General features: G+C 43.9%; 1 protein-coding gene across 1 annotated transcript; it reads left to right on the top strand.

The window, feature by feature from the left end:
- The first annotated feature begins 308 nt into the window (after positions 1-308).
- LOC115087337 (sulfotransferase 6B1-like) lies at positions 309-95,855 on the top strand. The gene is given in 8 exon segments (XM_029594427.1): positions 309-642; positions 645-695; positions 13,704-13,813; positions 26,465-26,554; positions 48,268-48,394; positions 75,940-76,034; positions 90,925-91,081; positions 94,934-95,855. Coding segments are annotated over 8 exon segments (909 nt in total). The 5' UTR covers positions 309-494; the 3' UTR covers positions 95,065-95,855.
- The last annotated feature ends 26,041 nt before the right edge of the window (positions 95,856-121,896 follow it).

Raw genomic sequence — 121,896 nt, 5'->3', positions numbered from 1 at the left:
CTCAGATGCTATCAGGTTTGCTTCTCCTAAAAGAATAAAAGGACGTGCACTGTGCTCATAGTTCAGTCACGCAACATGATGTAACTCATTTGCTGCACTTTGGGTTTCAGCAGGCTGGAGTCAATTTTTGCTTCATTCAATCACATTTTGTTGTTTAAGGAGTTATACATAAACCCATGCAATCAACTTACACAACTTGTTAAAGAAGAAACAATTCACTCTCTACCACCCCCCCCCCCCCCCCCCCCCCCAAAAAAAGATATAAACAACCTTTGACCAGCATATTTTTTCATCGTCTTATAGGCAGCTTTAGATAACATTTGAGCTTTCTCAATTCTGAGAAACGAAGCAGATTGAGGCATCCTGGGAATTGTATATAAAGGGAGCTCCAACGTCAGCGCATTGGTTCAGTTCCAACTTTCCAAGGTAGCTGCTATTTAAGAACAATCCCTAGTCCTGCCTGCTGTACAAGAATTAGAAGTCTGGAAGCAAACATGGAGAAAAACAGATCACAGTTTATTGAAGAATTAGAAAAAGTAATGCTTACAGCTAAGGATAAAGCTCCAGGAGATCTGCTATTTACCTATAAGGGAGTGCTGTACCCCAGTGTTTTGTGTAGCCCTGGAGACTTTCCAAAAACTGGAGATTTGAAGCCAGAAAAGATGATCTAATGCTAATAGCTTATCCAAAATGTGGTAAGTATGCAGCCTAGGTTGCTAAAAGAAAATAAGAAATTTACTAAACTAGTTTAAAAGGATCATGTTTAAAAGAATGCAAATGAAAGCTTATTAAATTATCAATGACTTGACTGATTAATTTATTGCTACGGAAATTTTAATGTGGTTTCCCACATAAATGCACTGTTTGAAATCTGTCTCTTGTGAATGTAGTTTGAACTTTCAGAAGTGCTGCAGGCTGGATTAGGTGGTGTCATAGGCAAGTACTTGTGGAGATTTTACTTTGAAAGCCCTTTGAATGCTTTTGAACGCATATTTTGCACCTCCTTCGGTTTGACAGTAAGCCTGCAAGTTCCCTGCGGGACTTTGAAAATTACTCTTGTAGTTTATCGCCTTCAATACCATTTCATATAAAAGAGATAATAGTACAGTGATTGAGCGTACAAGCCATGGAAAATGACAGCCAGTGAGTTAGGATTTGGAGTGAGGTAAAGTAAACTGCAAAAGGATGAGGTTTTAGAAGAGCTTGGTATGCAGCACGTGAGAGGCAGAGGAGACAGTGAATGGAAGTTGATTCCTCCAAAATGAGACAAAGAGAAAGGGTGAATGAAAGAAGGAACTTAGACTTGGATTTTCAGGAGCAAGAAAGAATACATAAGTGCACCAGTTTTCTGAGAAAGGAGTGAGGGCATGGGGTTGCAGAGTAAGAAAAACTGATGTAGAAGGAGATTGGAAGCCAGACAAGTTGAGAGATGTATGAGAAGAGCAAAAAGAAAAACAAAGAAAAGATAAGTTGAGCAGCCAAACTTTCAATCCTCAGCAGGGGATGAAAAGAGATAAAATCAGCAAGAAAGGCATTAATCAAGAAACAAGATTATATGAAAAAGTGTTAAAATGAAGTCACTGGAGAAAGACAAGTTAATGTAGTAAGTATTATACGGTTGCAAATGGCAAGTATCTATGGCGCTGATTTACTGAAGTGCAGTCCATTTACTGTATGGAAAACTACCATGGGGATTTGCTAAACTGAATTCAGTAACTTTCCATTTATTGCTGTGGCTAGGAACTTCGAGCTTTCCTGGCTGCCAGCAACACATCCTAGGGCCACCTGCCCAGCCCCAGAACCCCACAAATCCTGAGTAAATAAATCCATGAGGATCTAATGGGACTCTCCCTCCTGCTCCCCAAGTGCAATAAAATAAATATTAAGTGCTCCTTAGGCCACAGCACACCAGAAGAAAGCCCTTCCCCACCCTCAGAAGATCCCCAAAGCTTACCTGCAGTCCCCATTCACTCCTGTCCCACTGACATTTTTTAAAATGGTGCTGGTTGTCTTCTGGTGTTCCTTAGCCCCTCCCCCCACATGGAGAGTCAAATGGGGCATCATCGGTCAATCGTTGCCATTCTGAAAAATGGTGCTGGTGGGAAAGAAGTGAGTAGAGAATACTCCAGTCCCCAGTATACTCCAGGGATGCAGGTAAATATGGACTATTTTGGAAAGGGGCAAGCTTTTTCTGGAGGCTGGGTCTATGGGGCACTTAATTTTACTTTTTTTCTCTGCTTGAGATGCAGGGGAGAGGGGGTTCCACTAGATCCTCAGGGATTTCTTTACTTGGACCTTGGTGAGGCTCTGAGGTTGGGAGGACCCTTTAAGTGGTGATCTTGGGAGCAGCAGAATGTGCGTTAGTATTCTGTTGCTCCTGTGGGAAGTTAGATAAACCTTAGGTAAGGCAAACCTCCTGGAGCTTAGCACAGCGTGTTATTCATTTGCATTAAAAAGTTGTTTTTGCATGCTAAGCAGCTCATTTCCACACCTACGTAGGGGTCTGAATTTGGGGCCAAAGTAACGTGCTGAACTTGAAATTTATGTGCATTATGTCTCGGCTCTCTCTGCGTGGGTAGAGAAGCTTTCATACCTGGACAAGGGTTGTACCTCAAAGAGGCCAGGTGCTCCAGAGCAAATGTTCTTCTGCTTGAAGCAGCCATCTTTTCCCGCAGGTTGGGCCATTGGGTTCAGGCGGCCATCAGGACTTACCAGGTGGAAGCTGGAAACAGGCAGGAGGCAGGGACCTGCAATGGAGTCTAAGACCAGGAACGAAGTAGAAGCCAGGAGACAATAGGAATCCAGGAACGAGCTGGAACCAGGCCAGGCAAACAGTGGAATCCTGGATTGAATTCTATGAGGACTGTTGAACCAGAAAAGGATGTCATGCTAGGATTCCTTATATCCAGCCTTCAATTTGCGACACACCTAATATTGACCCAATAGGGAGTCTCAGTTTAGCTAGATTGTCTCAGGAAGAATTGTATAGGAACTAAGTCCATGTGGTTCCAATCCAGGATCCCCTGGCTTGAACACCCAGGGCAGCAGTTTTGATCCCTGCTGACTTTGATAGAAATCCCCTCCCTCTCAATAGCTCCTCCTGCGACTCTCATTCTTGGTTTCTCCAGATGTTCTTAGTGAAACTGGGCCATCAGTTCTTTGGCATGGACAGTTTGGGCCAGTTCCCAACTACAGTCCTCCGGATAGTAACCTTTCCAGTCCACCAAATAATGCAAGCCTCTCTGATAAATCAAGCATCCAGAATCTGGCAGACAATGGTGCCCTTTCACTGTGACTGGTGATAGAAGAGGGGCTGTCTTCCTGTGAAGAGGTTAGGTTTAAAAGGCTTCAGGATGGCCATGTGAAACAATAGATGAACACATAAATTGGTTGGAAGCTGAAGCCTGAATGCCACTGGATTTATTTGTTCTTGAATCAGAAATAGCCTCATAAACTTCTGCTCAGACCCAGAGGGTCTCTCGCTCCTTATATGCCTTAAGGAGACGCAATCTTGTCCCCTACTTTGAATTGTGGGGCTTTCTGGCTTCGCCTGTGAGCAGATATTTTCTGTGACCCTTTAGCCCATTCTAATTCTCATTGCACTTGCATGTGTACATTTACCCATGTTGTGTCTGTTGCTGTCCGACGTCTCTGCTCCCGCCCACCTTACCTCGTTGGCGACTCCCTTCGGGGTTGATGGAAGGCTAGCTGCTGCGGCGTCTCCAGGCCGTCCTCCTCCGGCGTTCCCGGACTGGCTCGACGCTGCAAGCCGCCATGTTGACCAGATGCCTAAGGGTGCATGCGCGCACGCGGCCCAACTGATGTACCAGCGTTGGCGCGAACCTCAGGGGCGTCCCTCTGAGATGACGTCACCAGCTCCAGATATTTAAGGTCTCAGTTTTCGCTAACAAGACGAGTTAGCAAGGGATTGGTTTACCTAGCTTCCTCCTGGTCGCTTCAGATGGGATTTGCTCTCCGCAACCCTAGCTACTCTGCCTCCTTGGACTTCACTAGAGGTACCCACTCCTCGAGGGCCTCGCTCTATCTTTTTCTTTTCAGGTCGCAGTCCGGAACCAGTACTCACTCCTCGAGGGCCCACGTCCCGGACTTGCTCCTGGATACCACTTCTGCTAAGAAGTCATCGCTGCTTACAAACATCAGTGAATTTTTCATCTATCTCTCAGAGCTTTCCCTGGGATCAGGTACTCGCTCCTCGAGGGCCTAATGCATACCATCTCCTGGGCTGCCTCAAGAGACTATTGTGTGAGTGTTACCATCAAGAACTTGTTCCAGAACTCTGCATATACTGCCTACTCACTTTCTTAGTTTCTCTACAGCTCAGCCACCTTGGGATCGCTGTTCCAGTGCCTGAGGGACTGCAGCCCAGCTGGGCGTTTCCAGCTCACTACTGCCACCTTTGGTGGTTTACTATATTGTCTAATAAAAGAACTAGTTTGTGTCTGTCTCCTACACTAAGCCTGACCAGTGGTCCCTCTCGGGATTTCCCCCAAGGGCGTGGTCACCTGCCACTGGTCCAAGGATCCACCCACAACTATTCTAAATAACCACAGATTGCTAAATACCAGCTTTAACAACAGAGCTTTCTGACACCCATTGTACTGTTGTGAAGAACTTGGACTGCTGAACCTCCCTCAAGTAGAAGCGAGGATTGATGACATAGCTTGCAAAGAATGGGGAGGACTTTGTTGCTGAGTGCTTTAGATTTATTATATGCAAAGTCTACCATAGGAAGTAACTGTGACCAGTCCCTCTGGTGAAAATTACTGAAGCAGCGATACTGCTCAAGAGTCTGATTAATTTTTAGCTATTCTGTCTGCCCGTAGGATTGCAGGTGGTAAGTTGAAGACAAATGGAGGTGGACATCCAAAAATGTAGTTATGTCCCACCAGAAACATGTAATATACTGGGAGCACCAGTGAAAGATGATATGAGATGGTAGACCGTGTAGATGCACTACTTCTTGAAATAGCAGGTCTGCTGTTTCAAAAGAAGAGGGAAGACTGTTAATGGCTATTAAATGGGCCATATTGTTACATGAAACCACTACTACCAAAATTATTGTTTTTCCTTGTGAAAATGATAAATCATAATGAAAGCTATTGATACTCATTCCTACAGTCTCAAGGGTACTGTTAACGGCAATAGTAATCCATGAGGGCAATGGCATGTTATCTTGTTATAGGCGTATACTTATTTTTATTTATTTTATTTTTAAAATACTTCTAATCCTCATGCTCTAAGAAAATTGCAGCAGTTTACAGAAATGATACACATAAACAAAGATATACATTATAAAAAGTACAGTTTCCTAAGAAACTCATAATTTTAACAAAACAAGGTTTACATACATAATAAAAAAACCCAATAATGTGCTGTTATTACTGCATATCAAAAGTGCCGATTGATTTACTAAAGGCTCTTATATCAACCTTCAAACTCCTGCTTAAATAATCAACTTTTTAGCATTTTTGGGGAAAATACTAATGTCAAGATATATTCCTCATTTGATCAGGCATAGAATTCCTCAATGCTGGACCCGCCAGAGAAAAAGCATGCTCCCTAATCTCTCCTACATGTGCCTGCCGAACTTCACATACTCTGTTACACCTCTGCTCCATCCTGGCCAACAGAATTCACAGGCAACTTTGAAGGACCTGCAAGCATGAAGTGCCCTTGGGACACAGAGTTGATCCTTTCTATAAAGGAACTTTTTATGCTGGCTCCACAAAGTGTCCTTTTCTCCCTTTTTGAGGAATTCTAGATTTTTACTGTGAAAACCTGGATTTGATGATAGGTTCCTTCCAGAAGGTGACACAATTCCACAAATGTGGTTTTTATGGCCTGGAATTCCTTGTCATAGAAATGATAGTTCTTCTCTGCAGCTGTAAGCTTATGAGACTAGAAGGTGCATGGATGGAGGAGATCTTTAGTTCCCCTTCTTTGAGCTATTATAGCCCCAATAGCTATCCTAGATGTGTCAGCTTCCACTGGAAACAATTGCTGTGGGTCTTGTTGTACCAGGATCTTTATGATAGTCCTGATCCTGGTACACCAAGACCTTCTTCTTATGATCAAAAGCAATGTTCCCTCTAAGGATTAGGTTACTGTGTGCAAAAGTCTTTGCTTGTGAGAAAATTTTTTTTGTTTTATTACCCTGTGAGCGCTACTTTCTTTGATGCAAAAAGCCTATCAATTTTATGCTCACAACAACCCAATCCTTAGAACATTGGAGAAGCATACGCACAATCTTTCTCACATACATACACACTAATGCTTGCATATTCACTTTCATACTCTTTCACACACATATATCCCTCAGGGGATTTAAAACCCCTGAGGTTGCCGACTGCTGACGTCGATGGGAGCGCCTGGCTCCGGATAGGCTGAGGAGCTGGGGAGAGGAGGCGCGGCGTGTGGTCCAAGACGGTGTTCAGCGAAAGAGAGTGGCGAGAGGCAAAGATATTGCCTCGTGGTCGGCGGGGAGCCCGTTGGGAGGTAAGCGTGGATTTTTTATCGGCCTTACCCCGACGGGCTTTAGCGCCGACTGTGCAAGCCAGGCCCCACTTCGCTCCGCTTCTCTGTCCGTCCATCCGTGGGTCCAGTCCGTCTGTCCGTTCGTCCATCTCTGTCCATCCGTCCGTGAGTCCAGTCCTCAGTGGAAATGGCATCAGGAGGGCGGTAGAGGATTTAAAACCCCTGAGGTCGCCGACTGCTGACGTCGATGGGAGCGCCTGGCTCCGGATAGGCTGAGGAGCTGGGGGGAGGAGGCGCGGCGTGTGGTCCGAGACGGTGTTCAGCGGAGGAGAGCAGCGAGAGGCAAAGATATTGCCTCGTGGTCAGCGGGGAGCCCGTTGGGAGGTAAGTGTGGATTTTTTATCGGCCTTACCCTGACGGGCTTTAGCGCCAACTGTGCAGGCCAGGCCCCGCTTCTCCGTCCGTCCGTGGGTCCAGTCCGTCTGTCTGTCCGTCCGTCTCTGTTCGTCCGTCCGTGAGTCTGGTCCTCAGTGGAAATGGCGTCGGGAGGGCAGTAGGGGATTTAAAACCCCTGAGGTCGCCGACTGCTGACGTCGATGGGAGCGCCTGGTTCCGGATAGGCTGAGGAGCTGGAGGGAGGAGGCGCGGCGTGTGGTCCGAGACAGTGTTCAGCGGAGGAGAGCGGCGAGAGGCAAAGATATTGCCTCGTGGTCGGCGGGGAGCCCATTGGGAGGTAAGTGTGGATTTTTTATCGGCCTTACCCCGACGGGCTTTAGCACCGACTGCGCAGGCCAGGCCCCGCTTCGCTCCGCTTCTCTGTCCGACCGTCCGTGGGTCCAGTTCATCTGTCCATCCATCCGTCTCTGTCCGTCCATCCGTGAGTCCGGTCCTCAGTGGAAAGCCTTTCTCACTTCCCTCTCAACCTTGGAATTCAACCAGTTAACAAACCCACGCACAGGGCCGGCCACATGCTGGATCTTATCTTCGTCAACCCTGGCATCAAGCCTGCTTCTCACCTTAGTTGTAAAAAGGTCCCCTGGTCCGATCATACCCTTATTTCAACCTCATTCTCGCTGAAAGAAACCATCACCCCACACATACCCTCACCCTCCTTTCCTTACAGAAGATCATGTTCCTCTGAAGATCTTAGTAATCATTTGGCATCTCAACTCCATCTCATAGACCTCACGGATCCGAACACAGCTCTCCGTTCCTGGAACAACATCACAGAATCTATTGCTAACAAACTATGTCCACTAGTAACAAAGAAATCCCACTCTAACTCTTCCAAAAGACAACCATGGTTCACTAAAGAACTTAGGAAACTAAAACAAAGCTTAAGACAGAAAGAGAGCAAATGGCGTAAAGCCCCGTGCGCCAGCACATTGGCCTCCTACAAATTCACCCTACATCAATACAAGGCCTCCACAATGAGATCCAAAAGGGACTTCTACGCGTCCAAGATCCATGACCTGGTCTTCAACACTAAAGCACTATTTGCCTATGTATCTAATCTCACACAAATCAACCCCCCGGAGATTCCCAGTAACTTAGCACAATCTAAAGCTGAAGAACTAGCTCATTATTTCCAAACCAAAATCATCAGCCTTCTAACTCAGCTGCCCTCCAACACCTCATCTCTCTCGACTCCACATCATCCCTCCTTCAAAAACATTTGTTTTGAAGCATTCAAACCCATTTCTACCTCTGAGATACAAGTCGTTCTAAGGAGAATGAAACCTTCCTCTCATTCTGCGGATCATATCCCCACCAAACATCTCTTGACAATTCCTGACTCCATTTCCAAATCACTGGCGGACATCATAAATTGCTCTCTATCCCAAGGATCCTACCCAGATGACCTCAAATTGGCTTCCCTCAAACCACTCCTAAAGAAACCAAATTTGGACCCTAAAGACCCCAACAATTTCCGCCCGATCACCAACCTTCCCTTCATAGCCAAGATTATGGAAAAATTAGTGAACACTCAAATATTGAAGACAACAAATTCCTATTCCCCTCTCAATATGGATTCCGCAAAGCATTAAGCACAGAATCCCTCTTCATTTCCCTAACTGACTACCTCATCATGGGTCTCGACAAAGGTCAATCCTTCTTACTGATCCTACTGGACCTCTCGGCAGCTTTCGACATGGTCAATCACTCCATCCTCATAAACCAGTTGGCTTCCATAGGCATTTCAGGCACCACACTCACATGGTTTAAAACTTTTTTCAGCAATAGAGGCTACAAGGTTAGGATCCAGAACAAAGAATCATCACGCTATGACTCACCCGTAGGAGTCCCATAGGGTTCCTCCTTGTCTCCGACACTCTTTAACATCTACCTTTTACCGCTATGCCAGCTTCTCACCAACCTCAATCTACAACATTTCCTCTACGTGAACGATATTCAGATCCTGATCCCCATTAAAGATACCTACTCGAAAACACTTGATCACTGGGAAAACTGCTTCCAAGAAATCAAACACCTCCTCTCCAGCCTAAACCTAGTATTAAACTCCAAGACCGAACTCCTGCTCATCTCTCCTTAGAACAGCTGCACCACCACTACTCATCCTGCCATTCCACCAACCACACAAGTGAGAGACTTAGGAGTGATTATTGACAATCGCATGAACTTGAAAGCTACCATCAACAGAACTACCACTGTTTCCACAAACTCCAAGTGCTGAAAAGGATAAGACCTCTCTTCCACACTCAAGATTTCAGAACGATTCTACAAGCAATTATCTTCTCAAAGATAGATTATTGTAATTCAATCTTACTGGGTCTCCCTTCCTCTTACACCAAACCGCTCCAGATAGTACAAAATGCGGCAGCACGAATACTAACTAACACCAGGAGGAGAGTCCACATCACTCCAATCCTAAAAAACCTCCATTGGTTGCCAATACACTTCAGAATCATCTACAAGTCCATTTCCATCATATACACAACCATCCACCAACATGCTCCAATTGACCTACAAATCCCCTCCGATTACATAACTCCTCAAGACCGACAAGAGGCGCATACAGAGGATCACTCCAGGTACCTTCTACCAAAACCACCAGACATATTACTTTAAGGGATTGGGCCCTCTCTACAGCCGGTCCCCCTTTATGGAACTCCATCCCCCCCGATCTGAGACAGGAGCCCTGCCTCCCAACCTTCAGGAAATGACTTAAGACTTGGCTGTTTAAGCAAGCATTCCCGGACCCTAATTAATCTCTCACTACATCAACATATATCTCACAGTCATTTTAGTTTCAGCAATGTATAATTATCTTTAACTGACGTTATCCTTTCCTTTTATTTCTCTCTTCTCCCAGTTCAATCTTCCTTGTTATTTGTAACTGATTTTTTTCCACACTATAGTTACAGTTTGAAGTTATTATGCACCCCTGTTCAACTGTAAACCAGCATGATGTGACTGTATCATGAATGGCAGTATATAAAAAAACCTAAATAAATAAATAAATAAAATAAAATATATGCTCAATCTCACAAAAACTCATATTCGCTCATTCCTCTCATTCACTCTCCTGATTCTCATGCACATGCACACTCATTCAGTTCTGCTCCTTTTCCACACAAATGCACAGTTCTCAGTAACTGCAAACTCTTCACTGCCAAACACTTTAAAAAGTAACGCAAATCTCTCAGGACTCAAATAGCAGCAGCCTTATCTGTTACGACCCGAAGGCTAGAAGGCCTTCGGATCCTGTTACAAGCGCGACCTCCGGCAGCTGTTATGAACCGAGGGCTGTTACAAGCGCGGAGGCGCGGTCGTCTCTAAAGCAGGTGATGTGAGCCCTTGGGCCACGGCATGACTCAGGGAGGAGCCCCAAGACACACCGCAGGAGGTGAGCTGGTATGAGCAAGAGTACGAGGAGCAGGACAAGGCTGAAGCGAAGACAAGGATACAGGGTCTGACCCTCTACCAGACCTGCACGCCCTAGGATGACCAACAACGCAATGTTGATCAATGAACAGTCCTCCGACCGTTCCAAGCCCTTTCAGACCTGCCGCTGGGTTCGGCAAAAGGCGGCAGGCCTGAGAGGACGAGGGCAGACGGAGTCCTTAGAATATAGAAGACTTTGGACGAAAACTCAGGCGAGGACACTGTAGATGAAGACTCAGGCGAGGACACTGTTGATGAAGGCATCAGGAAGGACATCGGACATCAGGAGGTACAAACGAAGAACATCAGGAACATGAAGAGATCTGAAGACATGGACAAAGGACATCAGGTACCCGAAGACATCTGGAGGCACGGACAAAGGACATCAGGAACATGAAGATAACTGAGACCTCGAAGGACATCAGGAACATGAAGACAAAGCTGTCAAAGCAGAGAAGACCACGGAGGACCTGGACCGGTCAGAAGACACAGACAACTGTGGAACCCGATCCGAAGGCCAGGAGTGACTGAAGAGGAACCCCTTTTATAGGGCTAAAGCAGGAAGTTGTCATCAGGTGGAACCCGGGGCATATCAGGCAGCGGGCCCTTTAAATGCAGAGAAGAGGTGCATGCCGGCGCCTAAGAGGAAGCAGGAAGAAGAGACAGGACCCTGGACAGCGGTGCCCAGCCGCACAGGAAGAATCAGAGCAGGGAGGAGCAGGCAGGCTACAGGCCGTCTGACGAGGACCCCAGCAATGGCGGCACGGCTCCGTGCTGCAGAGAGGAGCTGGCTGGTGTGGCCTCCCGCAGGTCTCAGCGGATCTGCCGCATGGGTCTCGGCATGGGCGTCGGCAGCGGTGGTCTCAAGCCACGCAGGTGGTGACTGGCAGCGTCCGAGTCTCGGAGGTTCTCCAACCGTGTCGGGGAAGCCAGCGCAACCAAGAAGATAGGGAATCTGCATGCCACGGACAGATTCACAACATTATCTATGATATGGCAGCAATGCAGATAGTATACCATGCCCTAGAACACTAACACACCACCTACTCGGGTTAACAGAAAAAAGCCTTACAGAAAAACTATTTGCCAGCAGAAATACTGCATCTCAGTTACACATGCAGAACACAGACAGACTCTTACCTAATACAGAGTGTAGATCGTTCATTATCCTTTCGTTCAGTAGAGACTCCTTTACATTTTCCAGCACCAAGGTGAGACTAACCGGCCTGTAGTTACCAGCCTCCTCTCTGCTCCCACTCTTGAAAAGTGGGACCAGCACCATTTTTCTCCTATCACTCGGAACCACTTCCATTTCCAGGGATCTATTGAACAGGTCGTACTGTTACGCTCTCCTCCTCCAGAGGGGAGGAGTTAGCAATCTGTTATCGCTCACCCGGCCAGGAGGGCGGAGTTAGCAACCTGTTCTGCTTTTCTCCTGAAAGGGGGAGGAGTTAGCAATCTGTCATGATCTGCTCCTCCAGAGGGGAGGAGTTAGCTATCTGTAGTGCTTACCCTGCCAGGAGGGCGGAGTTAGTAATCTGTTAGCGAACTGCTGTTAGATGCTCCTGTAAGGGAAGAAGGTAGCAATCTGTTATGGATCAACTCCCCAGGGAAGAGGAGTTGGCAATCTGTTCAATGATACTCTTCTGAGGAGAGAAGCTAACAATAGGTATATTGTATTTTGCTACAGAGATAGCAATCTATCATGCCTCCGCTTCGGAGTAGCAATCTGTTATAGGCTGCTGGCAAGTCCCATAGAAAGAGAAGGTAGCTATCTATATAATACTTCTGTAAGCGGTATTAGTGATCGGTAGTGGTTGGCTCCCACAGAGTGATAGTAGTGTAAGGAATGACCACTTGGAGGAAATGGTGAATCCCTGGGCCGATGGCAGATGACAGCGCCCCCAGGAGGAGATCCTGAGAGGAACCACCGGCTAGACTAGAATATGAAATAAACACAAATAGTTCTTTATTAGGCTGGAAGCTGGACCACTAGTGGTGGCAGTAGTGAATCGATGTGTCCGGCAGGGCTGAAGTCCTTCTGATACTGGAAAATAATCTCTCGCTGAGCTGTAGAGAGAGACTAGAAGTAGTGAATAGACAGGGTATACTAGATACAAGATGGTACACTCACAATAGTAGATGTCTGCAATGGTCTCTATGCCACAGAGAGTCTTCAGTATATTCAGGAACAGGAGCCATAGGCGAGCACTGATTCTAAACAGTCTGTAATAAGAACTCACAATAGCTGTATATGAAATGGCTTCTAGAGTAGAGGAGAGTCTGTAAAGGATTCTAGGAACATGGGCCCTCGTGGAGCGAGTACCGGTTCCTATCTGCAATCTTGCCAATATAACTCTCGATCTCCATACCTGCAATAACGTCTTGGACGGAAGGGAGTCTTCAGAGCTATAGGAATGTAGGCCCTCGTGGAGTGAGTATCGATTCCTATCTACAATAGAACTCACTGTGTTCACGTCTGCAATCGCTTCCAGGCAATGAGGAGTCTTCTGAGTATTCAGGGACGTAGGCCCTCAAGGAGCGAGTACCGGATCCCGTCTTGGCAATCTGAAATCAAGAAGAGAGAGCAGAGCCCCCATGGAGCGGGTACTCCTGGTAAGTTTGAAAAGGCCGAGCAGTGGAGAAGGATTCCCCTCGCTGACTCGGATCGTTGTTGCAAGTATCGTGGACTGCCGAAGCAAGTCCTGTTGGAGTTCCTTGCTAACTTGTTAGAGGTTAGCAAACAAAGACCTTTTAAAGTGGAAATGGATGATGTCACTACGGGGGGACGCCCCCAAGGTTCGCGCCTTTGCTGGTACAAAGTCTGGAGTGCGCTCGCCCTTACGTCATCAGGAACATGACGGATCCGTAGTGTCAAGCCAGCCCGAGGACACCAGAACTAAGATGCAGGGAGAAGCCGCAGCTGCATCTGTCCGTCAGAGCCAAAGGGAGTCGCTCCCAAGGTAGAGAGGGTGGAACGAGGAGCGAGAAGAGGCACGAACGCAGCACATACTTACTTGCATGTATTGCATATGTATCATGAAATGACAGTGAATATTACAGAAGGGTATGCTATGTGTTTTCTTTATTGCTGAATATTCGATCTGTTCTTTCATATGTAATCTGCTGAAGATAATGATTTAAGATCAGCACAATACACAGTTTTCAAATAAATAAATACATTTCATTTTGTAATTGAATTGACCTAATACCTTATATAATTGGGCTTTTATTTCAGAATCTTAGTGATAGTTATGTTTACCTCAAACATATATTTTAACATATTTACTATTATATTATAGGAACTAACTGGCTTCTTCAGATCGTACTTGAGATGGTATTTATGAATACAAATAAATCACCAATAGGAGACATTCCAATGATTGAATTTGGAACTCCAGAAAAAGTAGAGGTTGGTATAGAATACCTTGGAAACCCTGCCACAGCTTTAGTTTAGCATATGAGAGAATTGCCAGAACTTATGTGACAAGTTCATGTTGAAGAACAGAAACTATTTAACTGCTCTGGTTATCTGAGATGTAACCCCTTCCTTATAGAAACATAGAAACATAGAAATGACGGCAGAAGAAGACCAAATGGCCCATCCAGTCTGCCCAGCAAGCTTCACACACTTTTTTCTCTCATACTTATCTGTTTCTCTTAGCTCTTGGTTCTATTTCCCTTCCACCCCCACCATTAATGTAGAAAGCAGTGATGGAGCTGCATCCAAGTGAATTTCTAGCTGATAAGTTAGGGGTAGTAGGGGTAGTAACCGCCGCAATAAGCAAGCTACACCCATGCTTATTTGTTTTACTCAGACTATGTTATACAGCCCTTATTGGTTGTTTTTCTTCTCCCCTGCCGTTGAAGCAGGGAGCTATGCTGGATATGCATCGAAAGTGAAGTATCAGGCACATTTGGTTTGGGGTAGTAACCGCCGTAACAAGCCAGCTACTCCCCGCTTTGTGAGTGTGAACCCTTTTTTCTTCTCCCCTGCCGTTGAAGCAGAGAGCTCTGCTGTATTTGCATAGAAATTGAAGTAACAGGCTTATTTGGTTTGGGGTAGTAACCGCCGTAACAAGCCAGCTACTCCCCCTTTGTGAGTGCAGATCCTTTATTCCACATTTCCTCTTGCTGTTGAAGCTAGAATGATGTTGGAGTCACAGTAAGCATGTGTACGTTTATTGAATAAGGGTATTGTCTCCAGGCAGTAGCCATCATTCTGGCGAGTCACCCACTCTTCATTGGCGGCCTCTTGACATTCTGGCGAGTCACCCACTCTTCATTGGCGGCCTCTTGACTTTATGGATCCACAGTGTTTATCCCACGCCCCTTTGAAGTCCTTCACAGTTCTGGTCTTCACCACATCCTCCGGAAGGGCATTCCAGGCATCCACCACCCTCTCCGTGAAGAAATACTTCCTAACATTGGTTCTGAATCTTTCTCCCTGGAGCTTCAAATCGTGACCCCTGGTTCTGCTGATTTTTTTCCTACGGAAAAGGTTTGTCGTTGTCTTTGGATCATTAAAACCTTTCAAGTATCTGAAGGTCTGTATCATATCACCTCTGCTCCTCCTTTCCTCCAGGGTGTACATATTTAGATTCTTCAATCTCTCCTCGTACGTCATCCGATGAAGATCCTCCACCTTCCTGGTCGCCCTTCTCTGTACCGCTTCCATTTTGTCCTTGTCTTTTTGTAGATACGGTCTCCAGAACTGAACACAGTATTCCAGGTGAGGCCTCACCAAGGACCTGTACAAGGGAATAATCACTTCCCTTTTCTTACTCGATATTCCTCTCTCTATGCAGCCCAGCATTCTTCTGGCTTTTGCTATCGCCTTGTCGCATTGTTTCGCAGACTTCATATCATTAGACACTATCACCCCAAGGTCCCTCTCCTGCTCCGTGCACATCAGCCTTTCCCCCCCCATCGAATACAGTTCATTCGGGTTTCCACTCCCCATATGCATGACTTTGCACTTCTTGGCATTGAATCTCAGCTGCCATATCTTCGACCACTCTTCCAGTTTCCTTAGATCCCGTCTCATTCTCTCCACTCCTTCCGGCGTGTCCACTCTGTTGCAGATCTTAGTGTCATCCGCGAAAAGACAAACCTTGCCTTCTATCCCGTCCGCAATGTCGCTCACAAAGATATTGAACAGGACCGGTCCCAACACCGATCCTTGCGGTACACCACTTAAAACCGCTCTCTCTTCAGAGAAGGATCCATTTACCATTACACATTGTCTTCTGTCCGTCAACCAATTTGCAATCCAGGTCACCACCTCGGCACTCACTCCCAAGCTTCTCGTTTTATTCACCAGTCTCCTGTGCGGAACCGTGTCAAAAGCTTTGCTGAAATCCAAGTATATAATATCGAGCGCTCTTCCTCGATCCAATTCCTTGGTTACCCAGTCAAAAAAGTCAATCAGATTTGTCTGACAGGATCTTCCCCTGGTGAATCCATGTTGCCTCTGGTCCATCAATTCTCCGGACTGTAGATAGTTCACTATTCTCTCTTTCAGCAGTGACTCCATTACTTTTCCCACCACCGAAGTGAGGCTGACTGGTCTGTAGTTGCCAGCCTCCTCCCTGTTCTCACTCTTGTAAAGCGGGACCACCACCACTCTTCTCCAATCACTCGGCACCACTCCTGTTTCTAGGGATCTATTGAACAGGTCACACAGCGGAGCCGCCAGAACATCTCTGAGCTCCCTCAATATCCTTGGATGAATCCCATCAGGCCCCATGGCTTTGTCCACTTTCAGGTTCTTTAGCTCTTCCCACACATTTTCTACTGTAAAAGGATTTTCATCTATTCCACTTCCCACCAGTTTTTTGTTGCGTAGAGATGGTCCTTCTCCAGGGTCTTCTTTAGTGAACACAGAGCTGAAGTATTCGTTTAATATTTCTGCCATTTCTTCGTCTCCCTCCACACATTGATCATTACCACCTTTCAATTTCACTATACCACTTTGGATCTTTCTCTTTTCGCTGATGTATCTGAAAAATGTTTTGTCACCATTTTTTATCTCCTTGGCAATCCTCTCTTCTGCTTGACTTTTTGCCAACTTGATTAATTTCTTCGTCTCCCTCAGTTGATACAAATATTCTTCTTTGTGTTCCTCCCTTTGGGATCTTTTATATGTCTTGAATGCTGTTCTTTTAGCTTTAATTTTGTCAGCCACCTCCTTTGAGAACCAGATAGGTTTCAATTTTCTTTTGCTTTTCTTTACATTTCTAACATATAGAGCAGTTGCCTTGGCGATTGCTCCTTTTAGATTGGTCCACTGCTGATCCACATCTCTCTCGTTCTCCCATCCTTTAAGTTCTTCCTCCAGGTACTTCCCCATTTCCTCAAAGTCTGTGTTTTTGAACTGTAAAACTCGGGTCTTTGTGGTTCTTTTCCCTATTCTTTTAGTGATATTAAACCATACCGTTTGATGATCACTGCTGCTGAGGTGGGCACCCACCTGGACATCTGAGACATTATCTGCATTAGTGAGCACTAAGTCGAGTATAGCTCCTTCTCTGGTGGGTTCCAACACCATTTGTTTGAACAAAGATACTTGCATGGCATCCACTATCGCTCTGCTATTTTTAGTTTCTGCAGATGGGATTTTCCAGTCTACATCTGGCATATTAAAGTCACCCACGATCACCACTTCTCCCTTCTTATGTATCTTATGGATGTCTTCAACCAGGTCTCTGTCCAGTTCTTCCTTTTGGTTTGGAGGCCTGTAAACCACTCCAATATAAATGGACGCTCCGTCATCTTTTTTTAGGTCGAGCCATAGAGCTTCTTCCTTACCCCAACTTCCTTGTAGCTCAGATGCTTGGATGTTGTTTCTGACATAAAGAGCCACACCTCCCCCTTTTCTATCCTCTCTGTCCTTCCTTAACAAGTTATAGCCTGGTATTGTTGTATCCCAATCATGAGATTCTATGAACCATGTCTCTGTGATAGCAACAATGTCCAATTCTGCCTCAGCCATTAGGGCCTGCAGATCTGGGATTTTATTTCCCAAACTATGAGCATTTGTGGACATAGCCTTCCAGGTACTCTCTTTAAGGTTATTGCTTTTCCTGGACTCCTTATAAGATATTAGTTGAGATTTGCTATTCACTTCACTCTCTCTTTTTTTAGTTGTGCCACTGTTGACAGAGTTATTCATCTGAATTAGATTTTTCTTTTGGTTATGAATCTTGAAATACTGCATGCATTGTGTTTTTTCTCCCATTTCTGGTAACACTTCAATGTTTTTCTGAAGAACTTCTTCAGTTTTTAATATAGAGATGGCTTGTTCTTTTTGCATTTGGTACATTGTGTGTCTCCTCATCACAGGTCTAATTCTACCTGAGCCCACTGTATTCCTGGATTTTAAATAACTTAATGACCTGTTTGAGTGGGGGGGTGTACCTGTTGGCTGCCCATCTGTCAAGAATGGGTGACTGTGGGTCCTACCTGAGCCTAATGAATCTCCTTTTCTTGACTCTTGGTTTTTTTGTGATATTGGGGAATTATGTTCTGAGTAATGCAATGTGGGTGTATTACTTTTAATTGAAGCTAATTGATCTTTAATCTCAGTCAGCTCCTTTTTCAAGGAAGAGAGTTGTGCACAAATTGGGCAAGCTCTAAGTGTCCAGATGCTTTCCCTCAGAATAAAGGCTCTACAGCAGTTACATTGGATAGTCCTCATCATGGGAATTTGTGAATTGTATTTTCTTGACTTTTACCAATGCACTTATTTATCCCGCCGCCAATGGTACTTTAGGCAGTCTTTATTAGAAAACAAGCCCCAGGGGTGGGTGGGTAGAGGGGCAGGGTGGGAGGGAGTCAAACAGTTAAGCCTGGGACAAGCTGGGTTAAGCAGGGCACTTCTGGATGGCTCCTTGCTTTTGGTCAATTGTTTTTTTTTTTGTTTTTTTCTTTTTTTCAACTTATGCAGCAGGCAGCAAAATTAACTTAGAGTAATATCTTACTATCAAGAACTGAAACACACACTATAATTAAAATTAAAACACAGGAATTAAGAACAGAAGCTTTCTACACAAATTCTAAGCAACAGCAGAAATACTTAGCTCAATGCAGTATACACTGCCTCCAAGAGAACACACTCTAACGTGTGCCCAGGACCACAATCCTTCACAAGGCATGTCTTCTGGCAAAACTTTGCCCCCTGATTGGCAGCCCCACATGAGTATCATCCTTTCCCAATAGCAAAATAACTCCTTTGAACCTATACACAACCAACCACCCCTCTGGAAATATGTCTTACCACTCCGAAGAGGCTTGGAGGAGGAATGCCAAAGCTATTCTATCACATCACTGCTGCTGGTAAATGATACAGGTAGGGGTGCTTCAACCCTATCAGTGAGCACCCCTAATGGCATCATTTGCTGATGGCAGTGGTGGAGGCAGGAGGGCTTTGATGACACTCTTGTCCATGAAACCCAGCCCCTACTAAATGGAAAGACATGTTTCTAGTAGGGATGTGCATTCAGATTCATCTGAATGGAAAAATGTAACAAATTCGTTTATTTTCAATTTGGATTGGCTATTCTGAACCAAATGGGCTCGGTTCACAAAAAATTCCAAATCCTTTGTGGCTCACTTGGTTGCATCTCTTTGCTTTCCTCAATAAAATTTATGAGGGAAGCAAAGAAATGCAGTACGGAACCAGCTAGGGATGGAACAAGGAAGGAGCAGAATCAATCAGGTTTCATCACTTTTTCAACAGGCCTATCCCAGCTGACAGCTGTATGGATTGACATCATCATTTTTTTTTAGATGAAAGTGGAACTAAGAACACTCTGAGCAGCCAATGACAATTTTGTTCTCTATCATTCCTCTGTTGGGTCTCAGAGAGAGAAGGCAGAGATTTTGAAGCTGCTTGCTTCAAAGCTCCAGAGTTAAAAAAAAAAAATTAGAGAAAAGCTTTAAATTTAGAGGAGAAAGCAAGGTGTGCTCTTATAATCACTGTATCCTAGCTGTGCTGCTAGCAGCAGCAGCAGCAGAAACTGTAATCTCTCCGGTTTACTGTGTAATTGTATATCAGCAGGGTAAGACTGTACTTCTACACTAGGCACCATGTGTCAATGTCTGTAAGAAACATACAGAAAAAGAGTGATTTTCTCTTGCAACGTTTAGAGTATCCATTAACTGACTGTGATAGAAGGCAACTTATCTTCTCTGTGTAAATGTCAATAGCAGTGTGACATTGTACTAATTCTCTGTGTGAGTCTTGCATTAAGTTCTTAAGACCTAATTATGAAAAGGATTTACATGCACAATACCTGGCTTTGAAAATTGCCCAGGGGGGTTGTATGTGTAAAAGTTCACATAAAAGTGATTTTGTGTGTACTTTTCAGCTTATTAGGGAAATAGGCAGTTCAGAGGGTGAAGTTGGGATGAGGAAAATATTTAACAAGCATACTTTTGATTTTTGAAAGGATGTGTGCATAAATATATGCAAACACATTTATATCTGCTCCCAAGCACGCCCGCTAATTTTCAAAGCAGATGTATGCCTGCAAATCTACTTTAAATGTTTGAACTTAATTCTGCATGTTCTTTCTACCTCCCTGTATACTTAGTCAGTAAGTATCTGCTATTCACTGTGCTCTGTTTGTTCCAAAAGTGACTGTGTGGGTCCACACTAGGGTGTACTTTAATTGTAACACTAAAAGATGCTACCCACTAGTGATCTGTTTGAATAAATTCCATCATGTCACGGTCATCAGGAAGCAGATGTGGCAATGAAAGGGGAAGAAGGAAGACTGTTTTTTCTTCAGAGAGACCTGGGGGCAAGTACAAGTAGCAATGGCAGTGATGAGAGCATGAGCATGAAAACAGGGAGCCCTCCATCAAGGTCAGAAGGATTTTTTTTTATAAGGGGGAGACTAGCTAGAGATGCAGAGTTGGTTAAGAATCTGGAACAGCCGCCACTTGCTTTCATCTCAACTATTAGTAGGGTGCAGGGGCTGAAAAAGGCATGAAAAAGGAACACTTAATGCAGGTGGCAGCAGCAATGAGTGAGTATCAGCAAAAACCAGCACAGCACTCCCTGTTCTGTTCTGACCAGTGTCTGTGGTATAGATTGCTGCAGAATATATGGGGGACTCATATGAGGGATTTGGAGAGTTAGAGGAAGGAGATATTGAAAATATAGAGGTCGATATTCAGTCACTATCTGGTTGAACAAGTTAGCTGGTTAAACATATCTGGTTAACTTGTTTGGGATATTCAGCAGCGCAGCATTTTGTTGAAAGGTCATCAATAGAGGGAAGGTAGTGGGCCATTTTTCAAATGGTGATATTGCTCCATCATTTGCAAAAAACCCCATTTGTGTCGGGTTCAGGCGAGGCCGGTACATGTCTGTGGATTCCTTCCTTCACTCAGAGCAATAGGAGCAGGAAAGCCACAGCAAAGGGGAAATCTGCTTCCCTGACCCACCGGCCCCTTCCAGCAGCAAAGAGGCAGGCCAACAGCCTCCACTCAGGAATAACGTCAGGAAATACTTCACGGAAAGAGTGGTAGGTGTATGAAATGCCTTCCCAGAGGAGGCAGTGAAGACAAGAATGGAAATGGGATTCAAAAGGGCCTGGGATAAATGCAGAGGAATGAAGAAAGGAGTAATTTGTGTTAACTGGGATAACCTGCATAGAGCTATAGTTATTATCCTAAAAAAATAATTATAAAAATAAAATAAACTTGCTGGCCAGACTGGATGGGTCTTTTTCTGCTGCCATTTACTATGTTGTTATGTTACTATGTCACCCCTGCATCAGCAGCAAGCCACCATGGAGCACATGCGGCGATGTTTGCTATCACTCTCGTGGGGCAGGAGGCAGGCAGCATCTAAGGTGATGACACAGACCATCGGGAAAATGATTGCCTTGGGTGACCAGCTCCTGCATTGGTTGAGGACATGGACTTTAAATGGCTGCTGCCCATTATAGCCCCAAATTACAAATTTTCATCCAGCACAATATTTAATAGCTGGGTGTTCTCTGCCCTGCACACGTAGTACCACACCTGGATGCAGATGCAGTTGTTCAAGGCAGAGGAGAGTCGCATCCATTTTATGAGTGACATCTGGACTACCTCGAATGCTTCCTACATCTGCCTCTCCCTGATGGCATACTGTTGTCATCTGTATGAGGCAGGGGCAAGTAGCAACTCTAGTGGGAGCACACCAGAAGAATACAGGTGGGTTGTGCTGCATACCTTAGTGATAAACGAGCCATACTTCTGCCCATAACTTAGCAGCAATAAGGGGAATGAAGGGAGATTGGTGGCTAGGCCGGAAACATGACTGTTGCTAGGATTATTTAATACAGATGGTACTAGCAACATGATCAAGACAATGAGCAATGAGCACTACAAGGGAATCCAATGCTTTGCACACTTGTTGCACCTGGCAGTAAGGAAAGTCCTGGGGCTAAGGGAAAAGAAACTCAGCAGCTGTGTCCTGCAGGAAAATAGCAGGGCATTTTAACTGGAGTATGAAGGGCAGGGAACAGCTCCATGAGAAGTAGGCTGCTGTTTAGCTTAGCCCCAAATTACAAAGTTCCCTTCAGGGCAACATTTAGTGGGTGGATGATTCTTAATCTGTACACTCAGTGCTGTGCCCAGCAATGTTCCCTCTAAATTTTGAAACACTGCAATTTACATCATCAGCCACTGTGTAGCTTTGCTAGTTAGTTAGATAAATGTATCTGGCTAACTAATGCTATATATTCAGTGGCACAAATACTTTGCTGGATATATAAAGATATCTTAAGGGATTAGGACAGTTCAATGGGACAACCAGAGTTAGCTAGAACTCATCTCCTCCCCGGAACACCTCTGGACTGCCCCTGACTTATCCAATCAAATTCTAGCTGGATGAGGCCAAATAAAAACATTAAATTTTATTCCAGATCTTCTGCATCAGTACAACTGAATCACCATTCTCAAACATGTTAGAACATATTGCTTTATTATTCTAAATATTTGCAGTGATAGATTTAAGATAAAAAAATTATTGGCTTTACTTGGACCCTTCAGAATGGCATTGCATGCTGAGTCAGACTACAGGTTCACTGGGCCCAGCCTTCTCCAATTGGATTGGCCACTGTCAGAGGACTATGAATCTGGCTGCTAGATAGCTCCTCCTCCCCCACCATCACCCCTAACAAGAGCCATCACTCAGACCCACTCTAGCCCCGCCTTAAAGGTTGAATGATGCAGCAAGGCCAGCCCTATAAAGACCTCCATTACAGCAGCATACTCCCTGCCTCAGCATGGAGTCTCTTCTGTGCCATTGGCCACTTGATTTTGTGCTTTTGCCTGTTTAAGCTTACTCTTATTATGTGTATAGCTCCTGCCCTGTTTAAGCCTTCCAGCCTGTCTGCCCTGCCTTGTCTTGTCTCTTGCCTTGTCTTGTTTGGAATACAAAAAAATAAAAGATATATCCGTAAATATATATTTAAATATTTATTAGACGCAAAAATTAAAAGAATCCAAAATTCTTATATTGTACAACAATTTGTGCCCATAAAAACCACCCCACCATATCATTTAACAAATACAACTAATAATACTCAATAATGTGACAATTCACAAAAATCAAATAAATCCATATACACAAAGCACAAAACCATTCCCATATACACAACAAAGGGCCCTTGTTTCACCAATGTCTCTGGCTTTATTACAGGACTTTAGCAGATGTTATTCCTCATATTATACATATATTTATACATTTTTACAATACCATCTCAGTACAAATTTTAATTGTGTATTACATAGTTCTTAGGTCAAACCAATTTCCCACTGATCTTGGAAGCAAATTCCTCATATATTAAGTTTATTCCAGAGAACATGTGCTTAATTTTCTGTATTTGCTAATCAGCTGGTGTAAAGGCAGATATTTAGCGCTTTCTGTCTTTAGTCATAAATTATTTTTATGCAGGAGGAAACAAATACCATTGTTTGTAGTAGAATTTGAACAGGTATTCTACAGTGATTTATTTTGAGTTGTGTGTTACAAAGAGGAGGCTCTTTGGAGGCCTTGCATACTGTTACGTGCGGACTGCTAGGAGAGTGATCCCATTTGAGGGGATTGTGTGTCCTTGGGCCTCGGCACGATCCCGGAAGAATCCAAGACAGCACCGAGGGTTGGCGAGACTTGTCCAAGCATGGGTGAAGACGGAGTCTGACCCTCTGCCAGACCTGCATGCTTCTGGAAGGCCAACAACGTAATGTTGGTTATTGAACAGTCCTCCGACCGTTCCCAGCCCTTTTGGACCTGCTGCTAGGTATCGGCAAGAAGCAGCAGGCCGGACTGAGGATGAAGGCAGACGGAGGCCTTGTAACCCAGAAGACTCAAGACGTGGACGAGAAAACTCTGGATGTGGACGAGGAGCTTGGAAGACTAGACGAGACGAGGAGCTTAGAAGACTCTGGATGACACAAGGAGCTTGAAAGGTTCAGACATTGGCACTGCCTCTCAGGGCGCCCTACACAGCCCACCAACACGGGCGGACCCAATGGGCTGGTCACGGACCACTCTGTCCCACTGCATGCCCTACACAACCTGAAGAGGCTGGTCACGGACCATGCGGAGAGCGGGACAAGCGCAGGAAGGGAATCCAGCTGATATGAAACTCCAATGACGAGAACAGGAACCGACGAGATGGATTTACCCCAAAGAGGTGTCATTTGGAGAACCTAAGGAGCTGTAGGGTCAAGAGGACTCAGAACAAGCGAAGGAGGAGCGGAACCTCGGAACATCAGGAAGACTGGAACATCAGGAAGTCTGGAGCATCAGGAAACCTGGACAAGGAACCTCAGAACATGAAGACATGGAACATCAGGAAGCAACTAGGACTAGGGAGACAATGAAGACTCAGGAAGCAAGACAGGACATGGAGCTCCAACGAAGACCTGACGGAGCGCTGGAAGATGAGACTTCCAGGAGTGAAGAACTCCAATGCATGGCAAGGCAGGAGTGCTGGAGAAGCTCTTTTATAAGGCTAAGACAGGAAACATCATCAGGTGGGGCCCGGGTCATATCTGGCCGCGGGCCCTTTAAATATAGTGAAGAGGCACAGCCACGTGCCTAGAGAGGCTGAAGCAGGAAGAAGCAGCTGACGGCGTCTGTGCCGCGAAGAAGAGCTCAGAGGCGGCCACAGGACAGGCCCCAGCGGTGGCGGCTCCATGCCGCTGAAGATAAGGCAGACTCGCGGCTCTCTGCCGCTAAGGAGGAACAAGACCGCGGCAGTCCAGACTGCGGCAGCAGTGGTGGCCTCCAGGCCGCTTGGGAGGCAAGCAGGGTGGCAGTTCGGGCTGTGGAGAGCGGCAGTCTCAGCGGCTCCCTGCCACGAGACAGAAGAGAAGTCGACAGCATCTCTTTGGCGGCTTCTCGGCCGCGACGGGAAGAGCAACGCAGGAAAGGTGGGAGGCCTGCTCGCGGAGGAACTCCGCGGGCAGGAGTCATAACAGTGTGCTGATGCTGATCTTTTTAATTAAGGAGATTGCTGGCTTTATGATGTTTCGTTAGAGGTTAAAATTGCCTCTGACTGAGGGTTATTAAATGTGTTTGTTAAATGATATCATAGGGGTGGTTTTTATGGGAACAGATTGTTGTACAATATAAGAATTCTAGATTATTTTAATTTTTGTAACTAATAAATATTTAAATATATGTTTATGGGTATATCTTTTATTTTTTTGTATTAGTTAATGCTATGAACTGGTATGGTTGTGGACCCTGGATCATAGTGAGAGCTGACTCCATCCACAGGGAGGAGCCCTGTGGGGACTCACTACGATAGGCATGGCCCCAGCAGAGATGGACACAATTGTAATGAGACTTTATTGTACTGAAACTTAGGGAAAGTACCCACCAAGTAGGAGATGAGACACAATCCAGAGTAGAGAGGTAGCTCAGCAATGATATCCCCGGTAGTGGCCGGCAGAACGGAGTACGCCGAGAATCACAGAAGGTTGGTAGAGAAGTATAGGAGGTCAGCACAGCTGGGTAGATGATGATACTAACTCTGAAGTACAGATAGCGGGTTACTGCGGTGATCACGGTAGTGGCCCGAAGCACAGAGTACACCGGAGGTTCCATCAGCAAAAGTAAGCGTATTCCCAAGACTGAACCCCATACTTCGGCCAACCAGCATAACAGTTAATTTAATACCCGGGTTTATACCTTCGATATTTGTCATTACTGTTGTAGTTACCGCCTGTCTTGTTTGGGCCTATCCTGTCTGCCTGTATTCTGTGTCCTGTCCTTCCTTGGCCCTCCAGTAACCTCCCTTGTCTGTGTGTTTCCCAGTTGTGCTTCTGTTCCCTGTGGGCCTTCTAGTGACCCTTCTGTCCCTGTGGGCTTCCTAGTGACCCTTATGTTCCCTGTTGGCCTCCGAGTGGCCCTTCTGATCCTCATAGTTCTCCCAGTGGCCCTTCTGTTCCCCATGGGTCTCCCTGTGGGCCTCAGTGGCCCTCCTGCTTCCTGTCTAAGTCTCCAAGTGGCCAAGCTCTCCTGTGTGTTCCTTGCCCAGTTTAATATTTCAGTCTTGCCCTGTTTTTGTTCTTTCCTTGTCTGCACTGTCTTGCTGGTGCACTCCCTGTTCCTGTAGGAGCCTGTTCCTGACCCACTGCACTACCCTCTAGAAGACCTGCCAGCCACTAGCACCGGAGGGCTCAACCAAAAGGGAAGGTAGCTGGTCAGGCAGATCTATGCTGGTTCTGCCTGCTTTTGATCCCAGCAGAAGACCACCACCTGATCTTCCTGCTCTTGACTGCTGCTAACCCTGCTTGGGGGTCTCCACAAATCAGCCCAGCCCAGCTGTGATAGATAGACAAGATGCTAGGCCTAATGGACCTTTGGTCTGACACAATGTTCTTATGACATGTTGTTTTCTCTGCAGAAGAGGTGCAAACCAGGAAATATTATGCTGGTCACTCAACCTAATCTGCATTTCCTGGCATATATTTCCTGTATGCAAGAGTCAGACTGGTGTGACTTGAGCCATGCTTGTTTAATTTTCTTGCTTCTTGTGTTTTCAAGAGGGTAGAGCAGCAGCCTTCACCAAGGGTGTTAACAACTCATCTGCATCCTGATTACATCCCAAAGTCATTCTTTAAAAATAAAACAAAGGTAAGTGCCTTGCTTTGTTCTTCTCAACAGATTTTTTCATGGTAATGAATCTGTTCCTCTACAGCCTTTGGGTTGAAATTGATATAGTTTCTATCTGAAATTCACAGTTCAATGTGACTGGAATACCAAGATCTCTTCCAAAGTTCCAACAGTCAGAACTTTCAGGTTTCCGTCTGACTTTTCTCATTGCTGTAATAATTTTCAACAATTTCTTTTCAAAATATTAGCACCCCAAAATCACACTTTTTAAAGTTGCAGCTCTTGCTGTTTTTTATTCTTTGAAGAAAAGCATTTGTAGTTTTAGTAAAAACAGACTTGACAAACTCCTTTTCTTTTGCTAATGGTAAGAATTCTTCCATATTACTTCTGCTTTGATTTTTGTGCCATTGAAATTGCAGTAGAGGCCTGAAGAAGATTTTAGCATCACAAAAATGGCTGGAAGCCCTGGAATGCTGGTATATTTAAATAAGGGGCCCAGTAAATGGCTATTTCTGGCTCTAATGCCCCACTTTCTCACTCGCTTCCTCTCTCCTAGGTTTTTCGTTCCTACCATTTCCATTTTTCTCACACCTTCCCCTCTGTAGCTTCTCTTACTGTCTTCCCTCAGGAATGCTTGTTTAGTTTAGTTTATTGATTTGTTGCTCGCTATCTACATATACAGACCAAAGCGAGTACTTGTACTTTTTCTTCTTTAATCCTGTAAGCAGGACCCTGACTTTTCCATCCTGTGCCCGTCTATTCTCCTCCCTCACTTCTTCTGTGCCCCTCAGGCCTTTCTCCCTTCTTCTCTTGTACCAGAATTGTATTGGGCACCACTGGCCTGATTAAAATACTTTCAGGTGCATTTAGACATGTTGCCTGTACATATTATGTAAAATCCAGAGTGTCTGGGTCAAACAAACACAAGAGCCTTTCTACTAAAGGGTACTATAATTGGAAGATTGCAGCAGTTAAACTTGATGAACAAATATAATGATATATTTGGAGGATAACTTTAAAACACCTGCGCATCCATATATGCATGTATATGGCCATGCACACATCTACCCTATTATTACATAACCCGCAATTACCATATATGCACGAGTTATAAAATACACATAAATCTACCCTGCAGCATTCGCACACATGTAAAATATATGCATGAATAGATATTCAAATTAATCTTATATTCTGTTTAGCCGGAGAAGTCTTAAAAGTGCTACTTATCTGGCTAATTAGATGCCCAAGACTTATCCGACTATCTTACTTAGAAGGAGATTTATTAAGCCATGATAGTTTATTGCAGGAGGGCCAAATATCATGGGGGGAGGAGTCCCTGCGATCTAGCAATTGAATACAGATTTGAGACACTCAGACTAGCTCTGAGTAAAGCCACCTTCCCCGGACCACCTCCCCAGACCACCCCCGCAAAGAAAGTGCGTGGCACATCGCGTGCTTAAGGTATAAATAGTACAGCGTCATCAGGAATAGCATCACAGAGCACTGAGTGAGAGCGGCGATTGGCTGCATTAGAAAAATGCTTAGCTCTGATAGGTTGCATTCTGGTCTCCTTGCCAACCTGTCTGACCCACTCTATGACAAGGCTGTGAGGTCACTTATGACTCACAGGAAAGGGCTGGTTTTTGCTATCTCCTATTTCAAACGGCCGCTAAGAAATCACTGCGAGCCAAAAGAATGAAACTAATATGATATGTTGTATTCGTGGGGGTTCGCGATGCATTTCGCAAACCCACGAATACAACAAATAGGGACTTATTTGTTGCAGATTGCCCATGTGTTGAAAACAAATACACATCCCTACTGGAGTATACCTGGCTCTACCTAAGAAGATGCCTTATAGACTTCAATTGGTGCAGACAAGTGCTGCCAGAATTATGCTAAATCAAAAACAGGGGATCATATTACACCAGTGGTTCTCAACCTTTCTAATGCCGTGACCCCGCAATACAGTTCCTCATGTTGCGGTGACCCCTCGCCCTGCCCTCGCCCCGCGAGGGCGGGGTGAGGGCGGGGCGAGGGTGGGGCTTTGGTCATATGGGGGCGGGGTTATGGATGGGGTTGGATTTTAGTGCATACTTATTTATTATGACATTTATAAACAGAACCACCATTCCTCATAAAACAATAAAATTAAACATAAAGCATCAGTTATAATAGTAAAACCATACTAATAAAAGAATATTTTAAAATTACTGATAAATAGAATTTCTATTAATTAAAATCATATACATTTTATAATTTCCCAAACACCAATAAAATATTTCAAAACAGCACATATATCAAATAACACACAATAATTAAAACTAATAAGGATTTTAAAAAGCCCCTGCTGTCCATACATGGGAGCTCTTGATTTCCAGTCACCCTGATATTGTCGAGGATTAGGAGGTTATCCTCTCTCTCTCACACATACTCACATGTCCATTCTCTCTCACACATACACAGTCACATACATACACATTCATGCTCTTATACCCACCATAACCTCTCACTCTCACAGACACTGATACACTCTCAGGGTGTAAAACACTCTCTCCCCCCCCCCCCCCCCCCCACTCACACACACTCTTACTCCCCTGGATTTTCTCATACACACTCATGCTCTCACTCTTACTGGCTCCCTCACAACCTCAGAGCCTCTCAGATAAAACTCTATGCAGCAGAAATAATGCTGAATGTTGAGAATTGTGTTATGCAGACTAATCTGGAAAATGCACTAATTTCTACATGAGTCATAATGAATCAGTCCTCAGCTGCAGGCTTCAATTGATTATCCTGGCTCCCTTAATGTTTGCCAAATACAGTTCATGTGTAACAGCAATCCTAATTCTCCACCAGATCAAGCTGATTTCACATCCCACTTCATACTTTGTCACCTCCAGCTGAGTCAAACAATTAATCTAATTACTGCCACGTGGCTATTGGGGAGGCGCTGATTGCTGCTATTGGCACTGAAGCCCATTCTGCTGCCTCCTTTGTGCAGGCCCCCGTGGGTTTCCACTTCCTCCATGTTGATCTCGTACATTGTGAGATCCGCCATAGAGAAAGTGCTACTCTTGCACATTCCCAAAGATTACATGTACCAATCAGTAAAAAGTAATTTATTTTTTTTTTACATCTGCTTCCCTTTCTTATTTTTTTGCCATTTTCTTTTATATTGCCTTTTTTTCTATTTCTTTTCTCTCCACCTGTCTTCTTCCCTCAAACACACAGTCAGGTTCTCATTCTCACGTGCATTTCTCTCTCACACACACATACACACACAGGCTCTCACTGTCACATGCTCTCTCTCTCATGCAATCATTCATACACACAGTCTCTCACTGGCACAGGCTGTCTGAGTCTCACACACAAGCTCTCTCACACCCCCACATGCTGCCTTGCTCAAGCACAGGCTCTCACTCTATCATGCTGTCTCTTTCACACACACAGAGGCTCTCACATGCTGTCTCTGCAAACACACACAGTCTCTCAACTCACTCTCACACACAATCTCTCAACTCATCTCATACTCGCACACACCTCTCTCTCACCTCTGGGCCTCTTCTTTATGGGTTGCCACAGGATGGGCTCTGCAGCGGCCCTAGTCTTCCCGGCCCCGCTGCTCCTCTTCTGCACGCGGCTGAAGCACCTCTTCTACCCACGCGGCTGACGCGCCTCCTCCTTCCTGCCCGTGTGGCTCCGGCAACATTTGTCTTCCGGGGCAGGGCGGGCAGGAAGGAAGTAGGAGGAGCACCTGCAGTGGCTGATACACCTCCTTCCTGCCTGCGCGGCTCCAGCCACATACTTTACTGCGACGCGCTAGCTTTTTGGGCCATGTCTCTTCCAGTGGCGTAGCCAGAATTGATTTTTTGGGTGGGCACAAGGTTAACATGGGTGGGCTGTAGGCATGCAGGTCTACTAGTTGTTTTTTTTACTGATAAATAATGCCAAATTATGCAGCATAGCATTCACATCTACGCCTAAGTATGAGGTTTACTTAATGATACAAACATAATTCACGGTGATTTGTGGTACTTTAGCCTTCTTATTATTACGATTTTATACACGGCTCCTACCTGTCCATAAATTTTGAGAGAGAGGTTGTGTTGCTTATATTTAAATTGCTAACATCTCAAAATATAGATATATATTTTTACCTTTGTTGTCTGATCTTTGTATTTTTCTAATCAGTTGGTCCTGGTCTCTTTTTCCCATTTTTTCCCTTATAGCTCATTTCCTAATTCCTTTTCAGTGTCTTTCTTCTATTACTGTCTTCTTCCCTTCCACACACACACACACACATACACGCTTTCTCTCACAGACTCCCTCTCACACACTCAAGCTGTCACTCTCATATGCTCTCCCCCCCCCCCCCCAACAAGCTCACATTCTCTGCAGACACACATACAAGTTCTCACTTTCTCACCCCTCCCCAGGCTTATATTCTTATGCACACACAGACGCACATCCAGGCACCCATTCTCACCCACACACATAAACCCAGACTCCCATTCTCACCCACAAACCCATGCTCCCAGTCTCACCCACACATATTCAAGCTCCCATTCTCATCCATACATATACACATTTAAGGTCCTATTCTCACCCACACATACACACATTCAAGCACCCATTCTTATCCACATATTCAAGCTTCCATTCTCACCCACCCACACAAACCTAGGCTCTCATTCTCACCCATATATACACACATTCAAGCTCCCATTCTCACCCACCCACAAACCCAGGCTCCCATTCTCAACCACACATACACACATTCGAGCTCCCATTCACCCACATATTCAAGCTTCCATTCTCACCCACATACACACCCAGGCTCCAGTTTTCACACACACACACTCCCATTCTCATTATTTATTTATTTATTTAAAATTTTTATATACCGACATTCATCCAGGATATCATATCGGTTCACATTGTAACATAAACTGGCGCCAGGCATGGCGCTTTACATTGAACGATTAAAACATGCGAACAAGGTATTAAAAGGGGGTGGGTGATAACATGGGAAAGTTTGCATTAATTATATTATAGCAACATTTGCAATTATATACATATGTACAATGGAAAATAAAGACTAAGAAGTGCAGGCAGGCTAGTGAGGGAGAAAGGGGAGGAGGTGAGAGGAGAGCTGAGATGGAGGGAGGAGCGGGGGAAAGAAGTAGGAGGGGGAAAGAGGGGAGGGGAGAGAGGGAGAGAGGGACAGTGAAGGGGAAAGTAGAGGGGGGAGTGGAAGGTGGATATAATGGATAGGAAGAGTGAAAAATTAGGTGTATGCTTTAGCAAAGAGCCAGGTCTTAAGCTTCCGCTTGAAAGATTTGAGGCATTCCTCTTGCCGTAAGTCAACTGGCATTGTATTCCAGAGGGTCGGCCCGGCTATCGATAATGCACGGGCTCTCGTGGAAGTAAGTTTGTAGAGTTTAGGAGAAGGGATAGGCATGGTTGCAAGGTGTGCATGTCTGGTAGGCTTAATAGACTGGTGTAAATGGAAGGAATCGTTAAACCAATTCATTTCAGGGTTGTATAAGGCCTTATGGATTAGAGAGAGCGCCTTATATTGTATGCGGGAAGCTATTGGAAGCCAATGTAAATCTTTTAGAACAGGGGTAATGTGGTCATGTTTACGTAAGTTGGTCAATATCCGGGCTGTGGTGTTTTGCAGGATTTGAATGGGATGGATGGCATTGTTGGGTAGGCCGAGAAGTAGGGAATTGCAGTAGTCAGTCTTGGCGAAGATTGTAGTTTGAAGCACTGTACGGAAATCGGGGGGGTGTAGTAGGAGTTTGAGTTTTTTTAGTGTGTGGAGTTTAAAGAAGCCGTCTTTGAGTATGTTATTGATGAATTTCTTAAGTGTGACATGACCATCAAGGATGATTCCCAGATCACGGACTTGTTGGGCAAATTGGAACTGCGTAATAGGGGGGAGGATTGGTTGGTTTTGGGGTGAGATGAGCATGATTTCAGTTTTCGTGGTATTAAGGGCTAGGTGGATGGAAGATAGGAGATTGTTAATGGAGAAGAGGGTTTCATTCCAGAAATCCATGGTTTTCGATAGAGAGTCGGTGATGGGTATGAGCAGCTGAACATCATCAGCATATATGTAATGAGGGAGATTTAGACTGGAAAGGAAGTAACAGAGAGGTAGGATGTATATATTGAATAGGGTAGAGGATAGGGAAGAACCCTGAGGGACACCTCGGTTGAGGGGGATGGCCTTGGATACGTGATTTCCTAATTGAATTTTGTAATCTCTGTTGCTGAGGTAGGAATTGAACCAGTTGTGGGCAACGCCTGTAATGCCAATTTCAGTCAACCGCTGTAGGAGAATAGGTTGGCTGACGGTGTCAAAAGCGGAGGATATGTCAAGGAAGGCAAGAATGTATGATTGCCCTTTCTCAAATCCTTTGATAATGTGGTCTGTCAGGGAAGGTAAAAGAGTCTCAGTACTATGAGATTTCCGAAAACCGTATTGTGCGGGGGCAAGGATATGATTATCTTCAAGGTATTCTGTAAGTTGCTTGTTGACAGTTTTTTCAAGGAGTTTAGAAATGAATGGAAGATTTGATATAGGGCGATAATTAGCTGGATCAGAAGGGTCAAGTTTGGGCTTCTTTAGAATAGGTTTGACAATTGCCTGTTTCAGGGGGAGGGGTACCTGCCCAGAGTTAATGGACAGGTTAATGATTTTGTTAAAGGTTTGGCAATGATGTTGGGTATTGTGAGAAGATGTTTAGTGGGTATAGTGTCAGATGGGTGAGTGGACGGTTTGGCTTTCTTGATAAAGGTTTCTATTTCTAATGTGGAAGTGCAGTCTAGGGAGGAGAGAACTTTAGTATAGTTACTGGTCTTTGTTTGATTGATGTCCAATTCGAAGTGGTTGCTGGGACCGGTAGAGGAGGAGAACTTGGATAGCAATTTATCTACTTTGGTTTGGAAGAATGTGGCAAGTTCTTCGCATTTGGATTTGGCTACTACATCAGGGATGTCGGGAGTAGTTGTCTTGGTGAGTGAGTTCACGTAGTCGTATAGTACTTTAGGATTGTATTGGAATTGGTGTATTTTGTTGGCATAGAAGTCTCGCTTTGTCATGTTAAGTTTGTCACTATAGAGGTTTAGGGAGGATTTAAATTGTGCCAGGTGAGTATGTGAGGGATTCTTACGCCAGATCTTTTCAGATTTCCGAAGTTGTTGTTTAAGGTTTTTTAGCTCTTGGGAGTACCATGGTTTCTTACTCTTATTGTTTTGCGGACAGACACGTTTAGATTGCAGGGGACAGGTGGTGTTAGCTATGCTGTTGGTAATGTCATACCAGGAAGCAAGTGCTATATCTGCATTGGTGAGCTCGAGGTGGTCAAGTTTGTTGTCGAGAGCTGATATAAGGTCATCTCTGGTGCAATTTTTTCTGTAATGAATGGTTTTGTAAGTGTTGTCATGGCAGGAGGGTGTCTTAATGGAGAGAGAGGTTTTAATGAGGTGATGATCAGACCAGGGGATGGGTGTGTGAGAAGGGGGGTCAGTTTGTATGAGGGCTTTGGTGAAGAGTAGGTCGAGGGTATGGCCCGCCTTGTGAGTAGGAAAATGGATAGATTGCTTATAGCCTAAAGCAGGGGTCAGGAACCTTTTTGGCTGAGAGAGCCATAAACGCCACATATTTTAAAATGTAATTCCATGAGAGCCATACAATATGTTTAAAACTAAATACAAGTAAATGTGTGCATTTTATGTAAGATCACACTTTTAAAGTACAATAAGTCTCTGAAAATATTACACCAGGCCTTAAGACACCAATACATCTCCTATTAGGAAAACGGACCAAGTCAGGCTGCTATAGAGTCCTACACAGAAACTACACGCCAGCAGAAAACCTCACCTGAATCACGTGCTGTCCCTCACCTAACATAGAATAAAGAGACCAAAACGCATAACAAGAAGCATGCAGACAAAAACTGAATTGGAAACTGCAACAAGCCAGAGTCTCTGTATGCAGTGTAACAAAGGAAAAAAGAAACATCACACATCCTTATAAAACAAATCAAGAAATATAAAATCATCAGCAGTAAAACTGTACTAACAAAAGAACATATTTCGAAACAGCTGATGAGTGGAATATCCAATAATTAAAAACTCATATAAAACATTTCCAGATACCAACAAAATATTTCAAAATAGCAGACACAAAGATCCAGTAATGAAAAATAATAAGGATACAAAAATTTTTTTGCTCTGCATACCTGGGAACGTTTGATATCCAGGTGTCCTGAGATTGTTCTGAATTAGCAGGAGGTGGGGTGGTTTGCTTGGAACTTTCTCCTCTCTCAGTCACATACCAGCGCTCTCTCTCACACTGGCTCTCAATGACACACCTATACACACATGCTCTCAGTCACTCACATATACAAATGTTTTTTCTCTCTCACTTATATAGGCTCTTAATTACACATTTACACACATGCTGTCTATCTTTTCACGCTTACACACACACAGGCTTTCAATCACATAAATACATGCTGTCTTTTTCTCTCACACACAGACTCTCATTCACATGCTTACAAACATGTCCTCTCTTTCTCTCATTTACACACAGGCTCTCAATCACATACTCACATGCTCCCTCACCTAAATCAGCTCTCAATCACACACAGACACACATGGTCTCTCTCTCTCATTTAAACACAGGCTCTCAATCACATACTCACATGCTCCCTCACCTAAATCAGCTCTCAATCACACAGACACACATGGTCTCTCTCTCTCATTTAAACACAGGCTCTCAATCACATACTCACATGCTCCATCACCTAAACCAGCTGTCAATCAGACACAGACACACATGATCTCTCTCTTACTTATACACACAGGCTCTTAATCATACATACACATGATCTCTCTCACACATAAAGGATCTCAATCATACACACATACTCTTTCAAACAAACAGGTTTTCAATTACAAACTTACACATACAGGGTCCCAATGGTAAACTTACATTCATGCTCTCTCTCTCACAGGCAGGATCTCAATCACAGACATACTCTCTTTCACATATACAGGCTCTCAATCATTCACATACATGCAATCTCTCACTCACACACACAGGATCTCAAACACACATGCTTGCTCGCTCATTCACTCTCTCTCTCCCCCCCCCCCCACCCCGGGAACTCGCGGCAGCAGCAGCCACCTCCCAACGCTAACCTCCTTCATTTTCAGCCCTCGCGGAGGCGAAGGCGGAGTCCCATCGGCCGCGGTTGAAGATTTTCATTTTCCTCCGAGCCGCGCTCCAGTCTTCTTCCCGTCGGACACTAGCGTGCCTGCGCGGGTCTTCCCGCGCAGGCACCCGATGCTCTCCACTTCCTCTTCCGGGCCGCGGGAAGAAGAGAGCACGCCGGTGCTCTCTTCTTCCCGCGGCCCGGAAGAGGAAGTGGAGAGCATCGGGTGCCTGCGCGGGAAGACCCGCGCAGGCACCCGATGACTCCAGCGCTGGCACCCGGCTGACACCCGATGACTCCCGCGCAGGCACCCGGATGACTCCAGTCGGCGTGTTCTCTTCTCCTCCCCCCCGCGGCCCGGAAGAGGAAGTGGTGAGCATCGGGTGCCTGCGCGGAAGAAGAGACCACGCTAGTGTGGTCTCTTCTTCCCGCGCAGGCACCCGATGCTCTCCACTTCCTCTTCCGGGCCGCGGGGGGGGGGGGGGGGGGGAGGAGAAGAGAGCACGCCGGTGCCGCTGACTCCAGCTGTCCTGCCGCGTTCCGCCCGGGCTGACAGCATTTTAAGCCCGGGCGGCGGAGGACCGGGGAGCAGCTGGGTCAGCGGGGAACCGCGAAGTATGGCGACACTTGTCTGCGAGCCAGATGCAGCCCTCAAAAGAGCCATATCTGGCTCGCGAGCCATGGGTTCCCGACCCCTGGCCTAAAGCATTTAATGATTCAAGAAAAGCATCACATGAAGGGGTGCGGGGGGAGCTATCAACATGCAAGTTGAAATCTCCAAGTATGATGGCTGGAATGTCAATGGAAATGTTCGTTGCAAGGTATTCTATGAGGGTCGACGGGTTGTTATGTAGGGTACTTGGGGGAGCGTAAATGAGGCATAATTGTAAAGAGGGGGATTTGAAGAGGCCTATTTCAATTTTTGGAGGGGGAGAGGTAGGGTGGAGAATCATGTGAAATTTTTTCTTTATGATTAAAAGTAGACCTCCACCTTTCCTTTTTGGCCTGGGGATGGAGAAAGTGTCGTATGTTTCGGACGGAAGCTGATTTAGGAGAACAGTATCGGAATCCTTTAGCCAGGTCTCTGTTAAGGCACAGATATCTGGGTCTTGGTCAGTGAGTAGGTTGCAGAGAAGAGGTATCTTTTTGTTTAGAGACTGGACATTGAGGAGTACGAGGGATAGAGCAGTGAGACCGATAATTTGGGTAAGAGGGGGGGAGATCATGGAGGGGAGGATGGTTTTTATATGAGAGTGGTGTCGTGGGTATAGGGGGGTGTTGGGCCTGCATTTGTTATATTTGAGAATGGTGATCTGGTGCTGATGCATTTTGTAGTTGGGGTGTTAGGAAGTGGTGTGAGAAAAGGGAAAAGAAAGGAAAATGAGGAATTATTAGGTGGTATTAAGCGGAAGAGTGGAGGAGAGCGCAGAGGCGGAAGTGTGGATTGGAGATTGTGTAGCGAGGGGTAATGGGGTACTGGTGGGGCTTGGTAAGACACGATCTGTTTTTTAAATGGAATGAAGGGGGAAGGAGGGTACGTGTAAATTTGTTGGCAAACATACAATAATTGTGAGGAGCATTAATTGGCAAATGACTTCAAATGTTGAATACAATGAGATATGCACAGTAAATGGCAAAACCTTCAAATGTTGAGAGTACAAACAACTGAGAGGGAACAAGGGGCAGTTCACAACATCAAGGGATAGAGCCTACATTTATAGAGCTTTTACCCCAACAGGAGTGTCGCTTCCTTCTTTGTCCGTTGCCTTCAGCTGGACAGCGATTCAGAGGGGATGACCAAGGGGGTGGTTCTCACACAATTGTAGAGCGGGTAGTAGAAGTCAGATTTGCGGTGCCGTTCGTCAGGGCCGCTCGAAGGGGCGCTCAAAGGGGCAGGCCCCTTTGGCGCGCTCCTTCGGCGCGTGACGCTAGGCGCGTGACGCCTGGGAGCTTCTGGAAATTTAAAGGCCAATCAGGGCTGTCCCCTGATTGGCTGGAATTCGGCGGCGTGCAGCGTGTTCCCTCGGCAGCAGAGGAAGTCTGCAGGACGGCGTCAGCGATGCAGGGAGGTAGGCAGGGGCTGCCTCGTGGTCGGGGTCGGAGGCGGTCGTGGGTAGGTGTAGAAATAATTAGGCCTTACCCCGGCGGGTCTCCGGCGCCGATCTCGCAGGCCCGGCACCGCTCCGATTCGCCCTCTGCTCAGCGCTGCGTCCGGAAGGAGAAGGGCTCCGAAAGAGAACTTCTGAAATTTAAAGGCCAATCAGGGCTGTCCCCTGATTGGCTGGAATTCGGCGGCGTGCAGCGTGTTCCCTCGGCAGCAGAGGAGGTCTGCAGGACGGCGTCAGCGATGCAGGGAGGTAGGCAGGGGCTGCCTCGTGGTCGGGGTCGGAGGCGGTCGTGGGTAGGTGTAGAAATAATTAGGCCTTACCCCGGCGGGTCTCCAGCGCCGATCGCGCAGGCCCGGCACCGCTCCGATTCGCCCTCTGCTCAGCGCTGCGTCCGGAAGGAGAAGGGCTCCGAAAGAGAACTTCTGAAATTTAAAGGCCAATCAGGGCTGTCCCCTGATTGGCTGGAATTCGGCGGCGTGCAGCGTGTTCCCTCGGCAGCAGAGGAGGTCTGCAGGACGGCGTCAGCGATGCAGGGAGGTAGGCAGGGGCTGCCTCGTGGTCGGGGTCGGAGGCGGTCGTGGGTAGGTGTAGAAATAATTAGGCCTTCATCCACACATACACATTCAAGCACGTGCACAGCTTCCGCTTTCTCCCCCAGAGCAGGAAGATCAGCTGCCTCTCCCCTCTGCCACCTGGACTCCTGCTATCTTCGGGCGTCGGGCAGTATGGCCCGCCGAACTTCCTGTCGGGGGGGGGAGCGGAAGCGCAGCGCACAACGTACGCTTCCTCCCCCCCCCCCAAGCAGGAAGATCGGCCCGACGCCCGAAGATAGCAGGAGGCCGGTGGCAGCAGGAGAGGCAGCTGATCTTCCTGCTTTGGGGGAGAAAGCGGAAGCTGTGCGCGGCGCTTCCGCTCCCCCAAACAGGAAAATCGGCGGCCGTTTGGCCCGAAGATAGCAGGAGAACGGGTGGCAGCAGGAGAGGCAGCTGATCTTCCTGCTCTGGGGGAGAAAGCGGAAGCTGCGCGCGGCGCTTCCGCTCCCCCCCGAACAGGAAGACCGGTTGGCCATACGGCCGCAGCAGCGCTTCCCCATGTGTGCCGTGATGGCGCGCGAGGCGTGGGTTCTCTTGTTCGCTGTCGCGGGGATGGGATCCCGCGACAGCCTTGCAGTTCCGGTGCCAGTTGGGTGGGCACCTGCCCACCCGTGGCTACGCCACTGGTCTCTTCCCTTTTGGGGTTGGAGGAGGCAGGTCTCCAGCTTCGCCCCGCCTCCCCGCAGCAGCCGCGGCACCACGGACCGGCAAAAAACCCCAACGGCCCGGTACTGGTCCGCGGACCGGTGGTTGGGGACCTGCTTTAGGCGACCCCTGTGTTTTGGTCGTTCGACCCCCGCCGGGGTCGCGACCCACAGGTTGAGAACCGCTGTATTACACCAATACTGCCAAATCTGTATTGGTTTGTGTGTCTTATGTTTTTTTTCATGATTCTTACATTGAACATTATGGGGTAGATTTTCAAAAACGGCGCGTTCGTGTACTTTTGTTGGCGCTCCAGGCGCCAACAAAAGTACGCGGGATTTTAGTAGATACGCGCGTAGCCGCTAAAATCCTGGATCGGCGCGCGCAAGGCTGCCTATTCCGTGTAGCCGGCGCGCGCCAAGCCGCACAGCCTGCCGCCGTTCCCTCCAAGGCCGCTCCGAAATCGGAGCGGCCTCGGAGGGAATTCGCTAACGCCCTCCCCTCACCTTCCCCTCCCTTCCTCTACCTAACCCACCCCCCCGGCCCTGTCTAAACGCCCCCCCTACCTTTGTTGGGGGATTTACGCCTCCCAGAGGGAGAAGTAAATCCCCGCGCGCCTAGACGCAACCCGGGGCAGTTCCGGAGAGCGCGGCTACGCCCCCGGACCGCCCCGGGCCAAAACCACGCCCCCGGGCCCGCCCCCAAAACGCCGCATCCCGCCCCGAAAATGGCGCGCCGCTCGGCCCCGCCCCCGACACGCCCCCCTCGGAAAACCCCGGGACTTACGCGAGTCCCGGGGCTCTGCGCGCGCCGGTAGGCCTATTGAACATAGGCGCACCGGCGCGCAGGGCCCTGCTCGCGTAAATCCGGGCGGATTTACACGAGCAGGGCTCTTAAAATCCGCCCCTATATTCTGGGTAGAACCCTTAGGTCTTCTCAAGAAATCATTCTTGAATTACTGTCCTTGAAGGAAATTATACTATTGAATATGAAGTAAAGGTTATTTTCATATACAGGTCCTTTCATATGAAATTTGCCTCCTTAAGAACCCAGGGCATTAGATGATTATCCAGTTATTTTAAAAAAGGATCAAAACTGTGCTTTTTAAAGCAGTCTTATTATGCTCACTGTGATTCAATAGATTCAGACAGAGAAATGTTTTGAGTGAATAAGTTACTAATATTATTTATTTTTAATTATGTTATATATGACTTGGTTTGCTATATCTATTAATGTTAGTTGTGAATCATTTTAGGTTGTTATGATATTGACTCATTAATTTTATAATTTTATGATCTATTTATTGGCATTTTTGTATCTATGCTTACTTTTTTCTTTTGTAATTTTATGTTATGTTATTGGTTTGTTATTCACGTCAGGTATGTTTAACAGGGAGGCAAACTGCAAATTTAATAATGAAATAAAATGGAAGACCTTTGTCCTCTGTAACTTTGTCTTCTAGTAGCTTATTGCTTGGAAATATTTGCCTTCTGTAAATAAAAGCAGATTTATTTATGAAGGGCACAAGTGTGTCAGTGTACATCTCCTCTATCCCTTCATTTCTTTCCCACTCCTCTATATCTCCCTGTTTGACTGGTTCTCTATAGAAACTTTTTTCAGATCAGGGAGGAAGGACTTGTGAAGGTGCGCATAGGCTAGTTATTTGTCTTTGGGGAAGCTCCCTTGGAAAGAGGTCCCCTGCTTTTGTCACTAGCCAGGGGTTGGGGATGGGCTCACCACAAAAACTGCTTTTCCAGATGAAGACTTAAAATGTCTGCAGTGCTCCTTGGACTGACTAATCCCTGAAAGCACGGCAATGATCCTAACAATCATTTACAGAAGGCAAATATTTCCAAGCAATAGGCTACTAGATGACAAAGGTTACCAGAGAACAAACGTCTTCCATTTTATTTCATTATTAACCCAATCCTGGTTCCACCTGACTGAACAAACCGCAAATAACATAAACCCAGTGAAATCGAAACTGGTAAAAAATTACCAAGGAAAGATCAACCCATGGTTCAACTCACACCTTAGATCAATGAAATCCAATCTTAGGAAATTGGAAAAAGAATGGCGAAAATCCAATTGCTCAGGATCCCTTCAAAGATACCGCACACAACTCGCCACCTACAAAAAGACGATCCTGAACACCAAACGCGACTACTACAGTCAAAAGATAAAAAACTCAACAAACAACTCCAACTCCCTCTTCAACATTGTAAGAAACCTCATAGACGAGAATAACAACACCCCCAAATCTGAATCAAACAATTTAAGCCAAGACCTTGCCATTTTCTTTACAAATAAAATAAACAAAATCACTGGCACCTTTAACAATTCCGCAAACACAGTAGAACTTCGAGACACAACAAAGATAACTCCTTGGTCGAATTTCAATATTATCACAAATATTGAAGCTGAAAAAATGCTAAGGAAGATAAACCCAGCTCGTCATGATCTTGATACCATCCCAACCCATGAATTAAAGGAAATGGCTCATATTATTGCCCCCTCCATCGCAGCAATTATTAACAAATCACTTGAAGAAGGTGAACTACCTACTAACCTAAATATTGCAACAATCACTCCAATTCTAAAAAAAAAGAACCTAGACCCAGTCGATCTGAATAATTACCGTCCTATTTCGAACCTTCCCCTCCTTGCAAAAATGATAGAGAAAGCCGCACTGATACAGCTGAATGAACACTTGGAAAGCAACAAAATACTACACCTGTCTCAGCATGGTTTCAGAAAAAAATCACAGTACAGAAACCCTTCTACTACATTTATGAAACAAAATAATAAGAGGATTTGACAATAAACTCAGCCACATACTAATTCTATTAGATCTCTCCGCGGCTTTTGACACCGTAGACCACAAAAGCCTGATATCCAGACTTGCAAACATAGGTCTGTCAGGAAAAACTCTCGACTGGTTCACCTCATTTCTAAAAGACAGGTTCTTCAAAGTAACCGTTAACAACAACTCCTGTGACCCCCTCCCTCTTGAAACTGGGGTTCCGCAAGGTTCCGCCCTCTCGGCCACCCTCTTTAACATCTATCTACTACCACTTTGCCAACTTATCTCAAGTCTAGGTGTTACATACTACATGTATGCCGATGACATTCAACTCCTCATTCCAATAACGTCAACACTCGAAGACGCCCTGAGTCGTACAGCTAACCACCTCATCGCTATCAGAAACATGCTGAACCACCTAAAACTATGCCTCAACATGACCAAAACTGAGTGCATCCTCATTGAAAGAAACAACACTGGCCAAATTACCCCACTGCCGCCCTTACAAATCAACAACACTAACATCCAACTGAAGAACAATTCTAAAGACCTCGGTATCTGGATCGACAACGAACTAAACCTCAAAAAGAACATCACAAAGAAGGATTTTACAAACTACACATACTGAAACACCTAGAACCGCTCCTACACCAACAAGAATTCAGAACCGTCCTACAATCTCTTATCTTCAACAGTATCGATTACTGTAACTCGCTCCTGATGGGTCTTCCCAAATCGACCTTAAAACCTCTTCAACTCTTGCAGAATGCTGCAGCCAGGATCCTAACCGGCAAGAAAAAAACGGACCACATCTCCCCGATTCTGAGAAGTCTACACTGGCTTCCAGTCGAACAAAGAATCAAGTTCAAGACTTTAACTATCCTACACAATGCCATCTACAGAACAGAGAACAACGCTCTTGATAACTTGATCCAGATACACAAACCACAACGAACAACAAGGACAACCAGCAAGCTACACCTAGCAATACCCCCTCTCCCTTCAGCTAAGCTCTCCAACACTAGGAACAGAGCCTTCTCCATTGCGGGACCGACAGCTTGGAATTCCCTACCAGACAACCTAAAGACAATCAGTGACTCCAAATCATTCAAAAAGGAGCTCAAGACCTGGCTTTTCAGGCAATCATTCACAGCTGGAGTTGGCTAAGCTGTCCGCCTACACTCCGAGACCCGAAATCGCATGCAAGTTTATATGCCACTCGTGCTCCCGTACTCGCTGAATCCATGTCTGTATACCGTACCACCCAATTAGTCCCTGTTTGTACAATGCCGTTATCAGATGATGTTTTTTTCATAATATATTCCCTTTTCAATTTGACTGTACATAGAAGAATGTTATGTGTTAATTGTTTCTCAGTTATATTTTTCTCCTGTAATAAGTTGTTTAAAATGTAAACCGGAGTGAAGGCAGCTTGCTATACCTCAGTATATAAACTCTTCTAAATAAATAAATAAATAAATAAAATTTACATACCATTGTAAAATCGCTCATATTTGTAGTGAGATTGTATACAAGAATTCCAGAAAAAAGTGTGTTAGTTGTGTATTGATTTGGCAAAGAAAAGTATAATTAAATGTATTTATCCTCAAGGGCTTATGGGTGCAGTTTTACAATGTGATCTCCTGTATACAGCCTTCATTTTTCAAGCCCTCTGTTTGCAGTTAACTGAGCCCACTTAACAGCATACACATTAGCAAGTCCTGGTCCAGTGAAAGTATTAAATAGTGGGCTATTAGCAACCACTTGGAAGGAGGCCATAGCATGATATCTACTGTACACATGCTAAACTTTTATATGTATATCATGTTCCTTCTGTTAGGGGCCCTGGCCATGTGAGCCCGTGACTAAGCAGGAGGACCATTCCTGCTCACCCCAGCTGCCGCCGCCAGCAGCCTGCCCTCATGGCGTTCTCAATCGCCGCCGACACTAGTGCTTTCTGCGGCACTGCCTTGCCACTTCCTCCTCGCCTCATCAACGGGTCCTGCTGTTCTTGAATGCATGTTGTCTGCGTTCCTGACTCCTGCCTTGTCTTCTGCATTCCTGATTCCTGCTCCAGCTCCAGCTCTAGCTCCAGTTCCTGACTTCTGATCCCAATATTTCTGTTCCTCTTCTCCAGTTCCTTCTCTGCTTCCTCGGACTGCTCTCCTGGTTTTGACCCTGCTTGTTCCTGGACTCCACCTGACCACTGCCTGCCCTGACCTTCTGCCTGGCTCACCATTTCTGCTTGTACCCTGCCGGTATTGACCCCCTGCCTGGCTTATCGATTCTGCTTGTCTGCTGCCTGCCCTGACCTCTTGACTGGTTCTCTGCCTTTGCTTGACTGCCGCCTGCCTCAACCGTCAGATGTTGCTTCAGCCTTCAGTCTCCTAGTTCTTCACCTTGAGAGACCCGCGCCTAAGTCCTACTGGTCCCGGTACCCAAGGGCTCAACCTGTGGGGAACATGGGCTGGTGTAGGTGAAGGTCCAGTTGGGTCTTCTTTCTTTGTAATTATAAGACCATGGTGACAGAACAGAATGGCCACATACACAGTGGACCTCGTTCACTGCAATATCCTGTTCAGAAGTGGAAACCATGTTAAAAAAGCTAAACCCAGCACCCCATATAATTGACACAATACCGATCATGGACTTAAAAAAGTAGCTGACATAACTGCCTCAACACTAACAAAAATGATAAAATATCGCTAAAGGAAGGCACAATCCCTGATACTCTGAAAGGAGTCACAATTAAACCAATCATAAACAAAAAAAATCATGGATCCCCTAATCCTGAATAACTACAGACCAGTTTCAAATCTACCATTAACTGCCAAATTAATTGAAAAAATGATACAAAAACAACTAGCAGAACAATTAGAAGACAACAACATCCTATACCCCGCACAACACGGCTTTCATAAACATTACAGCACTGAAACCCTACTACTTTCACTGACTGATAATGTTCTAAGAGGCTTTGATAGTTGATTTGATGATTATGTTAGATCTCTCAGCAGCCTTTGACACAGTGAATCATGCAATACTAATAAAAAGACTAGAAGAAATAGGTTTACATGGCAACACAATAGCCTGGTTCAAATCATATCTAAGCAACAGATTCTTCCAGTACAGATAAAAAACACAATGTCAAAAAAGTCAGGTTAGAAACAGGAGTACCTCAAGGATCGGCACTATCTGCAACACTTTTCAATATTTACCTGTTACCTTTATGCCATCTACTCGCAGGCCTCGGGATCATACATTACATTTATGCGGATGACATACAACTAATTTTACCAATTGATGACACCATCGAAAAAACACTAAATCTAGCTAACATCTACCTGGACATCATTAAGCAACTTTTAAACCAAATGGAACTAGTCATAAATATTGAAAAAACTGAATTCCTACACTTAGAACGAAAAAATTTGGAACTAATACAAACCCCAATAATGATTAAAAACAATCACAAAATCGAATTAGCAGAGAAAGTTCGGAACCTTGGCATAATAATTGATCCTGAACTCAGCCTGAAACAACACGTGTCACTAAAAGTAAAAGAAGGATATGCAAAGCTAATGATGCTAAGGAAATTAAAACCTTTACTAACACGAGATAATTTTCGAACAGTACTGCAGGCTCTAATTTTTGCAAGCACCGACTACTGCAATGCCCTATTTTTGGGGCTACCATACACAACAATAAGACCACTCCAAATACTTTAGAACTCTGCCGCTAGAGTACTCACTGGTAAAAGGAAAATAGATCACATTACCGAAACACTGGCTGAACTACACTGGCTACCCATAGAACAAAGAATACAATATAAAACACTGTGCACAATACATAAACTAATCTATGATGATAAAGCTGAGTGGCTTAACACAGCTCTGCGCGTACATATGCCACATAGAAACCTAAGATCGGCTAACAAAGCACTACTAACTATTTTCTCTGTCAAAACAGCAAGACTAACCCAAGAGCGAGCATTGTCACAGGCCGGTAGGGATGTGCAGAGGGACGCCATACGTTGCATTCGAGATTCGGATTCATTGGGGGGCAGATAAGTTGCATTCGGCCGTATGGCGCCCCGATAAGCTAATATGTCGATTTCCATTCGTTCCCCCACTAAAATTAAATTAACTACAAGCCCCCACCCTCCTGACCCCCCCAAGACGTACCAAAACTCCCTGGTGGTTCAGCGGGGGGTCCGGGAGCCATCCCCTGCACTCTCACCCTCGGTGCATGTTTCAAAATGGCGCCGATAGCCTTTGACCTACTATGTCACAGGGGCTACTGGTGCCATTGGTCAGCCCCTGTGAAATAGGTGACATTTCGAATACTGGCAGCCGATCGTCTTTGCCCTCACTATGTCACAGGGGCCGACAGTCGGCCCCTGTGACATAGTGAGGGCAAAGGCGATCGGCACCATTTTGAGTACTGGCATCCGATGGCCGGAATACAGGAGGTCGCTCCTGGACCCCTGCTGGACTTTTGGCAAGTCTTGTGGGGGTCAGGAGGGTCCCCCAAGACTTGCCAAAAGTCCCTGGTGGTCCAGCGGGGCTCCGGGAGCGACCTCCTGCACTCAGACCGTCGGCTGCCAGTAATCAAAATGGCGCCGATAGCCTTTGCCCATACTATGTCACGGGGCTACCGGTGCCATTGGTCAGCCCCTGCCATGGTAGGAGCACAAGATGGCGCTGATGACCATGTGACAGGGGCTGACTAATGGCACCGGTAGCCCCTGTGACATAGTAGATCAAAGGCTATTGGGGCCATTTTGAAACCGGCAGCCGAGGGTGTGAGTGCAGGGGATGGCTCCGGACCCCCTGCTGGACCACCAGGGAGTTTTGGTAAGTCTTGGGGGGGGGGTCAGGAGAGTGGGGGGTTTGTTTAAATTGGTTTCTTTAGGCGGCCGAATAATTCGGCGAAGATTCGTGTATTCGTGGGGAATCGCGATACGTTTCGCTTCCCCACGAATACAACAAATATGGCCACATCCATTGCGGATTGCCAATACGTAGGGACCAAATGCACACCCCTACTGGCCGGTCCCATACTATGAAACACAATGCCACTTGAGATAAGATTGCAGAGAAACCTCAAACTATTTAAAGGAAGTTTGAAAACCTGGCTATACAAACAAGCTTTTTGCAAAGAAAACGGAGATAAAGAAAGTAAGTAAAAGCAGGCAATATAATATAACATCAGCACTCGGCACCAAGTCTCTAGCTGATTTTATTTTAAGATGCACTTTTAACATTAGAGATAGAACAAGAACGAGCGACATGTAAATTATCAAGGATACATGTTTCAAATGGACGAACATGAGACAAACAAAACCGTGGTCTTTAACGCAGACCGCTTTGAAGAATAGCGAATGCAACCACGATAGCGTTTGGAAGAAAAAGCTTTTCAATAAAGAATGAAGCTGCACTGAAGAGGAATTGTTTTTGACGAGTCGCTTGCCCCTGAAGCAGGACCCGGAGTGGTCCAAAACACGATCGTGTCGGGACTGTGTAATGGACTTTTGTTAACAACAACTCAGATGGGTATTCTTTTTAGTATTTGGGCTATTTGATGTGCTAATGCGACTTTAAGAGTACGGAGGACATATTATTTTTGCGAGTATTTTCATTTTGGTGGAACACACTTTAAGAATTTCCAAGGATATTAAATGTGTGTGTGCGTGTGTGAGTCAGCTTCAATCTATTGATATAGCATTTTATTTAAAATGAACTCCTTGTGAGTCCGCAAAAACTAAAAAAACTAAATTACTGATTTTTGTAAATAAAGCAAATTGGACCTGTTCACCTAGGTATGAGTTGGACTGATTGCCAAACTCATCGAGTTATAGGTCCTACAAATGAATATGAAAATGCAAGAATGTCGGTATATAAAAGTTAAAAATAAAATAAATAAATGTGTAAGATTGCATATGTGGTTCATGATTCTATTGTGTATGAATTTTGACCAGTTATACCCCCCTCTTTTGATGTGTGTTTACAATTTGTGAGGGTTCTGGAATACATTCGGTTTTTGGGGCTGAATTTGTGTGACAAACATGAGATTAATCATCAAATAGTCTTTATACTGAAATTTTTCTGTAACTGGAACCCTGAGGGCACTTTCTATAATTGTATAACTTTTGAAAACATACTATTCATTAGTATTTTGTGCCTTACTGTAAACTGTTGTGATGGTACATAACTTAACGACGGTATAGAAAATATTTTAAATAAATAAATAAAATAAATCGTGTGTGTATATATATATATATACTTTTTTTTTCAAAGATCTCAAAAATACCAGTCTTGGTTACCTGTGTGTGATTACCTATTAACAGAAACTGGTGATCTTTCGGAATCCAAAGGATACAGTGGTGTCGTATTTTCATTTCCATAACAATAATCCAATGCTCCCCACCTTCAGCTCCTGGGATGACTTCTTCCAGCACTTCATGAGTGGAAAAGGTATCAGTAGAGTTATTACAGTTTGTAATATCCATAACATCTTGTGTTTTCAGGAGCTAGATTTTCAAAGTTTAGACAGGATATATCCACTTAACTTCAGGAATTATATAGGCATATTTGGCTATTTGAAAATTTAACCACACATATCAGGTATGTAAAAATTGGTTATTTGGGGGATGTAACTAAGTCAGGAGGAGTAACATATGCAGATAATTTTTCATTTTTATAAGAACTATAGTATGGATGTTACACAGATACATCTGGGTGAAGCAAAATCTGCTGTAACTGAAACTGGGTAGTTTTAGCCACATGACTTTAGTTGGATTTTCGGCCACCAACTATCCGGGTAAAGTCACGTGGTTAAAACAACTCAGCTATCTTACTCGCTGAGCTGTTGTTTGAAGATCTACCCAGTATATCATAAAAGTCAAATTCAAGCTATATACAGTATGCACAATATGAAACTTGATCAATACTAATGAAAAAATGCTCTATATGTTGGATTATTGCTCCAAATGTGTACTTTTATCAAATTCTATATTGCAGATTTCACAATATTTTTTTACTGTTTATGTATTATTTGATATTTCTATGTCAGTTTACCAATATTGCTGAAGGTGGCTTCCAATGTATACTTTAAAAAATCAGCCAAATATATAACTGTAATCCCTATGATGGTTGAACCCAGATAATAGTTCCAGAGGCCATATGTCAAATTTCTATTTTGAGTGGAAAGCTATTAATATACCACAACCGGAGGGAAAGTTTCTTTTCAAGGCCATCACATTGCTTTTAAGTTTCCCACTTTTAAGTCTTTGGCATACAGCACTGATAATCACAGCATAGTGAATAATAAAGTCACTACTCAATAAGTCACAAGCAGAGTTGTTTGTGCTGGTTTCCAACATTTCTCTTTTACTGATAAGGTGCAAATGATAATTTAAAGACATTACAGCTGTGTACTTCATTTTAAAATGGTACAAGTTCTTTTATTAAGTTTGTGACTATTCACAATCTTTCTCAAGTTCCGATGTTATATCAAATTAAATGAGTTCTTATAGTTACTTGATATCTTCCCTCCCATTGGGTTCTGGGCAAAGCTTTTGTACCTCCCATGGTAGTTTGAAGTATCAACAGTATACTTTAAAGTATTTAGTATTTTATTTCCTACCTCCTCTTATAGTATGAAGATAATACCTTTCTTGCCTTATCTCCCAATCTTCAGTAGATATTCATGGGCCATTGAAGCGGTCCATCTCCTCTCCTTCTCTCCCCTTTCTTTTCTTCCTCTCACAGGATGGCTAGAAGTCAATCCTCTCCTTGGATCTTGGTGATCTCAGATTCCTGTTTGTGGAAGGGAGCCTCTCCTATTCAATTGAAGACTATATTGAAGTAAGCTTAAATGAGTCTAAAAAGATTTGGCACTCCAAACTCAAATTCTTACTCAAAGATTAAAGAATGGAATGAGAGAGGAGAAAGAAACTTTCATCCAAAAGAATTTGACTCCAAGGAAGTTTAAGTTAAGTCAGAGAATTAGGCCCAGCGGAGGTTGCTGGGTTGTAACTCTGGGGATAATAGAGCCGCTTATATCTCCTTGCAAACTGCCCTTAATACACTTATCCATCAACGAGCTAAGAAGAGCTTACTGTTTTATCAATACAAACTTTTTCAGTTTGGGCAAAAGTCGGGTAAATTAATGGCTAACTTAATTAAGTCAGTCAGAGGGCATCGTTCCATTCCGGCAATCATGACCTCGGGGAGGCGGCTGGTGACTGGGGCAGAGGACATCCATCAGGCCTTTCATGCCTACTATTCCCAGCTATACTGTTCAGAGGGGTGGGACGCAGGTAAATGGGAAACGTTTGGGGATCTCATACAGTTACCAGTTATTTCAGTGGCACAGAGCCATTACTTAAATGAACCGATCTCCGAAGAGGAGGTTAGGAAGGTTATCTACCAGATGCGCAAATTGAAGACTCCGGGCCCGGATGGATACAGTGCAGAGTTTTATAAATGTCTGGTGGACCCACTAGCCAAACTTCTTCCCACTGTGTTTCAGACTTTAATTGATCAAGGTTCCTTCCCGCCTGGTGGAAATATGGCACATGTCACTATAATACCCAAACCTGGCAGGGAACCCACGCTGCCACAGTCGTACTGCCCAATTTCCTTACTCAATACCGACCATAAGATATTAGCAAAAATATTGGCTGAACGCTTGGGAAACATTTTACCTGACCTTATTCAACCCGGTCAGGTTGGTTTTATCAAACATAGATATGCCCTGCGAAACATTCGCCAGATAGTAACAGCCATGGCGCTTAGTCAGCGAGTGGATGAGCCTTATTTGGTAGTCAGCCTGGATGCTGAAAAAGCTTTCGACAGGGTGGAGTGGGAATTTATGTTTACATTATTGAAGCAAATGGGGTTCAGTGGGCACTTTTACCGGGCAATTGAGCTTCTGTACAGTGACCCGGTGGCTCGCATTTTGGTTAATGGGGGACTTACGGAGCCATTTATTGTTGGCAGGGGAACCAGACAGGGTTGTCCACTGTCCCCGTTGCTGTTCCTCCTCACCCTGGAACCATTTCTGTTGGCTATACAGGCTACTCCAGCCATACGGGGATTGCAGTTTTATAGCGAGGGGCGGTCGGAAATCTTCAAATATGCGGCTTTTGCCGATGATGTGTTGCTTTTTCTTACTTCCCCGGTTCGGTCGCTGCAGGCGCTGCTGGATTTGTTTCACCCTTATGCAGCTTTTTCAGGTATGCGCATAAACTGGGATAAGTCGGAAGCCCTGGCCTTCCCCAATTCGTTGAAGGAGCGATGGGGCAACGCTTTTCCCCTGCATTGGGCTCAAGACTCTCTGAAATATTTGGGCATACTTCTCACCACAGATATTAATCACATTTACATTCGGAATGTTTCCCTGCTTCTTCAAATGACTCAGGAGAAGCTCCACACGTGGCGTAATTTGCCGCTAACAATTAGTGGGCGAGTCAACTTGTTTAAGATGGTCATACTACCTAAATGGCTATATGTATTTCAAAATTTTCCCATGCTCCTCCTGGTCAGGGATCTTCGTAGGATTGATCAGATGTTGCGCAATTTCATTTGGAGGAAGGGGAAGGCTAGAATTCCCTTAGAATGGCTGAAACATCCGTGCCAAAGGGGGGGCATGGGGATACCCAACATGTTTCGATATGGCCTGGCAGTGAATTTACGCCTGATCCGAGGGTGGTTGCTGGGGTCGTCTCCCTTTGTTAATGTATTGGCTGAGGCCACTTTCACCAGGCCGCTGGCCCTAAGTTTTGTATTGATGGGTCCTAGTTCCCGGGTCGTTTCTACTGTGGCTCACCATCCTTTGATAGCTCCGATGCGGAGAACATGGACCCATCTTACTCGAATGCTCGGTATCTCCCGCTGTTGTGCAACTTTCACCTCGCTTAGAGGTAATCCTGATTTCTCACCAGGGTCTACTACGGCTCACTTTAAGATTTGGGATAATAAGGGTATCCGATATATGGGACATGTGATGGATGATGATGGTCGTTTATTATCTTTTGATCATTTGCAAGAACTATATGGGTTGCCGGACACGCATATTTTTGGTTACATGCAGTTGGGGCATTATATTAAGACCCTGGGTTCCCCAGATCAGCATCCCGCAGCGTTTAAAGCATTGGCTAAGCTGTTTAAGTTTGATAACAGTAAGGACCCGTCACTTTCCTTCTATCATAGACACTTGGCCAGCGGCGCTTCTATAGAATCTTACCCAATCTCGGTCTCTCGTTGGAACAGAGATGGGGTGTTCCAGCTAACTGTGCCTATTTTTTCTATTAGTATAAAGAGCGCGCTAGCGACCACCGGTAATCTGTACTACCGAGAGATGCATCTTAAATTTTTACGTCGAGCGTTTATGTCTCCCCAGATTGCCTATAAAGCTGGAATTGTTTCCACAGATCAGTGTATGCGCTGCGGGATGGAGACGGGGACCCTGTCACATGTTTTCTGGGAATGCCAGGTTATAAAACCTTACTGGCAACAAATTCTTGCCTATTTAGAACCGATAGTTGGAGCCAAGCTGCCACTGTCACCTTATTTATGGTTGTTTCATTGTGTCAGTCGTCACCTGGTCTTGAATCCAGGACTACGGGATTTACTGAGAAAAGCGGGGCTGGTTGGAAAGAAGGTCATCCTCCTGAGTTGGCGAGCCCCGGAACCTCCTTCCTTCTGGTCCTGGCGGAATCACCTTCACAAATTGATGCAAATGGAAAATCTATTCGCTCGTAGTTCGCCCAGAAGAAGGAAACTTTTTCTTAGCACTTGGGATTCATATTTACAAACGTTGCCTCATAGAGCTCGGAGCCTAGTTTTGAATGACTGAACCTGTACCGACATGGAGAGTATCTGGACTGAGTATATTGTTCTATTTTTTTTATCTCTGAGGGGGGGAGGGGTGGGAAGCGAGGGGAGGGATGGGGTAAGGGTCCTCTTGGTCTTGATTGTTGGTTTGAAACGAGTGATATTTTTTATCAGTTTCTCTTGGCATTTTGTACCGATACCTTGTTATGGATATTTCCTGTTTTCTGTGTATTATTATCTTGTGAGTTCACTCAATAAAAATACATTACACATAAGTCAGAGAATTGTATTATTATCTATGTAAATATTGGAATCGGGGGGGGGGAGGGGATTTTTTTTTTTTGCCAGTTACATTTAACTGGCTATCTATCGGGCCGATTCAGTAAAGTCCGTGGGAGAGCGGACAAACGCCCGCTCTCCCGGCGTGCGCACAGGCCACTCGCCTGTGCGCGCGATACAGTATTTAAATTAGATGGTGCGGTAGAAACGGGCAAAAGGAGGCGCTAGGGACACTAGTGCGTCCCTAGTGCCTCCTTTTGACCCGGAGCAGCGGCTGTCAGCGGGTTTGACAGCCGACGCTCAATTTTGCCAGCGTCGGTTCTCGAGCCCGCTGATAGCCACGGGCTCGGAAACCGGACGCCGGCAAAATTGAGCGTCCGGTTTTTGGCCCGACAGCCGCCGGCCCATTTAAAAAATTTTTTTTCTTTTTTTTTAACTTTTTTTACTCTTCAGGACCTCCGACTTAATATCGCCATGATATTAAGTCGGAGGGTGCACAGAAAAGCAGTTTTTACTGCTTTATTTATTTATTTATTTAGGGTTTTTATATACCGACATTCTCGATATACATATCAAATCAAGTCGGTTTACTGTGCACTTTCCTGGTGCTGGCAAGAAACTAGCGCCTACCTTTGGGTAGGCGCTAATTTCTTAAAGTAAAATATGCGGCTTGGCTGCACATTTTACTTACTGTATCGCGCGGGCATACCTAATAGGGCCATCAACATGCATGTTGATGGCCCTATTAGGTGCCGTGGGTTGGACGTGCGTTTTCCTCCCCTTACTGAATAAGGGGTAAGGGAAAACACGCGTCCAAGGGCAGGTTAACAGTGCGCTCCATCGGAGCGCACTGTACTATATTGGCCTGTAAGAAAGTTAGCTGGTTAAATCTTTGGAAAATCCACCCCTTATTGTCTAGCCAAGTGACTTGTGCTATCAGATTCCAATTAGTAAGTTAGTTAAGTGTGTTGTAGATGAAAGTATACTTAGTATATAGATACCAAACTCTGTATTCATCCTTTGTGTCTCCAGTAAAACATCTAAGTGACCTGTTGCTAAACGCAGGCTACACTGAAATCATTGTTTTATACATTACAGCACAAAACACTAACCCTCGTTAAGTGGCGACACCTAACCGACGCACAGCCACCCTGTACACTGAAATTATTACATGATAAGTAGAAAGTTCTGCCTCCATGTTTCTCTCTTCCATTTACTTATCATCAGACCCTCTCTCTGAGGGTGATGGCATTATAGGAAATCAATCACCGACCTAGAGCATGTCATAATTTTCTATACTTTAGTGGCTGTTACGCTCGTCGGTCGCAGACGGATGCGACCTCTCATGCTCACCTCTCTCTTTGCTGCATCGTCAATTCTGGGAAGAATGGCGACCTCCGCCAGCCACTGCCGACCTACCTGGCAACCCCGGGACGGCATGGGCGTACTGCCATCTTGTTCCTGATATCTCCTAAGCTGCGCGCGCGCGCGCACAAGGTCCACCTTTGTCCCCTCCGTATGACATCATCTCGCTACAGTACTTAAGCTGACTGGCCCTATGCTTCGAGTTAGCAAGGAGTTCCCTCGTTGCTGAATTCGCTCCATCCTTGGACTTCCAGTTCCAAATCTCTGCCTTGGAACCCACTCCTCGGGGGCTCTTCCGCGTTCCTGGTTATCCTCTCCTCGGAGGGCCTTTCTGTCTTAGACTGCTTCTGTCCCCCTCCCTGGGACTGTCTCCTGGACTACCTTTGTGAGTATTATACTTCGGACTTCAACGTTACCTATCCTACTGAGGAATTTTCTATGGCATACCCCGTGCCTTGGGCCACTATCGTATCCTCTCCAGTAGGAGTCGCTCCAGAATACCCTGCGCTGCAGGATATTACCACCATCTTCCCCAGGATCCTCATCCAGGGTCTTGCACCTCAGACTATCTTCTCATCACCTCCGCAGCATGGACATCTTCGGCGTACCCCACTCTGCGGGCCACTACCGGATCTGCACATCTGAGGTATTTACTACAGTTCTGATGAGACTTCCTGGCGTACCCCACTCTGCAGACCACTACCGGATATTCACATTGGGGACCTTCCCCTCAGCTCAGAACTGTGCTTTCTCTTCTACTCCCGCTCTGCGGGCTTGCCTTCCTTCCTGTGTAATAAAGTCTCTACCACACAGCTGTGTCCGAGACCACTAAGACCAAGCCTGCTGGCGGTGAGTCTCACAGGGCTCCTCCTTGTGGACAGAGACACCTCTCACCTTGGCCCAGGGTTCACATTCTTACAAAAACATAACAGTGGCATCACCCTTTTAAATAATCTACCTATCAACAGTACCGGATTCAAACCATCAGCCACCTCAATCCTTCACATTTGAGAATCAACATATCCATATCAAATCTCATGCAAAAAACTTAGGAGTGACCATAGACTCCTGATTATCAATGACCGACAATATATCAGAAATAGTAAAAAAATCCTGTTCCATGCGCAGGTCACCAGAGGCAGGCAGAGCTCCGGAGTCTCAATGCGTGGATGAGACGATGGTGCAAGGAAGAGGGATTCAGTTTTGTTAGGAACTGGGGAACCTTTTGGGGAAGGGGGAGTCTCTTCCGAAGGGATGGGCTCCACCTTAACCAGGGTGGAACCAGACTGCTGGCGCTAACCTTTAAAAAGGAGATAGAGCAGCTTTTAAACTAGAACAAAGGGGAAAGCCGACAGTCGCTCAGCAGCGCATGGTTCGGAGAGATGTATCTTTAAAGGATACTAATGATGCATTAGAATTAGGGCATCCCGACAGTGAGGTTCCAATAATTAGAAAAGTAGTCCAAGTGCCTGTAACTAAAAACTCACCTGAGCTAAAAAATTCTAACTTATCCCTATCAATTAAAAAGCAGAATAAAAATACAAACAAAAAACAAACTTTGAAATGTTTGTATGCTAATGCCAGATGTCTAAGAAGTAAGATGGGAGAATTAGAATGTATAGCAGTAAATGATTTGAGATAAAAAACTGTCAAAGAGATGGAATCTTAAATAGACGAATTTCTAAATACCATCACCATACCACGGCAAAAATTGCTGTAGCCTGGATAGTTGCAAACAAAGAGACCTCATACAAATGTGGCTGGGTTACCTTTGCAGTGCCCAAAACGCCACTCTGGTTGTGCGGTGATAACTTTACGGGGTGCACCGTCATCAAAATGATGACATAGACTTAATTGGCATCTCAGAGACATGGTGGAAAGAGGATAACCAATGGGACAGTGCTATACCGGGGTACAAATTATATCGCAATGACAGAGAGGAGCAGTCGGGAGGAGGTGTGGCGCTTTATGTCCGGGATGGCATAGAGTCCAACAGGATAAACATCCTGCATGAGACTAAATACAAAATTGAATCTTTATGGGTAGAAATCCCTTGTGTGTCAGGGAAGACTACAGTGATAGGGGTATACTACCGTCCACCTGGTCAAGATGGTGAGATGGACAGTGAAATGCTAAGAGAAATTAGGGAAGCTAACCAAATTGGTAGCGCAGTAATAATGGGAGACTTCAATTACCACAATATAGACTGGGTAAATGTATCATCGGGTCACGCTAGAGAGATAACGTTCCTGGATGGAAAAAATGATAGCTTTATGGAGCAATTGGTTCAGGAACCGACGAGAGAGGGAGCAATTTTAGATCTAATTCTCAGTGGAGCACAGGACTTGGTGAGAGAGGTAACGGTGGTGGGGCCGCTTGGCAATAGTGATCATAATATGATCAAATTTGATTTAATGACTGGAAAAGGAACAGTGTGCAAATCCAAGGCTCTCGTGCTAAACTTTCAAAAGGGAAACTTTGATAAAATGAGAAAAATTGTTAGAAAAAAACTGAAAGGAGCAGCTACAAAAGTAAAAAATGTCCAAGAGGCATGGTCATTGTTAAAAAATACCATTCTAGAAGCACAGTCCAGATGTATTCCACACATTAAGAAAGGTGGAAAGAAGGCAAAACAATTACCGGCATGGTTAAAAGGGGAGGTGAAAGAAGCTATTTTAGTCAAAAGATCTTCATTCAAAAATTGGAAGAAGGATCCAACAGAAGAAAATAGGATAAAGCATAAACATTGGCAAGTTAAATGTAAGACATTGATAAGACAGGCTAAGAGAGAATTTGAAAAGAAATTGGCTGTAGAGACAAAAACTCACAGTAAAAACTTTTTAAAATATATCCGAAGCAGAAAGCCTGTGAGGGAGTCAGTTGGACCGTTAGATGATCGAGGGGTTAAAGGGGCACTTAGAGAAGATAAGGCCATCGCGGAAAGATTAAATGATTTCTTTGCTTCGGTGTTTACTGAAGAGGATGTTGGGGAGGTACCCGTAATGGAGAAGGTTTTCTTTGGTAATGATTCAGATGGACTGAATCAAATCACGGTGAACCTAGAAGATGTGGTAGGCCTGATTGACAAACTGAAGAGTAGTAAATCACCTGGACTGGATGGTATACACCCCAGAGTTCTGAAGGAACTAAAAAATGAAATTTCAGACCTATTAGTAAAAATTTGTAACTTATCATTAAAATCATCCATTGTACCTGAAGACTGGAGGATAGCAAATGTAACCCCAATATTTAAAAAGGGCTCCAGGGACGATCCGGGAAACTATAGACCGGTTAGCCTGACTTCAGTGCCAGGAAAAATAGTGGAAAGTGTTCTAAACATCAAAATCACAGAACATATAGAAAGACATGGTTTAATGGAACAAGAAACCCACTCATAAAGCAGGTCATACATTGGACCTTATCTTCACCAATTCTGGTATCTCTAACTCAACTCAACCGATCTGCGAACCAGTACCCTGGTCGGACCACTCTCTAATCTCGACCACCATCACACTGGCACAAAAAAAACAGCACTCCGCCCCTCAACAACAATTCTCCTACAGGAAAATATGTGCATCCGAGGACCTCCACAACCACCTAGTCTTAGAACTACTCCACATGGACCTTTCCTCTCCAAATTCGGCACTTCACTCATGGAATAATATTACAGAAACTGCAGCTAATAAACTCTGTCCTCTAACAACAAAAAAACTAAAACACAATATTCCAAAAAAACAACCTTGGTTTAATGAAGAACTACAAAATCTAAAACTTTCCCTCAGACGGAACGAAAGCAAATGGCGCAAATCCCCTTCAGCGTCCACCCTTTCTACCTACAAAACTGCTCTCCACAATTACAAAAATTCCTTGCAAAAAATCAAAAGAGACTTCTATGCTCATAAGATCCATCATATGATCTTTGATGCTAAAGCCCTTTTTACCTACGTCTCCAATTTAACTCAAATCCAAACACCTGACATTCCATTTAACAAAGCACAAGAAAAGGCAGAGGAGCTTGCTCTCTTCTTCAATAACAAAATAGCTAACCTCCTTTCTAAAAATTCGCCCAATACTTCTTCCCCCTACAGTACCTATATACACCATAACAAATACATCTCACTCAACTCATTTGAACCAACTACAACTTCTGAGATCCTTAGAATACTGAAAAAGATGAAACCATCGACACACCCTTTAGACCAAATCCCTTCCAAATTACTCCTCCTTATTCCGGATACTATATCCAAAGCTCTGGCAGACATAATAAACTGCTCTTTATCTAAAGGACTCTACCCTGACGACCTTAAAATGGCATCAATCAAACCGCTCTTGAAAAAACCAAAGTTAGACCCAGACGACCCCTCCAATTTTCGCCCTATCTCAAACCTCCCATTCATTGCTAAAGTCATGGAAAAACTGGTTAATTCTCAATTATCAGACTACCTGGAAGACCACAAAATTCTCTACCCTTCACAACATGGCTTCAGGAAATCGTTAAGCACAGAATCTCTACTAATTTCCTTAACAGACTACCTCATCCTAGGCCTAGATAAAGGCCAGTCCTACCTTTTGATTCTCTTGGACCTCTCAGCCGCCTTTGATACTGTTAACCACTCTATGCTCCTTAACCAACTATTGAACATCGGCATAACAGGCTCTGCACTGTCCTGGTTCCACTCATTCTTGAAAAACAGAGGCTTCAAGGTAAAAATACACAGTAAAGAATCTAAACGCTACCCTTCATCTCAAGGAGTTCCACAAGGTTCATCCCTCTCTCCCACCCTCTTTAACATCTACCTCCTCCCTCTCTGCCATCTATTAAACAACTTGAACCTTAAACACTACCTTTATGCAGATGATGTCCAGATTGTGATACCAATTAAAGAATCCATTAAAAAAACCCTCGATCTTTGGGAATATTATCTGCAAGAAATCAACTCCCTCCTTTCCAGTATGAATTTAATCCTAAATTCCTCAAAAACGGAACTCCTTCTAATATCATCTGAGATTAGCCACACCCCTACAATCCCTCCAACTAATCTACAAACAACAAAAGTAAGAGATTTGGGCGCAATCATCGATAACAGGCTTAACTTAAAAGCATTCATAAACCAAACCACTAAAGACTGCTTTCATAAACTGAATGTTCTAAAAAGAATAAGACCTCTGTTCCACATCCATGACTACAGGACTATCCTACAAGCAATAATCTTCTCCAAGTTAGACTATTGCAATTCTTTATTATTAGGTACCCCATCAACACATACCAAACCGCTACAAATGGTTCAAAATACGGCAGCTAGAATTCTAACAAATACAAGGAGAAGAGAGCACATCACCCCGATCCTTAAAGATTTACACTGGCTGCCAATCCATTTCAGAATTCTTTATAAGTCAATCACCATAATCTATAAATCCATCCAACAAATCGCTCCTCTCAACCTACAAATCCCTTTCATAAAGCATACTTCCTCCAGACCCATAAGAGAGTACTACAAAGAGTCTCTGCAGGTACCACCTTCCAAAACTTCCCTCCATATAACTTATAGAGATAGGGCTTTCTCCACAGCAGGACCCACTCTTTGGAATTCCATACCAACGGAACTTAGACAAGAACCCTGCTTATTGACATTTAGAAAAAGACTCAAAACATGGCTTTTCAAACAAGCCTTCCCAGACTCAGACTAAAAACAATTCTCTCCGATATTCAAATTCCAAGCAACAATTCTCTTTTATAACCATCCTGATAATCTTCCCCTACACTTTATAAACATCCAGAATCTTCATTACTTATGTTTTCTTCCTCATTGTTAAAAACTGCATTTTTGAACTGAACAATTCATTGTAAATCATTCACTTCCATCTTTGGAAACTTTACCATTCTACAGGTTAATACAACATGTTAAAGTTCCTATCTTTTCTTCTTCTTACTCCTAGTTGTACGTATCCTTGTTTATTGTAACTGTATTTATAATATGTATATTACATATTTGGTTCTATGTTCCAGTTATTACCCCATTGTTTACTGTAAACCGGCTTGATGTGATGTTATCACGAATGCCGGTATAGAAAAAATCAAAATAAATAAATAAATAAAATAAACAAAGTCAGCATGGCTTTACCCAGGGCAAGTCTTGCCTCACAAATCTGCTTCACTTTTTTGAAGGAGTTAATAAACATGTGGATAAAGGTGAACCGGTAGATATAGTATACTTGGATTTTCAGAAGGCGTTTGACAAAGTTCCTCATGAGAGGCTTCTAGGAAAAGTAAAAAGTCATGGGATAGGTGGCGATGTCCTTTCGTGGATTGCAAACTGGCTAAAAGACAGGAAACAGAGAGTAGGATTGAATGGGCAATTTTCTCAATGGAAGGGAGTGGACAGTGGAGTGCCTCAGGGATCTGTATTGGGACCCTTACTGTTCAATATATTTATAAATGATCTGGAAAGAAATACGACGAGTGAAATAATCAAATTTGCAGATGACACAAAATTGTTCAGAGTAGTTAAATCACAAGCAGATTGTGATAAATTGCAGGAAGACCTTGTGAGACTGGAAAATTGGGCATCCAAATGGCAGATGAAATTTAATGTGGATAAGTGCAAGGTGATGCATATAGGGAAAAATAACCCATGCTATAATTACACAATGTTGGGTTCCACATTAGGTGCTACAACCCAAGAAAGAGATCTAGGTGTCATAGTGGATAACACATTGAAATCGTCGGTTCAGTGTGCTGCGGCAGTCAAAAAAGCAAACAGAATGTTGGGAATTATTAGAAAAGGAATGATGAATAAAACGGAAAATGTCATAATGCCTCTGTATCGCTCCATGGTGAGACCGCACCTTGAATACTGTGTACAATTCTGGTCGCTGCATCTCAAAAAAGATATAATTGCGATGGAGAAGGTACAGAGAAGGGCTACCAAAATGATAAGGGGAATGGAACAACTCCCCTATGAGGAAAGACTAAAGAGGTTAGGACTTTTCAGCTTGGAGAAGAGACGACTGAGGGGGGATATGATAGAGGTGTTTAAAATCATGAGAGGTCTAGAACGGGTAGATGTGAATCGGTTATTTACTCTTTCGGATAGTAGAAAGACTAGGGGACACTCCATGAAGTTAGCATGGGGCACATTTAAAACTAATCGGAGAAAGTTCTTTTTTACTCAACGCCCAATTAAACTCTGGAATTTGTTGCCAGAGAATGTGGTTCGTGCAGTTAGTATAGCTGTGTTTAAAAAAGGATTGGATAAGTTCTTGGAGGAGAAGTCCATTACCTGCTATTAAGTTCACTTAGAGAATAGCCACTGCCATTAGCAATGGTTACATGGAATAGACTTAGTTTTTGGGTACTTGCCAGGTTCTTATGACCTGGATTGGCCACTGTTGGAAACAGGATGCTGGGCTTGATGGACCCTTGGTCTGACCCAGTATGGCATTTTCTTATGTTCTTATGTTTCTTAATCTTTCTTCAAAATACACATGCTGAAAAAACTCAAGCTGTTATTATTACGAAATGATTTTCGTCTTGTAACTCAAGCCCTGATTCTTACCACCCTAGACTACTGTAATTCATTATATCTCGGCCTACCCCTCTCTACAATACAACCATTACAACTTGTGCAAAACGCCACAGCTTGAATGCTATGCAATGCATCATGCAAAGACCATATTACACCTATATTACAGCAACTACATTGGCTTCCAAAACCGTACCATATGACATATAAAATTCTGTCCATTATCCACAACTTATTATATAATTCTAACTCAATCTGGCTGTGCTCATTACTGAGAATATACAAACCTACCAGACAGCTCTGCTCCTTGGATAAATGTACCCTGGAAATCCCTTCAATAAGATCTGCCAGCTTAGCACTAACTAGAAAACGAGCCTTTTCAGTTACAGGTCCAATATTATGGAACTCATTTCCAGAATATATTCGCCTAACAGCAAATCGTAATGAATTTTAAAAAGTACTGAAAACCTACCTTTTTACACCTGCTTATAACCTACAATAACAAATTTTCTATTCCGAACTTTATACTACTAGCAAAATTTAGCATTTTATTGCAAATGTAATGTATTTTAAATGATGTAAGTTATGATATTGTGTATGTTTTATTTGTAAACCGCCTAGACGGATAGACTCCTACCCCATGGTGCAGTATATAAAAACTTTTAAATAAATAAAGTAAAGAAATAAATAAATAACATATCAGCAAGTCACAGAGGGCTGGATATTCCAAGGCTGCTGAGTGGTTAAAGATAATCGGGTAAATGTATCCTTAATTCACTTTAGTTCACCTTAATTCAACTGAACCTTAATTCACCAACAACCACAGTCAGACATTCTTTGAACATTGTAAACAATTGCTCTTTCCGTTAAATTCCTCTAGCCTTTCCTTCTTCTCCCAGTTTTGAACATCCCTGTTTTATTGTAACTTCAGAGTTTCTCTTCACTTGTTACAGTTTTAGTTTATTTGCTTTTTTACACCCCATGTTAAATGTAAACCAGCATGATGTGATCCTTATCTTGAATGCCGGTATAGAAAAACACTAAGGGGCGGATTTTAAAAGCCATGCGCGCGTAAATCCTTCCGGATTTATGCGCACAGGGCCCTCGCGTGCCGGCGCGCCTATTTTGCATAGGTCGCCGGCGCGCGTAAAGCCCCGGGACACGCGTAAGTCCTGGGGCTTTCGAAAAGGGGCAGGAGGGGGCGTGTCCAGGGGCGTTCCCGAAATGATGCGGCATTTTGGGGGCGTGCTGCGGCGTTTTGGGCGCGGGCCCGGGGGCATGGTGCCGGCCCGGGGGCATGGTCGAAGCCTCCGGACCAGCCCCCGGGACCGGAGGACGGAGCGGGGCTGCCGGCCGACGCGCGCAAAGTTGGGGGGGGTTTAGATAGGGCCGGGGGGGTGGGTTAGGTAGGGGAAGGGAGGGGAAGGTGGGGGGAGGGCGAAGGAAAGTTCCCTCCGAGGCCGCTCCGAAATCGGAGCGGCCTCGGTGGGAACAGGCAGCGCGTGCTGGGCTCGGCGCGCGCAGGTTGCACAAATGTGCACCCCCTTGCGCGCGCCGACCCCGGATTTTATAAGATACGCGCGGCTATGCGCGTATCTTATAAAATCCAGTGTACTTTTGTTCGCGCCTGGTGCGCGAACAAAAGTACACGATCGCGCAAGTATTTAAAATCTACCCCTAAATAGATAAATATCCTCTCCTCCTTCTGCCAGACTGACTCGTACAAGACTTTGCACATTCAATTGCTATGTCCCAAAATTGTAGAACATGTTAATGCTACCTCTATGCCTTGAAATATCTTACCTTACCTTTGGAAGAAAATCAAGGCTTGGCTATATGAACAGGCCTTTGCTTAGACTTCATGGCATAGCCTGCAACGTGATACTACTCTTCAATCGCATGACTTCCAGAACTTGTTCAAGGACCAGCTTGTTTACTTATTGATTTAACTGCCCTGGATGCCTACTTTTTATAGCAAAACAGGTACAGTCTTAAAGCTATCTCTATCCATGCTTTCTAAATTTATCTCTGCTATAACCTAATGACCAATACAGTCTCATATTTCTAACCATATATGTATGTCCCAACTTCATGTTCATTCTTTACTGTAAACTGAAACTACTGTAACTATAATTTTATTCTAACCTTGGCCTAGATCCACTAAGCCGCATTTTTTTTTTTTTACAGGAGGGGTCCCACCATCGCAGGGAAATGTCAAAGCAATAGTGGAGCCCCTCCTCCCCCCCAAAAATCATGTCTATATGGCGCATGCATTTGTCTCGCGGTCAAATGCCGTGGGACAAAAGAAAGTGGCAAGCGGCCCTTTAGGTGCAATGGCGGCCCAACATCAAGGGACCGCTATCGCCTTACGGAGCTGGCAGCTTAAGAAGTTGCCCGCTGAAAAAAAAAGGTTGAGCGGGGGTCAGGGCTGACTCCCAACTCAACCTGGGGCAACCGTTAGAGGCAGCCCAGACTCCTCAAAGTATAAAAGAAAAGTTAAATATTAATGCGCGGCGACGGCCCTGTTACCCCACTCACACCCCCTCCTCCAAAGTTTTAAATAAAAGTCATTGATGGTTCAAGTCCCCCCCACCCCTCCACCCCAGTAAACACATAAATGCGTTGGTGTATAGCGTTCCCCCCCCCCCCCGGCAACTCTCCCCTCCCAAGGTATTAATTTACATAAATGGAGATCATGGACCCCCTTATCTGCCCTGCACCTCTAGGTACCCCATAGATTCCGTGCTGGAGGGGAGGAGGGGGTTGCTGGGGGGCAACACTATACCCCAGTGCATTTGTATCTGTTGGGGTGGGAGGGTGGGGATTCCTATGAACCCCCAATGACTTTTATTTGGAGGGGGTGGGGCTGGAGGGGCCATTGCTGCATGTGAAAATTTAACTTTATTTTTACTTTTAGGAATCGGGGCTGCCTCAAGTGGCAGTCCCTGGGGTCAACTCTGACCTCTGCTTAGCCTTTTCTTTCAGCTGTGGCTTTTTTGTTCCTTCTGGGCCCTTTAAATGTAATGAGGGAGCCTCAGGACCCACAATACGGTCCTGGGAGTCCTGTGTCACATTTAATGTTTTCCCAGGAGGTGGTGTTATTTTATCATGACTGACCACTTTCTTGTGCAGCATATGATTTTACCTACCCAAATTTAGACAGAAGGGCCAGACTTTTTCCCTCGATAAGCAGTGCTGAATTAACCATGACATGTGAGCAATGTCATCCAGTGGCACTGAATGGTCCTGTCTCTCCTAGCTAGAAGAGCTTTTAGCTAGCTTTTCAGTGCTAGAAAAAAAAATGTTTTGTCTCCTCAAGATGTCCAGCAAAAAGAATGCCATAGTAAGTGGATTCCGAAAGTGTATTTGCGGCAAAGTAATGCTATTACAAATGGACACAAACTTTAATACCATTACCTGGGACTGGAGAATGATCAGGCTAACAGCTGTAACTGTTGATGGATGTCCGTGCTTATGCAACTGGTCAGAGCTTATAAAATGAAGGAATTGCATAAGTCTTCTAAGTCACAGTTGCTCCTCCTCCTGCATTTAGCATCATCTGCCTCACCGGGAAAAGAGTTGAGCTGGAGTTCCTCAAAAACTCCCCTTAGCAAGGCATCAAAGAAAAAGTGGTGTTACTCTGCTGAGCTGCCAGAACAACTAGTGTAAAAGAAGCACCAAAGGCCATTGATGCACAGTGCTCAGTCACTGCTGACATATGGAGGCAGATTTTAAAAGCCCTGCACGCGTAAATCCAGCCAGATTTATAGGCTCAGGGGACTTGCCCCCTAGCGCGCCTATGTTGCATAGGCCGCGGGCACGCGCAAAGCCCCGGGATGCGCATAAGTCCCGGGGCTTTGCTCGGGGGGGTGTTCCAGGGGTGGTGCGGCTTTCGGGGGCATTCCGGGGCGGGGCCGTGGGCATGGTGCCGGCACGGGGGCATTCCGGGGGTGTGGCTGAGGCCTCTGAACCAGCCTCTAGACTGGGGAATTTATTTATTTAATTATTTCTAATTTTTATATACCGATATTCTTACATAAAATGTAAATCAAACCGGTTTACATAAAACAGAAAAAGCAGGAAATATAATTCCTTTGTCTGATAAAATAAACATTTATAACTAAACTATTTAACATGCTAAAGAAAAGATAAAAACTTGGAGGTAAGGGTTTAGTTACAAATACAAAGAAATATTACATGAGGCACCAAGGATTGCACGAAGGGGTGCACAAAGGGGAAAACCCCTTTGTTGCACCCCTTCATTGCGCGATGCACGGCGCGCGGCGCCTGATGATGATGTGCTTTTCAACCGCCGACCAAGTTCTCGGTGACATCGTGGGAGGGGGCGTGGTCTCTCTCGCTCTCTTTCCTCTCATCTCCCGATGTTCCTTCTTCTTTTTATTTTCATTTTAGGTTGGAAATAAAATTAATTGCGGGGCCTAAGATGGGAAAAAAGGCCTCCCCGCTCGTCTGTGCCTGATCTTGAGGTGCCCCTCAACCGCCGGGTTGCGCGAACAAATCTACGCCCGCGCATAACTTTAAAAATCTACCCCATGATGTAATGGCACTGTTGACGCATGAATCATTGGTGCACTGATGCAAGGAACACCATCGATGCATGGCATTTGTGACCCATCAATGCATGGAACATTAGTGCCAAGAACATATGCACTGTTGGCACCATCAGCGTACTGCAAGCATGTAAGTCGGTGCAGTTGAAATATACGACAACAAATGATTGAAACATTTGGAAATATATATATATATAAGACATCTATGCCACTGAAACTTAAAATATCAATGCTGTCAATTCACAAATTTAATACCCTTGTTATCTTGAGCCCTGGACAATGGAACCTTCCCACCTCATATCAAATTACCTACACAACTTTGTGCGGGCTGTCCAAGATCAGGAGCAGAGAGAGATATGATGCTTCTACCCTCCTTCCTTATACCACAAGGTTATTGTCAGAAGGTTTGCAAAGAGAATGGATCCTATATGTTGCCTGGTGCCCCTTACTTCTAATAGGCCTCCAATTCAGGGGCAAAACCCCTTCTAGTATCAAAGGAAGATGCTCCATCATCAGCCAGGTCAGAGGAAGTATTAGCCGCTCGATCAAAATAGTGGAACTGGTGAAAAATGTCTTTATTTCTTTGGCAAAAGAGAAAGCAGCAGCTTTTTATCCTCTCTTCTCTAGTATTGTGAACATACTCCCAAGAGCATCACCAGTTCAGGTGAAAAGAGCATCAGAACTGCTGTTACAAGGTTCTTCTTCACTAATTCACTTGCAGTTGAGTCCAGCCATTCAGAAATCATACACCATTGTTATTATCCTCTGACGCCACCAAGGGACCCCCTTTCATATCACCAACATTGAGATCCTGGGTTAGTCTTCCCATACCCTTAGATTTGGAAGAGGAATCTACAGGCATCCCTTCTGAACCTCCACTGGAGCCTCCAGAGATTCTTCTGTTCCAGAAGACTTGTCTTACTCAAAAGTTGTTACATTTGCCAGCCTCTGGAAGATCCCTGCAAGCCGACGCACTCACCCCCAATCCCACAAACAGCAGGTCCCCTTCGCAGCTCACATGTGTGGCAGGACACTGCCAGGACCATTGCAGCTGCTGTTCCTCCATAGGTGCACAAGCGCCCAACTTGGCTCCATTTAAAGGGCCTGTGGTGAGAAAAGCCCAAGGCACTCTTAAATGACATCACCAGCAACTGTTACATTTAAATGCCCCAGGGACACGCTTTCCTTGCCTCAGCAATGGGTTACCTGCATCCAGAGTGTGGTGTGAATTGCTGCTTCCTGATTTCTGCATTCCTTATTCTGTGCCTGCATCATTTCTCTAGTCCAGCTCACCTCGTCTTGTCCAGTCCTGCCTCCCTGCCTGCCCTGCTGTATCAGTTCTTCTCTTGTCTCTAGTCTGCTCTTGGCTTGACTTCTGGATCTGACCCTAGTCTGGACTTTGACCTTAACACTTTAATTAGTCAGCCAGAGTGATGGTACCTAATCAAATCAATCACACAACCTTAACACTTCAGTCAGCCAGAGTGACTCACTGCTCTCTTGATTAACAAATGTTGGTACCTAATCAAACCAAATCACACTACCTTAACACCTTTCTGAGGTGAGTGCTGAACTTTTCAACCTTTTTACTTAGGTATACACTGCTCCTAGTTTATTTCTAGCTTCTGGCTACTTTTTTTTTTTTAATATACAAACACTCTAACTTCTGCTGCCTTACAGACTATTAAAAATAAACATACTAACTACTGCTTACTAGCTGCCTTACTGACTATTTAAAAATACAAAGTCTAACTTCAGTTTATTCCCTGCCTTACTGACTATTAAGAGCACAAACACACACAAACACACTAAATAATATTCCCAAAGAAAATTTCCCAAGCAAAAACTTACTGATTCATTTCAGTCACTAGCAAGATGATCCTCTCCTCTCAGTGCTCCCACTTTTTTAAAAAAGAAAATTTTCCAAGCAAAAACTTACTGATTTCTTTCAGCCACCAGCAAGGTGATCCTCTCCTCTCAATGCTCCCATTTGCATTTCTCCCAGCTACCATCTCTTTCACATTGCTTGTTTCTTAAACTAGACCCATCTCACCTGATACAGATTCACTTAGAAGTTGTAATCATATCTGCAACAAAAAGTGATAGAGCCAGTCTTTATGTCCCAACAAGGACAAGACTTCTACTCCTAATATTTCCTCATTCCTAAGAAGTCAGGAGGATTGAGTTCCATTTTGGATTTGAGACACTTGAATAAATATCTAGTCTGAGAGAAATTCAAAATGAATTCCCTCAGCACAATTATCCCCTACATCCAGAAGGAGGAATGGATGTGTACTCTCGATCTGAAAGATGCCTATGTTCATAATCTAATCTATCCTTCCCATCTGTGCTATATTTGCTTCAAGGTTGATTCTTCCCAGTACCAGGGGTACTCTGATTTTGGCATGTCAACAGCTCCAAATGCTTCACAGTTGAAGCATCACACCTACGTCACCAAGGGATCCAAGTTTTCCATTTCTTGGATGACTGGCTAACCAACACAAGCTATCGAGAAACAATGGTGCTTTCCCTTCACAAGATAATTCATTTTCTACAAGATCTGGGTTTTCTGGTCAACTTTGAGAAGTCAAATCTATTGCCTACTCAGAGAATCAAATTCATCACTGCATAGATTGACTCACTACAAAAGAAAGTGTTTCTACCATCAGAACAAGTGAACACTAAACTACTGACTTCTCAGTGCTTGACAGCTAGAACAATTTTCATTGCATTAGGGTAATATGGTGGTGATTATTCACGTAGTCCCATTAACCCACCTTCATATCCATTACCTTCAATGCTGTCTGCACTCTCAATGGAATTGACTAACTCAACCATTATCAACTATAGTATGGATTTCCAGGGATATAAAATGGGAGTTGCGTTGGTGGATCAACTCCCGCATGCTTCAGGATAGAGTTCCACCTCGCGCTCTTCCCCAACAAGTAATGCTAGCAATGGACACCTCCACAAAAGGATGGGGCACGCTCACAGGATCCTTTCAAACCCAGGGTACCTTGTCTCCCAAGGAAAGTCATATTCAGATCAATTTCCTGGAATTAAGGGCAATCAGATTCACTCTATCAGTGTTCACACATCTTCTTTGTTAGAAGAACATCTTGATTTAAATCGACAACCAAGTTGCCATGTTTTATGTCACCAAACAGGGAGGTACAGTTTTCTCCATCTCCATTTGCTGGTAGAGGTGCATAACCCACTTGTTCTGGATTCATATGACTGGATGCTAAGAAAAGCAGCTGCAACCCTTTGCTACAGTGTTGTTGTTTCCCTTCGGACCATAAAAGTATTTATAAGTCAGAGCTGCTCTTGCCATCCTTCCCCTCCTTCCTGAAATTTCAAGGGAGTGAGCTCTTTCTGTGGGCTCCTCTGTAGCCCAGGTGATAGAGAATCCCTTCTATAGTGTGTGTATTTTTCTGGTGGGGTATCCTCCTCAAGGACAGACATGCTGGACTCAGACTGGGTATATAAATTATATTTACTGATCATTTCCAAAAAATCAATCATCGTCTCACAAACATTTAGCAAATGAAACTGTACAGTTGAACTATTTACTAGAGATGTGATTCGGCCAAACCTTTTGGTTTGGCCTTCGGTATCGGCCCGCCACCGGAAATTTCGTTTTCCCGTGTTTCGGGCCAATTTTATTTCGTCTGCCCCCGAAACAAAGCACGAAACCCACCCCAACCCTTCACATTTAATGAATTCCAATAGGGGGTTGTAAAAAAAAAAACCAAAAAAACCCCCCAAACCCACCCCCACCCTTCAAATTTAATTAATTGCAACCCCCACCCTCCCGACCCCCCAAAACTTGCCCAACCTCCCCCCCCCCCCCCCAAGACTTACCGAAAATCCCTGGTGGTCTAGCGGGGTCCCCCTCTCGGGCCGTCGGCTGCTACTAATCAAAATGGCGCCGATGGCCCTTTGCCCTTACCATGTAACAGGGGCTATCGGTGCCATTGGTCGGCCCCTGTCACATGGTAGGAGCAATGGATGGCCCGTGCCATTTTTTAAAATGGCCCCGGTCATCCATTGCTCCTAGCATGTGACAGAGGCCAGCCAATGGCACAGTTAGCCCCTGTCACATGGTAAGGGCAAAGGGCCATCGGCGCCATTTTGATCAGTGGCAGCCGACAGCCCGAGAGGGGGAGATTGCTTCCGGGACCCCGCTGGACCACCAGGGATTTTCAGTAAGTCTTGGGGGGGGGGTGTCAGGCAAGTCTTGGGGGGTCGGGAGGGTAGGGGTTTGCAATTTAATTTGAAGGGTTGGGGTGGGTTTGGTTTGGGTTTTTTAATGTGCCCTTTCTCCCCTCCTCCCCCCCAAAATGATAAGAAAACCACACGACATTATGTGGGTTTTCTTATCGTTTCGTCGCCCCCCCCCCCCCCAATTGCGATAAAATAGGAAATATCGTCTCTATTTCCTATTTTGTCGCAAACAAATGCATATCCCTACTATTTATACAGGGTCTCTGTTGGGACGCTGGTGTCTCCAGCTTCTGGGAGGGAGCTTGCCACTGCCTACTTGTCTGTCCAAACAGTGCAGGAGAGGGAGAATCCTAGTACGGGGATCCACGCCACGAAAAGATCCTACCTGAGTCCAAAGTTCAGTCTGATGCCCACAACCTGTGTCCTGATCCCTTTGGGGTGGAGATCCAATTGGGAGTCTCCCAAGGCTGAATGATACAACCTTGAAGGACTTCTCAGGGAGAGAGGCCAGATTTCCAGTTCAGCTCACAGCTCTGTATCTCCTTCATCAGGTTGTGCAAAGGGGTGGGACAAAAATCTCCACATGAACAAAAGGGGAAAAATTCAAAATTCTCTATCCAAAAAATCTCAAGCTGGGTAGTGCTGTCACTGGTCTTGCTTCCTCTAGGGGGTAGAGGGGTTGCTCACAGGTCTCCAGCCTCTGCTCTCAGGATTAGAGGACCCAGGGTGTTCCCCAGAATAAGAAAACTTATTAAAGCTACAAAAACCTTCACTCTCTACAAAGGAGAGAAAGACCCTCTCAGACAGGGAGTGTACTGAGAAAGAAAGAAGGATCCATCTGAAGAAAATAGGATAAAACATAAGCATTGTCAGGTTAAGTGTAAAACATTGATAAGACAGGCGAAGAGAGAATTTGAATTGAAGTTGGCCATAGAGGCAAAAAACTCATAATAAACAACTTTTTAAATATATCGAAGCAAGAAAGCTGTGAGGGAGTCAGTTGAACCATTAGATGACAGAGGTGTTAAAAGGGCTCTTAGGGGAAGTTAAGGCCATTGCAGAAAGACTAAATGAATTCTTTGCTTCCGTGTTTACTAATGAGGATGTTGGGGAGATATTAGTTCCGGAGATGGTTTTCAAGGGTGATGAGTCAGACGAACTGAAACAAATCACTGTGAACCTGTTATGCTCAGGCTTGTGAACCCTTGGACCGACAGGAGGATGGTACACCTGAGGAGGTGGATCCTTAGGTTCTCCCGTCAGGTGGCGAGGCAGAGCAGAAGAATGCGAACCAACTGACCCTCGGCACTGGAGACTGAGGCGAACTGTGGAGGCAGACGAAGAGTCGTGACGTCAAGGAGAGGAACTGTGTCTTTGCCACTGGAAGCCCGCGGTCCCCCCAGGAGGAGCCCGTAGGGACCCGGACTGCTGGGACTTAGGTGGATCTTTGAGAGGTCAAGGAATTGAGAGCTCGATGCAAGGGCTAACTGGAGCTTCACCCCTGGAAGCCTGCGATCCCCCCGGGAGGAGCCCATAGGGACCCGGCTGCTGGGACTTAGGTGGGCCCTTGGAGACGATGGTCCAGAAGAAGGTCCAAGGTCAAGGGCCAGAGGGGTAATTGCTTACCAGTCCGAGGTCACACACCATGGATCGCCACTTGCCAGTCCGAAGTCACACACCAGGAATCACCACTTGCCAGTCCGAAGTCACACACCAGGAATCACCGCTAGCCAGTCTGAAGTCACACCACCAAGAATCACCGCTAGCCAGTCCAAAGTCAGGAACCAGGATCCAAGCGCAAGAAGACTCACCGAAGCAAAGCAGACTCAAACAACGCTGAAAGGACGTTTGCCAAGTCAAGGATGAGCAGAGGAAGTCTCCTTATATACTTCCTCTGCTCTGGGATCATGGGAACAGCTGAGAGTAGTTAAAGGGATGAAGTCCCTTTAAATCTAGCAAGGAGGCGCGGCCTCGCGCCTAAGATGGCGGTGGCCATCTTGGATTTCCTCTGCGGAGGAAAGGCTGCCTGACGCCACGAGGGAGGAGCAGGACGGCTCCCCACCCGGCGGCTATCCCGGGGACCCATGCCAGAACGACGGGCACAGACTCAGCAGCTTCCCTTGAAGCTGCCGTGGCGGGTCGCTGCTGCAGGTGAGGTAGGGGGCCGCAGCCGTGGACGGCCACGAACGCGGAACACAACAGAACCTGGAAGATGTAGTAGGCCAGATTGACAAACTAAAGAGTACCAAATCACCTGGATTGGATGGTATGCATCCTATGGTACTGAAGGAACTAAAAAATGAAATTTCTGCTGTATTAGTTAAAATTTGTTAACTGTGAACATTGCCACAAGTCAAATCTGGATTAATTTTTTTTAAAAAAACCAACTTTATTTAGTAGATTTTCACTAGTGCGGCATTGATAATAAGAAGCCCGTAAGCGTTTGTTCACAGACAGTCCCAACTCGCCCTGAGGAAGCGTTGAGCGAAACGTTAACGTTGGCGGGGACTTCTGGCACAGACTCGTTTCAGGCATAAAAAAGAAATGGTCGCGAGTCTAAAAAGATAAGTGCTATCATTTTTAGGACAAAGAAAATAGTCTTGTTCTTTCTTTGGGCTTCAAACCGACAAATTATTTCTGGATAAATTTTCACAATGCAGTGTGTGGGTTAGCGGCTTAAATCCCTTGCCGCTAAGAAATTCATAAGAAGCTGGTCAGCGGTATAGAAATTATCAATGCCGCACTAGTGAAAATCTACCGTCTTCTTAGCAGTGAAAATCACATGCAGAATTCTTCTACCATTAAAGTAATATAACATGGTAGTTATTCAAGACACACTGCACCAGGAATTAAAAAAATTCAATATACTTTTCATAGGAAAAGAATTTTAAATAAAAAAATATAGAGAGACAAATAGAAACCTGTGATTGAAAATACTGGTTTTTCAAAAAAACTTGGTTAACTAACCTGTTTTACCAGTGCTGAGGTTTCTGTCTCTAAAAAACAAAAAACAAAAAATCACAATAAAAAAATTAAAAATTAAAAAAAATGTTTTAAAGGAATGAAATTCTAATAAAGTGGTTTTTTTTAAAAAAAAAATTAATCCAGATTTGACTTGTGGCAATGTTCACAGTTAGTTAATTTTGTGAGATTCAATTGGAAACTAGCTGGCCCCCACTTTTGCTGTTAGTTAAAATTTGTAACTTATCATTAAAATCATCCATTGTACCTGAAGACTGGACGGTGGCCGGTGTAACCCCAATATTTAAAAAAGGCTCCAGGGGCGATCTGGGTAACTATAGACCAGTGAGCCTGACTTCAGTGCCTGGAAAAATAGTGGAAAATATTCTCTAGATCAAAATCGTAGAGCATATAGAAAAACATGGTTTAATGGAACACAGTCAACATGGATTTACCAAAGGGAAGTCTTGCCTAACAAATCTGCTTCATTTTTTTAAAGGGGTTAATAAACGTATGGATAAAGGTGAACTGGTACATGTAGTGTATTTGGATTTTCAGAAGGCGTTTGACAAAGTCCCTCATGAGAGGCTTCTAAGAAAACTAAAAAGTCATGGGATAGGAGGCGATGTCCTTTCGTGGATTACAAACTGGTTAAAAGACAGGAAACACAGAGTAGGATTAAATGGTCAATTTTCTCAGTGGAAAAGGGTAAAAAATGGGGTGCCTCAGGGATCTGTACTTGGACCGGTACTTTTCAATATATATATATATAAATGATCTGGAAAGGGATACAATGAGTGAGGTTATCAAATTTGCGGATGATACAAAACTATTCAGAGTAGTTAAATCACAAGCGGATTGTGATACATTACAGGAGGACTTTGCAAGACTGGAAGATCGGGCAACCAAATGGCAGATGAAATTTAATGTGGACAAGTGCAAGGTGTTGCATATAGGGAAAAATAACCCTTGCTGTAGTTACACGATGTTAGGTTCCATATTAGGAGCTACCACCCAGGAAAAAGATCTAGGTATCATAGTGGATAATACTTTAAAATCGCGGCTCAGTGTGCTGCAGCAGTCAAAAAGGCAAACAGAATGTTAGGAATTATTAGGAAGGAATGGTTAATAAAACGGGAAAATGTCATAATGCCTCTATATTGCTCCATGGTGAGACCGCACCTTGAATACCTGTGTACAATTCTGGTCGCCGCATCTCAAAAAAGATATAGTTGCGATGGAGAAGGTACAGAGAAGGGCAACCAAATGATAAAGGGGATGGACAGCTTCCCTATGAGAAAGGCTGAAGAGGTTAGGGCTGTTCAGCTTGGAGAAGAGACGGCTGAGGGGGGATATGATAGAGGTCTTTAAGATCATGAGAGGTCTTGAACGAGTAGATGTGAATCGGTTATTTACACTTTGAATAATAGAAGGACTAGGGGGCATTCATTGAAGTCAGCAAGTAGCACATTTAAGACTAATCGGAGAAAATTCTTTTTCACTCAACGCACAATAAAGCTCTGGAATTTGTTGCCAGAGAATGTGGTAAGTGCAGTTAGTGTAGCTGGGTTCAAAAAAGGTTTGGATAAGTTCTTGGAGAAGTCCATTAATGGCTATTAATCAATTTTACTTAGGGAATAGTCACTGCTATTAATTGCATCAGTTAGCATGGGATCTTCTTAGTTTTTGGGTAATTGCCAGGTTCTTGTGGCCTGGTTGGCCTCTGTTGGAAACAGGATGCTGGGCTTGATGGATCCTTGGTCTGACCCAGCATGGCAATTTCTTATGTTCTTATGTTCTTAAACGCAAGAAAATTACCAAGCTGGGTTAGTGGGCCCAACTCAGCAGGGAGAAAAGAAAAATCACTCCTTACTCCTCACCCTCTAACTCAAACTGACCACACTCTGTACCCATCTAACTCCACCTTATGCCCCTGGGATAGCAAATCCAGTCAACTCATTGGAGAGACTGAAAGAGAATGGAAAATCCCATGCTGTTACTATTCCAGATGGTGAGGGAGCTAGGGCCATCTAGTGATAAACCGAAGGGTTAGTCACACAGTATAAAGATTTTTTATCTAACAATACAAAGTTAATTAAGAAAAAGATGATTAAAAAACAAATTCAACTTAAAATATTTGTAAGGGCCCTACTTCATTAATAACAAATGTCTCCTTGTTCCACAGCACTGGTATTTTGATCTACTCTATTTGCACTAGCTGTTTATGTTGTATTAATTGTCTTGTTGATTGCAGTCTGCTGGGCATCTTATTTTGAACACATGCTTGCTTGGAATGAACACCTTGATGATGAGGATGTTATGATCATTGCCTATGAAGACATGAAAGAGGTAAGGGCCAAGAATGTGACATTTTGCAATTGTTTTATTCACTCGATTTCTTGTCTGGCGAATATCAAGTTGAAAGACAGAAAAGATATTACCAAGTAGGGACTGCTAAGATGGTAAATAATTCAGCAGCTTTTATAAATTGGGAAAAAGTATGGAACTGAGCCAAATTAAATATCCCATAGCACAACTGGCCTGAATAAACAGTCAGGGGAAAATTACATTTTTCTGCATATTTAAACGTCCTCTGACATTTATTACAATAGAAGATCAAAATTTGACCTTCCATCCCTAGAAGCATCATTGTAGGTGACCACTAACTTACAGCTAAACTAAAAGGAGGAAGAGTAGCCTAGTGGTTAGAGCAGCAGGCTATGACCCACGGAAACCAGCATTTAAATCCCACTGTCAATCCTTGTGACCTTGAGCAAGTCACTTTACCCTCCATTGTCTCAGATTCAAAATTAGATCAAAAGCCCTGTGGGGATAGGGAAATACCTCTTGAACCTGAATGTGACACATACTTTGAAGTGCCAAAAAGTGGAATATAGAAATCTAATTAAATAATATAAAAGCAGATAAAGCAATGGGGCTACATTCAAAAGCTTAAAAGGAATCTTAAGTGCTGGTTGACCTTTTCAATGCTTCTTTAGGGTCGAGATTAGCTCGTCAGACTGGAGTCAGGTGGAAAAGTGGAAGTAAGGAGGTGCTTGAGAAATACGGGCTGGTCTGTCTGATTTCTGTAATTTCTTTTTATAATAATTTTTCATTTATTTATATTCCATCTTTTGTAACACTTCAATTCAGGTAATGTAGATATTTCCCTATCCCCTGGAAAGCTTACAATATAAGGGGGCCTATTTACTAACGTTTTCTCCCATTTTGTATCTATGGGTAAACTGCTTAGTAAATAGGGCCCCAAAGGGGTCATTTACTAAGCAGCATTAGACATTTAACCGTGTGGTAAATGCCTAGTAGTAGTGATATGCTGTGGTATTTTAAATACTGCGTGTTATTTTCCTTCCAAAACTGCTAAAATAGTAATGAGCTGCTTTGCATGTTTGGTTGTTAGTTTCAAAGAGTGGTTCCTTGTTTTAATAATATTTGAAAGGGTAAATAACCGTCCTATATTTGCCTGTTCCGTCCCACTCATGATTTTATAAACTTCTATCATGTCCCATCTCAGCCATCTCTTTTCCAAACTGAAGAGTCCTAACCTGTGAGGATCTCTCATCATAGCGGAGTTTTTCCATCCCATTTATTGTTTTTGTTGCCCTCCTCTATACTTTTTTCTGGCTTGGCTATGCCTTTATTGAGATGTGGCAACCAGAACTGCACAGGTGCGGGCACACCGTGATTCAGTACAGAGGCAATATGATATACTCTGTTTTATTATCTGTTACTTTTTGGATTGTTCCTAACGTTCTATTAGGTTTTTTTTTACCAACGCTACAAGCAGAGCTGAGGATTTCAATGCACTGTCCACAGGAACTCTGAGCTCTTTTCTCTTGGTGGTGACTCCTAATACAGAATCCAGCACTGAATACCTGTAGTTGGGATTATTTTTCCCTATGTGCATCAATTTGGACTTCACAGTAAATTTCATCTGCCATTCAGATGTCCAAATCTCGTTGTCTCTACAGGTCCTTTTGCATGAGTGTCTGCTTCCTTGAGGGTCTCCATTTCAGGTTTTGTCTGCACATTTTTAAATCTGCAGTTACTTATTCTGCATTTGGTGAGGGCCTGTCTCTATATTTAGATTTGCTGGGGACACTGAGTCTTTCTTGTTGCATGAAGGTGCCATTTGTGGTCCGGTTTTATATGTTTTATTTTCAGAAATAGCCAAATTTTAGTCCACGTTCTCAGGAGCACCATACATTGTACAGTCTGCTGCAGGGGTGTCAGATGGAAGGAAAACGGCTATCTGGAGCACAATAGAAGAAAAAGAGGGAAGCAAAGGAGGCTGCTCTGTTAAAACAAAGAAGGAGTCATAGCTAAGAGTTTGTTACAACATAACCAACTGATATTCAAATTTTGGGTGTGGGCGTCTGATCCTCATCTTAGGCAAGTAGGTTGCCTTGAGCAGGGAGGATAGGCAATTTTCTGACAGCTGATATGTCACTGGTAAATATGTCATTTATTTACATAAATAGCTTATGAAAATTGTATTCCTTATGTATTGATTTGTCTTTTTGTCTTGCTCCCGCCATATTGTGGGATTTGAAAGGTCCCAGAATAGTATTTGCTATTTTTTATGGTCCTTTTTGTAAACATTTTTGATTATATATTTTTTGATTATATATTTTCAATGAAACAAAGAACATGACAGCAGATAAAGACCATATAGCCCATTCAGTCTGCCCATCCAGATCTGCTCAGCTTTATAGACCCTTCCTCTGCCTCAGAAGATCCTTTGTGCTTGCCTCATGCTCTCTTGATTTTCTATACTGTTCACATCTCCACCATCTCCTCTGGGAGACTGCTCCATACCATCCACTTTGGGTCAGGAGCTCTCTCTAATCTCAGCTGCGGCAGTGAGATGTGCAGTCTTGGCCAGACTTCGTAGGGAGCCAGTAGCATGGATTACGTCTGGCCCTCACTCCTCTGCAGCAGATAGGCAAGGCAGAACCTGTAGAACCATGAAAGGAATAGAGACAGTGTAGCACACAGTCAAGGGGCATGCACAAGAGTGGCAGGGGCAGGGTGGAGGCAAGCTACAGTCACAGAAAGGGAGGGATGAGCCTGGAAGAAGAGTCTGTACATCGTTCGTGAGGTTTCTGTCTGATGTGGCTGTGAGGAACCAGTGAGTCTGCTAGAGCAGTGATTCTCAAATCAGTGTGTGGCGACACACCACTGTGCCACAAAGCACAAGATGGTGTGTTGCTTGCCTCCGCTTCAGAATACAGAGTTCCCTGGTTGCCTGCTGATTCAGCTAATCTCCCTTCCCTCTCCTCTGCTCCAGCGGAATGTGGGGATCTCCTCTTCCGCTCGGGCAGTCAGCAATTTCAAGTTTGGGTGGAACTCTAGCAGCAGAGCTGATCGCAGCACTAAGCGGCCATCTGGAAAGAACACGTGGGGGTGAGGGGCAGTGTGGGCGGTACGGCCGCCTTATCGGCACGGACTGGAAGAGGAAGTCAGGGGGACCCACGCGGGAACAAAAGAAGGAGCAGTACAAGCTAAATTTGAAGAGGCACAACGTCAGCCTCCGCGGCCCCAAGAAAGAGAATGAGTCCCTATTGTGACAGCCACTCTCCAGCCTCCCCCATGCGATTCTTCACAGTTGCCAGGCCTCCTTCTCTTAATCAAACCTCCCTGCCCTCCTACACACACTGCCCAGCACCATCTTCCCATCTGCTAGATGGAGGAAAAGAGTAACAGCACTTGTTACCTGCAGCTGCTTGCTTCTTCCTCTGTTGACTGACTGTTATATTTGAGCGGCGTGAGGACCCCGTAGTCTTGAGGGACCTGCTAGGCCTATACAGGTCAAACTTCGTATTGAGCCAGCATATTTTTATTTTATTTTTATTTTTATTTAAAAATCTTTTCTATACCGTCGCTCAGTAGATTACTGTCACAACGATTTACATAGAGGTACATATAGTAAATTGACATGTATCTGTTCCTAATATTGGTAATGGAGGTGCCTAATAAGCTCGGTAACATAGTTTCATAATAATGGCTAAATGTTCAGTGCTGTCTAATCTGACCTTTTATACATTCAAGTTAAGAGGTGCAATAAACAAACCATGACGTACATACATATAATGTGCTTAGTGCTGTATAAAGATTTTGTGTGTACAGCTTTCAGTGTTTCTCATCTTTCTCGCTCTCTTTGTGAAAAATGCTTCTCTAAAGAGCCATGTCTTTAAGCTCTTTTTGAAAGTCTTGAAATCTCTCTGTAGCCTTACCTCTATGGGCATGGTGTTCCATAGTATCGGTCCGGCCAATGATCGTGCTCTTTCTCTGACTTGGGTTAGTTTTGCAGTTTTGACTGAGGGGATGGTTAGGAGGGCTTTGTTGGCAGATCTCAGGTTTCTGTGTGGGACATGGACGCGGAGTGCTGTGTTTAGCCAGTCAGCTTTTTCGTCATGGATTAGTTTATGTATTGTATAAAGGGTTTTATATTTTACCCTGTATTCAATTGGCAGCCAGTGTAGGTCAGCTAGCGTTTCAGTGATGTGATCTCTTTTTCTTTTGCCAGTCAGAATTCTTGCGGCTGAGTTTTGGAGTATTTGGTCTTATTGTCGTGTATGGTAATCCTAATAGTAGGGCATTACAGTAGTTAGTGCTGGCAAATATTAAAGCTTGTAGGACAGTTCGGAAGTTCGTTTGATTTAGAAACGGTTTAAGTTTCCTGAGGACCATTAGTTTGGCATATCCTTCTTTGACTTTTAAGGATATGTGTTGTTTGAGGCTGAGTTTTGTGTCAATTATTACACCGAGGTTCCGTACTTTCTCGGCTATTTCAATTTTCTGATTGTTTTTTAGTAGTATAGGAGATTGGATGACTGTCATGTTTTTTCGTTCTAGATGGAGGAATTCGGTTTTTTCTATGTTAATAACTAGCTCCATTTGGTTTAGTAGTTGTTTAATGATGTCAAGGTACATGATTGCTAGGTTTATTGTCTTTTCCAGTGAGTCTTCGATTGGTAGTAATATTTGAATATCATCGGCGTATATGTAGTGTATGATACCCAGGCCAGCTAGAAGATGGCACAGTGGAAGTAGGTAGATATTAAAGAGTGTAGCTGTTATACTGGTATTTAGTGGATCCTTGGTTCAGCTGATCAATATGAATTGATCAGATGATAGGCGGTTTAAAACAGGAAACAGTTCAATTATAGATGAATTTAATTTCACTTGTACACGAAGTTTAAACAGAACAGTCAGATGAAGTACAAATGATTAAAACCAATTCAAGAATCTGACTGGTCTTTAGTTGTCAAGAAAAATACTTGCTTCAGAACAAAAGTGTATTCATATACATATTATACTAATTAGTAACATATTTAACAAGCAAAACTCTTAAAAATTCAGAGAATAACATATTAACTTGTATTTAAAATAATTGAATTAAAATAAAAGCAACAGACAAGAGCACAAAGAATACCAGCCTTACTCTGAAGTCTGTTGCCAAGGCAACCGGAATGCCACAACGAAGCTGTTAAAGCTAACAGCTGAGGGGTATTCTCTGTCCCGCGCTGAATCTCCCCACCAATCAGCACAGGAAACAGTCTAGTGTCACAAAACCCCCTCGGCATGCGATTACACGCACGATGACATCACTGATGCGCGCGCATGTAAAAATAAACACAGGAATGAGAAAAGTCCCAGCAAAGGACTAATGCGCGCGCGTGCGCCTCGTGACGTCACCGACGCGTGCGCACACCGTGCACATGCAAGGCCAGTGACGCTGGTCCCGGTCAAGCAGACTCCGAGACCGACGCGCCGCAAGCCCCGAGGCAGCCAGACTAAACCCCCGAGAGAAGGAAAGAGGTAAAGAACCCCTAACAGTAGCGGAGAGTGCTGATCCTTGTGGTACTCCAGTTACTAGATTTCTTTTCTCTGACAATGTGTTTTTTATTTCAACTTGATAATATCTGTTACTTAGGTATGATCTGAACCAGGCTTTAGTTTTTTCCTTTAATTCAATTTCGTCGAGTCTTTTTAGCAGTATGTCATGATTTACTGTGTCAAAGGCAGAGGATAGGTCGAGCATTAGTAGGATGTAATGTTTACCATTGTCAAAACCTCTCATTATGCTGTCCGTCAATGAGAGTAGTAAGGTTTCAGTGCTGTAATGTTTGCGAAATCCATGCTGTGAGGGGTACAGTATATTATTGTTGTCTAGGTGTTCAGCTAGTTCTTTTTGAACGATTTTTTCTTTAATTTTGCTATTAGTGGCAGATTTGAGACTGGTCTGTAGTTACTCAGTATAAGTGGGTCACTGTTTTTTTTCTTTATTATTGGTTTAATTATTGCTCCTTTCAGGTTATCTGGAAGGGATCCTTCCTCTAAGGAGAGGTTTATGATTTTTGTTAATGTGGGGGAGACTATGGGCCTCATTTTCAAAGCACTTTACCGCGTGCGATAAATTCGCGAATCGCGTTAACAGCTGTTAACGCGATTGCAAATTAGTCATTTGGTATTCAGGGGGCGGAGTATATGTAAAGCGGGAACCTGTGTATCGTGTGCGGTGAAACAACCGCAGTGGTAGCGCGGATTTTAACTACAACTCCAACTTCGCGTTATGGACTGCGCAACGGGCCAGAAAAGGATTATAGCCATCCACGGTAGTTCCGGACAGAGAGAGAGAGAGAGAGAGAGAGAGAGAGAGAGAGAGAGAGAGAGAGAGAGAGAGAGAGAGAGAGAGAGAGAGAGAGAGAGAGAGAGAGAGAGAGAGAGAGAGAGAGAGAGAGAGAGAGAGAACCTTACTATAGTGCCTATGCCCTACATAGGTATTTGAATCCCTATGGGAGGGCTACCTACTAACTCGGGGTGGGGATTAGGTATGAGCGTCGGGGGTTGGGGGCCACTTTTGCATTCCACATGAGACCTACGGACAGAACAGTGGTCTCTAGTGCAGATTTGCTGGCCGTCGGAGTGAGGACGCTCACACCAAGAAGTGGTTTGGGCAACGTTCTCTCCACCTAGCTTGATGGACACTCTACCTGGGCAACAACATGCTAGGTGGAGAAAATGTTGGCCAAATCTCCGCTTGGAGTGAGCGTCCTCACTCCGACGGCCAGCAAATCTGCACTAGAGACCACTGTTCTGTCCGTAGGTCTCATGTGGAATGCAAAGTGGCCCCCAACCCCCGACGCTCATACCTAATCCCCACCCCGAGTTAGTAGGTAGCCCTCCCATAGGGATTCAAATACCTATGTAGGGCATAGGCACTATAGTAAGGTTCTCTCTCTCTCTCTCTCTCTCTCTCTCTCTCTCTCTCTCTCTCTCTCTCTCCTGCAACAGGCTGTCTGGGACCGCTAATGTTTTGGCGAAAACATCGCCGCACACGATGTTTCCCCACTGCACGAAAGAAGCCTCATTTGCATTGGTAACGCCCCCTAATGCGTTACCAATGCGATATTGGAAAATAAGGCCCTATGTTGGCTAGTTTTTTTATGTTGGTATGGTGTCAATTATATGTGGGGCTGGGCTTATCTTTTTTAGCATGGCTTCTACTTCAGGTTCTGTTGTTTCCTCAAATGTGGACCAATGTGTACTGTCTCTTATGTGCATTTTGATTTCTTGTTTTGTTGTGTTTGGAATTTTGTTTTTAAGGTTTCTAATTTTGTCATCGAAGTATTGAGCTATTTCGTTACATTTGTTTTCAGGTATCTCTGTGGGAACTTCTGTTGTGTCGTTGGCAAGGTTTTTGACTATGATGAATAACGTTCTAGGATTATTTGAAAATTTTTCAATTTTTGTTCTATAGTATTGTTTTTTTGCATCAAGGATTGTTTGTTTGTAGTAGGCTAGGTGTTTCCTATATCTAGTTAGGTTTTCATTTGTTTTGTGGTTTTTTCCAGTCTTTTTCTTTTTTTTTCTCAGATTTTGCTTGATTTCTTTTATCTTTTGGTTGTACCATGGGTTTGTTTGTTTTGGTTCTCTGATGAGGGTGTGTTTCATCGGGTTGATTTCATCTGCTAGTTTGTTCATTGTTTCTATCCATGTTTTTGTTGCTGAGTGGCCATCCTTAACCTCAAATTCTTTTAGTTTTTCGTCTAATTCGTTTCGAAATGTTTCAATGTTAAATGGCGGTCAGTACTTAAATTCTATTGGTTCCGTTCTATGTTTTGGCTGGGACCTCGTATATTTGATGGTGGACTGTATTAGAAAATGGTTGGACCATGGAATTTGTGAGTAGTTTGTTTTAATGTGTTCTAAGAAGCTATTTATGAATGTCAGGTCAAGGGAGAGTCCTGCTTTGTGTGTTGGATTGTCTGTAATTAAGGTGAACCCTAGGGTTGTCATAATGTCCATTAAGGTTCGGCAGGTGTTTGATAAAGGGTGTACAGTACGTCCATATGTAAATTGAAATCTCCTAACACTATTGTGAGTTTTGTTGTATGTAAGTGTGTTGTGAAGAATTCTATTAGCGATGATATATTTAGTTCAAGAAGGCTTGGGGGGCAGTAAATGAGACATATTTGTATGTTGAGGGTTTCAAACATAGCAATTTCATGGTTCGTTGGGGGTATTATGGGTAGTAGTTTACATTTAAGTTTTTTTTCAGTTATTAGTAGGAGTCCGCCTCCTCCTTTGTTTGCTCTGGGAATTGAGAATACATCATAGTTCTTGTGTGCTATTTGGTTTTTTAAAACTATGTCAGATTTTTTTTAGCCAGGACTCTGTTATTGCAATGAAGTTGGGTTTGATGTCATAGAGTAGATCCGTGATGATCGGGAATTTCTTGGTTATGGCTTGTGTATTTACTAGTAGGAGGGTGATCATTAGTAGGTTTAAATCTCCATTGTTTATGTTTTTGGTTCTTTTGATTTGTATTAGGTTGTTTGTATTTGTTTGTTGCTTTGTTTTTTATTTTGTCTTTTGTAGTTTTTCGTGTCTTTTCTGCTGTACTTACCTTTATTTAGGCAATCGCATGTATGAATTGCGGCTTCTGTTTTTTTCCTGTTGAGTGGAGGGTTGCAAAGGGAAGATTAGAAGGGTGGGTAAAAAAGTGAACAGGGGCCAGAATGAGCAAAGGGAAAAATAATGGAGGGAGAACAAAAAATAAAGGGGAAGAGACTGGGGGGAGAGAGAGTGAGAAAGGGAAGTGGTGGGGTGTTAAGAGTGAGTAATGGTAGCTGGAAGTTGAGAAAGTGATCAAGAGGGGCTGGAGAGTGAAAGCAAGGGAGCTAGGGATGAGAGAGAGCATGCAAGGTAGTTTAAAGGTGTGAAAGCACGGGCAAGGGGTTCAGGAAATAAGCGAGCACTTAACAAGAAAGAGGGAGAAAATGGACAGAACAGATCTGTTATGGGGGAGGAAGGAATTCATCTTTTGATTCAGATTGGAAAATGAGGACTAGACAAGCCCACCCATCTCATTAAATGTACGTGAAATATCCATTTTTTTAAACTATATTAATTGGGGATTTTTAGCCTGTCTTTCCAACTAATGCTCAAAGTGGCTTACAACATTTTCTTTTCAAATTCAAGTGCAATCAGTCCTTGTTCCAAAGAGCTTACAATCTAAGATGGTAACTTTTAAACAGGCTGCTGATAGTTGTACTTCTGGGAGAAGAGAGACAAGTGTGTGTGTGTCTGTGTGAGACTGAGCATGTGAGAATGAGAGACAGCTATTGTGTGTGTATGTGTGTGTGCTGTGTGAGCATGAGAGACAGCCTGTGTGTGTGGGTGTGTGCCTGTGTGATGCTGAGCATGTGAAAGTGAGAGAAAGCCTGCGTGTGTGTCCACGTGCAAGACTGAGCAAGAGCGAGTGAGAAACAGCCTATATGTTTGTGTAAGAAAGACTGAGTATGTGAATGAGGGATACAGTATGTGCATGTATGAAAGAGAGAGGAGAATGTTTGAACAACAAATCCTCCTTCTCTTCCTCTTCCTAATCCAAGACATTCTCCAGGCACCTTGAAATCAATAGTTCTCAAGTATGGAGAGCAGGGTCTTTTTTTTATTGGATGTTTGTAACTGCTGTTTTGAAATGTTTTATTGGGGTTTGTAACATTTTTATGAGTTTTTAATTGTTGGATGCTCTATTTTTCAGTTGTTATGAAATATGATTTTATTACTATTGATTTTTATATTTTTTTTTTATGAGGAATGGTGAGTCTGCTTTTCCATTTGTTATGGTTAAGCGGTGTTTGGGTGGATTCTTGGGTACTGTGGCAGATGACCATGCCCACGGGGAGGAGCCCCGAGGGGAGCCACAGTACTGGGCTAGACTCAGGATGCACAAACACAGAATTAGTTCTTTTATTATACAGCTTGAAGTATACCACCAGAGGTGGCAGTAGTGAGGTGGTCTGGATGTAGCAGTCTCAGGACCCTCGGCAGAGGGGACCCTTCTCACCCCATTGGTATAGGGGAATTCCGGTGTAGGTTTCCCAGCAAGGCAGTACTGTGAATGAGTTAGAATGAGAGTTAGATTACTCACCAGATGGTAGCTGTAAGGTTGACGATTCCACCAGGCAGAAGTAGATGGTTACAGGCACTGAGGCAGGGAGAGCAGACCCTCAAGGAGCGAGTACCTGATCCCTGTAAGGCACCTGAAATAAAGCAGAGGGCCCCCCGAGGAGCAGGTACTCAGGTTAGCAATTACCCCGAAGGGCAGAGAGAGAGCTTCCAATGGCAGCACGGAAGCGGCAGAGTAGCTTAGACCGTCCGAGACCAATCCTTGCTAACTCAATGAGCTAGCAAAACAGTGCAGGCTAATTATCCGGATGGCGTGATGTCAATAGAGGGGGACGCCCCTGAGGTTCGCGCCAATGCTGGAATAAAGACGTGGGTGGCGCGCACGCGCGCACCCTAGTAGGTCCTTGGGAGGAGCATGGCGGGAGGCAGCACCATAGCCATTCCAGGGATGCCGGAGAGGGCGGCTTGTAGACGCGGCGGTAGCCATTTTCCCAAGGTAAGCGGGAGGAGCCATGAACAAGGTGAGGCAAACGGGGCGAAGCCGTCTAGCACCGACGGTCGCAACACCATTGTTCTACTGACGTGGTTCCTAGTTCAGTTTTTGTCTGCAAAATTTCTATTCGTACTTATGGTATGCTCTTTTTATTCTGCATTTAGTGAGGGTCTGTCTGTTTCTGCATGTATGACCGAGATGAGAAATTCTGCCAGCATGTATTTCTGTGTAGGGATCTATGGCAGCCTAGCTTGTTCTATTTTCCTAATATGAGGTGTATTGGTATTTTAGGTTATGATGTAATATTAGCATGTCTACCTTTTTCATATGTAGGGTTGTTACCGTTTGCGTTCTGGCAGTTAGTGTTGTTTTAGTATGGAGGTTTTACTATATTGTTATTATAATTCTTTTACTCATGATTTTCTGAGTGCTAAGCCCATACTGAACATGTTACAATAGGCCTAATCACATACCATTTTGTATACCGCTCATCGTCTCCACTTCCTATTAGACAATAGGCCTAAGCCATATGGATTCCAAGTGTCTTTTTTAATGTCATTTTTCATATAAAATCTATTATAAATGCATAATTTTTAATTGTGTGGGGAGGGTGTGCAAGCAATACAGTTCACAAGGCAGACTTCATCACCCACTGGGCCCAGTAGGACACAGGTCTTGTCCACCATTCCTGCTGGAGCCCAGCGAGAAATAGCAATTCTTTTTCTCTTCCAGGCTAGTGATAACTGATTTTATCTTCCCTTGCTGGGCCTGAAAGTGACAGCAGAAGAAAAAAGATCGGTGGCCCCATGGGAGACAGAGAATATAGCTTGTACAAAAATGTATTTATGTTCAGAGAGAGTACTCATCTTTCCCTTGTGTCATTCTTAACAATAAAAGTAATACTGAGGCTATTTTTTAGTTTAGCTGTGGATTGTTGTGAGCAGTGTGTCACATATGGGAACATTGTCCATCAGGTGTATCACGATGGGAAAAAGGTTGAGATCCACCATGTTAGAGAGTGGGAATGGGAAAGGGAGGGTGCTGCTGCATACTGGGGAAGGGCTGGCAGCAAACAAGAACATTACATGTGCTCACTCATTGAGTGAGCACATGAGCAGCAGCAGCATATTAGTAGAATATGTGTGTGTATCTGATGCTGGCTGGCAGTATGGTTGCCTCATTGCATGGCAGTTGGTTCAAGAGCTGATTGGTTGGCAAGATAATTTAACACCATGCCAGGAATCCAGGATAATATATGAGAGGGTTGGTTTTTTTTACCAAATTTGGGGGAAGGTAGACCAACCAATTGAATGGATGGAAGGGGTCTTCAGCTTAGTTTGATTGTCCCTGGTCTAAGATGTGATTTACATAGTTATTTAGGAAAAAATATGAAATTTATGTTGGAGATATTTTGGTTCAATTCTGCCAGGCTCTAGCTCAAATGATATACCTCTCAAGGTTTGGCTTGACATACTTTCTGGGTGCTGTTGAAGAATGTGCTTCACAGAAAGTAAATGAGGGAGCCAGACACAGACAGTATCCCATGGGCTGGTTTTGACAAAATCTTCCAGGCTAATAGTTTCCTACAATCCACCTCTGCTTCGATCTCTTCTAGTTTGAGCACTAACATGTTTTTCCTTACTGTTCTAGGCAGACAACCACAGTGGCCTCTTCTTTTCTCTTACTTTTATGTACTTTTCTAATATAGAGGTTTGATGACTCTTACAACATCTTTCAGTTTTGCCTACTGCTCTTTTACTGCCCCTAGCTTATACCATCTAGTTAATGATTCTTTGAGATTCTCCCCATCTTTACCAAGTCTTTGTGACCCAGGACCCTCACTTTTAAATAAACCACCTCTGCTTGTGTTCTAACACTGAACCACACCATCCTGTGACCACTGCATTCCAGATGATCCCCCAGTCCGAGACTCTAACCCCATTGGTAAGCACTGTTATGATTCGTGGATTTCGTGGACCCTTGGGCCGAGGTGGGGTTAAGACTATCTTAGGGGTTGAGCCCCGCAGGTCCCCACCATCGGTAGGCATAGCTGACTGATTGACAGAGGCCAGCTGGAGCTTTGCCACTACCCGCCCTCGTTCCCCACAGGTTGAGTCCTTGGGTACCGGGGCCGGCTGGACTTAGGTGGGCCTCTGTCTGAAGTCTTCAAAGGTTCAATGAGGGGGTCAGCCAGAATCCCACAGCGTAGTCAGGGAAGCAATGGTCGGAGGCAGGAGATGAGGGTAGCGTGGGCAGGCATAGCAATGGTCGAAGGCAGGAGTCGAGCGTAGCGTGGTCAGATGTAGCAATGGTCGAAGGCAGGAGTCGAGCGTAGCGTGGTCAGGCGTAGCAATGGTCGAAGCCAGGAGTCGAGCGTAGTGTGGTCAGGCATAGCAATGGTCGAAGGCAAGAGTCAAGAGAATAGAGAACCGTGGAAGCAATTATCACATCAGCAAGGAGGACAGTTGCCAAGGCAAGTCCTGACAGTCAGGACTCGCCTAATATAGTCCTGCAGCAATAACGTCACGGAGGAGGACTGGGAGCCATAGCAAGCCATGGGCCCTTTAAGAAGAGCAGAGAGGTGTGCGTGCACATCTGGGGGGCCAAGTGCGGGAAGCTGGCGGTGGTGTTTCCGCCATGAGCAGAGGCCTCCCGGCGGCAGACAGGGCTGCAAGAAGCAGGACAGCATCGGGTGCAGTCTTCCTGCCCTGCTGCGATGGGGAAAACCATCCCTGACAGCACGGCGGGGAAGGTAAGGAAGGCCAGTCGCGAGCTCTGTGGCTGGCCGACGTAACAAGCACCAGGTCTGGTATCACTCCCTCAAATGTTAGCCTGTTATCAGTTGCCAGAACAGTTCTTTCTGCAGACAGTCCAGCCAAGAGCTCCCTGCTTTTAGGTGATGCCACAGCTGAGATGTTCCAGTCGGTATCTGGCAGAATGAAATCCCCTAGCAATAACACCTTCCCTTTCATAGCAATTTTGTGAATGTCATCAATTAAATTTCTGTTCATTTCTTCTGCGTGCAAAGGAGATCTGTATATCTCACCAATATAAATGGATGTTCCATCCCCTCTTTCTAGATTAATCCTTAGTGCCTCCTCCATAACCTGTAAACCTTGAATTTCTGTTGCTTTAATATTATTTTTTATTTATAGCCCCACTCCTCTTCCCTATGTTCTTACCCTTTCTTTCCTGAATAGATGTTTATGTTTATTTGTACTTTTTTTTTTTTTAATTTTCTTTATTGAATTTTTAAATTTATAACAAGCATTAAATACATGCCATTAAATTTGTACTTGATTAATTGCAATTATTACAAATGTAAAATAAAGTGATGTACAAATAAAATTAGTAAAACTAACAATTTGATACTAGCAAAGACATAACATAAAACATATCAAAAAATAAAAAGGCAAACATAATATAATAAAATGATAAAAATAAAACCAAAAGTCAGGTCAATATACATAAATAAGATAAAAATAAAATGAATAAAACAATATCAAATAATGAAATATAACTAGAAAAGCAGAGAATCAGACCAGGTATAAACAAAATGTGAGAAGGCGTGTATAAGCGAGTTCAGGTATTACTCAAATGTGGGAAAGCTTGTATAAACAAGTAAGATTTAAGTGCTTTCCTAAAGATTTAAGTACTATCTATACCCCAGTCATGTTCTCTGTGGAGTTTTGTTAGAATTTTTGTAATACATTTTAAAAAATTAAAATAAAGTGCATTTTCCATTGACACTAATGTGAAAAGTGGACTCTGAACAGTTGTTTGCCCGCTACAAGATTGCCACCTGTCTCCTCCTATTCATATTCAACAGATGAATAGAGGACTTTGGTTTCCACTGCTCTCAGCCAATCACATTTCACAAGCACTATTCTCTAGAAAAGCGTTTGTTTCTTTAAGTTATAAAACAGCACTAGAAAGTGTGCAAAGAATCAAACAGCTACATTCATAAAATCGCAAACTGTACATTAAAGCACAAGTGGAAAATGTATTTTTGAAGATGGTATTTTTTTCTGGAAAATTCATGCAAACTCTACATGTGCGTGTGTGTATATGTTTGGGTTCTGAGTTTATTATAAATCAGATGGTCTGTCTGTCTGTAAGTGCAGTTACATGAACTGCCTGAGTCGTCATCATTCCAAAAACTAAATGGTTGACACAGTACCTGAATGTAATCCGCTTTGAAGTGCTGAAAAAAGCGGAATATAACACTCTAAATAAATAAATTAATTAAACATGAAGAAAGATGTCCTTTTCACACAGTCTGAATTGTGGCCTTTGTGTTCTCAGAACCTGGTGGCGGGAGTGAAACAGATTGCCGAGTTCTTCGGATATCCTCTGACTCAAGATCAGATCCAGGAGATTGCAAACAAAGGCACTTTTCAGAGTATGAAATTGAAATCCCAGGAGACCCATGGCCAATTTGGTCAGGTCCTTTTTCGAAAAGGTAAAATTCCAGACTGCAATTTCAACATTTCTTCCCTAAGAGAGTTATTTAGGTATCAAAACGAGAACATTAAGATTAATTCTTTACTCTCAAAGTGAACATTTCTCCTCAAAGATCCCTTTTCTGGCAACTGCTCATACAGCTGCTAGCTTAGAACTGAACATTAAAAGGTACATTTTCCACATTTATTTCCTTTTCTAAATTCTCTATTCGAGTATCCATTTTTCCCAAATATGTATACACTGGGGCCATCTGATTGTAAATATTAGAATTTAATGCCTGGATAGCATCCCATATAGAGTCCAGTGAAATATCAGTTGGCTTTATCAAATTCATTTTCAAAAGTTGTGGGAATACATATTTCTCATCAGGTTCCTTCTCTAGCGCAGTTTACAGCCTTTCTTGTGGGTAAAAATTCCTTACCAGGAAGTTCCTCCCCTATTGAGAGAGTGCAAAGTATGATAAATAGTCTGCCATAGGAAGATAACGAATTGAAATATCAAAGTAAAAGCTTCTTTTTTTCATTTAAGATATAAATTGTAAGTAACAAATTTTTTTTCCTTAGGGGCGGATTTTCAAATGGTTACGCGCTTAACCCCGAAAACCAACTCCTGCGCGCGCTGAGCCTATTTTGCATAGGCTCGGCAACGCACGCAAGCCTCGGGAAGCGCGTATGTCCCGGGGCTTTGAAAAAGGGGAGGAAAGGGGGCGGGGCGGGGCCGGAGCCCCCAGGCACAGCGGCCATTTGCCGCTGTGCCCAGGATCGCGAGGACAAAGGTAAGGGGGGGTTTAGGTAGGGCTGGAGGGCGGGTTAGATACGGGAAGGGAGGGAAGGTGGGGGGGCGGAAGGAAAGTTCCCTCTGAGGCCACTCTGATTTCAGAGCGGCCTCGGAGGGAACGGAGGAAGGCTGCGCGGCTCAGTGCGTGCAAGTTGCACAATAGTGTGCCCCCTTGCGTGCGCCGAACCTGGATTTTATAACATGCGCGTGGCTGCGCGCGCATGTTATAAAATCGGGTGTAGATTTGTGCGCACACAAATCTACGCCCGCGCGTAGTTTTTAAAATCTGGCCCATAGGTTTTAGTCTTGAGATCTCTGATTGTGGATTTTGATTTGAGTTACTAATAGTATGTAATATATAAATTCCTAGTATTAATATTTAATACTTAATATATATTTCTATACCGGACTTCATGAATAAAATTCACATCAGGCCGGTTTACATGGAACTTGGGATTAACAAGTGTAACCAAACAAGAAGGCCGAAGCAAGCAAAGTTACATATAACAGGGGCATAGAACTTGGGGGCTATAGTAGCCAGGAAGTAGGCAGATCGGAAATTAAAAATTAACAACATATAAATAATATGAGGCGGGTTAAGAGATTAGTGAACATCCCATTCCTTGGGTTGAGTCTGATGTGCTGAGTCCGACGTGAAATTGACTTAGGGGAAGGCTTGGAGGAAAAGCCACATCTTAAGTTTTCTTCGAAAGGTATGAAGGCAGGGTTCAATATGATATGGTAGCATTAATTACTATGTTGTATCTCTGTTTTCAAACAAGAATTGTTTTTTTTCTTGTATAAAATTGTTTAAATTCAATAAAATATAAATTTAAAAAAAAAAAAAAGGTTACTTTTCCTAAGCTACTTCAGAGCTGCAAATGCAGCATTTCAAGACCTCCATCCACTGCTGGAAGTCAGTGTGGACCAAAGTGCAAGCTGTGTTTCAATTCCTGCCCTCAACCAGTGAAAGCACTCACCCTCCAGTGCCGCCCATTCTGTGTTTCAAGTCCAGCCTCTTTACCCCCAAGCAGTCAAAGTGCCTGCTGTCTGGTGCCACAAATGCATTTGAAGCAGGCCCTGCCCCCCCCAGAAGCGCTTCCTGGCCCTGGACAAAAACAGAAGGGCAGTATTGCAGAATGTGGGAGTCTCGGTAAGCAGGCTGTTGAAGGAGAGAGGAAAACCACCAGGAAGGATAAATGCTGTTGCATTGCAAAGGAGTGGGGGAGGGGAGCATGCTAGACAGGGGATGGGGTAGACAGAGCCGGCAGAACCACTAGACGAAGTAGGCTTGGGCCTAGGACGCCAACCATTAGGGCGTGATCCATGTGGGGCCACGAGTGGTGCGCCAAAGAGGAGTGGAGATTCGGCAATTCACCACTCACGGCCCCACATGGATCATGCCCCCTAATGGGGGTGTCGGCGCAACTGGGAAGGGCAGTGCAACCGGGTGGGGGAGACGCGACGAGGGGGCGGCAGGCACAAGATGCCTAGGGCACCTAATCCCCTTGCACTGGCCCTGGGGGTGGAGATGGGCATGCTGTGAGTAGTTGGGTGGGATAATCTGCTTAAGACTGTTTTATGGGCCTGGCTTCTGTCCACCAACTTAAACTCTGATATTTACCCAGAAAAATAATGAGTCATTTTTTTTCAACTGAATTTCTCCTCCTTTATTTCTTGTCATAATAAACCCTGAAAAAGTTCCAGGAAAAAATAAAGATCAATAAAAACCAAAAATGAAGGTCCCTATGTATGTCATATTTGTTTTAATGCTTTTACATTTTATTTTTATATTATCTTTTATGAATATTGTTGTTGTAAGTCACCACAAGCTTTGGAGTGTTGCGGTTGATACATCTTTTAAATGAATTAAATAAGCAGCACTGACCCTAATGTGGCTTTTAACTTCTATTTCTTTCCTGAATTTTTCAGCGCGAACACAATCCTGGTATGTAAAAGGGTTTTGGCGCTTAAAAATCATGCAGCAAAACCCACAAATACCCTGCTAAGATTAGCGTGTCTCCATGCAAGTTGCAGAGTAATCATCTTATTAGCTATTACCTTGTAATGCAGGGAGGTGCACTAAGCAACAGATTGTTGATTGTTGTGGATTGTTTTATAATGGGAAATTTAACTCCTGAGTCAGAGCAACGCCTGGGTCAGAGCAGGAGCTAAACTTCCTATGGTAGTGTGAGCTGAGCAGACCATACACACTTCCACCCAAGTTTAAAAAATAAAAAGTAGTGGCCTAGGGTGCAAATTCCAAATCCTCCTCAAAGTTAAATTTTAGTGTGGAAATGGCCAGGCTACCAAAATTTTCAACCCTCCCCTCCCCCAAACTCCCAACCCCAGCTGGAGCAGAGGAAGATCTTACCTCCTTCCACCTGGCTGCTCCTACAGCTCTCAGCTATATCTGCATTAATATTAATGTATTCACTTCCCTAGCTGGCCACTGATTGGTCCTTTCACTGACAGCTGTCAGTGAAAGGACCAGTCCTCATTCAGAACTCAAGCTAGACACTGCCAAAACTGGATATACAGTCTTGGGAGTTTCAGAGTAATTAATGATCTGGAAAAGGGAGCAGTGAGCAAGATGATCAGATATGGAGATGACATAAAATTATGCAAAGTGGTTGAAACTCAAGCAGAATGAGAAATTGCAGGAGGACTTGCAGCCTGAAGTGAGGAGAGGAAAAGGGCTCAGAATCTATATGTTTTAAGTCTGGTTTTAGTATTTTTTATGTTTGACTTACTTTTGTGAATATATGCTTGTCAGCCACTTAGATAAGTGGATAATGCAGCATATAAATGTGAAAAATAAATAGGACGTATCAGAATGCACCATTCCATTTCAAGCTCTGTTGCCTGCATCGAGGAGGTTCAAACACAGAACTCCAAAAACAGCACTGCAGCTGAGTCCAGGGCCCCTATGCAATTCTAAAGGTTTGAATGATATCGTATGGCATAACAAACTAATAAACATTGGGCTGCAAAGAATTTATAATCTAAGAATGTACTGTATTTAACACTGACTATCCTGCATTTCTTACACTTCTTTATATTCTCTTCAAAGGTGATATTGGAAACTGGAAGGAACATTTTTCTCCAGCTCAGAGTGAGGAAATGGATGCCAGCTTTAATAAATACATAGCAAGAACTAAACTGGGAGCTAAACTGAAGTATGATGTTTACTGCAAGGTCTAAGTGTGCCAATATAATTTCTAAAATAACTGCCATGCCACAAAATGTATAAATATCTTACTGATCATCTTGGGTCCAATATTGAAAGATATCTAGTTATCTAAGTTATCCGGATATAACTTATCCAGATAACTTAGAAAGTATATTCAGCAGCACGGCTAGGCTGCTGAATATAAACAGTTAAGTTCTAGTTAGCCAGTTAAGTTATATCTGGATAACTTTAGACCTGCTTGGCAGGTCTAACATTCAGTTAGCTTAATTGGATAAGGCTGAATATAGGCACTTATCCGGTTAAGTTAAGTGGATAAGGTGCCCCGCCTCAATGTGCCAATTGCCTGCCCACAAGATATCCAACTATCTACTTACCTGGATAAATACTTATCTGGTTAAGGGGCAGCCACTTAACTTGGCCGGTTATTCAGTGACTGCCACTTAGCCAAATAAGTCCCCATTTATCCACTAAGAGCACTAAATATCGGCCCCTTTATTTTCTTGAAATTGATCTTAAACTCATGCTTCCAGTTTTATGTCTGTAGCCTGAGTTTGCTTTATGCATGTATAAATTTCAGCTAATGAAGGAATCTACATTTAATCTCTTTTAATAAAAAAAATTGAATTATTAAACATGTGTTACAAAATTTTGACATAAATATCAAGGGTGAACTGCCCCAAATCACGATGAACCTGCAAGATGTGGTAGGCCATACTGACAAACTGAAGAATAGTAAATCACCTGGACCGGATGGTATACACCCCAGGGTTCTGAAGGAACTAAAAAATGAAATTTCAGACCTATTGCAATTAATTTGTAACCTATCATTAAAATCATCCATTGTACTTGAAGACTGGAAGGTAGCCAATGTAACCCTGTTATTTAAAAAAGGTTCCAGGGGTAATCTGGGAAACTATAGACCAGTGAGCCTGACTTCAGTCCTGGGAAAAATAGTGGAAACTTTTATAAAGAATAAAATCACAGAACATTTAGACAGACATGGTTTAATGGGGCACAGCCAGCATGGATTTACCCAAGGGAAGTCTTGCCTCATAAATCTCCTATAATTTTTGGAAGGGGTGAATAAACATGTGGACAAAGGTGAACTGGTCGATGTGGTATATTTGCTTTTTCAGAAGGGGTTCAACAAATTCCCTCATGAGAGGCTTCTAAGAAAACTAAAAGGTCATGGGATAGGAGGCGATATCCTTTAGTGGATTACAAACTGGTTAAAAGACAGAAAATAGAGTAGGATTAAATGGTCTGTTTTCATAGTGGATAAAGGTAAAAAATGGAATGGCTCAGGGATTTGTATTTGCACAGGTGCTTTTTAATATATTTATAAATGATCTGGAAAGGGGTATGACAAGTGAGGTGATCAAATTTGCAGATGACACAAAATTATTCAGAGTAGTTAAATCACAAGCAGATTGTGATAAAATGAAGGAGGACCTTGTGAGGCTGGAAAATGGGCATCCAGATGGCAGATGAAAATAAATATGGACAAGTGCAAGGTGATGTATATAGGGAAAAATAACCCATGCTATAGTTACATGATGTTAGGCTCCATATTAGGAGTTACCACCCAGGAAAAAGATCTAGGCGTCACAGTGGATAATACATTGAAATCGTCGGCTCACTGAACTGTGGCGGTCAAAAGCAAACAGAATGTTAGGAATTATTAGGTAGGGAAAGGCAAATAAAATGGTGGATGTCATAATACCTCTGTATCGCTCCATGGTGAGACCACACTTTGAATGCTGTGTGCAGTTCTGGTCGCCGCATCTCAAAAGAGCTATAGTTGCACTCGAAAAGTACAGAGAAGGGTGACCAAAATTATAAAGGGGATGGAATGGCTGACCTATGAGGAAAGGCTAAAGAGGTTAAGGCTGTTCAACTTGGAGATGAAACGGCTGAGGGGGGGATAAGATAGAGGACTACAAAATCATGAAAGTACTTGAACAGGTAATGTAAATTGGTTATTTACTCTCACAGACAACAAAAGGGGCACTTCATGAAGTTAGTAAGTAGCTTATTTATAACAAATTGGAGAAAATTATTTTTTCACTCAACACATAAGTAAGCTCTGGAATTCATTGCCAGAGGATGTGGTTTGGAAGTTAGTGTAATTGGGTTTAAAAAAGGTTTGGATAAGTTCCTAGAGGAGAAGTCCATAAACTGCTATTAATCAATAAGGAATAGTAACTTGGGATCTATTTAATGTTTGGTTACTTCCCAGGTACTTGCGACTTGGATTGACCACTGTTGGAAACAGGATGCTAGTCTTGATGGACCCTTGGTCTGACTCATTATGGCATATCTTATGTTCTTATGTAAGGGTGCAATATCTTTTTGTATTATATACATATATGGTATGTGCAGTATGGTTTGTAAATTTTCTGTTGTGAAATATTTGTCAAAATTTTGTAAGACATGTTAGTAATTTAAAATTTTTTTGATTAAAAGGGATTAAATGTAGATGCCTTCATTAGCATGACACATTTCCCTACTGGAATATAATACTGAATACCTTTGTGGTATTTTGCATAAAATTTAATCTAAGACTATGCTGATTCCATTTTATGGAACCTTTGTATCAATCTTATATTTTTTAGTATATAATAAATAATGATAATAAAGCAAATTTGTCACTTGTAGTATCCAGTGGTATTGTCTTTTGAGTGTTTAGACATTCTTGTGAAAAATAAACCCACAGTCAGCCCAGTTCTAAGTTCTTGCTGACACATGAACTGCTTGCGACCTTTGATTTGGTAAGTCATCTGTTCTCCTTTGTGTACAAATGAGAGATTGTTGTGAGATGACATTTACTTGAAACATTTTTAAACAAGGATATATTTGTTTCGTGACAATTCAAATTCACACAGTAGTCACTATATTTAACACTATTACAAAAACCTTTACATGTTGTCAGAAGGTATATTTGGTTTCTATCCTCTGAGCTGAAGTGGTATCAAAGGCTCTTCCTCAGCCACATCTTCATCACAGTCTCATTGTCACAGTTTTTGAGTTGGCATGTATCGGTGTACCTGAGATCATTTGACAGCAGGCACATTTTGGCTGTTTACAGCACTTAGAACAATTGCAGGCTAGAAGATCCAGCATGGCCACAGGTGCTGGCAGACTCCCCCCCACTACTCCTGTGTACAATCAGCCACTTAGCCCATTTTTTTGTTTCCAGCTTCTAGCCTCTACCAGCAGGAGTTGGTGTCCTTGGGTTTTGCTCCAAACATCTCCATGTTGCAGTCTGGTTGTTTGTGCATCTTTCATCAAACAGTCCATACTGGTGGCAGGTTCTTGATTCTCCATCTCACGTTTCTTTACATAGAGCAAGTGGTATCTCAAGTCATTGACTTTCACAGTAGAAACGTTTGGAGCATAAAGAAGGTATATGTATGTCTTTATCCATGAGTTATGGATAAAGATCCCATCCATAGCCCAGCTCCATGGATTTGTTCTGTAATTTGAAACTCCATGAATTTGTTCTTTGTTGCTGGTCAAGATTTCAGAGTATTTGCTTTTGCTTTGCCTACAAATACATTGACATCCAGTGTATGGAGAGCCTACAGATATCTCTGCTAATGTTGCTGTTTTCCCATTGTCAAAGATCCTTGTGCATGTTCAAATACTACATTTCTGAAAAAATGAAACACTGATGCTTTCATGTAAAGCCAAACACAGAATGAATATATCTCTCTTCAGAGCTGATCACAGTAGGACCTTGTAAGACTGGAAAATTGGGCATCCAAATGGCAGATTAAATTTAATGTGGATAAGTGCAAAGTGATGCATATAGGGAAAAATAACCCATGCTATAGTTACACGATGTTAGGTTCCATATTGGGAGCTACCACCCAGGAAAGATATCTAGGCGTCATAGTGGATAATACATTGAAAATCGTCTGCTCAGTGTGCTGCGGCAGTCAAAAATGCAAACAGAATGTTAGGAATTATTAGGAAGGGAATGGTGAATAAAACAGCAAATGTCATAATGCCTCTGTATCGCTCCAGGGTGAGACTGAATCTTGAATACTGTGTACTAGAGATGTGATTTGACCGAACCTTTTGATTCGGCCTTCGTTATTGGCCCGCCGCAGGAAATTTCGTTTTCCCACGGTTCGGGTCAATTTTATTTCGGCTCCCCCCCCCCCGAAACGGAAAACGAAAACCACCCCAACCCTTCAAATTAAATTAATTACAACCCCCCACCCTCCTAACCCCCCCCAAAACTTGCCAAAAGTCCCTGGTGGTCTAGCAGGGGTCCCGGGAGCGATCTCCCGCTCTCAGGCCATCGGGTGCCAGTAATCAAAATGGCGCCGATGGATGGCCAGCGCCATCTTAAAAAATGGCGTGGGCCATCCATTGCTCCTACCATGTGACAGGGGCTGACCAATGGCACCGATAACCCCTGTCACATGGTAAGGGCAAAGGGGCACCAGTGCCATTTTGATTAGTGGCAGCCGATGGCCCGAGAGGGGGAGATCGCTCCCGGGACCCCGCTGGACCACCAGGGACTTTCGCTAAGTCTTGGGTGGGGGATCGGGCAAGTCTTGGGGGGTCAGGAGGGTGGGGTGGTTGCAATTAATTAAATTTGAAGGGTTGGGGTGGGTTTGGGTTTTTTTTTTTAATGTGCCCTTTCTCCCCCCCCCCAAAACGATAAGAAAACCACATGAAATTTTGTGGGTTTTCCTATCGTTTCGTCAGCCCCCCAAACCGCAATGAAATAGGAAATATCGTCTGTATTTCCTATTTCATTGCAAATGAATGCACATCCTTACTGTGTACAATTCTGGTCGCCGCATCTCAAAAAAGATATAGTTACGATGGAGAAGGTACAGAGAAGGGCAACCAAAATGATAAAGGGGATGGAACAGCTCCCCTATGAGGAAAGACTAAAGAGGTTAGGACTTTTCAGCTTGGAGAAGAGACGGCTGAGGGGGGATATGATAGAGATGTTTAAAATTATGAGAGGTCTAGAACGGGTAGATGTGAATCGGTTATTTACTCTTTTGGATAATAGAAATACTAGGGGGCACTCCATGAAGTTAGCATGGGGCACATTTAAAACTAATCGGAGAAAGTTCTTTTTCACTCAACGCACAATTAAACTCTGGAATTTGTTGCCAGAGGATGTGGTTATTATGGGATAGACTTAGTTTTGGGTAGTTGCCGGGTACTTATAGCCTGGATTGGCCACTGTTGGAAACAGGATGCTGGACTTGATGGACCCTTGGTCTGACCCAATATGGCATGTTCTTATGTTCTTATGGAAATTTTTAAAACTTAAAAGTATTGGGGAGAAGTAAAACTATTGGGGTATATTATTTAGTGTGTTTGTGTGTCTGTATTGAATAGCTAGTCAAATGGCAGGCAAAAACAAGGAGTTTTGTGTGTTTTATATTAAATTGATAGTCAGAAAGGCAGGCCAGAAACCCCTGAAGTTTGTGTGTTTGTTTTTCCCACCCCTCTCCCACTTACCCCTAGCTCATCCTTTAATTTATAGGCAGCTGATACTTTCACACTAAAAAATAAATAAATAAATAAATAAATAGATACAAATAAAACAATGAATCAGCCTTTTAACTTAAATTCAGAAATTCCCCACACCTTAACAAAAGTTTAATCAATCCCTTGTAGGTCACTACCAAATATATAGTTAATACACTAATACATTTAAAGGACCCTAACTTCGCAGTCCTATTCCCAAAGCAACTTAAAATTTAACAAGGAACTGAACAAATTTAAGATGAAGGCAACAGTTCAGCAGCAAGACGGGGAACTCCCATTCTTCTGCATCGAGTGTCACAGGTATGATTGTTTACCCACCCGTGAGAAACTGTATTTGTGCATTCGATGCAAAGAGCTCCTGTCTCTCAGAGAACGAGTCCAGCCCTGGTGCTGCCTTGGAGGAGGAAGGTCTCATGATCAGAGAGCATCAACTCGGTGCAGCAGGAAATGATCCTGTAGCAAGGACCTGCTCTTCAGGTGGTGCATTGTCCTTTTGCACTGAGGATATATCTCCCAGGGCTACTGCCCAGGAGGGAAAGTTTAGGTCGGCCATCATAATTGGTGATTCGATTATTAGGAATGTAGACAGCTTGGTGGCTGGTGGGCATGAGGATCATCTGGTAACATGCCTACTTGATGTGAAGAGGGTGGAACTCTCATGTCAACTAGATAGGATTTTAGACAGTGCTGGTGAGCCAGCTGTCGTGGTACATGTGGGCATCAACGACATAGGAAAATGTGGGAGGGAGTTTTTGGAAGCCAAATTTAGGCTCAGGTAGAAAGCTGAAATCTAGAACATCCAGGGTAGCATTCTCTGAAATGCTTCCTGTTCCACAGGCAGGTCCCCAGAGGCAGGCAGAGCTCAGGAATCTAAATGCATGAATAAGACAATGGTGCAAGTAAGAGGGATTCTATTTTGTAAGGGGCTGGGGAACCTTTTGGGGAAGGGAGACTATTTTCCAAAAGGATAGACTCCACCTTAACCAGGGAGGAACCAGGCTGCTGGATCCAACCTTTAAAAAGAAGATTTATTTATTTATTTATTTAACAGTTTTTTATACCGACCTTCATAGTAAATAACCATATCGGATCGGTTTACATTTAACAGAGGGTATAACTGAAGGAACAATTCAGGTAAACAATAGATAACAATAGATAGGAATAAGTCAAAGTTACAATCAACGGGAATCGAGAACTTGGAAGTTTAAACAAGCTGGAAAGAAGATAAAGGCAGGTAATAATTATTAAAGACTTAGATAGAGGAGCTTATAACCTAAATCAAATGGGAAAGCCAAGAGACGCTCAGCAGCACATGGTTCGGAGGGAGTTATCTTCGAAAGATACTAATGAAGTATTAGAGTTAGGGCATCCCATCAGATCAGTTCCAATAATAATAAAAGTAGTCCAAGTTCCTATAATTAAAAACTCACCTGAGCTAAAAGATTCCAATTTATCCCTGTCAACTGAAAAGCAGAATGTTAATAGAAACAAAAAACTCACTTAGAAATGTTTGTATCCTAATGCCAGAAGTATAAGAAATAAGATGGGAGAATTAGAGTGTATAGTAGGGAATGATGACATAGACTTAATTGGCATCTCAGAGACATGGTGGAAAGAGGATAACCAATGGGATAGTGCTATACCGGGGTACAAATTATATCACAATGACAAAGAGGAGCATCTTGGTGGTGGAGTGACGCTTTATGTCCGGGATGGCATAGAGTCCAACAGGATAAAGACTAAATGCACAATGAAACCTTTATGGGTAGAAATATTTTGTGTGTTAGGGAAGAGTATAGTGATAGGAGTATACTACCATCCACCTAGCCAAGATGGTGAGACGGACAGTGAAATGCTAAGAGAAATTAGGGAAGCAAACCAAATTGGTAGTGCAGCAATAATGGGAGATTTCAATTACTGCAATATTGAATGGGTAAGTGAAACATCAGGATATGCTAGAGAGATAAAGTTCCTGGATGGAATAAATGACAGTCTTATGGAGCAATTGGTTCAGAAACTGATGGGAGAGGGAGCAATTTTAGATCTAATTCTCAATGGAGCACAGGATTTGGTGAGAGAGATGATGGTGGTGGGGCCGCTTGGCAATAGTGATCATAATATGATCACATTTAAATTAATGACTGGAAGGGGAACAGTAAGTAAATACACAGCTATAGCACTAATCTTTCAAAAGGGAAACTTTGATAAAATGAGAAAAATAGTTTAAAAAAATTGAAAGATGCAGCTAGAAAAGTAAAACGTGTGCAACAGATGTTGACATTGTTAAAAAATACCATCCTAGAAGCACAGGCCATATGTATTCCTCGCATTAAGAAAGGTGGAAGGAAGGTCAAACGATTGCCAACATGGCTAAAACTTGAGGTGAAAGAGGCTATTTTAGCCAAAAGATCTTCATTCAAAAATTGGAAGAAGGATCCATTAGAAGAAAATAAGATTAAGCATAAGTATTGGCAAGTTAAATGTAAGATATTGATAAAACAGGCTAAGAGAGAATTTGAAAAGGAATTGGCCTTAGAGGCAAATACTCACAATAAAAACTTAAAAAAATATATCCTAAGCAAAAAGCCTATGAGGGAGTTGGTTGATTGTTAGATGATCGAGGGGTTAAAGGGCCACTTAAGGAAGATAAGGACATTGTGGAAAGATTAAACAATTTCTTTGCTTTGGGGTTTACTGTATAGGATGTTGGGGAGATACCCATTCCTTAGACGGTTTTCAAATGTAATGATTCAGTCAGATGAACTGAACCAAATCACAGTGAACCTGGAAGATGTGAAGAGCCAGACTGACCAACTGAAGAGTAGTAAATCACCTGGACCAAATAGCATACACTCCAGGGTTCTGAAAGAATTAAAAATGAAATTTCAATTAATTTGTATCCTATCATTAAAATCATCCATTGTACCTGAAGATTGGAAGATGGCCAATGTAACCCTGATATTTAAAAAGGGTTCCAGGGGTGATCTGGGAAACTATAGACCTGTCAGCCTGACTTCAGTGCTGGGAAAAATCATGTAAACTATTATAAAGAATAAAATTATAAAACATTTTAATAGACATGATTTAATGGGACACAGCCAGCATGGATTTACCCAAGGGAAGTCTTGCCTCACAAATCTACATTTTTTGGATGGGGTGAATAAACGTGGACAAAGGTGAACCGGTAGATGTGGTGTATTTGGATTTTCAGAAGATGTTCGACAAAGCCCTGCATGAGAGGCTTCTAAGAAAACTAAAAAGTAATGGGATAGGAGGTGATGTCCTTTTGTGAATTGCAAGCTGGTTAAAAGACAGGAAATAGAGAGTAGGATTAAATGCACAATTTTCTCTGTGGAGGGAAGTGGGCAATGGAGTGCCTCAGGGATCTGTTTTGGAACCTGTGCTTTTCAATATATTTATAAATGATCTGGAAAGGAATACGACGAGTGAGGTAATCCAATTTGCAGATGATTCAAAATTGTTCAGAGTAGTTAAATCTCAAGCAGATTGTGGAAGATTGGGCTTCTAAATGGCAGATGAAATTTAACGTGGACAAGTGCAAAGTGATGCATATAGAGAAAAATACCCTTGCTGTAATTACACAATGTTAGGTTCTATCTTAGGAGTTACCATCCAGGAAAGAGATCTTGGCGTCATAGTTGATAATACATTAAAATCATTGGCTCAGTGTGCTGTGGTGATAAAAAAAGCAAACAGAATGTTAGGAATTATTAAGAAGGGAATGGCAAGAAAAACGGTGGATGTCATAATGCTTCTGTATTGCTCTGTGGTAAGACCGCATTTTGAATACTAAGTGCAATACTGGTCGTTGCATTTCAAAAAATGTGGCGACCAGTATTGCACTTAGTATTTCCAGGTTCTTATGGCCTGGTTTGGTCTCTGTTGGAAACAGAATGCTGGGCATGATGGACCCTTGGTCTGACCCAGAATGGCAATTTCTTATGTTCTTTTGTTCTTAAAAAAGATATATTTGCATTGGAGAAAGTGCAGAGAAGGGTGACCAAATGATAAATGGCATGAAATGATTGCCATATGAGGTAAGGCTAAGGAAGTTAGGGCTGTTCAGTTTGGAGAAGAGACAACTCAAGGGGGATATGATAGAGGTCTATAAAATCATGAAAGGATTTGAAAAAGTTAATGTAAATTGGTTATTTACTCTCTCAGATAATAGAAGGACTAGGGGATACTCCATGAAGTTAGCAAGTAGTTCATTTAAAACAAATTGGAGAAAATTCTTTTTCACTCAGCACATAATTAAACTCTGGAATTCATTGCCAAAGGATGTGGTTACAGCAGTTAGTGTAACTGTGTTTAATAAAGGTTTGGATAAGTTCCTAGAGGAAAAATACATAAACTGCTATTAATTAATAACAATAGTAGCTTGAGATTTATTTAATATTTGGGTACTTGCCAGGTACTTATGACTTGGATTGGCCACTGTTGGAAACAGGATACTGGGCCTGATGGACCCTTAGTCTGACCCAGTATGGCAATTCTTTTGTTCTTATGGAATACATCTACACCTGCTGCAAGTCACGTTGATAGGGACCCAGTTGGCATGAATGATGAAGTCGACCCTTAGTTCCTGGAAGTTGGGAAATGTTTCTGGGGTTGGAGCCTTATACAACAATGTTGTGTTTCTTTCATAGAGATGAGTTGTCAGCTCTTATCACCCAAGCACTGAAGATCCTGGGGGTGCCAAGTACTGATTCCATGTCTGAACTAAACAAGAATCCTATTTAGATTCCTTACATAAAGCATTATGGATGCTATTCAAGAATTGATTGATCTTCAATGAGGTGCTCCAGAAGCTAATTTTAAAGGGGGACGAGCCTTGATAGCACTGTACCCCTGGATCAGGCAGAGAAAGAGAGCAGTTGCGTTTTTTTGAAAGTGGATGCACTGGTGTGTGCCATCTTCAACCAGACAACTATCCCTGTGGAAGGGGAAGCATCTTGAAGGATGCGCAGGATAGAAGAATCAAGGCTATCCTTAAGCAGGCCTTGTGGTGGTGGCAGTGAATTGCAGATGGCCTTTTTCTGCTCTTTGGTGGATTGCTTTTGCTTGCTCACTCTCAGGAAGTCGATGAGTCTGGTTTGAATTTCAGGGCAGTGCCCTACAGCTTCACCACCCTGGATGCACCCAGTCTCATTTGATCTCAGAAGTTAAGCAGGGTGAGCATCAGCTATGACTGATGAATTGGTGCAGAGACAATTTCAAAGTCTAACCTTACGAAATGGTCTTTTAAAGGATCACTCTAATTTAGGAGTGAGTTTTAAAAAAAAATGGCCAATAGAGTGGTGAGTCCTAGGTTCCTCAGTTACAAGAACATTAAAAGTAGGTGCCACCCTCATTCAGTACAAGAGGTCATGCTAGGGGTTTTCAAACATTTTTGACTCTTCAGAGGAGCAGCTTATCAGAAAACTCCACCTTTCAGTAGGTCTCAGTTTTTTGTCCCAGGCAGCCCAGACAGTGCCCGGGCTCAAGTGGCAGTGCCCTCCTGACCCCCTCAATGAGGGTGCGCTGACACACTTCCAGGTATAGGAGAAAGGGGATTGCCTGTCTCCTTTTTATTGGAGATGGATCAAGATTACATCAGACCAGTGGGTTCTGGAGGTAATAAGAGTTGGCTATGCTCTGGAATTTCTCAGTGTTCCTTGGGATGTTTTTGTGGTATCTCCCTGCAGCTCTCTGCAGAAGAGACAGAGAGTGAAATGTATGTTGTCAAGAATCTTCAACCTACGGGCTGTGATCCCAGTGCCCAGTCACAACAAAATAAGGACCGATATTTCAATTATTTCATTGCACCCAAGAGAGAGGATTCCTTTCACCCCATCCTGGATCTCAAGGGAATCAGTTGGCTTTTGCAAGTCACTCGTTTCCACATGGAAACCTTTATGTTGGCTGAAATGGCAGTACAGTCGGGAGAGTTTCTTAAGTCTCTGTACTGTCAGAGGCATATCTACCTATTCCCATCAGCTGGAGCATCAACGGTTTTCTCAGTTTCACTGTTTCGGAGTGACATTATCAATTTTTGACCACCACACCCAGGACCTTCTCTAAGGTCATGGTGGTAGTAGAGGCAGTGTTGAGAAAGGATGGCATTCTGATTCACCCGTACTTAGACGATTGGCTAAGTCAGGCCAAGAGCCATGAAAGAGAGTTTTCAGGCCTCATGCAAGGTGATCTCCTTGCTATAGGAACTAGTTTGGGTGGTGAACTTGGCCAAGAGCAATCTGCAACCATCCCAGACACTGGAGTATCTTGGTGTCTTTTTCGACACAAAGCAAGACAGGGTGTTCCTGCCAGTGGTCCGCATTCAGAAACTGATGGCGAAGGTGCGACTGTTAAAAGAATCAATACGCCCGGCGGTGTGGTCTTATCTACAGATGCATGGGTTGATGACAGCCACCCTAGAGGTGGTTCTGTGGGCAAGGGCACATATGCATCCTCCTTAGCACACACTACTTGCACATTGGAATCCACAGTCTCAGGACGACTCGATATAATTTCAGTTACTGGTGGAGATCAGCATCCATTTGCAGTGGTGGTTGCAAGCAGATCATCTAACAAAGGGCATTCGCTTGCAAATTCCGGACTGGCTACTATGCACAATGGATAAGAGCCTCCAGGGTTGAGAGGCTCACAGTCAGGAGTTGACAGTGCAGGGGTGCTGGAGTACAGAGGAGTATCTCTGGAGCATCAATTGGCTGGAAGCCTGTGCCATTCGGTTGGCATGCTTGCAATTCGTCGACTGCTTGCAGGGTCGAGCAGTCTAAATGATGTTGGACACTAGGAAGGAGCCAAGAGCAAGCAAGTGTTGCAGGAAATAGCCCAGCTTATGGAATGGGTGGAAGTACTTCTTCAGGGGATCTCAGCCTCACACATTGCAGGAAAAGACAATGTAAGAGCTGACTTTCTTAGCAGACAGATCCTGGAGAATGGGAATTGTACAATGAAGCATTCTAGTTCATAGAGGGCTGCTGGGACCTCCCATTTCTAGGCTGGCTGGCGACATCACACAATGCGAAGGTTCCTCGCTTCTTCAGTTGCAGGAGAGATCTGATGTTTTTGGGCATTTATGCAGGAATGGCCAGAAAGTAAGTTTCTATATGCCTTTTCTCCATTGACCATGTTGGGCATAATGATTCAGAGGTTGAGAGACACACAGAGTTTGTATGTCTGCTGGCACCAGATTGGCCCAGGAGGCTGTGGTGTGCAGATCTGTGGAGGCTTCTGGTGGAATATCCTATCTGATTAATGGTCCACAGGGATCTGCTATGGCAGGGGCCTATTCTTTTTGAAGATCCATCTTGATTTTTGTCTTATGATGTAGACCTTCAGAGGGCTCGATTGCTGAAGTTCCACTGCTGTGATTTCCACCTTGCTTCAAGCACGAAAGTTATTCACTTCCTTAGCCTATGTTCGCATTTGGCGAGTGTTTGAGGCTTGGTGTGAGGAACAAGGAGTTCATCCTAATTCAGTTAAAATCCCACTCAGTTTTGATTTTTGCAGGATGGTTTCTTTAAGGACTTGGACCTTAATTCCTTGAAGGTACAGGTGGTGGCTCTTGCCTGTTTCCAAGGTCACATGAATGGTGATCCTTTGTCGGCCCATCCAGTTGTGGCCTAGTCCTTCAAAGGGGTGAAGCATGTTTGTCCCCCCTTGCGGTTGCCGGTGCACTTGTGGAGTCTTATCTGGTTCTGGATTTCTTGTGGGTCCCACCTTCAACCTACTGTGTAGCTTCTACTTGAGGTTACTTACTAGAGGACAGTGTTCTGTGTGTAGTGTTTCCAAACTGCGGGCTCCGCTTGCCGGGAACCGTTTCTGCAAGTAACTCCGTGGGCAGCCCAGCCATGAACTGTTCCATCTTTTTGCTGAAGGGTGTCTTGGATTTTCACTCAAATCAATCATTGCTTGCCGACTCTGGACAGGGAGCAATATGTAGATAAATTTTGCCTGCTACAGACCTTGGGTGGTTAAGCGGCATATCATAAGGTAGTGGAGTTTCTAAATCTCTGCAGGAAGATGGACTGACTGTTTTATACTCCACAATGGGAGTAAACAGGGTGAGCTGGCATCGCAGCCTATGATAGCCCACTGGATTAAGGAGGTTTAGCACAGCTGCATATGTGGATGCCATTGCCTAGTCAGGTTAGGGGCTCATTCCACTAGGGCCTCAGGTAGTGTCATGGGTGGAGATTAGATTGTTGTCTCCCATAGAGAGAGAGAGAGAGAGAGAGAGCTGACTATAAGGCTGTCATAGTAGCCAACTATTTATGTCCACTACAGAAGGGGCCAGCTAGTAACTGAAGGTGAGTTTTGGTGATGGTGTAGGCTTTTGGGGCCAGTTCTACATACAGAATGAGATGTATGAACAGCCCAGTAGACCTCAGTGAAGATTTGACATTATTTGGAGTGAGGAAAGTCACACAAAGATAAGATTTCTTCAAATTTCTCTCACCCTAGCTTGATAGAACTCTGGTAGCGAGTCCATCAAACTAGGCTGGTTATCAGCCTCTTATCAACTAATTTTTGATTGCTCATTTTAATGTTATTGGTGTTATAAAATTATGAGGAGTGTTTTTAAATATGTAATTTTTGTTTATAGTTTTTAATATTCTGTTTCTTTAAATTGTCTTTTGTATATTTTGCTTCTGGGTGAAACTCGGCCTGAGTTGGGCATATTTAAGTTTGTTACTTAAATATGTTGCTGATTAGGTGTAAAGTTATCCAGCCTTATGTAACTGGATAACTTTAGCTTAACCAGCTATATTCAAAAGTATATATTCAAAAGAATATAGCTGGTTCAAAAGAATATAGCTGGTTAAGTAGTAATGGTCTGATAAAAAAAAAAAAAAAAGCTTGTGCAGGCCTGGTGGCCTAAATCCATGCTTCACTCAATGGTGCAAACAAGGTGCCTGCCAGCTCAAGACCTCTCTTTATTCCTAAAACCACTCTAGATATTTCTAAAAATTGAAAATATTAGTTGATGCACCACCTTCTCCCTCCTCCTACCTGATTCCGATTTGTCTCTAAAAGAAGCCTCATCCTTCAGCCCACCCCATCCCTAACCCTCTCACCCTGCCAGTACCTTAAAATTGTAAGATCTATCTTTTTCACTCCCCTCCATTCACTCTCACTTCTTTCCAGTCACTCAATTCACTCCCCTTTCATTCCCTAACCTCTTTTCCCTTCCCTCATTCCTTTCATTCGGTTCTCTTCCTTTCCTTCTCACCCATCCCCCTTTGCTCCTCTGTCTCCCCTCCCCCTCTTTCCTCTTCCCTTTCATCCTCTCCCCCAATCTTGTCACTTTCACTCACTCTCCTCTCTGCTATTACTACTTAACATTTCTATAGTGCTACTCAACATATGCAGCACTGTACAAAAAACATATAAGATACAGTCTGTTCTTAGTAGAGCTTACAATCTAAGAAAGACAAACATACTGGGCAACAGAAACTTTGGTAATTTCATTTATTAATAAAATGATTAAAAATTAATGAAGTGGGACAATCAGAGGTTAAGATTTAAAAGCAGCCTCAAACAGGTGGGAATTTAGGTTGGAATAAAGCAAGAGAGGGAACATGATGCACTAGCTCAGGAAGTCTGTTCCAATTATATGGTGCAGCCAGGAGGAAAGCACAGAGTTGAGAACTGGCGGTAGAGAAGGGGATAGATAGGAGTGACTTGCCTGATAAGTGGAGTGCACGAGGTGGGGTGTAGAGAGAGATAAGAGAGGAGAGGTAGTGAGGAGCTACAGAATGAAGACTCTTGTAGGTGAGTAGGGGGTGCATGAACTGTACCTGGAAATGGATAGGGAGCAAATGTAATGACTTGAGAGGTTGTTGAGTGTAGAGACTTTGGAAAAAGATAAATCATGCAGCTGAATTTTGGATAGATTGTAGTGGAAAGAGAAGGTTCATTGGAAGACCTATGAGGAGCAGGTTGCAATAGTCTAACAAGGAGGAGATGAGAGTGTGCATAAGGTTTCTGGTAATGTGTTTTGTAAAACAGAGATGGATTTTGGTGATGTTATATAAAAGATATGGCATATTTTAGCAGTGTTTTGGATACTGTATGTGTAGAGAAGGAGAGAGAGGAGTTGAAGATGACCTCAAGATTACGGACTAAGGGTACTGGGAGGATTACAGTGTTATCCACAGAACTAGAGAAAGGAGGAAGAGGGGAGATGGGCTTGGGGGAAAGATAAGAGTACTGTCTTAGCTATATTGAGTTTAATGTGCTGGAGGGAGATTCATGCAGCAATGCCAGACAAGTAGGTTGAGATATGGGTTCCTAATAAAATTTTTGGAGTAGGACAGTAAATCTGGGAATCAACAGTATAAAGATGGTATTGAAAGCCATGAGAGGAGATCAAAGCACCAAGTGAATTAGTATACAGAGCAAAGAGGGTCCAGGACAGAACCTTAAGGCATCTCATCTCCTCCCTTCACTCACTCTACTCAGTCACTCCCTTCCCATATCCTTTTTCCTTCCCTCTCATCTCTTCCTCTTCTCAGGTCACTCTCACCTCTCTCCTCACCCCTCCCTTCTCAATTACTCTCTTCCTCTCTGCTCTCACTGAGAACTAGCCTAAGACTACACTTCATTTCACATAATCTGCTGAACAATTTCCAAAGGGCAATAACATTTGCTCACTACTCACCTGAGTTCAATCTGAAGCAGTGACCAGCTTTGTCTCTGTCTTCTCTTTTTCAGTTTCATATCAGAGAAGGTACTAAAACCATGATCTCCCTCACCAAAGTCTGAATCTGATCGAAATGATTTACCAATACAAATGAGAGAAATAATAAAGTGACACCTATGTGAATCTGAAAAACTTAAAAATATTTGTACTGATTAAAATCTAAATAAAAGGAAAAAATTCACCTATTTATGATAATGGCAGGAAAAAAAGAACTCATACCTAATAACATCAAGACAAGATATACAGCAATAGGCTCTTTAATTATCACTCTTAAAAACTCCTTTCAAATTTTTTAATTAGAAAAACACACATGGCTTATCCAAAAAGGAAGAAACAGGAAAAAAAACCAGACCTCCTAGCCAAATTGTAGAGCACATAAAAATGAACTTAGCTGTCTTTGTCCAATAAATCTGCTGCAATAATGCAATGTGTGCCTCAAAATTTCAATACAGCAATATGACTCTGCTTGTCACAAAAGACTCTCAGTCGACAGCTGAATAGAGTGCATGCTGGCTCCCAGGTAACACGCTGTCTTCCCTAGGCAGCATGGATTTGCCAGGGGAAGGTCCTGTCAGACAAATATGATTGATTTTTTCTATTGGGTGACTATAGATTTGGATTGAGGAAGAGCGCTCGATGTAACCTACTTGAATTTCAGCAAAGCTTTTGATACGGTCCCGCACAGGAGGCTTGTGAATAAAAGGAGAAGCTTGGGAGTGAACAGCAAGGTGGTGGCATGGATTACAAACTGGTTGACTGATAGGAGACAGCGTGTAATGATAAATGGAACCTGCTCTGAAGAGAAAACCGTGTTAAGCAGAGCGCCAAGGGTTCAGCTTTGGGACGGCTCTGTTTAATATCTTTGAGAGCAACATTGCGGAAGGGATACAAGATAAAATTTGTCTATTTGCAGATGATACTAAGATCTGCAATAGAGTGGACACACCTGAAGGAGTAGAGAGAATGAAAAGTGATTTAAGAAAGCTTTAAGATTTGGCAGCTGGGATTCCCTGCCAAGAAGTGCAGTTATGCATCTAGGGTATGATAATCCAAAAGAGCTGTATGGGATGGCGGGTGAAAGACTGATATGCACAGACCAAGAGAAGGATCTTGGGGTAATAATGTCTGGAAATGTGAAAATGGCAAAGCAATGTGACAAGGCAATAGCTAAAGCCAGAAGAAAGCTGGACTGCATAGAGAGAGGAATAACCAGTAAGAAAAAGGAGGTGATAATGCCCTTGTTCAGGTCCTTGGTGAGGCCCCCACCTGGAGTACTGTGTTCAGTTCTGGAGCCCTTATCTCAAAAGGGATACAGACAGGGATTGAGGTGGTCCAGAGAAGGGCAACCAAAATGGTATGGGGTCAGTATCAGAAAACTTATGAAGAGAGACTGAAGGATTTGAATATAATACCCTGGAAGAGAGGAGGCACAAGGGGTGATATGATCAGACCTTCAGATACCTGAAAGGTTTTAATGATGTATAGTTGACAACCTTTTCCATTGCAAAGAAATCAATAGAACTAGTGCTCATGAAATGAAACTCCAGGAGAACAACTCAGAACCAATGTCAGAAAATAATCCTTCATGGAGAGGGTGGTGAATGCCTGGCATGCCATTCGGAGAGGTGTGAAAATGAAAACTGAAAGAATTCAAAAGGTCATGGATAAACACTGTGGATACCTAAAGGCTAGAGGATGGATATGAAGGAAAGAATGTATGGGGGTACTTGCGTGGTGTGGCGGTTACTACCCTTACCAATAGGTGTTTAAAAATCATGAGAGGTCTAGAACGGGTAGATGTGAATCGTTATTTACTCTTTCGGATAGTAGAAAGACTAGGGGGCACTCCATGAAGTTAGCATGGGGCACATTTAAAACTAATCGGAGAAAGTTCTTTTTTTACTCATGCACAATTAAACTCTGGAATTTGTTACCAGAGGATGTGGTCAGTGCAGTTAGTATAGCTGTGTTTAAAAAAGGATTGGATAAGTTCTTGGAGGAGAAGTCCATTACCTGATATTAAGTTCACTTAGGGGTGGATTTTAAGAGCCCTGCTCGCCTAAATCCGCCCAAATCCGGGCGGATTTAGGCGAGCAGGGCCCTGCGCGCCGGTGAGCCTATTTTACATAGGCTACCAGCGCGCGCAGAGCCCCGGGACTCGCGTAAGTCCCGGGGTTTTCTGAGGGGGGCGTGTCGGGGGCGTGCCCGAACCGCGCGGCGTTTTCGGGGCGTGTCGGGAGCGTTCCGGGGGCGGGCCCGGGGGCGTGGCTACAGCCCGGGGCAGTCCAGGGGCGTGGCCGCGCCCTCCGGACCCGCCCCCAGGTCGCGTCCCGGCGCGCTAGCGGCCCGCTGGTGCGCAGGGATTTACGTCTCCCTCCGGGAGGCGGAAATCCCCCGACAAAGGTAAGGGGGGGGGTTTAGACAGGGCCGGGCGGGTGGGTTAGGTAGGGGAAGGGAGGGGAAGGTGAGGGGAGGGCAAAAGAAAGTTCCCTCCGAGGCTGCTCCGATTTCGGAGCGGCCTCGGAGGGAACGGGGGTAGGCTGCACGGCTCGGCGCGCACCGGCTATACGGAATTGATAGCCTTGCGCGCGCCGATCCAGGATTTTAGCGGCTACGCGCGTATCTACTAAAATCCCGCGTACTTTTGCTTGCGCCTGATGCGCCAGCAAAAGTACGCCAAATCGCGCGGTTTGAAAATCTACCCCAGCGAGAATAGCCACTGCCATTAGCAATGGTTACATGGAATAGACTTAGTTTTTGGGAACTTGCCAGGTTCTTATGGCCTGGATTGGCCACTGTTGGAAACAGGATGCTGGGCTTGATGGACCCTTGGTCTGACCCAGTATGGCATGTTCTTATGTTCTTATGTTCTTATAGTGTTGATGCAGCTCCATCATGGCTCTCTGCTTCATCAGCAGAGGGAAAAGAGGGAATTGGATTCGAACAGCAACCAATGAGGACCCCGACTTTTACAGTCTGGGGAAACGGATAAGCATGGGGGTAACTTGTTGATGTGGCGGTTACTACCCTTAACCAATAAGCCTGATACTTTGATGCAACTCCAACACTGCTCTCTGCTTCAACAGCAAGGAGTAATAGGGATTTGGATTCAAACAGCAACCAAAAAGGGCCCTGAATTTTATGGTCTAGGAAATTGATAAGCATGGGGGTAATGAGGAATTAAATTCAAACAGCAACCAATGAGGGCCCTGACTTTTACAGTCTGGGAAACTGATAAACATGGGGGTTTCCTGCACAGCGCAGCAGATACTGCCATAAGCTTGCTGCGCAGACTGGATAATCTGGCTAAAATTGGCCACAAAGGTTTTTGGGGATATTCACTGGGATAAACACTTCGCTGAATATCAAGGATTAAAGTTGGCTAACAAAACCAGATCATTTTTAAACTTAACTGGCTAGTTTTAAATGTTGCCAGTTAAGTTTAAAGTTATCCAGCCCCGAGTGGCCAGATAGCTTTAGATGTAACAAGCTATATTAAAAAAAAATAAAGCCAGTAAGTAGCCATGTTGTGTAAAACAAAACAAAAAAAGTCCTTTTCTGGCCGCCACAGCCCTCCCACCTCCAAGCCCCTCCATGTACTCAGTAACAAAAAAATCCAGTCAAACTCCCACTCCCCCCATCTGCTCCCTGCAGGGCTGGTGCTAGCTTTTTTTGCTGCCCTGTGAGAGCAATAACTGTGCTGCACCCTCATCATTCTGCTAGTTTTTAATATTTAATTTGTATTCTTTTTCCAATCAAGGCCAGTGCAGGTGCATTAGGCACTATCACATAAAGCCCCAGCGCTATCCCTATCACTCACTAAGGGTTATCCCTGTGGCCATTTGGAGAAACCTGCCAAGCACTGCCCAGGCCTACCTGCACCTGCACCTGCACATGTACTCTTACATTGGCAACCTCCCATGCACTAACTGGGTTCTTGCTTCTGGGCTAGTTCCCTGTCCGCAGGCTATCCCCTGGTGGTTTCTAGGGAACCTGGGACCCCACACAACCTATGGGTCCCACAGTTCATAGAATTACATCCACAGACCAAATCTATAATATATCGGGCTTGGTAGTGTGTCCGTCAGTGCTCGCGCATGTTCCCCAGCCCGCCGATAGATGGCGCAGGCGGCACCCTGGCCACCTTCGAGGCTCAAACACCAGCTACAAGAGGTACTCCTGGGGGAATTCTGCGCTACTGTGGAATGCAGATTTTGCGCAGAATTCCTCCTTCCCGCAGATTTCCTCCCTCACCTCGCCGATTTCCTCCCTCGCCGGAAGACTATTCAAAACCGGAAGGACAGCGGCCATCGCAGAACAGGCAGAAAATAGCAGAGAAGACCCCGGCATGCCGCGAACGGAGCGCGTCCTGTGGCACACGCTCCGTTTGCGGCGAAGTTGAAGGCCCGGCGTGCCGTTCGTGGCAAAAAGGGAAGGCCCCCATGTGCCACGATCGGCATGCCCGGGCCTTCATCTTCACCACGAACGGTGCGCCGGGCCTTCATCTTCACCGCGAACGGCCGCGGGTCCTGCGGCATGCCAGTGAGAGAAAATGTGTGTCGGGGAGGGGAGGGTGGGAGAGAGCAGGAGGGTATGAGAGAGAGCATGGGGGGGATGCCGGTGAGAGAGAATGTGTGTGTTAGAGAGGGGGGGGTGACAGAGAGCATGGTTGGTAAGAGGGGGGTGGGGAGGGTGTGAGAGAGAGCATGGGAGGTAAGAGAGGGTGGGTGGGGGGATGCTTGAGTGTGGGTTTCAGAGAGAGGGAGCCTATATGAGGGGAGGGGGATGCCGGTGAGAGAGAATGTGTGTGTGAGAGAGGGAGGTGACAGAGAGCATGGTTGGTGAGAGGGGAGTGGGGAGGGTGTGAGAGAGAGCGTGGGAGGTAAGAGAGGGTGGGTGGGGGGATGTTTGAGTGTGGGTTTCAGAGAGAGGGAGCCTATATGAGGGGAGGGGGATGCTGGTGAGAATGTGTGTATGAGAGAGGAGAGGGGGTGTGGGGGAGTGCGAGAGACAGCTTGGTTGGTAAGAGGGGGAGTGCGGGGGATGCTTGAGTGTGGGTTTCAGAGAGGGAGCCTATATGAGGGGATGTGTGTGTGTGTGCGAGAGAGTGAGGGAGCCTGTTTGAGGGTGTGTGTATGGGGAAGGGACACTCTTACAGTGAATTTCTAGGGAAATTCTGCTCAAAATATTTGAAATTCTGCAACGTTAAGTAATAACTTTTTTTTAAATAATTTAAAATGTAATTACTTAAGAGCATATGTGCCAATAAAAAGGATCACTGCCCGGGCGTAGAACGGGTACAGTTGCTAGTACATACAATATCGGGGTTGTTAATTACTCCAAGACAGAGCTAACAAACTAATACGTTTAGTAACAAAAAGTAAGAACAATGAAGAAAAAAGATTTAATCTGCAAACAGAAACAGGTAAAACAACATGGATTAAACAGCAAAAGTAAACTGAACACGTTTCACTACTTTATTGCCTGGGGAGATCAGGAAAAGGTTATCCACATATTCTGAACAGGGCCTCAGCACAGATATCTACTCCCTCTGTACTCCTAGCCGAGACTAGCAAGTTCCAGCACCTTCAGGGGTAGTTCTCTGTCTAAAGGACCAATTAGGGCACAAAGCACTAACAATAGCTTTTCTCACCAAAGGCCTTCTGATAGGTAATGGTTTTCTGACCAATGACACTGCAGGATGTTCAATCTTACATCTCCTCAGGGATGCTGGGATATGTATGCTGTTCTGAATCAAGGCAACATCCAAAGCCTTTTGCTTGAGTTACAGTGCGGAGATCAAACACCAACTGCAGGCCACCATAGAGGAAATGAGCTCTCTGGGGAAAAGTGTAACAGCGCAGAAAAACAACCACAAAGCATACAAAACTCCAGTTTTACCACAGACACCCTAAGTGACCCTTACTGCTTTGTGCCCAGAGCTCCCCCACCACAGTCATATCCACACACAATTTTAAATTATGCGTTTATAATAAAGATTATATATAAAAAAGGATACTCAAAAGTATAGTCTTTGTAGTAAAAATATCACAACAGTATTTTTACATTATAATATTATTAAATATTATTATATGTACATGCACTGCTGTGATGCCAACCAAAAAAAAACCCTGCAAAAATGACACTTGAAACACATATGGTATTAGGCCTATTGTAATGAACATAAGAACATAAGAAAATGCCATACTGGGTCAGACCAAGGGTCCATCAAGCCCAGCATCCTGTTTCCAACAGTGGCCAATCCAGGCCATAAGAACCTGGCAAGTACCCAAAAACTAAGTCTAACTCTATTCCATGTAACCATTGCTAATGGCAGTGGCTATTCTCTAAGTGAACTTAATAGCAGGTAATGGACTTCTCCTCCAAGAACTTATCCAATCCTTTTTTAAACACAGCTATACTAACTGCACGAACCACATTCTCTGGCAACAAATTCCAGAGTTTAATTGTATGTTGAGTAAAAAAGAACTTTCTCCGATTAGTTTTAAATGTGCCCCATGCTAACTTCATGGAGTGTCCCCTAGTCTTTCTACTATCCGAAAGAGTAAATAACCGATTCACATCTACCCGTTCTAGACCTCTCATGATTTTAAACACCTCTATCATATCCCCCCTCAGTTGTCTCTTCTCCAAGCTGAAAAGTCCTAACCTCTTTAGTCTTTCCTCATAGGGGAGTTGTTCCATTCCCCTTATCATTTTGGTAGCCCTTCTCTGTACCTTCTCCATCGCAATTATATCTTTTTTGAGATGCGGCGACCAGAATTGTACAACAGTATTCAAGGTGCGGTCTCACCATGGAGCGATACAGAGGCATTATGACATTTTCCGTTTTATTCATCATTCCTTTTCTAATAATTCCCAACATTCTGTTTGCTTTTTTGACTGCCGCAGCACACTGAACCGACGATTTCAATATGTTATCCACTATGACACCTAGATCTCTTTCTTGGGTTGTAGCACCTAATATGGAACCCAACATCGTGTAATTATAGCATGGGTTATTTTTCCCTATATGCAGCACCTTGCACTTATCCACATTAAATTTCATCTGCCATTTGGATGCCCAATTTTCCAGTCTCACAAGGTCTTCCTGCAATTTATCACAATCTGCTTGTGATTTAACTACTCTGCACAATTTTGTGTCATCTGCAAATTTGATTATCTCACTCGTCGTATTTCTTTCCAGATCATTTATAAATATATTGAACAGGACCAAGCCCACACCCTGTTGGGTGTGGGCTTGGTCCTCAGAGAGCCATGAGTAAACAGAATTACAAGCTTAATATAATAAACCTATTGTACCAGAACAGATCTAATTGCCAGCACTCACTTACAACCCTGCCTATGAAAATGCAACCCTGCAAATATTACACCCCAGGTCCTATAAAACCATATACCTATGTTACAGAGTGGGGAAGTACCTGGATGGGGGATTCCCTCAACAAGAGCAGGGCTGGAAACTTGGGCAGAGTAAAGCTGGGTCTTCCATCTGACCAGCTCCTCCCCTTTGGGTTAAGCCTGCAGGTTCATGTTGCCATCAGGGCTTTCCTGGAGCAGTACATGACTGGAAGAGGTCAGGACAGGCAGCATTCAGGCACTCAGTGTCCAGACCAGGAGTCCAGGCAGGCAGTGGGCAAACAAGGTCAGTATCCAAGCAAGAGGTCAAGGCAGGAGACAGTCTGAGTTAGCAACAAGATCAGTCCAAGGAAGGCTGACAGGGAAGGCAAGGCAAAATGATAAAGGGGTTGGAACAGCTCCCCTATGAGGAAAAGCTGAAGAGGTTAGGGCTGTTCAGCTTGGAGAAGAGACAGCTGAGAGGGGATAGGATAGAGGTGTTTAAAATCATGAGAGGTCTTGGACGACTAGATGTGAATCAGTTATTTACTCTTTCGGATAATAGTAGGACTAGGGGGGCACGCCATAAGTTAGCAAGTAGCACATTTAAGACTAATCGGAGAAAATTCTTTTTCACTCAACCCACAATTAAGCTCTGGAATTTGTTGCCAGAGGATGTGGTTAGGTCACTTAGTGTAGCTGGGTTTAAAAAAGGTTTGGATAAGTTCTTGGAGAAGTCCATTAACTGCTATTAATCAAGTTTACTTAGGGAATAGCCACTGTTATTAATAAAATCAGTAGCATGGGATCTTCTTGGTATTTCGGTACTTGCCAGGTTCTTGTGGCCTGGTTTGGCCTCTGTTGGAAACAGGATGCTGGGCTTGATGGACCCTTGGTCTGACCCATTATTGGCAACTTCTTATGTTCTTAAAACATCAATCATAATGGTAAAACCATACTATTAAAAAGAATAAATATTTCTAAACAGCTGATGAACAGAATAACATCCAATAATTAAGGACTCTATAATTGGTTTTTTTTATAACTCTATTTATTCAGATTTTCCAGGCATGCAAAGCTAGTGTACCATAACAAAACAAGTATCACACTAGGCAGGGCTAATGGAAAATACAGTGTACAATAAAAAAAAAAGCAGCTTAGGTACAGAGAGAAAACATTTGTACCGCAGTAAGAAAGGGGGTTAAGCACAGTGATGATGATAAATGACCCAGACCACATTATATTTAAAGGACTGACCAATCAATGCATACTGACGTTTTTCAATAACTGCCACCATTTGCACCTGAGTTCTCCAATGTTCAACGTTGGGGCTATACTTCCAAAAGTTTACAATCGTGAATCTAGTGGCCATCAACAGTTGAGACACCAGCTTGCGACATTTTAAAGGTACTAGCCAGTCCACCTTCCGAAAAGTGCCAGCAAGGGCGAAATTTACACCGGGGGACTCAGTCAGTATGTCAGCTATTTCCTTTTAATTTGTGACCAAAACAGATGCAGCACTGGACAGGACCACCACATGTGCTTATAGGAGCCATTCTGCCCACATCCATGCCAGCACAGGGGACTAGACTTGGGAATTAATTTAGCATAATATGTTGGCATATGGTATGTTCTATGTAGTAGTTTGACCATTAATTCAGTCCGCCTTGTACATATTGAAACATGATGGGCAACCTGCCAAATAGTCTTCCGGGCTCTAGCATCCAAATTAACCCCAGATTGGTGTTCCAAACCTCGATCAAGGAGGGCAAGGTTGTGAAACTATATTTCCCCAGTAGGATACCTCTATATAATAGGGGAATGCCCTTTCTTTTAGCTCCAGGGTTACTTAAGTACTGTTCTACCCCATTTAACTGCTGTAAAGGCACAGCCAGATTAAAGTAGCGCTGTAGTGCGCTCCACAACTGAAAGAAGGAAACGCATGATTCTGTGCCTAGCTCTAATTCACTCTCAAGCACAGAGAAGTCCATAAAAATGTCATCCTCCCATAACTGAGATAGAAGAACCAAACCCTTGTCCCTCCATGTCTTGAAAAGGGGAGAAAAAGAACAACTGACGAAGACCAAGTTTTCATAAATTGGTGCAATAGGGGACAACCGCGCCCTGTCAATGCCCAGAAACTTCTGAACCTGACTCCAGTGAGCGTGTGGGTGAGTATGGGACTAATCCTAGTTATTCTACACCTCAAAGGAGATGTGGGAGCTAGAAATGGAAGAATAGCTAAGCTAACAAGTTCTTCCTATTTTTCTAGTCCCAGCCCATGAGATATTTCCTCCATGTAACCAGTCCCGCATCCCAACCAAACTGGCAGCCCAATAATAAAGACGCATATTCGGCAGAGCCTGAACTTGGGAAGCCATAATGTACTTAATTTCAATAGTGCCCGTCACTGCCTCCAAACAAATTTGGCCATAGCCTTATGCAATTCAAAAAAGATCTATGCAGGTACATTGCATGGGAGGTGCTGAAAGAGATTGAGTAACTTAGGTAAAATGGACATTTTGAGTAGGTTAATCCTGCCCGTCCACGAGTCTGGACAAATGTTCCCAATGCGCCAGATCTTGTTTAATATGGGTCAGCATAGGGCCATAATTTTTTGGATAAAGGTCCCAGCAATTCCTAGTAATTTGGTTGCCAAGATATTTAAAACCATTTTCAACTCTGCGGAAGACAGATAAACACTCCAACAGAGGAAATCTATTATTAACGGGGAAACAACTCTGATATATCAAAATTGATCTTATATCCAGAAAGCCTGCATGGAGTTCTGAAGAAGGTCCAACAGCGCGGGGTCAGACACCCATGGCACTGTCAAGTAAATCTACACATCATTGTCATATAGAGATATCTTGTGCACAGCCCCCCCCCCCCCCCCCCAAGACATATACCCTGAATCAAAGAGCTCTGACGATGCGCCATAGCCAGGGGTTCTATGGCCAGATTAAAGAGTAGTGGAGATCATGGAAACCCCTATGTAGTGCCCCTTCCAATCTGAAAGAAAGATTAAGATGGCCATTGACCAACACTCGGGCCCTAGGTGTTTTATACATAGCAAGAATCCAAGTGAAAAATCTATCCGGGATTCCCACCTAGGCCATGACTGCAAAAAGAAAAGGCCAGGACAACCTGTTGAAGGCCTTTTCAGTGTCCAGTGAGCAGGCAAGACTAGAAATACCTCTCTGCTTGCCAGATGAAGAATGTTGAGTAG

The sequence above is a fragment of the Rhinatrema bivittatum genome, chromosome 3 (genome assembly GCF_901001135.1).
Source record: "Rhinatrema bivittatum chromosome 3, aRhiBiv1.1, whole genome shotgun sequence".
In the NCBI taxonomy this organism is placed as follows: Eukaryota; Metazoa; Chordata; class Amphibia; order Gymnophiona; family Rhinatrematidae; genus Rhinatrema; species Rhinatrema bivittatum.
Note: the sequence above shows the minus strand (reverse complement) of the source record. Positions and strands in the feature narration are given on the sequence as shown.